Genomic DNA, 112,449 nt, shown 5'->3' with positions numbered 1-112,449 from the left:
AATTATGCAAATTTAAATAATGCCGCTTTGATGCAGAAAAAGGTAAAGGCAAGTTGACATCTTGTTCTTTTAAAAATAGAGCATAAATTTCAACAACAAGGCTTCTAAATTTTCTTTTGACCTTAGTACAATCACCACTCTGTACTTCATCCCACATACCTCTGACCTGCAAACTGAGAACAGATATCTATTCGTATCAAATCCTGCCATCTGAAGATATACGAAGATATAAGCCCATTTAAATAATTCAGATTTGAATTTGGCATCACAACTAGGCCAAAGTCTCTGCATTTAATATGACAATCATTTAATCAAACATCAATTCCTTTAACAAAACTTCTGTCACTATACACACACACATGCACACACATATATGCAAACTATATGTATAGATATATACCCACATAGTATGTGGCATTACTAGCTAAGGTTGTTTGACAAATCCCATTCTAAGATCCTGTCTTTCATTCCCTATAATTTTCTCAAACCTTAAACATCTGAATTGAAATCTTTTACATATAATCTCTGTTTCAGGTGCAAGTTATTTTTATTTGGTTTGAATTTTTTTCATTTCAGCAAAAATTTCTCAACCATCTTCTAGCAAAGATTTATTACAACCCTGCTAACATGAATGTTAATTTTTCTTTGTCTTGTCTTACATAAGAGACCTGATACTTCCAAAGGTGGGTTGCTTTTACAATGTAAAACACCCATTTGTGATCAACTTGTAACCTTCTGAACTGTCTTATTTTGCACATGCTTAAGAGGCATATACTTAGCACTTTGCCTGCTTGTTAGAGTTTGAAAGATAATTTCTCTGAAGATTCTGCCTGTATAGATTACCCTACACTTTGGGACACAGAAAAAAAGTATTTTGCGGAAATCCACCCCTGAAATTCAGTTAGGCTTGCTTTATATGCTCATCTGTCTTCCTTTTATTTTCTTGTAGCCAGGAATCACTGGTGACATTTCTATCAAACATGGACAGATAGGAAGATATTGTTATCATTCTCCTATTACCAACTTTTTAAAATTCATATTTATTATTTATGTATTTATTTTGCCACAATCATAGGTATTTAAAAATGAGACATTCTTTAGTACATATGTTTTGAAAATACTTGCTCAAACAAAGTCATACAGTGCATGTCCAGCCTAACACTTCTCAGCATGAGAAACATTCTCATGCTACAATAGAATATAGGGAGATTTTTAACTGAAATACAGATTTGGATTTTATTTACAGCAGACAGTAAATTCAATAGCTTTATTACTGTATTTCTCTAACACACAAGACAAAGCTTGTTTTTTCATTTTCTATATCAGAAATCAGGGTATCCTTTCACAGCTCATTTGAGTCAGGCACTAGCCTGTGCTAAGTGTTTAAGGTCTTTAGCAGGGCCTTATCTTGAAAAATCTGTAAGCTGGAACTATCTTCCTCTGTTGGTATGTATGTAAACATACTGAGGCCCAACCATAATAAAAATAACAGTGAATACTGCTATTCTGAATATCAAAAAAGGAAACTTAGAAAGTTATGTTTCAGCAGAGAATGAAAAGCTAAGAATGAGTGGAACTGACAACAGAGAGAAAGAGGACACATAGGAAATGGGCAATATTCAGGTTAAATTGGTTTACATCCTCAGATTGAATGCACTATTGAGTTATGTCATTAGCAAACAAACACAGAGGGATACAGTTTGAGCTAAGAATATACTGTATGTAAAATAAAAAGTAAAAGAATAAAGGTTTGATTTTTAAGAAAGTGGTTTATTTATGGAACTAAATTACTCCCTTTTTAATTTACTTTCATAAATAAATTTTATTTTTAAGAGGTACTGCACACAGTTATCGTATGAGTACTGGAAACTGTAAAAGAGTTAGAAATTTTGGAAACAAGCTTTAATGAATCAGATGTTTTCCATTTGCATTTATACATTATAAAAGTTATAAAAGTGACAATATCTAACCATTTGCAATGAGTTGACTGAACACTACATGAGTAGTGAGAGAAGTGGAGTGGAAAATCTATACAGTATATTTTTTTATTTGAATTCTTGAATTAAAAAGTTACAAAAAAATGCTTGGCAAACTCAATCCCACTGAGCAAGCATTCATTCTGTGATTGAGATATTTAAATAAAAACCTCATCATTCAATATTGACAAGAAAATCAAACTGTATGCCACAACACATTTCAAAATTTCTCAAATGATCGGTCTGAACATGTCTTCTTTTGTAGATGGCTACCACTGACTATTGGAATAAACTGATAAACTTGAACAGTACTAATCTGCCCCCTTGTGATGGACTAAGAAAAAATGTTAGGTCAATAAAATCCTGGAGTACTTATACTAAAAAAATTAATTGAGAGTTCAGAAAGCAAAAATGAAATGAAAGTTGGCCTAAGCTTTTTGATGCTGTTGTGAGAAAGCAGCATCACTAAATGCAGTCTGCTAAAAGTTCACTAAAAAGCACCTACTAAGTGCCAGCCATTGAAGAGTTCTGTCATCAATAGTGCTATACCTGCTGATGTCTTAAATTAACTTGGGCTATTTTCATCTTAACATTGCTGCTCCCTGTATCACAGAGTTCAATGATATGAAAGGGGAAAAATACTTTATAAGATTTGTGGAGTGTTCTGAAGAGTGAAATGTCAATGCATACTTTCTATAGTTAGTTTAGCCTATTTTTAAGATTAAGACTCTCAAGATAGTTTTAGGTTGTTTTGTAAACAAAAAGATGTTAATGGCACAATCTGGTCAAGTCTAGATTCCTAAAGATGAAATATTTTCAGCTGCAATTTACTTGACTTTGAAAATATAGTTCTAAAAGAATAATTTGGCAAGGTGACAAAGTCATTTACAAGGGCACTTGTTCTTTTATTACTGCACGTATGTAGTTTAGAAAACCAAGGCTGCCTATCTATTGACAATTATAAGAGTTGTTCTTCAGCTCAGTAATTAGAACACGCCCTCAAAAACTTGAGAGTCCTTCTTCAGTCTCAGCTTTATAAGGGAATGAAAAATCAAAAGAATATAATTTTTAATTTATTTTGTAAATCACTTGTGGAAGAACAGTGTTCAACTTCACTCTGATAAATGGACAAGTAGTCTATAAATTCTTATGCTTGCTTAAAACATTGCAACTATCTTCATCAAATGTACAGGTCAGCATTATAAAGTGCTATTGCCATAACTACATCATTTCATGAGATGAAAAAGTTATGAAGAAATTTTCATTCCAGAGATGACAGAAGAGAGAAACCCTAACTAAAACTGATTAAAGATGCTGCTTCCACAAGTAAAATGATACCTGTGTGAGAGAGAGGATAAGAAAGAATGCTGTAAGTTCCCTGTTCCCAGCACATAATGCAGCAGTTAAGGGAATATGTCATACAGCTGTTTTCACAGCAAGAGATAAAGCTAAGAAAAAGGGTGAAAAATATTGTGGATACGATGATCACAGATTCAGATTACTATATGATGTAGACTCTATGAGGTGAAGTTCTCAATTGCATTTCCTGGAGGGACTGACTCAATATTCTTGTAATGGGCATCCCACTGGGGAATGTCAGCATTAGTACACCCTGCTGACTGTAGTACATCATATCCCTTGCTCAGTAAAGGCCATCCTTTAATCTCAATGACTCTGATTGCAAGTTTAAAATAGCTGTTGTTGAGTTACTTGTTAACTCACACTGGTGTAACATCAAATTTTGGCTCTCACTATCTAGAAGACTGGACATTCTTTTCTTTAGAGTTGTTTACTCAAGTAGATCACATCATAGAAGAAAAAAATCTATAGATTTACCCATTCCAAGACAGCATTAGATATTTTCTATTTCATTTCTATGCCATGATCTACGCCATCACACAGACATAATCCTAATCAGATGTCAAGCAGACTGTGCAGCTGTAAGAAAGCAGATGAAAGGGTTATAAACTTTCTGCAGCTCTGTCTACATGGCATATTTTAGATAGGCCCCAGATCACTCTGCCAATGTTTTGAGCTGCCCAAGAGACCTGTGAGTGAAGTTAGCGTAGCACCATACCAGAGCTAACAAGGCTCCTACACGACACGGTTAATTAGTCTGGGCTGGGCACTCAGCAAACACACTATTGCACAGCCAGTACATCAGAGGTATGAGGTCATATCACATTTCAGCACAGGTATAGAAAGACTGTGTCCACTCACAGCACACTGCATAGGTTACTCTGACAGTAGCCCAGTCTCTCAAAACATTAGAAAAGAGAATTTGCCTAGAAACATAGTGAGGAAAGGGCATGGCATAAAGATATAAAATTATACAGCACTTTCCTGTTTAAGAATAGGGATGTTTCCACAGGAGAATTTTAGGGCATTAAAAGTTTTGAAGAGCTCAAATACTGACTTCTGGGCCTGGTACCTATAATGGAATTTTATTTTTACAATAGAATTTATAAAAGAACTTTTATATCTCCAAGTAAGTATTGTGATTAATTATATATATAATAATATGTTTTGTTATTCATAATACCTGACTTCATCCACATGTTTAACAAGCCACAGCCTGTTTTATACAGATTATATCTGTATTATACAGCTGTTTCCTAAAATACAAACTAAGGCAAAGTGCTAATTTTCTAACTTCATATTTAATTACCTAAACAAATTGCCCAGTTCTCTGAAACATTTACCATCTGGTCCTGCTGATGGGCTCAAAAGCTTGACTTTCATCTCCTTGTCCTCTCTTATGTACCCCCATCCTGAGTATCTTTCCCCTATCAGCCTGAGCTCTGCTTTCTCCAGTACTTCAGACTCCTTGCTCTCCAATTGAAAGTGTTACTGCGTTCAACGGTTTCTGGGGGCATGGAGGCGGCGGTTGGGGCGACCGTTGGGCGTGGGTGGGAGCTGCAGCACCCTGCCTGAGCAGCTTTCCTCAGCCCACTGCTGCGGGCTTTCCTGCAGGCCCCCAAAGAGGGAGCGGGGCAGGAATCGCCTCCGGGAACCTCACCAGCGGGCTTCTCTGACGGGTGAACACCATTTCTGGACCAGACACATTGTTTTTAGCTCTTCCCAAACGTCAGAGCTCATCCTTCCTCTCCGGATACGTGGGCCTTTTCCCTTGGCAACGCCAGAAAGATGTTTTGCTGCCCTGTTTCAAAATCTGCTTTCACCAGGCAGTTGCCACGAGCCCGTAAGTACCATATGTGAAGTTGCTTGAAAAAAAAACCCAAACCGCTAAAACACTGATGGGTAAACAACGCTTTTGCTTGTGGATCCTTAAGGCTAATGAGATTATTGTCTTAGACTACAGTTCGCCCACACGTTTTCTCCACGCACAGGTCAGTGTTCATGGTTGGCTGCTACACTTAATAAGTGAGAAGCTGCAGTTATTTCTGTCTTAGAAAAGGAAATAATAGACTGTTATCTGTGAACTTTGTAATGTAAGTTAAGGGTATGTTGACCCATTATAGAAAATATTTTGAACTGTTTCAGCGAGGAGGACAAATTGGTAATGAAGGCAAATATCCTTGTTGCAACTCTGCTTAAGCAAATTTGCGAGGCTCTACCTTCGTGGATATGAGAGAACTCAGATACCTTAAGAGTTTTCCTGTTCTTAGCATCAAAAACTGTTTGAGCCTGCGCTGTGACATATAATCTCACTCTCTGGACTTCCCCTGTGGTCACACACTGGTGCTCTTCAGACTCTCAAACTCTTTTTCCAGTATGTTTCTATGTACTGTTTCTGTATTTTCTTCTGAGCTACTTCCCCACTGTGCCTTCCTAAAAACCATACCTAGATGAAAGCTCTTTATTCAGAGCATTAACATCCCTAAGATCTCTTGCATTTGCCTTTTGCTTGGGTGAAAACAAGCTTAACTTTTGCTCGCTACTATTTTAAATGAAGGTCTACAGTTAAATATACTAGTTCCAACAGAGTTTAATCCAGCCTAGCACAATATGATTACTGCCTTCTAATATCCTTGTGAGCCAGAAAGAGGACATTAGTTGAATAGCTCCTCACTATTATTTCTTAGGGGAACCATTCAATATTTCAGACTGCTACCCACTTTTATTTGGATACATTGTCTCATTGTTGTCTATATATTATTATGAGAAAGCAGATACTTCAGGGATTTGCCAGTCATCTGATTGTTGAGTGTCAGATTTCTTCGGAGCTAAAGGTAGTTGAATGCCAGCAGTATCCCCCTGCTCAGCTGCTAACAACTGTCAGAACATTACCCAGGTCCTCTTTATAGATTCCTTTCACAAAGAAACTGAATATGGAAAATGTATGCTATAGCCCAGCTAAGGAAATGGATGGTTATTTCTCTCTTTTGTATCAGGAGTATTTCTCTCAATGTTATTCCTTGTTTTTCTTCATCATATTATTCTTTTTTAAAATCCTCTCCAAATTAACTGATTGCTGTCTGGTTTGCCAGGGTTTTGTACCAAGGTCATATAAAATACTTCCAATTCCAAAAATGCATTTCAAGGGTATAGACAAATTACCAGGGATCTCAGCTTTATCACCTTGATCTAGATTCAATAAAAACTTAGGATTTTATAACTTTTGAACTGCAATGCCTAACCCAGCATGCAGAAGTAGAAAACCAAACTTGTTGGGTGCTGAGGTACTGTATACAATGTCTGCAGAGATATAATCCTAGATTCTCTGAGATAGTCTTGGATCAAAAATGTGACAACTGAGAAGGTAAACTGCTAAATCAGTATTAACTCATTCTGCGGTTCAAATATATGAAAAAAACGGTGGGGTTAAGTTTGTCTAACAGCCTTTACATAAATCTGGTATTGTCTGCATCGCTTTAATATTAGGTCAAAGAAGACACGTTTTGTCTTCCTGCAGTCAATGTTAAGCCAGAATAATTACAATATTATTTCTCTGTATACTCAAAAGATATAGACTGTGTTCTCATATCTGATCCAGAACAAATTTGTATTGTCGAGCGAACGTGGAGTCATGGCCTTAGATATTGGTATCAGTGTAAATGGAATGGGGAGACTCCTGAATCTAACCCATCAGAAACTTTCATGGAAAATACAGCTTGGATTTATCTTACTTTAGGCAGCAACTTGGACTAGGAATCTTGACTAGTTTCTCCAGACCAACTCCATAGTCTGCAGGGAAAGATGGGCAGAAAGCAAATTAGATTTTAGGAGGACTGAATCATCCTCTGGAGATGCTTTTCTTTCTCCCTAAACTGTAGACAAATTACAAGATGTATAAATTAGGCCCCTTCATTTAAGTGCTTGAAGTTAAATGGGATGCTTTCAGGCCCTAAAGACTGACTAAAGCCTGCCTCTTTTGGGTTCCCATGTCCTTTTCTATACATGCCTACCCAGAAAAATAATCACTTAAAGTTGATGAGTCTGCTCGTATAGTAAGGCATTATTTTTTAAGAAATACCAACAGTCTTCTTCCCATAATTGACTAGCCCTTATATTTTCTATTTATACAGGGAAATAAATAACGAGCATAACTAAAGACGTCAAAAATTCACTTACAGGTAGGGCTTATGTTAGTGATGATATTGTAACATCACATTAAAGCTTACATGAAAATTTCTGCTAATATTTACATACATACAGTAGCTCTACAAGCCACACACTGATTTAATTTCCTTTGAGGACATATATATAATTTTCTATGTCCTTCTGTAGTTAACTTACCTATTAAACTGATGTTCTATTTATGGAATAATACAGCACATTCTCTAGCAATATGTGGTCATGTAAAAAAAGACCCTATCACACAGACACAGGAGGAGATAGAGTACGGTTGCTATGGGAACCCAAGCTCTAAATGGTCTGGCTTTTGTTGGCTTAAAATCTCAAACATCGTGTTGCATTAATTATGTTTTGTTGAGGTTCTTTGCACTGAATATAAAATTTGCTGAATTGCTGTTTCAGTCTTACATGTATGTATGTAACATTTTTTAAAACAAAATTAAATGTGTTCACTAATACAAGAAAAGAAGAACATATTTTACTACCAAACTGAATTATGGCCCTGAAAAAAATATACTTAAGAAATAGGGATAAGATTTTCTTTTTATTCATCTAGCTGATTTTCAGCTATCAGTATCCTCAGTTATTGAATATAACTGTATACTAATAGACTAATATAGAAGAAGTGGCAGTGGGAGGGAGCCACAACAAAAGGCAGGAATGGGGCAGCAGTTGTGGGAGAAAAGGGTTGGAGAAATCTCTGTTGGAAGCATGGGAGGGATTTGGGTACTGGGAGAGTAGGTGGAAAGAATCTGAAGACAAAAACTGAATGAAAGGAAAGAGCCAGAGAAAGATTTTAGGGAAGACTGAGAGAAGGGAAGAACTTGAACAGTGACAGACAAGAAGTTGAAAGATTGCATTTAGCACAGGAGCCAGAGGGAGTAGTAAGACAGAAAGGGATAAAGAGACTCTGAAAAGAAGGTGAGTCTATCTGGGGAAGGGGAGATGGTAGCTGATGGGTTACTATTAAAAAAAGTGATGAGGACTGTAATAGAACTTAAAATATCCCAAAATTATGAAAACATTATTAATCAGAACCTACAAATTGGAAACCACAAAAACATCTTAACATACTTTATATATATAGCATATATATTATTCTAAGGTCTCTTCAAATCTTCTACTGTACAAAAGCAACATAGTTTTGTGTAATAAGGAAAGAAACATTCAAAAGCATTGAATTTCTTCCCAATACTTTTCTAAAAGTGTCATTTGATGATTTTCTTCTTGAAAAGCTACTTATGGGTAATGAATATGATCTAATTTTCCTTTCTGTAAATGATATTACCTATTCCTAAGAAGATTAAGTTCCATTTGATGAATTTTCCACAGAATGATTACAATCTTTATTCATCCTTAAGGGTGGTACAGAGTCTGGAATTTTTGTGATGAAAACTGATACAGCACTTTAAAACTCTTCTGTTCTGGAAAACAATATATTAAGCTTCTATACTACAAGGCAGCAAACAGGACAGCCATTAATCATAGGTCAGCTCCACTGTAAATGTCCTCATATGGTAACCGTAATTTAAACAGTCTGCTTATGGTTGTTTTAGCAACCACAAATCCTCAGTCAAAGTACACATATCTTCACACTGATGAAAAACTGATTAGTTTTTACTTCTTCATTTTGTTTAGAAATAAGGAAAACAGTGCTTGTGATCTAGGTGCCTTTCATAGAAATTTACAGAATTCAATATGTTAAAATATGGAAATTTAATCATGTTAAAGATTTTTCTGAAAGAGAAATAGAGTTGGATATCTTTATAATATTAAAAGGAACAATATATTTCTTCTCACTGAGTACTAAACATACTGAGCAATATGCTTACATATGCTCACAATATGCTTACATATTGCTGTGGGCCTTCACATGAGAATTCCCCCAGAAAAGAACAGTAACTATCAAAGCCACTCTCAAGAAATTTTAACAGAAAAAGGAGTCAAACACCAAAACCAGTTTAATCGATTCCTGTCAAAATATGCAAGCAAATCACACAACAATTATGCTCAGTCATTAACATCTCCTTAGCTTTCAACAAAAGCAACAGGGATATTAATGACATTCTTATGTGGCACGGGTATGTTATCTTAGGGGCTCCAATGATTGTTTTCTAACAGGACCCAGACAGCAGTAGCAGCTATTTCCTGACCCGAATGTCTCCCAGTTTCTTGGCCTCCTACTTTCAACAGCTACATGCAACTACTTGAATAAGGTGACCTATTGGCACCCATTAGCAATAATACACCAATGACAATGGGATTCATCTAATTTTTATACATGTGGCTAATGCTATGATAAGGATGACATGCCTAGAATGATTCAACAAAGATGGATACAAAATGACTGACACTAAGACATTTATTAAAGAGCATGAAGTCTCAGAGAATCTTGAGAGTTAAAATAAATGCCTGCAATAAGCCACTTCATAAACCAGGACATGTTACCAACTACTGCACAACTCATAAAGCAGTGAGTTAGCACATGCCCCCCCACTAAAACTTCCTTGTACGGCGTAACTGTGAGCACATGAGCCAACTCTAACTTCCTTAACCTACCTGTCTCAGGGCCCATATTGCTTACACAAGTCAAAGGTCTCTACAGACTCCATCGGTGTCTAGGCTTTACTCCATGAAAAAAATCTTACCTCTGATTTCATAGCAACTATACAGGCGATAGTTATGGTTATCCATACAGTTCTGGAGAAAACATCATCTTGCCTTGAGCCTTCCAAACACACATTCCACCATTTGGCAACTGCTACATGCATAATAGAATATTTTGTATGGACCTATGTTGTTAGAGTATACCTCTATTAGAGAATGTAAATGACATCTTCAAAGATAGCAGTGGACATCCATATCCTTTTGGCAGAAGAAATAATATCCAGAATGACATCCCTGCTCCTGTGGGATGAGATGAGAAAGACTAAAAAGAGCAAGAGCTTTGGACTTTTACACAGCTATCGCTGTCTTACACATCTCTGGGACTTTGTGTTCCTATCTGCTATTCCTAAGAATAACCAGAAACTCTGAAGTCAAACTGCAGTTTTGTCCATCTTCAATGGAATAGTTGACATAGAGGATGAGTAGGGAAAGAATGCAGGTGATACTGACTCTGCTAAGACTTCAGCCACTGTCCTGTGTGACTTCTCAAACTGTACCAAGAAATAGGTTGAAAAAAAAAGAACACTCAGTGATTTACTGACAGTCTGAGAGAGGTACTTGATTCTACACAGGTTTATCCTAGCCATAGTTGTACTAGCTATTTTCACTGCCAGACCACAAGTGTTGCAAACACCTAACAGAACATGATCAGAGTTCAAAATGATCTAGATAAATATGAGAAATGATCTAAAATCAACAAGATGATATGCAGCGAAGACAAGTATAAAATCATACACAGAAGACAAAATCAAATGAACCAATCCAAAATGATATATAGCTGGCTAGGGAACAATACTACAGAAAAGGACCTGGGAGTTATATTGGATTACAAATTGACCATGAACTAACTGTGATTTTGTTGAAAAAATATTCTAGGATACATTAAAGAGAAATGTGGTATGTCAGAAACAGAAGGCAATCATTCTGCTTTGCTCAGCTTTGGAGAGACCTACATTAGTACTGCATCCTGTTTTGAATGCCCCACTTTAAAACGCAGACAAGTTGAAGAGACTCAAGAGAGATTAAAAATAATAAATGAAGAAAGGAACTGTAGAAGAGAAAATACTGAGGGAGGTACCTGATAGCAATCTCCCAATATATCAAAGTTGCTATAAAGAGCTGGGTGAACTCTGATTGAGGTAGAACAAGATGTAACTTACTTGCAGAAAAGATAATTTAGGTTAAAATTGGAAAACAAAAACTTTCTAATATAGTATCTATGGAGAGATGCATCTTAAACTGAGATTTTTAAGAGCATATGTCAGTGACATTGTAAGTCTTTACAACTTGACTCTGTGCAGGAGGACAAACTAAATGATCCCTTTACATCTTTCGAATCCTATATTGTGAGGATTCTATTCTTTGTGCTATGGATATTTCTACATATGATGCATGCATTTATCAGCTCCACTTTACAGATGAGACTGAATACAGTACTGCAGTTAACTACTAAAGTACACATACAGAAGCACATCCATCATCATAGTCCAGATCTCTAACCCCTTTGTACAGTGAGAAAGGGGTTTCAGAGGTGGTTCTGATTAGAAGGGGGATTTGTAACAAACTCAATGTCTTAGTCAACAGCATAGACAGAAGGGGAGCAAGTCATGAGCACTGACTATTGATAGGATGCAGTGATTCTTAGCTTCTACTTTCACTATAGTTAGGGTTAAAATCCCTTGTACACAAACCTGACCTTTTTCTTTGCTTAAGTATATATTTTGCTGGTATGTGTATGGATTAATTCTCAATGTTTTATGTGCCCTGGTTGTAGTTTATTTTTATAAACATGATTCAGATACATACAGAAGATACCTACACAGAACCTGTAATAACTTTTGCTAAAAGATTGCCTTAATTGCTCTGAACCCTAAATATTTTTAAAGCTTTATATAGATAGACATCTAAAAAAACAAATAGGGGAAAGGTGATCCTCCTGTAAGACATGTGTGACCTTGCTGAAACAATTTCAATAAGGTATTTTCTGTTTATCTTATGCATTTGTTTAAATTTGATATCTCTACTAAAATTAAAATGAAGCTAATAATTATTGACAAAGAACCTCCAAAGATTTCAGCCACAAACCAGAGTTTCGTTTTCTGATGGGTATGAGATCATTACAAAAAAAGACCAACTGCAAGTTCCGTTTTGTTAGCTGGCAGTTAAGAATATGTATTTCTTTCAATGAGTGATTGCGAGAGTGACTTCTATATAACTTAATATGAAGAAAGTTTCAGTATGTATTAAATGTGTTTAAAAATAGTTTAGAAGTTGATTTAAGCATAATATGCCTAGAATGAATCAACACATAATTTCTGATTACATAGTTTTTGATTTTAAAATTTTAACCTGCAAGTGCATGTTATATTCTTTTTATTTTTTCATTTTTATTATTCATTAAGATTATTGTGACTATGCCATACTATTTATGTTAACAAAAGCAACATTTTATTTTCTGCCTCTTTAAATCAGTTAGAACTTCTGCTCTTATAGTACGATGGTCAAAGAGTTATACTGAAGGATAAACAAGAACAAATTTATAATGCTGACTAATCTTATAGTTTGGATTGCAATCAATAAATATATTTGATCAGTTTGTAGGCAAAACCATACTTCTGTAAGAATATCACAATAAAAAAATTAGCAAAATGGAAAAGTTTGTTTCAGATTAACAGCAGAGTTGTTTCAGGAAATTTACAGCAAATATGATAAAGTGAGTTGAAATATATTGAAATATCTTTTTAAATAACATTCTGAATATACACTATAAACTATACCCTAAACATTTCAAATCTGATGTATTCTCTGGAGCCTTTTAGGTGTTTCCCCTTTAATACTTACAAACTACTATCTATAGTTTCATTTTTCTTTAGTTAAAGATCAATCTCTGCCTCAAAAAATGTAATAAAATAATTACGTGATATACATTATTAAGGAATAATTTAAAATATAGAAGATTTTCCCAAGTTTTGTCAAATGTTTCAGATGGGATATTTTACATTTGATTTATATATGATCATTTTTTCTTTTATAGGACTTCATGCATAAATTTTAAATGATCCTCTTCTACACATTTTTTTCCTTTTTTATGATCTTAATTATGATCCTTATATTTGAGAGTGGTACTATATACCAGTCAGTGATGTAATGGTTCTGGGCTGTACACCAAATCTTATTGTTTTTCCCTGTTAAATAAAAGAGGTCTTCCAGGTGTAGCACAGACCCTGCAAAAAGAAAGGGTTATTTCCTAAAGCAATATCTAATGTTGCATTGTTCCTGATGATATTGTACATATCTCTCAATCAATCTTTTATGTCTTTAAATCTCACTTTGATGATTAGTGAGTCATAATGTTTTTTTAGCCCAACAGTTGTTTGGTCTTATGGTCCTACAAGAGAATTCACAGATTTAAACCATAATTGTTTCTGTTTAAATGGTTACAGTACAGCAGTGACTAAGAGGATGAAACAGATATTTAAGCAACAGCCACAGCAATGAATAACAGGACTTTTATTCTCAAAATGTTCATGACATAACAGAAAACCTAATGGGTATTTGTTTATTATGGCTATTCTCCAAAACAATATTGTGTTTTATTTTGAGGTAGGCCGATTAGATTTTAAAAAGCAGGGTTCCTTCAAGAAAGAGTTAAGAAAATATGTTAGACCAACATAATATACAATCCATAATTATTTATTATTTACTGTGCAAGCTATCTTTGATATTAAAACTTAACAAAAAAACTTTTCCACATCTTGATGCGTTGTTAGAAATCCTAACACAAAGAAGAATGGTACTCTTCCTCTTAGGAATGTTCCTGAAGAGTTTACTACAGTACGTGAACTGTCTTGAAATAGTATCAGGCAAAGCTAGTTTTAATTGCTTGTGACATAGTAAGAACAAGAAATAAGTTTGATTTTACTTTAAAAATCAACAGAGTAAAACGGGCATCAGGTCACAAGGAGAGCAGGAAAATTATTTTTTTTAATAAAGGACAGAGACTGTGTACCGATAATATTTTAAGGAACAGTTCCAAGAACAACAGTAGAAAATAGTGAAAAATAATTATAGTCCATAATCATCATTTTCTGAAAAGAAGTACTGTTAAAAAGCATTGATTTATAGTCAGTAGAACGGGTTCATAGGTTGCAAATAACAATTTTTTTATCCAAGGTGCCTATAAATTAACTCCATTAAACCTGTATATAGGACTTATATAACAGCAAAGAAAATCAAGCAACATACTATCACAACTACCAACGCTGCGAAATTGTAATCCCAATTCTATTTTATCACCTAATTAAGGAAATAGAGTTTCTATAGAGTAGCCCCCCTTTTTTGTTGGCTAACCTTACCAGAGAGAGCCAAAACAAGAAGTAATTGAAAAGAATCAGAAATCCAAAGAAAAAAGACTTACTTTTATTCATCATTTTAATACTAAAACATTTGAGTCACATTTTTCTTAATAACGAAACAAATTTTTCATTGTGGGAAGGGACAGAAAGATGAGATTTCTAAGGCGAAATAATAATTCTTAGAGAACACATCATTGCCTAATGAAGCCATCAGCTTTTCAGTCTATGCAGTACTGCGTGAATAGCACTATACACATGCAAGTGTTTGCAGATTCAAGATCTTCGGAGTTCTGTGATTGTCAGCTACCCACTGTGGGACTAGTCAACTTCTAGCAGTCACTAGAGGCCAGGAAGTTACAATCTAATGTATTTCATCCCTGGGCTCTTACTCTGTGAACACAATTAACATTTCAATTGAGAAGAAAAAGGAAACACAGCAAATTCTATATGATTTCCTCTAGCAGGAAGGGGAATGCTGATTTTCTCTTTCTCATTGATCACTCAGTTATTTCATATACGTGGAAAGAGTTCTCTGGTTTTGAGCAAAGTTAAGAGGATGCTGAAAAGCTTTTGTAAAACTTGAGTGCCACTGGTATTGCATACCCTCACAAATATGTTTCTAATGAAAAAATGAATACTTTTCAAATGAAAACCTTTAAAGCAGGGACTGGACTACTCACAAAAGCTTAATGAAAAAAATCAAATAAACAAGAGATTAGGCTGCATACTATTATTTTTTTGCAGCCTTCAAGAGTTTTAAAATAAAGGAAAAAGCATTGAAGTGAGATATAATTTGAGGGCAGCTCTTCTTTATAATAAAATACATGTAAGGTTATCATGCAAAAAAGTCCAAAATCAACCATACACCCAGTTGAATATTGATATCTTATTCACATGCAAGCTATTCTTTAAAGGGTATTTTAATATATACTGTGCTGCAGCTCACTAAAAATAAGACTATGAATTTGCATTTGGTAACTTCACTTGATAAATGAAAATATACCACTGTATCAAACATTAGTTCAGAAAACTCCCTCCCCTCCCCCCATTTTTTAAAAAGTTTATGAAGAATTAGGTAGGCTTTAAGCAGTTTGGCCTCAGCTGCCAACAGGAACTTGTTTTTGTGAATTAACATTGTGACCCTCCCATAAACCCTTCCGCCCAGATGATGCCCCTCTGAGACACAATGGAATATTTTTGTAAGATTAGACTTCAAATTTCCTTCTCTGTTTTTTTGGTTTTCTGATGTTAGGCTTCTGTTAATATCCAGTTTTAGTATAAGCAACTTGCACTGATTTTTTCCTTGTTGAATCCTGTTCATTTTATTCCTAATGAAATGAGAATATTTTGCAATTGCTCTTTCAGTAAAAGTCTTTTTGCTGTGGAGATTTTAAAGACTGAAAGACGTATGCTTACCAGCACTGTTCAAACTTTCTGAATTCTTTATAAATGTTCATTAGTTCTAGTGGTGTTACATAGCATTAGGGAGCAGTTTACCATCTGCGTCTGCTTCCAGGCCTGGAATTCTGGGCCTCTTACTTACACCTCTTGTTTGTGCACCAACTCAGCACTCTCACTGGAAAGATTTGTAAACACATTTGCTTATTAATACGGTTGGTGTCAAAACAGAAAACTTAGGAATCAAAAATATTAGAAAATTAGCAGGGTTTTCACCTATCTACCTTTTAACCTTCCTATGCTCTAGGTACTTGAACTTACCCCCTTTAGAACTTTAGTCTACATGCTCCTGAGCTTAATTGGAGTTTTGTAAGCTCATTTTTCAGGGATGACAAGCATTTTAAAACTAGCAACTTCGCCCTAATTTACAACTTTAAATCAGACACAAAAATTACCTAACTCTGCAGTAAAAGTGCAGTTAGTAGAATTCCAGGTGAAGGAACCTGCCCAAGAAGAGAAACTTTATCCTCTTCCCTAATTCTAGATTGCCAGAATTTAGCTTTCAGATGTATGTTTCAGGTATTTAGGTATTTTAGGTTTCAAAAGAAAGCTTTTGAAAATATAAAAGCCTAAATGCTGAAAATTGTTATTTTTTTGATTGTAAAAGTCAAATACATGTAAGGCCATGACTTGCAATTTCTGTGCAGGTATGGTTAGCAACACTGCACTTCCATGTTTGCAGAATCCAAGTTTTGGACTTAAATATAAATAAAACTCGCTAGGGCCACGGAGAATGCTATAAGCTGGAGTGAGACCTGCCTGGCCTCTCTCCTGACTGGGAGGGAGGCGGTGGGACCACCACGTCCCCCTCCCGTACACAGGCCCCCCCTTCCTTCTGGGGGTTCATTCATTTTATGCAGCCCGAGCCACCTCCTCACCCCCGAGAGGCGGCCGCTGCCCCAACCTGGTAAAGGGGGGAGCGGGGCGCCGAGGCGCTGCCGAGCGCGGCCCTGCTGCGGCCATTTTATCGTCTCGGGGCTGGGGGGAGCCAGCGGCGCCTCGCCCGGGCGGCGGGCGGGCGGGCAGCCCCGCGGGCAGGGCAGGGCAGGGCCGGGCCGAGCCGGGGGTCCCCGCCGGGCAGCGCTAGCGAGGCCGCGGCGCGCCGTTCATGGGCGAGAGGGGCGGCAGCGGGGCGCGCCGCCTCCCCTCGCCCTGCCCGCGCGCTGGCAGGAGCCGCTGGCGGAGCCTCGGCCAGGCCCGGGTGCCCCGGCGGGCGTCATCAGCGGCGGCGGCGGGGCCCGGCCCGGCTCGCACCCGCCCGGGGGGCTGCTGGTGGCGGGCAGCGTGAGGGAGGAGCGGGCGCGCTGCCGCGCTTCCTCCCGCCCCGGGGCCGGAAGGCAGCGCGGCCCGGGCCGCGGTGCGTGCGGGCTGGGGAGCAGCAGAGGGACGGGCCTCGGCGGCGGCGCCGCCGCTGCGGGTCGCAGAGCCTTCCGCAGTGGGGGTGGGCGGCGGAGCGCGCAGGCCGGGGGAAGGGCCAGGCCCCGCCGCCGCCGCGCTGGGCGATGGAGTGAGGCGGCCGGGCTCGGCAGCAGGAAGATGGCCGGTGGCGGCGGCGGCGGTGGCTGCAGAGACAGCTTGTTTCTGGAAGGTGCGTGCATGGCGGGCAGGGGCACGCGGCCCTGGGGCCGCCTTTCCCCGTGGCGGCCAGCGAGGGGCACGGTGGGGAGCGGGGGGCGGCGTGTGCGCCTCCGTGGGGGAACGGGTCCCCTAGGACGGCGACAATGAGCGGTGGCTTGGCGGTGGGGGAAGGGTGGGTGCTGCAGGGGGAGGTTTGATGTGGTGAAAAGAGACCTGCTTTCGAGGGAGGGGTTAGTGCGGGTGGCTGGATTCCTCCTGCTTGTTTTCTTTCTTTCTTTCCCCTCAGAACGTTCCCCAGGCTGCGAGAGCGCGCTGTTTTCTTTGTGGGGGCAGAGCGGCGAGCGCCGCGCAGGCTGGGCGCCGGGGGCCGCGGCGGGGAGCGCGGGGGGGGCCGGCGGCGGCGGCGGCCGCGCAAGGTTGGCGCTAGGTGAGGCGGCGGGCGCGGGTCTGCTCCGCGGCGCCCAGGCCCCGGCCCGGCCTGCGCCCGCGCCCCGCCGCGGAAAGAGGCTCCGGCTCTGCAGAGCGCCGCTCCGGAGGGCTGGCTGGAGGGAGCCCGGTGGCCGGGATTAAAACGTGTTGGGGATTTCACTCTTATTCTTAGGTTTGTGTTACTGCGATGATGGTCAGTCTCTCGGCTGTAGCTGAAAGGAACCTTTAGCGTTTATAAAACCTGGGGTAATTTTTTTTGATGTGCAGCCTTTTTTGTCTCCATAAAGCTCTAAATTATAATTTCTGCTGAAATTCGAATATATTTAACTGTTGAGCTTTTACAGTTTAACTGATTAAAAAAATATATGCTAATGCAGTCTTGCAAAATTGCTGTAAGCACATAGACTATTGACATAGGCAAATAGTCTGCTAAATCCTTACCATTATGATTATGAAGAAAAAAAATACAATAATGAAATAAATTACTCTTCACAAGTAGAGTTTTTCAAGTTGAGGATAACAGAGTTTAGCACTGAAGATTTTGTAGCGCCTATGTTACCCAGAACATACCTTTTGCAGGTTTCTGCTGCTGTGGGATGTTTGGTTTTCTGCTTTATTACTGGAGGTTCTGGACTAGAAGTATTGTATGAACAAAACACTGCATGTTATTTTGAATAATTAATCTGAAATTCTGATGTTCAGAAACTGCTTCTAGTTAATAACTCCTGTCATGTTACCTCCCTTCTGTCTTTAAAAGTGTGTGGTGGTGACATGCGAGCACCTCGTTTTTATCCTGAACTCTCTCAGAATGAAATAGTGAGGTTTGTGCATGCTGTTGAAGGAATGAGAAGTGTCAGGGTGAAGGCTATTTGCTGTCTTTTGTGCGCCCCTTGCCTTCATGCTGGTCAGGCAGGTGGCTCACAAAAGATAGGTTTCATATCTGTCCAGTACACACATGTGCAGTACCCACACAGTTTTTATTTTTGAGATCCCTTTCCAAAGGTGGTATCAACTTGACACGGAATAGCATTCCCATTGGAAGTTCTGGTATTCGATGATCAGTGGACAGAGTTTTCAGTTAGTGTCTTTTGTTTCCCCGTTATCTGGGGACTTGTCAATGTTAGGACTAATAACACAATAAGGACCATGAGAGTGTGCATGTGTGTCTGTGCTTGGAAACTTGTGTGACAGAAACCTAATGTGGACGGTGGTGGCAAAAAGTTTTTGAGGTGGACCGAGTCCAAGTGGGATGGTATTCATACAGCAGATCTAGTAAGAGCAGAGTAACTCTTTTTCCTTTGCTTCAAACCAGTACAGAAGGCTTTCAGATGTTATTTAAAAGGTTCTTTTAAGGGGTGTTAACTTTACAGGAGAAAATAGAGACTCAGAAGATGTATATGTGTTTTTCTTAGCAATCTGTAATCTGGAAACGTATAAGAGCATATTAGATCAGCCTGGGATGTTAGAACTGCCATTATCCAAAGGTCTGATTTGAGACAAACGTGTGAGGGTCAGACTTGTGAAACAAGTATAACTTGGACAAAAACAGGGATAAAAATGTATAGAGTAGGAGATATGGCAACTTGTACTGCAAGGTGAGGATTAATCTGTGAGTCTGGTGTTATATCTATAATTAGTATGAGTATATTTCACAGACTCTCTTGTAGTGTGTGTGAGCAGAAACTGAGAAGTTGTTTACTTGGTATTTTTAAGAGTATTATATTAAAGGCTGGTAGAGGAGAGGGGAAGAACTCTCTCTATCCATCCCTGTCATTAATTTGCAAAACAAATGAGTTATGTACCAAGTGGATGTTAGTTGTAGCATTGTAACAGAATTCAATGTAATGGCAACTGTAATTTTAAAATATATACATACGTGTGTGTGTGTATATGTACACAGTCCACATAAGCATGATAGCGCCCAAAATTTCTATCAGTCAGACTTAAGATAAACATACAGTTAAATTAATTGCTTGCAAGTGTAATTGTTTTTCAAATTTTTGGGTTTGATTTCAACTGTCCATTAAAATACTGCTTTTCTCTCATTTAGTGTAACAGAAGTTACTGTTCAGAAATATGGCTGTCATTCTGTCATTAAAGTGCTTTCTTTTAATATTTTTATTTTATTCTCCAAGTTAAAACAAAATGGTCTTTCTGGAAAAAATGTGTCCCTTGAGTGATTTATCTGTTGCCTTTCTGGTAATGCCGTTCTTCAACATAACTATTTGTACTGGTATTCAGTTTTTGTCCAATTCTACCTATATAACAGATAATGTGTTGTCATTTTTTATGCTGTGTTGTGTAGATGGTCTTATGGGAAATGTGAGGAGGGTCCTTAGAACTATAATGTCTGACCCTTTAAGGTTGTATTTGTTATCTTTCCAGAACTTATAGCATGTTGATATGTATCATACACATTGATATTATGACTTGCATGTTTACTTTTCTTGAAATGTCAGGACTGTCAAAATACAGAAGACTTATGAAAGATGTCATATTTTTTGTTATTAAACCCAGTCTGAATTTACTTTCCTCCAGTAAGGTTTCAAAGTAATGGACAGAATATGCAGAAATTCATGTTAACAAAGTACACCCTTCTTGCATGGGAATTCTTTCCTGATTTGGGGAACTAGAGATTTAGCGAATAGAGATTTTCTACATCTGCGGGAATTCCTGTGGTTTTTAATTGATAGCCAGACCTAAAATATAACACAATGATAGACATTTCTTTTTGCATTTAGGATGGGGAAATGTTCAACATTTACTGTAGGAATGGAGAGTCCTGTTGATCATTATCCTTGTGAAAAATGGTGGGAACTCTTGTTATATTCTAGCTCTTCGGATATTACTGAGCAGCAAAGAGATTGTCATCTTTTTTCCAATCTTAGATTTAAAGTTTCTCTTCCATGGTGTTTGTACAATTGATAGCAGGCAAACTTTGAAGTATTCCTAAATGTGTGTATTCTCCAGAAAAAAGGAGAAACATATAATTTCTTCCTGTTTTCTTTTCTCAGTCTTCTGGTGGTTACAGTAGTGATACTGAGAAAACTAATTTTCTTTTTGAGGACCTCCTCTCTAAGGAATGTTGTCAGTCCCTGCCTTCAGAGCTGCTGTGAGATTTCCATGCAATCACTACAGGAATTTGCTCAATTTTCATTCCATTTACTTGGCTACAGGTTTCCTAATAATAATAGTGAAAACTATTTGGACTACTCATTAGCAGCAGAAGAAACTTTAGAATTGTCTGCCTGAGGATGCTGGAACACTGCTCTGTTTTTTTTATTCAGCTCCCATGTAAAGAATTGTCTTCACAAAACTGAAGGAGGTGGATTTCTGTATTTTCTTAAAGGAAGCTGAGATTCTGGAGTGGCACAGAAACATGTAGTATGTATATATTAGTTTATAGAGGTAGCGATATTAGTTTATAGAGGTAGAGGTTACCATTAAGCTTGGTGGTCAGTCTTTCCTGCTTTTTATTTTTCATCTTATTCAGAAACTCTGACACGAATAATACAAATTACAAAAGACAGAGTGGAGTTTGTATTCAGAGAAAACCCTTGAAAATTTTCCACCTGCTATGACTCTATTCATTATTTTTCTCTGAACAGTGAAATTTAATTATTATTTGTTTTAATTGTTTCTGAACCAGTGTTTGACATTTCTTTTATCTCCTACTGGAGATGTGTTATGTTGGGACTGGGTGGGAGGGAAGTCCCAAGTATCATTCACCTTCTTGCATGTCTTTATCATAATACAAACTCTTTTACTTTATGTTGTTGGATTCCTCTCTAGTTTCCATAAGTCCCTTCAGTGTCCAGATACATTCTGTTCCTTTCTTCTATCTTTTTGAGAGTAGTTTTCTACCTGAAAGTGAGAAATTTATGACTCTTTCATGGCTCTGTTATCTTGTATGGGAGGCCTCATTCATCATTTTCTGGCATTTGGATTTAGTAGTAAACACTACTTTTTTGTCAGGAGGTTTTTTAGCCTTTTAATGGCTTTAAAAAAAAAGTGAATTAGGAATGTTCCTAATGACATCTTTATACTCTTATTTCTATAAATAGGTATATAAATATAAAAATATTAGCAATGATATAAAGAATAATGGTATCAATGTATGGCTTGATACATTTGCAAATGTGTTGCTTGCACTAATACTCTTATAATCAGCCTATTTGGATTTTTTGGTCTTTTGCTTCTGTTTTATGTACAAGGATAACACACAAAATGGGTTATTTATTGTTACTGTTTCAACAGTAGTTTTGGCTTTTATGACTTATTTCTGGAAGATGCTGCATGGATGTCAGTACCGTACTACATTTCACCTTTTCTACAGAGTTTCAGCTGTGTCTGTAATTGAGACAACTGAGGGATGTCAAGGTGTTTTGTTTTGTAGCGGGTCCTATAATGTGAGACTGATCACCAAACTCTACTATCGGTCACTTTCAAATATTGCTGTATAATAATATGACATTTTTGTGAGTCATCTTTTGTTGTCATCTTGGCTTCTCCCATCCCACCAGTAGAGATCTTGAAGACAAATGAGTATCCTTACGAGTAAGAAGTCAAGCAAAGGGGGCAGGAGACCTGCGTGGATGAGCAAGGAGCTCCTGGCAAAACTCAACCAGAAGGAAGTATACAGAAAGTGGAAGGGGGGACAGGCCACTTGGGAGGAATATAGCAACGTTGTTAGAGTATGCAGGGATGCAACGAGGAAGGCTAAGGCCCGTTTGGAATTAAATCTGGCAAGAGATGTCAAGGACAGCAAGAAGGGCTTCTTCAAATACATCAGTAGCAAGAGGAAGACTAGGGAAAGCATGGGCCCTTTGCTGAATGGGGTGGGTGCCCTGGTGATGAAGGATGCAGAGAAGGCAGAGTTACTGAATGCCTTCTCTGCTTCAGTCTTTACTGCTCAGGCCAGCCCTCAGGAACCCCAGATCCTGGAGGCAAGAGAGAAAGTCTGGAGAAAGGAAGACTTTCCCTTGGTGGAGGAGGAGTGGGGTTAGAGATCATTTAAGCAAACTTGACACCCACAAATCCATGGGCCCTGATGGGATGCACCCACGAGTGCTGAGGGAGCTGGCGGATATCATTGCTAAGCCACTCTCCATCATCTTTGAAAGGTCATGGAGAACAGGAGAGGTGCCTGAAGACTGGAGGAAAGCCAATGTCACCCCAGTCTTCAAAAAGGGCAAGAAGGAGGACCCAGGGAACTACAGGCCAGTCAGCCTCACCTGCATCCCTGGAAAGGTGATGGAGCAGCTCATCCTGGAGGCCATCTCCAAGCATGTGGAGGAAAAGAAGGTGATCAGGAGTAGTCAGCATGGCTTCACCAAGGGGAAATCATGCCTAACCAATCTGATAGCCTTCTCTGATGGAATGACTGGCTGGGTAGATGAGGGGAGAGCAGTGGATGTTGTCTTCCTTGACTTCAGCAAGGCTTTTGACACTGTCTCCCATAACATCCTCATAGGGAAGCTCAGGAAGTGTGGTTTAGATGAGTGGACAGTGAGGTGGATTGGGAACTGGCTGAATGGCAGAGCTCAGAGGGTTGTGCTCAGCGGCGCAGAGTCTAGTTGGAGGCCTGTAGCTAGCGGTGTCCCCCAGGGGTCAGTACTGGGTCCAGTCTTGTTCAACTTCTTCATCAATGACCTGGATGAAGGGACAGAGTGCACCCTCAGCAAGTTTGCTGACGATACAAAACTGGGAGGAGTGGCTGATACACCAGAGGGCTGTGCTGCCATTCAGAGAGACCTGGACAGGCTGGAGAGGTGGGCGGAGAGGAACCTCCTGAAGTTCAACAAAGGCAAGTGCAGGGTCCTGCACCTGGGGAGGAATAACCCCATGCACCAGTACAGGCTGGGGGCTGACCTGCTGGAAAGCAGCTCTGTGGAGAAGGACCTGGGAGTGCTGGTGGACACCAAGTTAAGCATGAGGCAGCAACGTGCCCTTGTGGCCAAGAAGGCCAATGGTGTCCTGGGGTGCATCAGGAAGAGTGTTGCCAGCAGGTCGAGGGAGGTGATTCTCCCCCCTCTACTCAGCCCTGGTGAGGCCCCATCTGGAGTACTGCGTCCAGTTCTGGGCTCCCCAGTACAAGAGGGATGTGGCACTACTGGAGCAAGTCCAGCGAAGGACTGCAAAGATGATGAGGGGACTGGAGCATCTCTCTTATGAGGAAAGGCTGAGAGAGCTGGGCCTGTTTAGCCGGGAGAAGAGAAGACTGAGAGAAGATCTTATCAATGTGTACAAGTATCTGAAGGGAGGGTGTCGAGAGGATGGGACCAGACTCTTTTCAGTGGTGCCCAGCGACAGGACGCGAGGCAACAGGCACAAACTGAAACACAGACAGTTCCATCTGAACATGAGGAAAAACTTCTTTCCGGTGAGGGTGCCAGAGCACTGGAACAGGTTGCCCAGAGAGGTTGTGGAGTCTCCTTCTCTGGAGATATTCAAAACCTGCCTGGATGCGATCCTGTGCAACGTGCTCTAGGTGACCCTGCTTGAGCAGGGGGGTTGGACTTAGATCATCTCCAGAGGTCTCTTCCAATCTCAACCATTCTGTGTGATATAGCTAGAAATTTTGTGAAACTTGGTTGCATTTATGGAACAGTAAAATCGAAATTAGTGCCCCTGAAGTGTTTCCTCGGCATGGTTCAGTTTGCTGCTAACATAGGAGAACGTATGCAGGCGTGTGTGTGTGTGTCCTGGAGAAAGGAGTGGAAGAGCATGCAGGATGGCTTCAGATATTCTAGGAGGCTGAGAGAACAAGTTTAAAAAAAAAAATGGAGCTGGGGTGGGAGGCCGTAAAGATATAGGGGAGAAATTATTTGGGGTGGGAGGGAAGGGACAACTGTAGATCCTTTCCTGTTCTGAAAGGCATTTCCATTGGGGAAAAAGCAGATTGTACCTCCCCCTCCCTGCCTTTTGCCAGTGGCTTAACACCTGTTTAGTTTAAAATTGGATTTTTTTTTAGGTAATGGTGTTCTTACATAGGTTAATCTGTTTTCTGCTCTGTACTTGACTACTTGCTTGAAGTTAATAATTTGCCTAGTGCGTTAATTTTTCTCACTACCCATATTCATTATAGAATTAAACACAACGGTAGATTTGTCTTGCACATTTAATTTTTAAAAGCATGTGTTCTTAAATTTCCTCTTACTGTTTGTGTTTAACAGCAGAGTACATGTAATATTTTCAGGTGAAGTTAATCTTAAGGAGCATTAACATCAGTTTTATACCGTGGTAAATTCAAAGTTGGTGTCCTGTATTGGCCAAGTCAGCTTGCACATTCAGAGGAGTAAATGGCACTTTCTTAGTAGATGCTCAGCACCCTGTGTTGTTGTATATCATAAAACAAAAGGAATCAGCTGGTTATCCATTTCTCTGATCCTTCCGAAATGTAAGATACAAGGTGTTTTTCATTCTGCTCCTGAGGCCAAGGAATTCCTTTTCCTTTAGGAAATGTGGAAATGATAATCAGTTATTTAAATAAATGGTTAAAATCAAACTGTGTACTTTTTTCGTTAAATCACTGTCTAATCTTGTGACACAAACATATAGGATGGAAGCTTTTTCTGAGAACTACTAACGTCATATAACTCATTAGTTGGAGCTCATTACTGCATACATATATTCCTGAAATGTCTTTTGAGTACTTCCAATAGAATGTAGTAAATGTACTGAAAGTTTATTTAATTTTCTTGTATGGTGTAATCTCCCAGCATAAACTGGAGATTGTGCCGAGGGTGATCCAGTCTTTGAATTAGAGCCTAGTATAAATCAGAATACAGAATGGGTAATGGTTATTTGGGTATTGTAACTAACAGGAATGATTAAGACCAAATAACTTTTGAGCAGTTGTTTTTTGTTTTTATCTATGATGTAATGTCTGCTGTGAGCTAAAGAAATAGCATTTAGGAAATACTGTTGCTTGAATAACTTTTGTCTAAATAATCTGTGGAAAGAATTATATTCTAATGATATATGGGGGTATTTAGTTGTTAAAATGATTGTAGTACAAACATAAGTACTGATGTCTTGTAGTTAATATACACAAGTAATTTGTAGCTCAAAAATATCAAAGGTGAAAATAATTCTTTCAAAATAAACTGTCCAGAGAACAGTAAAATGATTTTGATGTGATACTTTTGTCTTGTACAGAGTAATGATAAATTGTGTGTACAGATTTCTTAGAGCAGTGAACTGTATGAAATTGCAAACTCTTTGCTTTTATCTTATGCTGCAAACTCCATTTTGAATGTCAAGCTGCATGCCAACGATTTTTTAAGCCATGCAAACAAAGAGAACCCAAATTATTAGCTGGTTTGGGCGTAGGGACTAGGAGAACGTTGTTAGCTGCTGGAAGGGAGCATTAGGTGCTGCAGCTGCACTGCTCAGGGGGCTCCCTGGTTGCAGCACCGTGCCCCACAGGGCAAGTTGTGCCTCTCTTCCCTCCACCCCCAGCGCATGGTGGGTCCCGCACCATCCACCAACCCAGGCCTTACCAGTCTTTTGCCAGAAAGATTGAACTTACAGTGCACGTTCTTGCTAGACTGGCACTTTGCCAAACTTTGGGTTCAGCAAGGGATAAGCGTAAGAGCTAGGACAGCAGGATTGGACTGGGGAGGGCAGGCAGAGTCTGCGTGTGAGAGGAGTAGGACATCTCCCTTTCACCTTCCTGGTGAGCTGTTAGGGGAGTTTAAGTTGTAGTATGTAACTTAAACTTCAGAATAAATGCTCTTGTGAAACTGCAGCTTTACTCTGCCCAGGGAAGTTCAGTTATTTTAAATAGTAGGCTGGCTTCTGTGCAGAGCTACTTCATAGTGAAGATTGGAGGAAATAAATTAGCAGGCTGTGGTTATTCCTCTCAGGTTGGTCAGCAGGCCTTTAAAAAGTTTTTGTTAATGGGCAAGTACTCTAAGTGTTGTAGGAAGCAAGGGAACATCTTTGAATGTTTATCCCAGTAATTCTCATGAAAGAATAATTTGGAGTGGAAGACACTGAATTTGGGATAACTTATTCTGGGTGATTCTTGAATGGTACATAAAGAGCAATGATGGTTCAGAAGCTCAGTGCAAAACCTTCCTCTCACCCTCCCCAACTTTCTGACCATATAGGCTATAGCCAGAGTGCACCCTCCCTGGTATTTTTTATAAGATTTGCCACATAGATGTTTTAGGAATAATAAACACTGATGATATTTTGCTGACATAGTAAAACATAGTGCTATATGACATGATTAATATTAAACTTAGCAATCTTTGTCTACAAGAAACAGCTGCAAGAGTATTTGTTATTATCGTGAAAATGTTTTTGTTCAGTGCCACAGAGTTGTTCAAAAATTCGTACTGCTGATGTATTTTTATTAATATTGTAGGATATAATACTGTGTTTGTTTGGCATGTCCAATTTTGTGGCTCATTTAGCAAAATATGAATATCCTGCTGATGACAGAATTTAATACAGTGGTCTAACAGAAAGGTTATTCAAAAGCCCATCAGATGAGAATCTGAACTGTGCGGTGGATGTTAGGTTTCATATCTACAGTTGCGTTTGTAATTTCTAAGCTCATTTCTTCTGGGAACACTTACTACAGACCATTGTAATTTTATTTCTACCAGACTTTACTGCTCAAGAGGCAGGATCACCTACAATTAAGAATAAACTTCTTCCAAAAATGGACTTCTGGACTACTATGTTCCAGCTTATTATGATTGTATATTGCCATAATGCAAATATGTAGTGTTTGAATCTTTACCTGGTGGACATCAGAAAATAATATCTCTCACTCATATAATCAAAAAGTGCTTTGTCATCTAGCAAAATCGTTGTTAGATGGAGAAGGTGCTGCTCCTTGTTTGGAAGAAAGACCTGCTCTGTGCCCTGTAATAGAAAGGACTGATAGAAACTCAAAACAGGTTCATGGACCTTGGCAGGTTTTTGATCAGGATAAGCACAGTATCATGTTTGGCTGAAGACGGCTGAAGCTCATGTCCAGCTGTAGGCTAGTCTCTCAGAAGCTGGATGTTTTGCTTCAACTGTCTTTTGAGTGATATTTCTTGTATACAAGGCTTGTAATTGGGTGGAGTTCCAAAGCTAACGTTATTTTGCAGTTTTAAATATTGTGTGACCAATAGCACTTCCTCATTTTCACTGCCTTTAAAAATAATTACTCACTGAGAAAACGTTTGCTTTTCCATAGATATTAAAGTTCTCTTTTGACTCTTTAAAATTAACTCCTGTTTACTGAATTTTAGTGTACTGTGGTTTAGTTACAGTTGTCAGTGTTCCTGAAACTCATTGTTATGTCTAGTGAAGTTTGATATTTCCATTACAAAGATTCCTGTGTTTTTAATATAATAACTTAGTTATAACACTCTATTGTTTTAAATTGCACCATTGCAACCATTAATGTATATTCTTTAAGACTAAATAGTGTGAACAAGCTAGAATCCCTTTCTGTAGTGATGGTATAGAGAAAGGTGCAAACATATCATTGTGTTGATGTTTTTTGTACTAATGGGAATTTTTTGTAATAACTTTTTTGTAACAATTTTTGTACATATAATGGAAATAACCCTCTGTATTATGCTTTGTGCTTAATTTTTTCATTAAGTGTTACTTACACCTTTGTGGGGTGGGATTCAGTAAAGTTAAGATGCCTAAATACAGATGTCTAAGGTGGAGCCTGGAGAGCTGTTCTGGTGATTAGCCACCAGGTGTCTGCCCAGCTGGTCCTCGGACTCACTGCATTGCCCATCTCTAACTGCAAAGGGAGTGGAGGTATGTAGTGTATCTAGTGTGAGCAGGAGGCTGTCACCTGTGTGTTCTGCATGTCTCTGAGTTTTGTTTTTTTTTTTTTTTTTTTTTCCCCTTCCTTGACAGACACAATCTACTTGCTTTGTGACTGACTGTACGTGTGCTTGCAGGGTCATTTTTAACTTGGATCAGTCCCCATGTGTGGGGCCATACTGTATGGCCATGCAAATAATTGCACCAGTGCAACAGTGGGAGGGGTTTTACAATAGCTAACTGCTTTGTGCTGCTCAGAGTGGCAGACCTGCATCCCCTCCCTGGGACAGTACTCTAGACTGCTTTGCTTGACTCAGCATTGGCACTTACATGGCTGCATGGCAAGCTGGCTCAGGAAGCTCAACTGGCAGAAGACTAATCCTCCAAAAAAATCTCAGTGGAGCTCATCTGTATTACTTTTCAGACATATCAGCAGTCTGATCCTGCTGGTCTTACAGGAGCATGAAAGCTAGCCAGTGTCACAAAGAATAGGGAAAAAACAGGTCTTTGGCCTTTACCAAAAGGCAAATGCAAATTTTTCTCTCAGAGTAGAGTTTAAATAACTCTTTTATCCTCTTTCCTTTCCCTACTCAAATTCTTTTGAGATTTGCCTTTTTTGTTTGACCAAATTACTGAATTTTTTCTTTGTTGTTGCTTTCTTTCTTTCTGGGTGTTCTTTTCTGTCTTTTTCAGGTAAATACTGAACAATTGAGAGCACCAAAGTGTCTGGCTTTTTTCTTCTTTAATTACATTCCAGAGTTTCCTCTTCTGTTCTACAATTGCCAGTTATTTTCTTATAGAAGTCATGAACCTTTCTGGACTTCAATTTTTTTTTCTGTGTTTTCACAGAGGAGATAATATCTATCCTAAATCCTCTTGAGAAGTTTGCAGGACAAATCTACAAGTGTTAAATAATTCTTGATTTTTGTCCAGCTTTTACTATGTAGATGTAGTACTTTATTTCAACATGAAGTTTCAATTATTGTACCAAAGCTGGAGACCTCAGTGCTGGTTGCCTAATTTCCAGGTACTTAGGTTAGGTTCCTAATCTTACTCTATATGTAACTGTTTCAGCCTTTTCTAAAAATAAATTGCTCTTTGGTTATTGCTGCTGTGTATTCAGTTGCACAAGCTTAGCTTTTTTTATAAAGATGGATCCTGCAGTTCATAAATAGGCCTAAATTCAGAGGTCTACAATTCAGATGCATAATAAACTGTAAGGTTTCTTGCTGCATTTTGCTTAACTTATAAAGTCTTCCAGTGTTCAGAATTTGAGATCAGATATGATTACCATCACATACTGATTTGCCACAGAAATCACATTCTAGAATTTTTAGTCACATGGCATCTTCTTTAAAGTGACTTGTTAACTGTATACCCTTTTCACATTTTGGGAGTAAATTTACAATTCATACGTTGTCTCTAGTCTATCCTAACCTATCTTCCAAATTTTCCTATAAAACACTAGAAGCTTTTTCTTCCTTTCTGAATTTTTAGCCTATCTCCAGTCTAGCGGTAGAGGTCTTATATAAATAGAGAATTAAATAAAGCCATACTGCTAGAGATGGAAATATCACTTGTTTGTTTGTTTTTTTGCTCTTTTTTTTCTTCTCATCTGTTCCTGGATCCTGCTTTTAAGATTATTTAAGTTATTTCACTTGTGCAGAAAGACCGAGTAGGTGGCAGATTTACTGAGAGAGAAAATAAGGAAAACGACTCTTTCAGGTACATGATTTTGGAAGTGTTTGTGGTGATGGTGCAATTGCCTTTGCTAAAGGTCTGCACCTACAACTAGTCACTGGTTTTTAGTTTTATCTTAGAATCACATAGGTTGGAAGCTACATTAGAGCAGGTCGCTCAGGACCTTGTCCAGTTCCCACAACCTCTCAAGTCAACCTGGCCCAGTGCTTGACCACCCTCATAGTACAAAGAAAATTCTTATACTGAGTTGAAATTTCCTGTGTTCCAACTTGTGTCCATTGCCTCTCATCCTTCTATTGTGCACTTCTGTGAAGAGTCTAGCTTTGTCTTCTCTACACATTCCCATTAGGTAGTCAAAGTCAGCAATAAGGTTTCCCTCAGCCTTATCTTCTTAAGGCTGAGCAAACCCAGCTCTCTTGGTCTTTTATTGTATGTCCATGTGCTCCAACCCCCTGACCATCTTGACAGCCTTCCACTGAACTTGCTCCTGTGTGTCAATATTTTTCTCATACTGGGGAGTCCAAAACCGGATGCACTGCTTCAGGTATGGTCTCACAAGGGCCAAATGGAGGGGAGGAGTCCCTTCCCCTCACTGCTGGCTACATTTTTGCTGATATGGCATGCTGTTGGCCTTCTTTGTTGTATGGATGCACTGCTTCCCCATGTTCAACTTGTTTTCCACTGGGACCCTCCTAGCCCAGTCTGTACTGCTACAGGGAGTTATTCCAGACCAGGGACATGACTTTGCATTTGCTTTTGTCAAACTTCATGAGGTGTCAGCTCTTTTTTCTAGCCTCTCCAGGTCTCTGAAAAGCTGCCCTGGCCTCCAGTGTATCGACAGCTTTCCCCAATTTGGTATTGTGTCCAGACTTGCTGAGTGCACTGGGTCCCATCATCCAGATGATTAATCAAGACATTGAACTATATTGGCCCCGGTATTGATCCCTGAGGGATGCCACCAGCTGGATTTGTATTGACGGTCACCACCCTTTCACCCCGATGGTCCAACTAATATTCCACCCACCTATATTCCATTTATCCATTCCATATCTCACCAAGCTGGATGTAAGGACCCCACTGGAGACCCTGCCAAAGGCCTTGCTGAAGTCAAGGTATACAACACCCATTGCTCTGCCCTTACTCACACAGCCAGCCCTCTTACTGTAGAATGCAGTCAGGTTAGTCAGGCGTGATTTGCCCTTGCTTAATCCATGTTGGCTGTTCACCTTCTTGTCCTCATGTAGCTGGAAATGGCTTCTTGGAGGATTTGATCCATAACCTTCTCAGGGACAAACTAGCCTGTAGTTTCCTCAGATCTTCCTTGTTGCCCTTCTTGAAGGTGGGTGTGATGTTTTTCCAGTCATCGGGAACTTCTCCCAGTTGCCATGATATTTCAGAGATGATAGAGTGGTCTAACAGTGACATTGGCAAGGTCCCTCAGCACCCTTAGGTGCATCCTGTCTTGTCCAGTGGATTTTGACATGTCCAGTTGGCTTAAGTGTTCCCTAACTGTATCTTTCTCAACAGCGATGCTGCATTTGCACAGATTCTGCTAGTAGATTAGGGGAATTGGGAGGCCGAAGGGCAGAACTTTCCAGTGAAATCTGAAGCAAAAAGCAAAAAGAAAGCATTCAGTGCCTCAGCCTTTTCCATATCCTTTGTCACTATGTCCCTGCCTCACTGAGCAGTGGGCCCACATTTTCCTTAGTCTTCCTTTTGCTGCTGATATACTTAAAGAAGCCCTTTTGAAGTATTTCTGCGTTACTTACTGATGTTATCATAACAGCAGCATCCTTGGGGAATGTCTCTACTTCTCTGCTAGGAGCATCAGTGGAAAGGGCCAAGAAAACATTAGTTGTCAGTTGCGTGGTTACCACTGCTGTCTTACTAGAAAAACCTTTAAGGAGAGTGTAAATAAAATGTTTACTGTACTTCAGAACTATTCTCCTTTTATCTATTTCTGTCAGTCCTCATTGTCAATACTTCTCCGATAAAGAAGTGAACAGAAAATGTCAAGCACACTTTGGCAAATGATCAAACTTATGCTGCTCTGTGTTCTTGAGTCCAGCCATTTTGCACCATATTCTGCACTGCAGATGCAACACTGTCAATGAGTATAAGAGTCCTTGAGAAAAAATGTCTTGCCTCTGAAAATGCAGATGCTTTTTGTCTTTGGACTACAGACCAATGCTACCGACTACAGACAAGTGCTTTTTCTTTGCAAATTCTTTTTGCCCAGGAGCAGGTGCTCTGTATTTATCTTTGGCTTTCTGTTAACATAACATTCTTGAAAGGGTGCTTTGTGTCAGATATCTAAGAAATTAAATTGCCTTCATGTATGAAAGAATGTCCGTACTTTGTATGAACAGGTATCATAGATTTTACCAATGAACTTGCCTGTATGCTTCATGTAGTATCTCATTATCAATTTATGATTGTTCCCTACTTTCTATCATTGGAAATCGGTTTGACAGCTCTTCTGCAGCAAATTTAGAGAGGGGAATGTTAAAACATCTTTTAAACAGTAGTTCTGTAAATCTTTACTTATAAATGTAGGTTAGGCTGTAGTTCCATGCAGATTTCTTTGGTATTATTAATGCCTAAAACAATCTCTATTCCTGGATGCTCCTTACCTCTGCTGCGCTGGCACAGCTGCAGTGTGGTAGTGTGATTGAACAGAGTGCGGAACTGATCTGGTTGAAAAAACTTCTGGTGTTGGGTTCCCCCCACTCAAGTTATTTTCAGCCAAGTCCATTTCCTTCCCCAGGATTGCTCTTAGGTGAAGAAACAGCTGTGCTGATGTATGCAGGGTGCAGGACAGGAGGAAGAAGCAGCAGCTTGTGGGAGGTGTGAGGGGTGTGTGAGCCAGTTCATGCAGCTTTGCTTCAAAATGTGAAAATGCAGCCTCACTGTGGTTAAAGAGTTGACCTGCTAGAACTGGTCATATCAAAACTGGAAGATGAAAAGCTATTTCGCCTGGAAGCCTACCTGACAGAACAATAAAACAATAGGGAAAGTAAAGCAAATTATTTCTGCGTCAGATTTTTTGAGTGCTTGTATCCTCTTAACAGTAATATGTGATGACTCTAGCTGACCACAGATTAGAAAGATGGTAAGATTTGTTTTCATTTTACTTTATCGTGAGTTTGCATGGATGAAGTGAATGATTATGAGTGCATTTAAATTAATTTGCCTTTTTCCTGAATGCCATGGTATGTGATAAGGTGGTTGAAGTTGTAATGGTCTAAGCATTTGTATGATAAAATTTGTATAATTTACTCTTTCCCCAGTTGTATTGGTCTGAAAAAAGATCTGCCTGGAAAAAGTCCTTAGGTTTGAGTTTTGTTTATTTTTGGGTTTTGTATTGTTTTGTAACTAGGGTTTTTTTGCAGTTACATCAGCTGGTCTAATAATAACATATCTCTAGGTATGTGCATCATTGTTTGATACTTTTCTTCATTCCAAACTCTTCGGGATACTTTATTCCTGTAATATCAGCTCCTGTAAAAATGCATGCAAACTTTTTATCAACAATTTTATTGTACGTTTACGGTGGTCCTTTCTTGGAGACAGAGCAAGAAATGTGCTCTCAGCAGACTGAAGACTTGTGAAAGCTTTGATGTGTTGAAATAGAAATCTTGAAGCCTATACTGTTATATTTTGGGAAGGGGGGAGGTTCTCCTGGAAATCCAGTGATTCATCTGAAAAGTTGTTCTTCATGAGGCTAATAAATGAATCTACCATCGCACCCAGAACAATGATAAATAAGAAGAGGTAGTTGTTCTGGTTGTGGCAGCCTGGGAGTTACATAAAGACACCGTATTGGAGGCTTAGAGCAAATTCATGCTGCTTATTTAAAGAGACTTCAAAAGGCCCCAAAATGCTGACATAGCCAAAGAGTAGTGCAAGAGGAGATACTTGAAATAAAAAGTCATCCTTCTTAAAGTTGATGTTTTGTCCAAATGAGGAAAATAGAGAAGAATAAAATGCTGGTGGATTAAACTTATATTTTTAAGTTGTAAGAGGAACTCAGGGATAAGAGAGCTATTGACTGTAGCATGTTACTTGTTGTTTAATACCGTCTTTCTACTACAGGTAGAGAAGATAGCTAATAAGATACTAGATTTTTAAAAGGGCAGTGGAATTATTTGGGAAATTTCACATCAGTGAGCTTTATGACCATACGACCCAAATTGGTGGAAATGATAATAAAGACCAGAATTAACTTAATAGTTCCCTCTGAAATCCTTTACCAAAGGCTCAGAGAAGCTAAGCTGCCTTGGGATAAACTGGAAAACCCCATAAGGAGTAACTATCAACAAACAGAAACAGAGGGGAAAAATGGTCAGTTTTCACAGAATCACAGAATCACTGAGGTTGGAAGGGACCTCTGGAGATCATCTAGTCCAACCCCCCTGCTCAAACAGGGTCACCTAGAGCACGTTGCACAGGATTGCATCCAGGCAGGTTTTGAATATCTCCAGAGAAGGACACTCCACAACCTCTCTGGGCAACCTGTTCCAGTGCTCTGGCACCCTCACCGGAAAGAAGTTTTTCCTCATGTTCAGATGGAACTGTCTGTGTTTCAGTTTGTGCCTGTTGCCTCGCGTCCTGTCGCTGGGCACCACTGAAAAGAGTCTGGTCCCATCCTCTCGACACCCTCCCTTCAGATACTTGTACACATTGATAAGATCTTCTCTCAGTCTTCTCTTCTCCCGGCTAAACAGGCCCAGCTCTCTCAGCCTTTCCTCATAAGAGAGATGCTCCAGTCCCCTCATCATCTTTGTAGTCCTTCGCTGGACTTGCTCCAGTAGTGCCACATCCCTCTTGTACTGGGGAGCCCAGAACTGGACGCAGTACTCCAGATGGGGCCTCACCAGGGCTGAGTAGAGGGGGGAGAATCACCTCCCTCGACCTGCTGGCAACACTCTTCCTGATGCACCCCAGGACACCATTGGCCTTCTTGGCCACAAGGGCACATTACTGCCTCATGCTTAACTTGGTGTCCACCAGCACTCCCAGGTCCTTCTCCACAGAGCTGCTTTCCAGCAGGTCAGCCCCCAGCCTGTACTGGTGCATGGGGTTATTCCTCCCCAGGTGCAGGACCCTGCACTTGCCTTTGTTGAACTTCAGGAGGTTCCTCTCCGCCCACCTCTCCAGCCTGTCCAGGTCTCTCTGAATGGCAGCACAGACCTCTGGTGTATCGGCCACTCCTCCCAGTTTTGTATCGTCAGCAAGCTTGCTGAGGGTGCACTCTGTGCCTTCATCCAGGTCATTGATGAAGAAGTTGAACAGGGCTGGACCCAGTACTGACCCCTGGGGGACACCGCTAGCTACAGGCCTCCAACTAGACTCTGCGCCGCTGATTACAACCCTCTGAGCTCTGCCATTCAGCCACTTCTCAATCCACCTCACTGTCCACTCATCTAGCCCACACTTCCTGAGCTTGCCTATGAGGATGTTATGGGAGACAGTGTCAAAAGCCTTGTTTTGTTAGTAGAAGAAGTAGCCAGTTGAATTCCACAAGGATCTGTGTTAAGGTTGGTGCAGATTTAAGGAAAAGGGCTCAGTAATGAGCTGACAAAGTTTATTAACATCGCAGACTTTACTTTGGTTAGTCTAAAGGGTACTTACTGCAAAAAATGCAGGAAATGCCCAGCATTTGGGTTATGTGGGTTAAAATTTCACATGAAATTCAGTGTAGGGAAGTGCAAAGTAATGCAAGTGAAAGAGTAATAGGATGGAGAAGGATCTGTCCTAATTTGTGTATGCAAAGATTGGCTCTACTGGTTCTTACCAATCATGAATGAGACGATGGGATTATAGTACATAGATTTATGAAAATGTCAATGCAGTTCTCCATAGCAGTCAAAATAGCAAATCCAGCCTTAGGAATTATTAGGAAAGGAATAGAGAACAGAGCAGAAAACTTCATGCTGCTCCTATAAAAATTCATGGCACATCTGCTCCTTGAATATTCCGTACTGTTGGTTTCCCCTCTTCTCCATCTCAAAACGGATACAGTGCAACTACAGAAATTTCGGAGATGAGCACTGAGGGTGATTTAATGATATAAAATAGCTTTTGCTTGAGGTAAAATTAAACTAAGGTTTTTCAACTTGGAAAAAAAGATGACTGTGGAAGAGCACAGTGGCGATCTATAAAATCACGAGTGAATACGGAGTGATTGCTTTTTTTTGTCTCCCGTAATACAAGAACCAGAGGAGTGGAGTACCAGATAGGATCAGCAGATGCCAGATTGAATCAGGACAAACAAAAGGAGATACTTAATCATATAATATATCATTAAGCTGGGGTACTATTTGCTGCAGGATGCTGTTGATTCTATAATGTTGTTTAAAAAAGCAGTTATAAAGAAAAAAAAGTCTAGCAAACACTTAAATACAAAAACGTTACCCCTGGCTCAAAAGTCCTTGGTAGCTGCAAGAAGGTGGAAGCTGAGGCTGCGTGTGGGATAAATATTGCTGTGTGCCCTGTTTTTATACTTTTCCCTAGACATCTGTTGTTGGCCACCATATTTTTTTTCTAGCAAAGCATAGGGTCACATTCATGATTTCTAAATGCTTTTCCAATTGTGTAGAGAAAAGCATAATGAGACAAGACACAAATTACACCAGAATCTAAGCTGCTGCTTAATCTGTCATACAGAATTTTTGTGAGGCAGCTCTTAGTTGCAATAATTAAGGCCTAGGTGAACAGTGCCTTGCCTTAATGAGTGCTGTTTCCCTGTTCTGGATCCCTGTCACTTAAGAATACCCCCAATACCATCATATTATAAGAAAATCTCCACACTGTTGGATATTGCAGGAGATGGATCCGTGATTTGATATGGTATGACCACTCTCAGGGTGTCCAGGTTTTTACTTAATTTCAGGGTTAGCATCAATTTCAGTTGGCATCAGATTTTAATTCAGATCAGCATCAGATGTTGCATTAGGAAAGGTATATTATGTTAAAATTGTATTTGGGACTTTTAAAATCAGCTGTTTCTTTTGCATGGAAAAATTAAATCTGTGTTTGGGTATTAGACTTTTAAATAATGAGTGTGAAGAGTCTTTCTGCTTGTGTGTATAGTTCATGTCACCAAGGGAACCTTTAATTTACAGATGTCGATAAAACAGTCGAAAGCCTTGTAAAACTGCCTCACTTCATAATTTTTAATAATATAATGACCAGTTATATTGGTAATCAAGATGTTGACAGATACTTGTATTTATTTAGGAAAATGAGTCACTACTGCATTGATGAACTTATATAGTCAAATGACAGTTAAATGTTGACATCAACAAAGTAAATACCCAGGGAAAATACATACATATAGTTTACTCCTCTGGTTTGTGTTGATTAATAACTTGGCTTGAAATCAAGACTTACCTTAACTTGCTCTCATTTCAGCTTTGGATAGATCACAATCCAAGAGAGATGGAGGTTTTAAAAATAATTGGAGCTTTGATCATGCTGAAGAAAGTGAAGGAGACACAGAGAAAGAGTAAGGATGCTTTTATCTAGGCTATTGAAAGTATAAGTGGCTATGTATAAAGACATACATTTTTGTAATTTATTAATAAGCAACAACGTATAATACTGTAAAAGCTTCAGCAGTTAAGAAAAATTATTTTGGAAGAAGTGATTATTTTAACTAGTATTTCCATATAAAAATTGCATTATAATGTAAATTTCATTGTGAACATGGGGTTTACAACATAGGGTACAGTAAATTTAAGTGTTGTGATTATCTTCAGAGCTACGGTACAAGTCCAAGGAAACACAATAAATATGTTAACCTACAAAGGAAGGAAATGGAAAGGTAGAGTATCGGAACAATTTCAGTTTTTCCTTTTAGTGATAATATTATTCATTACCTCACAGTCATGACTAAGGTATTTCAATAACTGTAGGCCTACATCGAGGGAAACTGAGCTGAAAAGACTGTAGGTTTTTCTGCCTTGTGTTTATCTCACAGGATAGAGTTAAGACCGACTTTGTTCCCCAGTAGTTTATTTCTTTACTTAATATGTTTGGATCTCTACCAAAGCTTAAACTTGTTGTGTGTAGTTAGAATATGTACTCTGTCCTTGTAACATTTCATTGTTACTGGTATGTTTTCTCAATCTTAATGTTGTTTTTTTAAAAATTCATATTTTTTTTTAGAAATAAATACAAATTCCATGTATAAAGAATGCACAGGAAACTAAGTATTTGAAAAGTCTGTATTTGAGATCATCCAGTGGCATTAAAATGTTTGACACTAAAGTGGTAACTATTGTAGGAGTTGGATTTTTAATTTATATTAGGTTTGTCTGCGGTTCTTGGATTTTTGGAGAGTAAAAGCTGTAAGTTCTTTAGTAAGTATGAATGTTTTTTAGTAAGTAGAAACTGAACCCTGTGATTAAATATAAAAATAATTCTTGTATGGATCTGCAGTTTGCCCTCTCTAATAATTTTAGGAGACCACCACAGAGTAACATTTTTTTAGTAGATACTAGTAGATATTCTGCCAAACACTGTGAGTAGGAGGGCGATAGGAAAGTAGTGGTTAAAGCAAAGAGCTCATTGAAGTATGAGGTAAGCATTAAGACCTTTTGTCAAAACAGAACTTTTTCAGAAATTAGAAACACTTTTTAAAGAGTTCTCAAATTAAGGAGGTTTTAGTTTTATAAAATTAAACATGTCTTTTTATTGCCAACTTTACATCCATTTCTGACATATAGTAATATGTTTCAAGTGTAATGACAGATTAGGATTTGCATTTTACTTGTCCTGAAAAATGAAAATAACATGCATTTGTAAGCATAGTGATTTGATTCTTCTAAAAATTTACTGCTGTTTTCCAGCTGTCTCTAGATGACTTAAGAACACAAAATGGGAATAAGTGTAGAGTAATGATGCTAAAAAATCTTTGAAAAACTGATTATAGGACATATGTTTTATATAATGGTATCTGATTTTTAGGAGAGTATTTCTGAGTGGTTGCTCATTTCGTTCAATACTATTACAATTTTCCCATAGAGATGTACTGAAATTTTATTACCTACTTGCATCAATAATTCTTATTTTATACCTGTGAATTACATAGACTCTTATATGCAGATATAGATAAAACAACAGTTGAAAATTCTTAGGATTGTTTTAAACTGAAGATCCCACCTGTTTTACTTTTCCATTTTCTGATAACCATTTCAGACAGTTTCCCCCCTCCCCTGCACCCTCCAAACAACTATCTATTTTAAGCTGCCCAAGTATTTATTTTGGGTAACACTTGCTTTTTTTGTCTTAATGGCATTGCAAGCTTCATTTTGAGCACATCTTTTAAATAATTTTCATATTTTGCTTTTCTGATATATTTTTCCTTTGTATAAATATTGACAAAATGTTGACAGACAGGAATCCTTAGAAAATAATCACCTTGATAATGAATTGTCCTTCCTTTCTCTCTAAATTTCATGTAACCTTTTTGCTAAGGGTCTCAACCTCAGTCCATATAATTGTTCCAGAAAAACCTTTGGTTCCCTCCCTCCCCAAATATTTTGAGCGTGTTGTGCAATGAGTGCATTTGGGGGGGATTTTTTTAGTGTTGTTTTTATTAGCTATGCTATGCTGTTATTTGTTAGCAGTGCCTGTAACTTACTGCATTTCTGTGTGGAAAAAACCTACAAATCTCCAGTAAGTGACTGGATATGTGTTACATGTTGTAGCATTGTAATGCCTAATCTTAGTGTAGCCTTTTGCCCTATTGATTAACACAATGAGTTTGCTTTGAACTGGCCCGAGAATAACATTTTACCACTTAAGGGATTGGCTGTATTCTTACATTAAACCTATGAGGACTCTGTTAATGACTTGGTCAGCTGGTACTTGATAGAAATTTGCTTGCAGCTTATTGGAGTATAATACCCATCATCAACATAAATTTAAGCTTTGAGTTGTTCATGGATAATGGTAAAAACATGCACTCTTCTTATGTTTTTAAACTGTACACAAATAGGGGAATAGAATATAGATATTGATCTTATATCTATAGATATTATAGAATATTGATATATATATGATTATATATCATATATATGTCTAATAGTGACTTTAACTTGCATTTAAATGATGGTGTTCTAATATGAAAATCTCTCTGTAGTTCTCTGTTTAGTTAAAAAGTGAAAAATCATGGAGGCATATCCTCCCCACAGCAGGACCCCTGAGCGTATTTCAGTAATTTAAAATGTTATTGTCTGTTTGTGCATGTGTGGTATAGTGGAATCGTTTTTTCCTATGTCTATATAAATTATATCCTTTAGGCAGGCAAGTGTAATCATGCGATACAAACATTACTCAGTTGCTATGTATTTTGCTGTCTGAAAAAACAAACTTTTGGTACTGATGCATATATTTTATGTTCCATAAAATCTAAAAATACTGATTCTTTAAAAACATCCAATTGCCAAATATTTTTCTAATCATGTCATCTTACTTGCATCATAAGAGTTATTCTTGTTCAGTATGATTTAGTGATTTTTTTTTTTTTTTTTAGTGTTTTGCTCCTTTGCTGTCTGTTACCCTCTCTTCCCTCCCAACCCCTCAAACACCATTTGTTATAATGGTTGCAGTATTGTGGTATCTTGAAGTCCTCAAAGGCTAGACACTGTACAGGGATGTATTGAAACTGATCCTGATTTCTGTACAATCTGGAACTGGAGCTATAGAAAAAAAAGAGTATCAAGAGGTCAGGTGATTTGTCTAGGTTAATACAGTATTGAATGCCAGAGCTGCAAACTTTAATATCCATGGATAGTTTGTAAAGAAGTACGTTTCCTATATTCTCCTGTGTTTGTGACACTTTATAATTGGAAATTAGTGAGGATAATAATCCAGACCATTGTTCTTTTTACCATTAAGCACCCAGAACTATTGAGGTGTATAAATAAAATGCAACAGTGCCAGCAGCTAATTGTTATTAACAAGAAACTTCTATTATTCTTCCCATCTCAAAACCAACTGTGTGCACGTTCTTATCTAGGGAAGCTTCAGAGTGTGGTTCTTACCCTATGACTCAAGAACTTTTCTTTTATTTGATGCATGGGTATCTGTATTATGTAAGAATAAATTGTAACATGAAGAGAAATCTTGAGTATGGAAGTTTTTAGGACATCAGAGTTAGAGGAAGAAGGACTGAGTGACTACATTGTATATCAAGAGCTTAAGTCGCTATGTATGTTGCAGTCAACGTGTCACACCTGCAGCTAAAGTGTTTCCACCTTCACCTCCATTGTGTTTCCCCCCCAACACACACACACACAGATAATCTGTAACTGCTTCCTTGGACCTGCTGGCATAACTGCCTGTATTGCTATTTAATTTTTTGCCTGAATGATCTTCATTTTAAAAAAAACACAAACCTTACAATTAAGAGTTGGCTAAAAGTTGTATCGTTTTGTTGTAGTCAAGTGAGGAGTAACCTTATTGGGGATGATGTTGAGCAGGTGAAGAGAGTAGACTGAAAGCAAGAATGTGTTATTCTGGTAGCAGCTAGATTAGGTTAACATGTATGATTTTAGTCTTATTTTTAATACTTACAATTATCTGAGGATAACTGCCTATTACTGAACAGAATACACTTTCATATTATCATGAGTATTTTTAGGTATCTTCTTTGAGATTACAATATTTGAGGATTACAGATATAGAAGTACTAAAGAAACTCATTTTAATGAGCAGTTGAACCAAATTAAATATGCTGTTTTAGGAAGGCATACTTTGGCAGTAATTGATAAGTTGATAATATTTAATATACAAATTCTCTCCCTGAAGCATTGTGAAGTTTGACAGTTTTAAATTACGTACTTCTGTTTATGAACAAAATAATGCTATGTTTTGTAGTTTTAATTTAACATTTGATTCCATTTATGCATAAGGTTTTATAGACTATTTCATAACAGTGCTGAAGGTTAAACAGTGTTTTCTATTTTGAATTAATCATATTCTTTTGCTTTTTCTGAAATGATCTGTACACTTCAAATTCAAGTTAACATAATTTATCTTGATCACTACATTGCCCACTTTAATGTTTCTGTTGTTTTGGGTGCACGTATGTGATGTATATGTGATACGCTTTAATTTAAAGAGGGAAGTAAAAAGAGCCCTACTTTGTTTATGTTAAAAATATTTTGCTGGTGCTCTGCATTACAGCATATCTGCTTTTCTCTCCCACATTTAACTGTCTAGTGAGGCAAATCTGCTCAGCATAGATGACAGTGATGGGCCCTTCAGTCCAAATGAAGAAAGAAAGGTAAGTGCTCTATGTTTATCTGGTGCTGAAATGTATCATTAAAGCTTGTTTGATTCTTAAACAATGTTGCATAATAATCTGTGCCATACTAAAAATGAAAGTTTGTGTTGTTTGCCACATATGTTCAAGCTATTTGCATACCTTTGCTGCTCTGACTTCCAGAGCTCTTGTTTGTGTTGTATTCTGAAAAAAAACTAGTCACCCATGCTAGTAAAGTTTAGACAGTTAGCACTTACATGTTTATACAAAAAAATACACATTTATGAAAATTGTAACGTTTTATTAAAAAAATTTCTCTCATGATTAGTTACTATGAGATTCATAGTTTTGTGTGCATATATTTATTTACTTATATGAGTGGATACACAGGCAAGAACTGTGCTTTTTTTGTTTTTTGATGAGTACTGAGGTATCTTATTACTGCAATGATGCTTCTTAATATTCTGAAAATATGAATATTTTGTGTTGGAAGGTATCCTAGCAAGGAAGGGTATTTATACCAGATTAAGAGAGAGGAAGCAATTTGAGAGATTAGATCAGAGTTATTTTATGCTTTTTGATTCTGTGGGACAGATGCAAATTTGAGGGTCATTATATGGGACACTTCCGTGTTTGCAAGGTGTCCCCACACACGCGCTTTGTGCCTCCCACACTGTGTGTGGGATTATGAGGCAAAGTGCATTGTAGTGGCAGCCCTTTTGTTTGAAAAGTTATATTGTTCTCTCTGCTCTTCTGGTTTTCCATTTGCCCTAAAGATGCCATTCTCATTACTCTGTCTCTAAAACGTGTCTGGATGCAACTATGGTGTTACAGTATGCCATGGTATGAAGCAGATTAGCTTTGTTATTTTTTTAACATTATGTTTTTCTGAGGCATAAAGCTGTTTCAAATGTAATGTTCTTTTCCAGCATAAATGGTCTGCTTAGACAGAAGGAATGGGAGGGATCCTAATACATTATGGAAGTCTACTCTCCAGGAAAAAAAAATCATGTAGGAGAACTCTTAAAATTATTCTTAAACAGATGTAATTTTGGTTTGAACAATGAGCTTTAGAAAAGCTGTTAGGAAACTAAGAACAGGACTTCTGTTGAAATTGGCTTTTGGGTAGATTTTACATAAAATTTAGTACAAAAACAGTCTGAAAATGAAGCCAAAATAAAAGAGTTGAAAAATATTTACATAAATATTGTTTCTTTTAAACTTTTGAACAAGTTTTTTAATGTATGTGAATTGTGTCATTACAGTCATTTCGTTGTCGGCCTGGAGCTGTTGGCACCAGTGGCGATTCCATAAAAACATACGCAAGGCGAGGCAAAGCTGGCAGCTTGAGACATTTTAAAGGGAACTCAATTGGCCTCAACATGATGGGAAATAGCAAGAAACTGAGGTACAGAATTTAGTCTTATATTTACTTGTTTACTTGATCATTGGTATAAATGCTATAATAGATGTATACAATGTACAGTACCTTTGCATTATCTGCTGTGTATTTAAGGAAACCACACTGTTCTGTACTTCTGAGCAAAGATACAGGTTGAGATTGTTAAGACTGTTCTCTTCCAAAATGTTAAATAACACTTATTGATGAAATGCTAAAAGATTACTAAAATGAACTGAGTTGGAGCTTTCATTTCATACCAGTACCTTACCAAGGTCTGCATGTGCTACTGTCTTTCCTCTCTAGAGTGCTATTTAGTAGAAGAATAATTCTGATTTTCCCGTCAAGGATTTCCACCTCTCTGTGACTGTGGATTGCCAAGGGTAACTCAGAATGCTTTTTCTCTTTTTCTTACTGCAAGATATCATATGATTTAGGAGTCACTGACTGCTTCTACTCTAGAGGCTTTGGCTTCAGCAAATCTCCATGCTTCTAGATCCCTAGATCGTAGGTCAAGATTGTCACTTGCATTTGAAGCTTACAGGAACAGTGTTTAATATTCAGCCTTGCATCTGCTTGTTATTACTGCCCCTAGCTTGTAACAGACTGATCTCTTAAATTTAGTTTGTGACAAAAAGCTATACATTTATGTAACTTTTTCTGGGAAGGTTTCTATATTGCTAAAATACCATGAATTCGCTTCCTTTTTCAGGAAGGAAAAGATCATAAGGTAGCTAGTGATACCTGGGCCAGTCATCAAATACATAGCTGAGCCAGGGAAGTCTTTGTCCTCGTATTTGTGCTGATCAGTAGAGCAGCATCCGGGAAGCGGAGCAAGTGATAGACAGGGTATTTTCGGAGACTGTGCAGCTTCGGGCTTTTGTTAGAAGTTAAAAGTTTTGTCACTGCACAAGTGTTTGTTATTTTTAAGCATGCATAAGCACTTGAATAAGGAAATAAATAAATTGGTAGCTTGGCAGCTGTTGCTAGCTCAGAACATGGATATGTTTTTCCATCCCATTTTTATTCTTTGTATGTCTATTAAGAAATTATCACTGTACTTCATTGGTTATCCTTGATTTATGTTATATAAATACGTTTTTCTATTTCATTCTTTAATTTATTTTTTAGTGCACACAACAAATACATCAGATTATATCCAGATTCCTGAGTTCCCCCTACCTTCAAATTGGCCAGTTTTATGGAATCATCCATGTTACTTCTGTTGCTTAGAACTGTCGTCTCAAATGTTAACTTAAAAAGATAAAATGCTGTTGCAAAGCTGTTGTGACTTCTTTGTTCTGCTTTAGTGGTGAAAAAGCCTGTGCATGTTCTTTATATTTGTTGTGTTTTGAATACTTCTAACCCTTTAAAATGCGGTTCTTTTTAGTGCTCTGAGACTAGAATCTTCTGTCTGGCTGCAGGATTTGTAATGTAATCCAGCCTTACTACGTAATTTTTCTCCCGTTTCTATTCAAGCAGTCATACTTGACTGTGAATGTGTGTGTTTTTCTAAAGTTCCAGAAAGGTGTGTGGATTTTATTTTGTTTTGAAGGTGAATATATATATATTTTTTTTGACAATCGGAGCATTTAGTTCAGACATTTTCTTACTTGGATTGGGCCTACCTTCCATTGACAAATACTACATTATAAACCTAAAACCTTACGTGATTTATAAAACAGCTGCAAAAAATTAAATCTGTTGCATGTGCGTTACCTTACTGAAAGGTCACGTCTTCTAATTTAAAAGCAGCAATCCACCTTCGATCTAGTATTGAGCTGCATGCTGAATTTAAATGCAAAATATAAATATCCTCTTCTTTTTAATAAGGAATCATTAACAAAGGAATTTATTGAGGAAGAAAGGATGGGAGTAGGCTGCTGTGAACTGTCATAAGCACTTGCTGTTTGATTGAAACTTGTACTACCGAATATTATCTGATTCCTTTTCTGCTTTTGGTCACTTCATTTGCTGGGACATGTGATTATCCTGAGAGTGATTATCTTGATTTAATACCTTAGTTGTGATAGCATTATAACCTTGGTAGCACATGCATCACAGCAAAACACCCAAATAAGTAAAGGTTAGTGATCAAGTCCCTGTTTGTCTGTTCTAAAAACTGGTGGTGTTCACTTTGCCGTACGGCATGGAAGGTGCTCACTTAACTATGCTTGCAATATTCCAGTCTTGGACTAGAGAAAACTCTGAAGGGTGATCATGCATGTAACTACTGGATTAAGTGCGAGTAGAGCAGATATTTGAGATTTTTGAGATTCTATTCCTAGTGATTTTTTCACAAAGTTGAAGACTGTCTTTTTTTTTTTTTTCCATTCTTTCTGCAGAGTAGGGGTTAAAAACACTTCGTATAGGTTGATTTCATTAAAATTTCCGGGGGTTTCACTTACAGTAATATTGTGGTGCAGTGTTCCCTAAAATTCAGAGAATGACTGATAGGAAGGAGGGATATGCAGAGGGGACCAGTGTTTGCGTTTATTTGCAAGAGTTGGTGACTGAATATGAGGCTATTAGGTCAGTTTTTGAGAAGTTGAATTGCTACCTGAGAATATACATGATGTTTCTAAACTTCGTATTCTAGAAGAAGGAGTTCTGTCATTTGATAGGTCTTGACAGGTATTTTTCTGTAACGCTCATGGTGAAGATCAGTCAGAAATTTCCTGAGAACTTCCAATTTTAACTTTTGATACTTGATATAAGGCTTCCAAAAGGGTTTGTAATGCTAAACTAAAAAGAAATAAAAAACGAAAGATAGCGGTTGGCTCACTTTCATCTTTTGGGGGAGTGTAAAGGAGAGTTTAGGAATCTGTTCTCAGCTTCTTGGGGAATTCTGAGATTCCCGATTTTTTTCATTGTTCAGAAAAGGCAGAATGGAGAAAGTGAAACTTCTGCTGAATAGTATTTCTGCAAAATGTATTGAATCAGTCCGAATTTTTTTCACAAACTTTTTTGTAATGTAGTGTAGTTAAAATTTCCAAGCAATTTCAAAATCAAAATCTCAACATTATATTTCCAAAATTTAAAACGGATCGGCATTATCAACATGCTATCTGTTGAAATCAGCGTGTTTCCTGAACATTTTAATACTGTCTTTGGGTCTCCTCTGCAGCAAGAAGAGTGCAGGGTAATTGTTGGGGTCTGGTGGTTTTTGAAGGAGTACCAAAATACTGATCTGTTGGACAGAAAAGCATATCTTTTAATCAGCTTTGACTGCTGAGGATATTGGGGAGTAATCTTCCCTGCAGAATTATGTATTTCATGCAGTAATCAGATGGAATTGTCAAAGGCAATAAATGAAGAAACCAGAGAAATGCTGAAAAACATAGGTGAATGTAGTAGCTCTCCACACAGGTGTTTGGGGACCTGGCTAGCCCTCTCCCTCCCTCTTTCTGAGGTGTGGTGCCTTCCAGCCACCAGCCATCTCACTGCCCTAAATGTTTTGCATATGTTTTCCCTAAGCAGCAATAAAGTGAGGAAAATCCCCAAATGTGCAGTTCAGTCCTTTCACATGTTACTCCCATTAATCTTTTTAAAGCAGTTAATATTGTGTCTTAATAAAAAGTGTAGATGGAAATATAAGATTAATTATAAACATACATAGTTCTTTATGGGGGGAGAAGCATTGTCTTCTTGGAGTTTGAGGATATTGAAATGGAGAAGTTGAGTAAAGGAGAGCTGGTTCACAGCTTTTTGGGTGTTGATAAAATTCAACAAAATTGGGAAACCCTTCTAGCTAAGAGATAGGAAGAAATGGGCGATACTTAGCCTCGCAAAGATAGATATGGTATTGTAATAATGAAAACAGTGAGTTATGGCAGATTTTTTCTTTCATTTTTAAATTGCATGAAACACTAAATCGGGCATGATGAGATAAAATTCAAAAAAGCTAGAGAAGCTCACAGTGAATATTAGGGGGAGTTCATTGTTGTCTAGTGGAAAACTAGATGCACTGGAGTAAATACTTAGCCTGTATACAGAAACAAGTTTTAAATTTAATGAGTGTTGAATGTGATGGTAATTGTAAATGAAACAGGGTGGGGGTCATAAAAATTGATAATATACTGTGGATGGTTTGAGAAAATGGATTAGTTACCTACCCATTCTGTAATTTTCATGCAACTAATCGATGTTGTTTAGGAAGTGTACAAAAAGTTAAGCTTTAATAGTTTTTATTGCTTATTGTCAAGGAAGATTCTGAAAAAGCTACATGTCTGGCAGGTATTATACTTTCGTTCTGCTGCTTGTTTCAGCAATCCCCTTGAAGAAAATGGGTTTCTTCTGAATGCATTGCCTATGTAAATTATACAGTTTGGAAATAAATGGTGTACTTTGTAAGTGTAGTTCATTTGTAACTTCATAATATATTCTTATTTTATTGATCACTTGTATTATACTAATGCAAGAGTAAAACTATTGCTAAAGAAAAACTTTGTGGGTGTCTTGGAACACACATCCTGACTTCAGTCACATTCTCTTAAGAACACTTGGTAACTCAGTAGCCCAGTTTACAAATATTTCAAAATAAAACACAAAGGCAATATAATGTGAATTGTTTTTATTACTCTTTTAGCAGAAGTTATAGGGTCTTTCAGGAACAAAAAAGTTTATATTCTTATTTGTCTTCAGTTATATTCAAGGACTGAATTATTTTATGCCTGTCAAAGGAACTTAACACATAATGTTATGGATTCTGAAATATTTAGTTAATTTCTATTTTGTATGGCTATTATTATAAAAGCAGAAAACCACAATTTTTAATTCAGACAACACAAAAATATATGTTGTGATTGTCATCCAGATGATGAGGGCTTTTCTGGCTTCTGATAATAAATTTTGTCATATATTAAATATGATAGGGAGACTAGCAAGTTATTAAATGCTGACTTCCAAGTGATGGAAAGATTGTTTAAAGAAGAAGCAATTTGTAAAACAATTAATTGGAAGTCTGGCCTTGACTGTCCCGAGACTGGACACTGGCTGAATGGCCACTGATCTGCCTTGTGTAGTAATTACGCTTCTAGAAGTATTGACAAGATTTGGACATGGCTAAAATATTAATTTCTAGGTTCTTATATAATATGCTATATTGACCTCTCTTGCAGTAAGAAAATGTTTAATTAAGAGCCTTGTTATTGCAAAAATTGTAAACCGCAATAAATCTGTAGAAAACAACGCAACTAAATTATGGCTTGAAAATATACTGGATTTTTGTGGAACTATAAGTGGACAATAGCTGAGGCCCTCTTCATCTGGCTGTACTGGTGCATTATCAATTTATGCAATTCAAGTGTAACTGAAAAAATATTTCATGCTAATTAGTTTCACTTTTTTTGGAAAAGTATTTCTGAAACATCACACACCAGAGCCTTTTCTTAAACCATTTTTCTGTACTTTTGCAGTGAAAATGCTCAGAATATGTCTTGTCCTGTGACTGTGGTACATGGTAGACGTTTTCACCACGCGCATGCCCAGACAGCAGTAGTAAAAACAGCAGCCCAAAGGTAAGACTAAATAAATTTGTTCCTCCAGATGGCCAGTTTTAAAAAGTCCTTTCTAGCATTCAGTATAACCATTTTCCTTATGCTTTTAAAGTGTTTGAAAGAAACAGAAGTACATTATGTGATGCATTCTTGATCTGTGTGAACTTTTATCATAATTACTGAAGTTTCATAAAGCTTATCATTTAAGGCTTACTGTCATATAACCTTAGAAATTGCTAATTTTAAAGCACAATATGGCATACATTCAATAGGAAAGCACCTACCAATGTGAATATATTTAGAAAATATTTCTAATGGACAAATGTAGCATGCAGCATAAGTGACGACATGGTAATCAAATACTAGTTCACACAAATTCCAGCTTGTATTAGACTGATCAAAAGATTAAGTCATAGCTATGTTGATCATATGTAGTCTTTAAATATGTCTTTAAACATAGTCTTTAAATGTGGCGTAAAGCATACAAACTGTGAAGACAACTTTAATATATGTCTTCGTTGACACATCTCACAGGAGTAAGGTTTTGCATTTATGTTAAATACTTGTTGCAATGGATGATGGGAGAGTGGAGAATATTAGCTATGCTGAATTAAACTTTGTCAGATAATTTTTGGTTGTTTTTAGAACTAGATCAGACTTCTGTAAATTCCTAGTAAATACACAAAGAGAAGAAGTCTGTTGACCAGAAGATGGACTGCCTTGATACATATTTCCAGAATCTGTTTTTTCTAAGAAACATGCCGGATTTTCAAAGCCTTTTTTGAAAGGCTTTTTTAACAGGCTTTTTGCATCCAACATGTGTCACAGAAACATACAAGTTAACTGTTGCTTTAAGAAGTTTTCTTTCAAGGTTTGTTCATTCAGAGCTCGCTTTATCTGTGCATTTCATAGATTTCCACTGGCCCACGTGTGTGCTTCATCCTATCAGCTTTGCGTAGTTGCCTTCCTCTTCCCCTTTTTATTCCTCTGGATTTTATGGGGGGTGATGGAGTCATATGTAGGCATCATCCTCTTTTTTATCCCATTTTCCTCACATTCATTGCTATCTTCAGAATAACAAAGCTATTGCACTAAGGTGAGTGAAGGGTGTGATCCAAATGTGTGTTAGGGTAGTATGGCATAAACTGAAAAATGAGTTTTACACTCCTGACCCTTAGGACCATGTTGCCTCTTCCATTTTCAAACTATAGTATCATCTGTAAATGGAATAGCATGGACTTTTCCTTCCCCTTAGTACAAGCAGATGCAGCAGTAAGGATCTCTTTTCCTTATACTTCTTCACATCACTGTGAGGCATGGGTGGCTGAAGAGGATGGGCAGAGCTTTTCCCGGGAATTAAACTAAAAGATGAGGTTTATGTTATCAGTGTGGGTTAAACTGAGCCAGCTGTGTTCTTTTCCTCTTGCATGCAGTCCTGTTTGGGATAGTTTTGTTTAATACTCCATTGAGGAAAGCACGGTGCATCTCCGAGCACTTGTGCCTCTCCTTTTTACTTTTTTGAGGGGGGGAGGGTGAATTCTAAGGGATAAAAATTTAATCTGCAGTGCCACTTAGAATGATTTAAAGTAAGCAAAATCATGTAAGACTGTTCTTTCTTGGATCCCTGCGTGCTGGTCTGAGTAATATTTGTGTACTTCAGTAAGTTTTGTTGTGAGATAGTCCTTTGAAATAGCCTGCAGACATGGATTCATCTTACTGAAGTCCCATAGGCTTTTTCAGCATGCGGGAGAGTCATCTCCAGAGATTATGGGTATTGCCTTTTTCTCTTCCACTGCTATAGAAAGTTGGTAGATGACTGGCTTCTAGATTGGGCAGCTTAATTCATTACCTAAATTTAAGAAGGTTGGATCTGGCCATAATGCCTTAATCTGAATCCTGAGGGGATGTTAGACTTTCTTGCTTGCCTTTCTCACCTATGAGACTTACTTCTTTATGAGCCTGTAATGTAATGTCCAAAATGGTAGTGACTTTTTGTGTGACATGCAGAAAGAAAACTAATGCAAAATATAAGCAATCTGAGTATTGCATGCAGTAATCACATGATAGTGACTCTGAATGTTTCTAACTGTTCTGTTTCTATCCATTTTCTTTTTAAAGGTTGTTATTGTACTTCACTTATATTAACAACAGACAATTAACTCTTTTGCTGAGAATGTTTTTGGAGTCTCAGAGGCAGGAAATAGTCATAAAAATCTTGAGTAATGTTTTCCTACTGGAGAATATCAGAACCAGCATAGTCTAATGGACTGATTTATCTTTAGTATTTAACAATGAGTTTTACAGAGGAGCCTTAGAATGGATATTTAATTCCAGGATCTTTTGCCAGTTGGCTCGGTTGGTTACTTTTTAAAAGTTCCTAAATCTGTTTTTAGAGCTAGTTGTTTGAAAATTAACAGAACATGACCTCCTGTCTACCATACTTTTTTATTGTTACTACTATTATTATTATTTTTATTAGGCAGTAGGGCTCTCAAGGCTACTTGATCTGGAAAATGTAGATTTATGAATCAGAAGACAATAGATGTTAGAATAAAAGAACTAAAATAGGATTATATAAACCCCTTCATAATACAGAGTTCCAGTGTATATTAAGTGGGTAATTCCTTGGTTATATATTTTAAATTGAGAATTTTTGTCATCTGTTTTGCTAATTCTTACTGACAATAGTTAATAGTTGAGTTTAAAAGTAAACCCTCATGGTGTCTGCTCATAAAGGAGTATGTGCAGAAAATGTGGCAAACCAAGAATAAAAGTATTAGGTATATTGAGGTAAAGAAAAGCTGGTAACATTGGAAACTGAGTCCTAAGGTGTTGGGGTTTTTCCTAATACTAATTTACAGGCAACACAAAGTTGTAGTTTTTTTTCTTTGGTCTTGTTTACATTTGTGTAAAATCTTTTATAGTATTGTGATCAGTTACAACATGGGGGAAATAATTTTAACAAGCCTAACATACTGCTCTTAAATCTACAGTGGATTATTGAAAGGATAAATAAAAATAAGAAGATGGTTAAGTTAGTTCTGTGTAGGTTGAGTCTCTGGCACAGGTGTTACGTATTTTTTTTATTTTTCTAGGGTTCTTTGCATGGGAATGATGACACATAGGGGCAAGCTAATTATGAAACTCAGTTTCATATCTATGTCACATTAATTTGGAACTTGTGGTGTGTGCCATGTGTTATGTTTCTCATCCCTTTTTTCTGACTTTGTTGCATATGGATGATACATTTAAATTCTGGCTGAATATCTATTGCACTTTAAAATATAAGATACCATTACAGCAAAATTGGGCACATCAAAATAATGTTTTGACAGATCTCATTCAAGTTTATTCAATAGAATCTGGGGGTCACATTAAAATTTGTTCACATCTGATGCAAGAGATTTTCAGATAGCTAAAACTGCTATTGTAGTTGGTTCAAACTAATTTTGCTTCATTTAATGAATGCATAGTTCATTCTTAATGCTGTTGACAGACTGCTCTAAGACCTGGCATTAGAATAGCGTGTATGTACAGCATGTCTAACAGTCTTGCTGCATGAGCTGCACGAGGCAGTCCTTCGGGGCACTGCTGGTTATGATTCCTGGCACTACTCAGGATTCTCATCTCTTAATTTTTCTGAGTTGTAAAAGTGAGAAAACAATCAAATGAACTGTTTAGTGTAATGACAGTGTACAGTATCAGGCATTTTGTTGTTTTTTTTTTTTTCCCTGCCATTAAGTTTCTGTAGCATTAAAACTTATAATTCATACCTGTGTGACTCTTACTTTACAGTACCTGTAAAGAGTTAATGCAAGTTATGGATTAACTGTGCCAGGGGAAACAAAGATACTGGATATGGCTCCATACAGAACTGGTTTGGATCTGGCTGGATGTGTAAACTTAGATGTGACCTGCACAAAAGCGGCCTCTATGGTTCGTAAAGGCCAGCTCTGGTCAGAACAGTGTTTTGCCGCTTTCCGGCAGCATGGCCTGATCAGCCCCCCAGGCCAAAGCTGATCGTGTTTGGATTCGGTTTTGAGTTCCTTTTACTCTCTCCCCAGAATCCAGACCATTGTACAGGTTAAATGCGTTTTCATACTACTCTCTGTGGGATTATCAGGATTATTCTCTTACCTGGTTTAATTTCAGTCCTGCCATTCCTCTAGGTAACATTTGCTGTATTCTCATGAATCTGCTGTTTCTGAAAAGGAATGGAGAATGAGTTTATGCTACTCTTAGCTAATATTATCACTCCATTTAATTTGACTGAAATACAGTAGGAAACATGGTTTGAATTTGGCCTGTTCTAAAATAGTTTTAGTGTAATACATATATGACAGAAGTAAAGAGTTGCGGTAATTGGGAGAACACAGCCACATAGGTGAAACGCGTTCCACATTGCAAATGTCCCAAAGTCAGGAGTAGTACAGATAATAATTTTAAGGTGTTGTATTTATGCTGTGCTTAGTTGGACCTGTTTTGTATGTCAGTCTTGGTATACAGAGGACCTGAACTGTGAGCACCTGCTACATTTATTGATTTTAGTTGAGACTCACCTGAAACTAATGAACCTAACTTAAATATTTTTGAAGGCTTTTTTTTAGCCAAAACTTCAGGATGAGGAGAGTTGCTTCTGCTTATCCTTCTCTACCCAGTAGTTGATTGTACGTGGTCTCCTAAATATTTAAATAGCACTTCTGATCCCCCCCCCCCCCCGATTTAAACTCTTACATTTTTGAAATAGTTGGAAACAAATTCCTGTGTGGTAATGAGAATGCAAGGTAAACTTGTTTGATCTTCTCTTGCGTGGCGATCGGGGATTGGAAACAAGGCTTGATCTTAATTCATACAGTGGTGTTCTGTCATGTCAGGCTCTACGCTGGAATGAGTTAAGTGAGAGCCAGTCTCAGTTCAGAATTAATCAAATTTTACACACTGAAAATGGCACAAGAATATAATATGTAGCCCACTGACCTTTGCTGGCTGTGAAGTAACATTTGTTTACACATTTATAATTACTGTTACAAAAATGTTGTGAATATTAATAGTGTTTATTTGAAAACTACTGCAGTGTGAGTGCAAGAGGCAATAAAAGTTTGTTTGATAACTTTTTAATTTAGTAATGTACAACACCATGTGGGGCTTTGCATCTTATGTTTTTTTTTCTTTTTTCATATTTTAAGCAATCTGGATCGAAAGGAAAGGTAAGCTTATTGTTGATGAGCATGGCAATGAGTATTAAGAAAATTAATCAAATGAGTGCTTTAACAATGCTAGTTAAAGAGTAATCAATGCAGTGATTATATCTACTCACGTGTTGGGGATTTTTTGTTTGGTTTTCTTCTCTTTTTTTTTTGGTAAAAGGGAGTAAGTGGACCACAAAAAAGACCTTTATGTCCATCTCTGTGTAGTGCCATGTTAACGTGAGCTTTGGGAACATTCCTACTGGAAATTACTATGCGTTTATGTCCACTGTGAAAATAGGTAATTTTCAATTCCCTCTGGAAGTTAAGAATTCACCACCAACTCTTTTGACAGTGCAGTAAATTTAATGCAATAGAATGGTTTTGAAGCATATTTTGTTGGGGTATTTAACGGTTTTCTATCTATCATTTCAGCTTGGTTTAAATAACATTATAGTTTTCTGATTGTGTGTATTGTGTACATTCTGAAGTGTAAATGTTAAAGCAATTAACAGAAAATGTGTAGCAAAAACAAACACGCTCTAAGACTGATTGTCACTCATTTTGCATCTGTTTTATTGCTTTCAGTATTTTGTTAACAATATGAAATACTCTGCTTTTATTTTTCTTTTTATGTAGCTTAAATTTACAGATTTATGTAAATATTCTGTTGATAGCAATGAGTTTAATTTTTGTAAATATCCTGTCTATATAACTGGGTTTTGACAGTATAAGCTTGGTATCAGGTTGACTTGTTTACACTGTTTATTTAACATTTAGCAGATCACAAAATAAATAACACAGATATCAAATGTAGATTTGTTCTTTGTGAATTCAGGATGTTGTGGATTTATCTTGAATTTAATAGTGAAATCATAGGAACTTTTCAACTTTACTGCCATTTGTTATTTCTTAAAAGAAATACCAAAGGGATACTGACAGATTAGTTTTGGCCCTCTAATATCGGATTCAATCTTCCTCTCTCTGCCTTGGCTTTGAGTTCATACATTTTTTCCCCTTTTTTCTCTGTTGCATTTATGTTATTAAGAATTAACTCTTCAGCAATTAAAGTTTTTAATTTGATCCTGTATGTCATAGAAAAACTAGAGTTGAGTTGTATGCTGGCGGTATTAATTTTCCCATGGGGACACATGCTGCTTTGTAACCAGCTGGTTATGAAATACTGCTACTCCTGGATACATTCTTTTTTCCTTCTCTGCTTTTCATTGCTGTCCTAGCAGGGGAAGATGATTTAGGCAGGAGTTCCTAAATTCATTTTTATCCTTACCATCATGATAAGAGCAGCTGCTTCTCCTGGCTTTCTCGGCCAAACGGGCCTTCTAACTTGCATACTAAAAGCCCAACTGCCTGTGCTTCCTATCTCTTCCATCCTTTGATTCTGTACCCTGCTTTTCTCTAAGATGCACTGAAAATAAATCTCACCTCACCAGCTGAGTGCTTCCTATCTTACCATGCCTTACTCTGTTTTGATGTAATGATTTTGAAACCAGCAGTCTTCCTGCTGTGGTCTGCCTCCAAGCAGTAGTGGAGTGGGGTGTCCTCGTACGAGAGCCAAGCTGTGCATTAAACACAGCTCACGGGGGCAGTGTTAGGCGGTGGCATGGCCTGGTACATACATGGTACTCTGAAGTGGCTCAGATGAGATCATGCCCAGTTTTAAAAGCTCTGATCGAAGACAGCAGTGTTTGTATCCTAAATTCCCACATCCGTATGTATACTTGAACGGGATGTTGCGTTAGGGTTCTTCCTTTCTGGTCTAGCCAAAAACTGTTCCCAAGGGGGGGTTTTTATTTTCTTTTTTGTAGAGAAGGACTTTTAGTATCAAAATTTCACTTTGGCTGGAAGGTGCCACAGGGGTCCATGTCCCAGTCTAAGGTGAAGATAGTAAGGTCCAATTCTTCAGCAGAGAAGTATGGCAATAATCTGTAATCAGGCAGAATTCAAAATCTTGTGTACTGAAAACACTAAATCGGTAATATCATTCTGTCTGGGCAAAACATGTTACTCAAGAGTGCTATGCCATGCAGCTATTAAGACATGTCAGAAGTTTAGGATTCTCCGCTGCCCAGATTACCTCACTGTGTGTGTTGTGCCTGTTGGAGGAAGGGCCTGATCCTTTAGTATTGTGTTCTTTTGCTGTTTGGTGCTTTACTTCTTGAGCTTGCTTTCATCGAAACCTGATCTATCTCCCTTATGCTTAAAAGTATTGAAGCCAAAACTCTTTATAATGGATGAGATAAATTAGAAGCCTAAAATGTTTAATCTCTGAGTATGGAGCCTTGTTCTTCAAGCAAAATCTAAATCAAAGGAGAACTATTGTTAGGAAACTTAGCAGGCAAAAAAATTGCATGTTTTTTAAAAAGTATCTGCAATATCTCATTTGCTAGGATGGCAGAAACACTATTCATTGTTGTATTTCCTTTTTATTATTAGGCACAATACATAGAATTCTTGCATCTTCATTTGTTTAGCTGTGTGATCTCTCAATATTAAAATAGAAGACTTAGTTTAAGTTTTACTAATAGGATTGAACAGCAAGAAGGCATTTGTTTCAAAGTGCTTTACATTTTTTGATTTTTTTTATAAGGAATTTTTCTTTGCCAAACCATGGAAATTCTTTTCTGGATAGTCCTTTTGAAGATAGATATCACGTTCAGTTTTTAAAGCATTAGTTTCCATGTAATTTCTGCACTTGTACACACTGAAACTGTCCAGTGTATTAAATACATAACTGTAGAAGCTATCAATGGATATGCAAGTGTTCAAATAAGTCATAAGCTCTATGGTGGAGGGGAAGCTTTTTTGTCATCTGTAAACACTTTATGGTGGTGTCCTCTTGCCTTTTTGTGGGGGGGGGAGGGGAGAGAAGCAGGGGGAGTTCAGTGAAACGCATTTCATAGGAGGGACTACAGGTTGCTGTGCTCTCGTGGAAGGACTTTGCCCAGGAAAGCGTATTTCTGAGATCATATCTACAATTAAATAGTGTTTAAAACTGTCTTTACTGTTGTTTGTAACACAAAGGAACTTAAATCTCATCTTGAATTGCTAATCCAGGTTAAACTGTGGTGGGCAGCAGTTGACCTGGAGCTGCTGACTTCAGCTCATGGTCCTGTTTCACCATTGCTTCTATATTAATCTATGCTAAGTCACCAGAGCTGGGACTGCCATGCACTTTGTTGTATAAGGGTACCCTTGAAGAGAGATGGCAAATCAAGCCTGAACTGAGCATTACATGATGAATTTATCAAATCTTTACCCATAAGATGTAAGACTTTCTTGCGTCATGGCAAGTCAAATTAACAAAATGAAAAGGTTAATGAATAATTAGAAAATATTGGAAAAATAGCAGTCTTAAATTATCAGATTGGATTCTGGAGATCTACAGTTGCTTTTGAATTTCTAGAATGAGAACTACAGACCGATTATATTGCAGGCAAAAATTACATAATGTCTTTAATGTGGGAAGATATGGTGTTGGTTGTATCTTTTGAGAAACTTGCTGTGTTTTAATCATCACACATAAAAACTCCTAACACTCCAGCTGATTCTTGCTAAGCAGATTAACCAAGAGTGATATATGTTGTTAGCAAGTGTCTGAGTTGTAGGAATTGAGCAAGTACAACAAAATGATATAAACATGAACTAAAACCTTGCTTGAGGCTGAGCTCCACTATGGAGAAAGCTGAAACTGGCAGTATGATATAGGTTTTGCAGGAATTTAAGATACGGTCTTTTAGTTTTGTTTATGGATAAAGTATGTGATGTCAAATTCTGATCAAATGTTGGTTAAATATACAGTAGGAATAAAAACCTGGGTCTCTATCTTTAATGAGATTAGAGATTTAGGCTGTATATTCACTTAATATGCTACTAGCATCATTTGAGAAGTGAATTAACTATTTATTGCCATGTTAACTACTAGACTGTCTTTCACCCTTCTGTCTTTGGTGCACCCTTGGTGCACTTGTAGTTCACTTGGAAAGGGTTGTGGGAGTAGTCTCAGGTGACTAATTTTGGATGATTAAGGGAATTTTGGTAACCTACATTTGTGTGTTACCAGCCCATTATGAACAGATGAGTAATAAATAGGCTTTTACTGTGGGAGAAGCAAGATATTCGTTTTATACCACCTTTTGTGTTTTTTTGCTAGTGTTTGGCTGTTTAATATAGTAAGTATCAATATAAGCCTATGCCGATAACCCCAGATTTGAACAAGGATAAATAATGCTACTGTACTCTTGATTTATTGTCAAAAAATTATTTAGCAAAATAGGGTTAAGTGATGAGTTTGTCATCGTAAAAAGGTAAAAATACGTTACATATTAATGTAATAAAAACATGTAAGACTTTTAGGAAAAAATCATAACTTAAATGTTGAGAGACCTTGAATTGTCAAACTTGATTTTAATTTCCAAATTTCCAGTATTATTTTCATTGTCTTCAATTAAATTTTGTCAAATAATTTTGCTGTTGCTTCTTTGAAATATAAATCAAACATTTTATATCTAAGATAAATTTATATTGTAAAGAAAAGAATTATTCTAATAAAGGTTATATTCAAAACATCAGATTTATTCCAATGAAATACTATGGAAAGGTAACTATAATAGATGTCAGACAAAATCATGAGCATCCTTACAGCAAAGTTTTCATATTTTTTCACATCTCCAATAATGACGTAATAGTTCTTTCTACCTTTCAATGTCATTATCATTTGTTTTGGTAGTAACAACTTCTCATTATGTAATGCATAATTTGAACTATGTCATATAGGATTATATTTCTACCAAATCTGCTGTTAGAGTAATCCTTTTCTGATTTGAACTTTTAAAGAAAATGTTTTAAAAAAAACACATAGACTTAGTTTACAAACAAATATTAGTGTAGAGTTTCTCTTTTTGGTTCAGTTTGTGTGTGTGCAGGTATTTAAAAACAAACAACCCCCCACCTTTGGGGGGAGCAGGGTTGTTACAGAAGCAGGTTTGGCAGAATCAGAGTAGCAAAGTACTTGACGTGGGGCTAGCATGTGTCCTTGTGGGCACTGATGGTAAAGCACTGTGACTTCTCTACGCTCCATATTGCAATGCAGCCACCATTGTTTTTCTCAACTCTTCTTTCTCCCTGAGTTTTTCTTCACAGCACAGGACCCCAACACAGTGTTTTTATGTAGCAGTGGGTTAATCCATTTGGAGGGCCAGATTTGGTAAGAAGTATTGCAGAAGGCATTATAGATTAACTTTGTTCTGAATAGGTCAGTTAATAACAAAATATGGGAGACCCTGCAAGATGTGAGCTAGAAATATGGAAAATTCAAAGGTCCTAACAATTTGATGCCTTAGGAAATTATAAACTGAAAGAAATACAGATTTATGCTAGATGCCGCAGTCAGTTTCAGCAATAACCCTATTTTTGGCAGGTGTGTCTGAAGGACTTAGCTCTGTTAGTTTAAGTTTTTACTGCCGACAGCTGTTTTCTTTGCCCCTTTGCTGATGATTGTGCTTGTAATCAGAGGTAGCGCAGTGACTTGTGTGTGACTAAGCTGACCCGTCCCCAGCCCAGGGCGCTGGCTGAACCTGCCGATAGAAATGGTTCCTGCTGAGGCTGTTGACAAGGGCTGCGGCGTTTCAGGTGCATGCCGTCTGTCACTGTAGCAGGAGCAGTAGCCTACAGCTGCAGGGCAGGGTTGGACAGCTGAGAAAGAGAGCTGCTATGAACAGTAACAGATGCAGTAAGCATCAAAAATCTTAATTTGGTAGTAGCACAATTTGACATGCTTATGTTTAAATTGAAGATATCTCAGGAGACTGAAAAAAATCTTATTACATTGCTTTGTGTGTATTAGTATACACACAAAATGTGTGATATATTATGCAAATTATGCCAACTAAAGTTTTCTTATCAACTAATTTGTCTAAATTATGTTTTTAAACAAAGATGTAGGAGCTATTTGTTCTGCTGTAGTTGTCTTTTTATTTTTTGGCCACAGCAATTTTTGGCATCAGGTCTCTTTCTTGTCTGTTTTGCCTTTTCTCTTCCCATTTTTTAAGTTGTGGAACCTAAGTTGTGGAATCTACTTTAATATTTAAATAATAGTTGTTTCTATTTCTGGATTTTAAAAATACCTATGAATGAGGAGGAGGAGGAGAACTTCATACAGGCATCAGTCCTTGAAGACTTTGTTCTGAAAGTGAGAGACTCCTAACTATTGATAACTGTCAAAGAGGGTTTAGATCAGAAACACTTCTAAGACCTTTATTGTAGTTGTTCCTAGCATTCTGGTAATATTTTTAAGCATTCAAACAGCATGTAATAGGAAAAAGTATTTATTCATAACTTTCAAATATGTTTCAGATTTATTTTGTTAGCATATGATTCTGGCAAAATACAGTGATGTTTATTAAAAGAACAACCATATATCAAATTTATTTTCCAGAAAAGAATACCCCCCTCAGCTTCAGAAAGTAGAAGCAGACCACATTAGGTTACCACGGTCTCAAGGAGTGGGTAGGTTATCTTCAGAGTTGTCATTTATTTTAAACAGAATATTTTTTTGAAAAACTGCTTTGGGCAAGTATATGTCAACCTTTGTGTAATCTGTGTACATTTTTAGTATATCTATTTATATCCTCTTATGATATTATTCTAGTTTTATACAGGTCTTTGCATGAAAGCAGAATTTTGCCCATTTAGGCAGATTTCTGCAACCCGTTCAGTCACATTATAATAAATTTGAAATTCAACCTCAGTTATTTAAAAATGAATGAAATTGGGAAAAAACTTAGAATCATAGAATTGTTGAGTTTGGAATGGATCTCTGGAGATTGTCTAGTCGAACCCCAAACCCCCAGCTTGTTCTTGAGTTATTGGTGAGGAATTTCTGTAGCATCATTAGTGTGTGCAAAATGTAGCCATGATAAATACCACTTGGTAAGAAGTATATTCACGCACTGAGACAGCGAGTAGAACTGCCAGCATCAGCACTGCCCTGTAGCTCACCTGAAATATGCTGTCATCTCACTGGTTAGGGACCATTCTTGGGGATAATCTGATGCAAGGGAGAAAATAAAATTTTGCTTGAGGGGTAGAAATTGTGAAACAGGAAAAAAATCACTGTGTTTGAAATATTGAGCTTTCTCACTGCAGATATGTTAGTCTGTGAACCTGCTACGGTCAGCTGCTTAACCATCTGCATTAGCCAGTTATTCTACTGTGCTGTTATAAGTTAATATTAAATAGAACTATATAACCATTAATCTACACAAAAGTAAGATCATTAAAAAATGCTATTATTGTTCCTTTTTTGAAAACAGGTCATTCTTTAGGTTTGAGATATCTTCTAAGAGTAGGTTATTTTTAGGACTATGAGTATATGTATTGAAAAAGTGTTCATATCTCTTTTAAAAAAATGCTCCCTTTAAAGAAAGTTGTAATATGGAGACTGTAATTAAATGTAGTTAGGAGACTAAATAGCACTTTGAAATTAAACTGAAATAAGCCAGTGTTTTATAACATTTTGCAAAGCAGCTTTTATAGGAAAATCTCCCTCTGTACAAATTGTTGATTTAAGATTATATATTTTTTGTATTAATGGAGACTGACTGGTCCCATCCCTTTTCCTACATTCTTCCAATATTAAAAGGAGTGCCCCAATATAAAGTAGGATATGGCAGTATAGTTCACTATACTGCTGAGTCTTAATCTGTCTAATTTAGGATTTATTCCTTCAGCATATTTCCAGTGCATTTCCAATGCATTCACAGTAGTCTTTTTGTGAAAATCACCATCATCATCTTCTAGCTGATCCTCTCTTCCTTTCAATAGCAAAGGTTCGATTCTAGTTGTAATGAATTTCATATAGGTTTTCAAGGTCAAAGCCTCCTCTGAAGATATTAAGCTACAAATTGCCACTGAGAAATACCGAAATAGTACTAATAAAACAATTTTCAACATTCTTTTGGAGGAATTTTTTCTTATTTATACAACAGATCATGAGACATTTCTTTACATGAATGAAACTGAGTGTAGATTGTTGGTTGTTTAAAATGGTCTTCATGTTTAACTCAAGTTATTTTATGTGGAGAAACATGTTGATTGTACTGCTTAACCACATGTGAGCAGATATTTCTTGTTAACAGCTTTTGGGTTTTTTTTCCTCCTAGACAATAAAATGGAAAACACAGAAGAGTCAGAATCAGAATCAGAATCTGAAATTAAGAGGAAGGTACAACAGAAACGTCACTGCAATTCCTATCAATCTGACTTGTCTCTATCTTCTGCTACAAAAAAATGCTTAACCCAATTGAAGGTGTGTTAGATTTAAAAAAATATATGAATTCTGTTTAACTTAAAAAGTTTATGCATGTTTTTTTAAAAAGGCATTCGAGTTGTAACATAGCCTGGCGTTCTAAAAGTCCTTAGAGTTGGGAGAAAGGTTTGGGCATTTAAATGTCTGTACCATTAATATTTTTTTAACTTAGGTATTAATATTGTTGCTAACTATGAAATATTTATTTTCCTATTTGATCAGACAGGTGCTGTACTGGAAAAGTAGAAGAGCCTGTGGTGTTTGAATCGATTGGCTGATCTGCTCCATGATTATTTTGTTAAACTAGAAACTGCTAATTTTAGCTTGCTACGTATGAAATAGAGGAGCAGTATTTTACTGTTTGACAGAAATTCTTACAGAAAAGTGTTGCAGTTGTCAGTACTCATTATAATGGTAGAGACAAAAGTATTGCAAATATGCAGTTGCTTCCTGTTAAGTTGCTATGTTTTTCACTGAAACTAATCTGTAGCAAGGGTATCCAAATGGCAGACTGTGGCCTGGATGCAGCCAACCTGGATGTTTTGTCTGAAATTTTCCTGAATACCAGATATAAGATGTCTTGGGCATTCTTGTATGGCTCTCCATATTTCTTACTGCCTTCCCAGGTTGCTGTCAAAGAATTGTAATGCCTACTTGCAGGTCACGCTGTATATCTGTCATAGCAGAACTTCCTGCAAAGGGGATCTTGGTAAAAATTAAGTACACCTGTGATTATTATATATAACCACTTTTGGTTTGCTCCTGTATATTAGAAAGTAAGTCAGACTGCATTTCTTCTTCAGGGTGGAGTATTTCATTCTACTCTTATGCATTTCCATTATATATTTAGTTAATAAAACATTAACATAATGTTAAGTGGAAGCATTAATTGCTGAGGTTTTGATCTACTTATGCCTTAAACTTTACAGTATTCAGCAAAGTACTATATAAAAGCTAAATCATGAGGTAACAAAGCAGGTAAAAACAAACCAGAAGACACTCACAGTTCTGGGGTTTTTTTGTTTGTTTGTTGTAATCATTATATTGATGATTTTGGTTATGTTTGTTTAGAGAAGCAGCCTATGCTATGTACTGTCAAGGTAAGGGACAAAAGCAGAAAATGGTCTTCTAGGTTAAAATAGTCACTAATGAAAACAATTTAAAAATAAATGGAGTCTTGTCACTGCCTTGATATAACAATGTAGTAGGATTTCGTTCTGAAGATCTGACAGATGTCATCCCTTAATAAAGAGGTTTTCTCCTTACAAATAATGTAAATCAACAGAGAGGAAGGAGCCTCACAGCTTGTGGTCAGATGTGACCTTTGTAGGCTGTCTTGCAGCAGCTCCTAGCTCTAACTGGAAGACCCCATGCATGTAGAAGTGAGGTGTGATTTCAGCTTTCCTATTACAAAACCATGGTATTGACTTCCAGAACTACTTGCTGGGCAATGTACGTGTGGGACGAGATGGCTGGAGCTACATTTAGGAGTATCAGCAGCTTTGGTGTCCGTGAGCCAGGCTGCATGTGGCTGATGACATTGCTAAAACAGGCATACTCTGTCGCTCCAGTGGAAAAGCGGCAGACTGGATTACATTGTTCCAGGGCCTTGATTTCATTTCCAAAGCCACCAGACAGATTGTACTTATAAACGGTATTTAATGATTACATCTGGTACTCTTTCCTGTGCATGTCAAATGTTTTCAGAGATCTGTAGGGTTGACGCTGGAGGTCACGAATGGAAAAGTTATTTTTCTGAGACATAAGAGCTGAGGGCTTGCAGTAAAACAAGTTTAAGAGAGGTGAAAAAACCCATATTTTTTACACAATGTAATATCAGCAGCAGTCTTTTCTGAGACAAGAACTAAAGTGATTTTGAAAAGACATTGACAAAATTTGTGAGGATACATCATTGAACGGGGTGATTTAAATTCAACCCCTGACTTAGGAAGTGCCAAAGCTGCTGATTACAAAAAGTTGGGAGGATCTATCTTTGCTCTATTCCCTGTGCTGCCACCCACCCCCCACTGGCCAGTGTTGAAGGTACGGTACAGCGCTAGATGAACCTTTACTCCGGTCACATAGGATAGTTATGATCCTCTAAGACTGTACAGTTTGTGGATGCACTTTGTTTATACTGTACTTCAAACTCATTTGAGCCTTGCATTAGACTTGAAGTAATACTTTTCAGCTGCTTAAGAGATTGGGAGGGGCGGGGGGGAAGTATTTTTATGAATGTGGTAAGGGGAGGATTCTGTTTCCATAATTTATAAATTCATAGCTGAATATAAAAAGACAAAAGATGAAATCTTGCTGCAACTGAATTCAGTAGCACAACTCTCTTTTCTTTCTTTCATTTTTTGTGGGTTAAGAGTTTTGTACTGTATTTGTGATAAAGAGATTTAAGAAAATGTTTCATGCATTTGTCATGAACCAGAGCTGTCAACCCATGCAGGTCATCCACCTGAATGTTTATAGAGGCTTTGACCAGTTTGGTAGTGTTTGTTGTGGTATCTTGCCAGAGGAATTACAGATGTAACCAGCTCATTGTCAGACATAGATTAAATCATTTTAATCTTAGTAGAGTATAATAGGTTGCCCTTTATAAATGTTAAAAATACACATCATTTTTAAAGTGGGGGATGTTCTTCTTCATATGTGCTTACAAAAAACCCCCCTGAAAAATAGCAAGAGCTTTGAATGCTAGAATTTTTAGAGATAGGACGGAGGAAACTAGTATTTTTTTGTATTTTGCAGATTTGCAAAGTTTAAAAAATGTTGTACTATGCAGGTTATAAGGCAGATACATTTAGATAAAACTCACCTACTTTACTCACTTTATCTTTAACTAGAATGTGACTAAAAAAGAGTATACCACTCTTAATTAAGCACTGCTGTGCCTACCCTCAGGATCCAGGCTTTCCAACCACAGAAGGGAAGTTGTTTTAGATTTTGGGTTTGTGTTTGGGGGGTAGGGGAGGGGAGGTTATTTTATACTTAAGATCCTTCAGGTACCATTGGTAACTTCTACTGAATATTTTCATATCATGTCTTTTCTGATTGCAATTCCTCAATATGATTAGCAGTATCTTTATAAAAAGTACATTTTGTAACTGAGCACTTAGGCATAATACTGTTTTTCACATCACTTGCTATCCTATCGCACCACAAAGGTAGCACATCCAGTTATACATGTTGTTTGTTAAAGATGCTAACAAGGTTTTAAAGGCCCAATGTATTTTATACATTGGCTTTTGTATGTATTTTGCTACTGCCTGTAAGGCTTTACTAAATTGCCAGAGTTTTTATAAAAAGTAGTATATTTTCCTCTTATTACTTTGTTTTTACATTTGTTTTTAAAAATGATTGAAAATCCCACACCGGAGGAAATCTTTTGTATTGGAAAGTTGTTCATGGCTAGGGGTGCCAGTGGTGGTGGACATGTTTTGAATACTGATTCCAAAGAATTTTTGTGGGATTTAGATGTTTATTGTCTTGTAGTTTGCAATAAGGGGCTGTATCACATGCGCTCAGTGGTCCAGCAGGCAACACCATACATTAAATCGCAGTTCTAGCAGTGTCCCATATTCAACTCAGTAGGCACTCAATAACTCACATGCTAGGTCCAGATTTCCTTAGACTTAGAAGTCCAAATTCTGCTTTTGTAATATGCCAAGTACTTTTTTAATTAAGGAGGCTCTAGTAGATGTGTGAGAAACAAAAAACATCTCTGTCTTTACAATGATTATTTTCCTTTGTAGCCCCTGCCTTTCTCTTGAAAGTCTGAGGAATGCCTTTTCCCCAAGTCCTTTTTTCTCCAGACTTTAGGGCAATGTATTTTCTTCTCACTGTTTTTGTTTGTTTTCTTTTGAGGAGTGATTTTCTACAGTCAGGTTGTTGGAAGATGTCCTGGGACAAGACACAAATGAACTTAATGATCTAGGGGATTGCTCCTCGTCCTTTTAAACATTTCTCTGATGATCTTCAGTTTACTTTTTAAATTTTGTCCAATGAAACTATTTTTGTAGAAACGCAGCTGGATGCAACTGGACCTTCTTGCTGATGTGTAATATGTCTGAACAGTGTGCAACCTTTTACATATGGAAGGAAAAAGAACAGGAAGGAAATCTGGACTGTCAAATGCTAATCACTTTTAAAATTGACAACAATTGATATTTGTCCCTCTTATCCCTTCTTAGGTGAAAAAAATCAAACTGTATTTTAATACTTTAACTTTACGTGCTTACTGGAATTACTAATATAGCATTGTTAATCTTCATTTTGAGCAAACGATTAACTGTGGTCTTTCTTGTACTTAGACCCCATGCAGTTACTGATTGTTGCATTTTTTCCTTTTCCCTTTTCCTCTCTAGCTTTTGGAGCAAATTGATTATTCAGCTGATTGCCCAAATTGTGGGCGGGCAAACGAAAATCAGACCAAATGCCGACATTGTGAAAATGTTTCTCTTAAGGATTTGCAAAGAGTCTCCAGACAAACTGTGACATTAAGTGAATCTGTGGGACCTTTATCACGTTCTTCAATACATCAGAATTCAACAGGGCAAAAATCTTCAGGTACAGGGTTCAACACAAAGAAGTTTTATAGTTCTGCTGTCGGGAAAGGCCCAGCGGATATTCTACTGAGCAATGATGTTGTAGGACATTCTATGTTCCGACAGAATGGAAAAGTTGGTCTTATAACTGGGACAAAAAGCCCTAAAATTACAGGAAACCTAAGACAAAGGAGTACAAGACCATCTGAACTAAATGATCCGAGTAAGTACCCTTTCATGAATATAGCCATAAACTGAAAACCCCAAGTATGCTACCGTGAAAGAACCATCCCCAATAGTTTACATTACTGACTTTACTTGGTATTTTGGGGGGCTTTGGGGGGAAAAGAGACATACCTTTTTTTTTTTTTTAATGTTCTTTTCCTGTAGTGAGGTACTCTTTGAAAAAAAAATCAATGTTGGGGAAAACAAAATGTTACTACTTTAATCTTAAAAAAAAAAAAAAAACTTTTTACTTTTTCACTTTCAAATATCGTTCTTAGCAAGACTCCTTCATTCCTTCTCACAAAGGGAAAGACAGTCTTTGATTTTTTTTTCTTTTCCTTTTGAGCTGTGCATCCCAACAATATACCAACAATGTACCCCAACATCATCTTTGAATTTCATAATGTCTAAAATGTTAATCTTTATGCTTCATCTGTGTAAAGACACACTAATTAATAAGCAGATAGGGATTGGAATTTGGAAAATTCTGGTTCTAGTTCCATGCTTAGTTTGCTAGACCATGTGGTCTTACTGATTGGAATAGCTTAAATCATAATTTCTCTAGTCATTTTTCTTCACGTTGCTTGTATTACACAACCTTTTTAAAACTAATCTTTCCAGCAGAAGAGGCTTAAATTAGACTTTTGTTGTACAATTCACTGTCAGTTCTTTACTGAACCCAGAAATGGGTGACCCCATTTCTGTGTTTAGGCGGGAAATGGTGATACTTATTTCTTGCATAGTTAGTTATGGGAAATAAGTGAGGGAAAGAGAGCCTGTGAGCATATTCCAAATAAACATTAGTAAAAACATAATATAATAATAAATGTGGACTGCATTTGGTACTGCAGGACAATTGCATAAATTACTTTTAAGCCATTGCTTAAAAAGAAATTTCTGTGACAGAAAAATGTAGTGGTTGAGAATTTAATATTTTCTGTTTAGTTGTTTTGTCTAGTGATGATGATGAGGAGGAGGATAGTGGCAGCACTAGGAGAATGGAAAGCATTTCACCTCGTCCTGCAGATTCAGCCCGCTCCTCCCCAGCTCCTTCTACAGGAAAGGTGGAAGCAGCATTAAAGGAAAACAGTTGTGGAATAGAACAGAGAATAGGTAGTATTACAACAGATACAGAAATTGCAGTCACACTACCAAGAAAAGCAAGAATGAAAGATCAGGTACTGATTTAACGCTTTGTTTAAAGAAAACAAAAGTCAAATCATAAATGGGAAATGTAAAGGCTTGTCTTGCGTTGCCAGAAGTTGACTATATTTTACTACTTTTCTTGTTTAGCAGTTCATCAAATAGTATTTCTGCTTACATAAATGCTGAAAACATAAGAAAATTTGTTCAGCAAATTTTTATATGAGCATTCATGGTGATTTGAATTACACTTTTGACATAGATACTTCTCTGTTGAATGTGTGCTCTTTGAGACTGTGCAGGATATTTGTATGTCATTCAAGGGCCTTAGCTGCAGAATGTCAGTGCCAACTATGTAATGGTAAGACTTTGGTCATAAGAAGTTAAACATGAAAAGAGACACTGAGAACAATAGTGGCCTTCTAAAATTAAAATACTTTGACAACTGTCCCAATTAATAGCACTTATTTTAAGGATTTCATGGTGGGGCTTTTGTTTTTTAGTTGAGCACCACTGCAAGAATTGGATAAACAAAGGCAAAAAATGCACCATGAGCAGACTCCTTAAGTGCTGTCAAAGGGGACAGCTTTCACGGTATGTTAAAGACTTAACAACATTGATAGTGAGCCATTAAGAAGGACAAATTCCCTGTGACGGTTGGTATTGAATTAATAGTGTTGCCTAAAACCTTTTTTTGGTCACTCATCCAGTTTGAGGATTGTGGATTTGATCCAACAAATGTATCTGATCAAATTTCTACCCTCAGTCTCAAATCTTTTGTGCTTTCTGAGTTAGAACAGTAAACTAATGATGTCAAAACCTTCCTGCTACGTCAAGATTCAAAAAGCAGCATTCTAGTGCTGTAACTGATGGAATTACGTATGTTCAGAATGTGGTGTATAAATAGTCACCACTATCAACATAAAGCTGTGAACCGACAGCCCACAGTGTAAAACTAGGGGGCTGAAAGCTTGGACAAACAAGTAGCTTTTCCGTTTCAGTTCTTCAGTAGTTATATGCTGAATTAATTTAAAACATTGCATTGTGAGGGCACTAGTGTCTAAGACATCTGAAAATCTCATTGATTTCCGTTGCAAATCCTTGTATTGCTGTTCACTACTAGCCTTGAAGAACCAATTGTTGCACTGGAATTTTACTGTGTATTTTAGAGAAAAGTAGAAAAGAGATTGTTTTTTGAAAATGGGGATACGGTATTATTTGTAAAACTTAATATAAACTTTGCCCAGGTTCAAGGAAACTACCAAGAATTGCAGGTATCACCGTGCATTTTTGTCAGAAGTTACAAGAAAAAGCTTACACAAGCTGTGTTCGTTTGTTCTAGATATTTGCTAAGTCCTCACTGAAGTGGTTACTTTAGTATAGCACTGCTTTATGAGTGTTCTCTGTGTTACTGCTTTTCTGTGATTTCCGAGTTTGGAACTTCTAATCATGTTTACCTCGTACAGCAGACAAAATGAGAAGCTGTCTTCAACAAGAGTCCTAGGAAAATATTTTAATTACAGAGATCCATATCCTCTGTCCTCTGTCTTCTCCATAGTATTTAATATGGAGTATCTGAAAATATCTTATGAATTATGGCCAGAGAGGCTAGTCATTAGCGACTTCATAATAATTCTCCAGATTTAGTCTTAATAGAAATATTGAATCCCTTCAAACATTTTTTTGTGGGAGTTTAATTGTATTTTGAAACCTAAAAGAATGTTTGCTAATGGTTGTTTTTATAAAAAGAGAATATAAGTACCAAGAAAAGATTAGCATACAGAAAATTCTTCAGTAAAAGAGTTATACAAAAAAAATTATATATAGTGAAATAAGTTATACAACAAATAAATGTATTCATATGATGGCTATCAGCCAGCTCTCTTTCTTTCTAATAGTTTTTTGTAAAATTGTTCTGTTGGTAAAGAAGAGACTTGAGATTGCAGCTTCAGTTAGCATCCAAAGATTTTCTTGAGCTGCAGCCAGCCTCCATGTGTCTTCTTTCAGTATTTAGCTTTCTGATCCTGGAATCCACCTCAAAAGCATCTTAATAGTTCTATATAATCCTGAAGGATTTTCGTGGGTTTTTTTCTTTTTTTTGAAGATTGTATGTCTGCTATTGTGCACTATACTTCAATAATAAATCAGTGTTTTCAGTCATCAAAAGCTTGGGCTAATACAAAGCAAAATAAAAAAAATCCACTTAGGATACCTTTGTAGCATTATTCATAAAAATGACCTTGTTATGTCAGGCTGCACAGTGTTTCAATGTGAAGAAAATTAAATTGATGTTGACAATTTTAGGGCTATTATTTGTGACTTGGAGATGTTAGCAGAATGTCTACATGTGTCAACTAATTTTTTTTTCTTGAATCTGGCAATATAAACATCTTCAGATGTTGCAACAAATTCATTAAGAAATTTAAATTATTTGTCTATGTTTGGGAGTGCGTAATCCTGTTGAGCAAAGGAAAAGTAGACAAAAATTAGTTACTACTTCTTAACAGTCTGTTTTAATAATAAATTTTAGTGAGACATTCTGATACCTTGAAAATTGCTTTTCAGTTTGGCAACATTGTGTCTAACACTCCAATAAAACGTCGTAAAGTTATTTCTCAAGAAATCGTAACTGAAGCTGTACCTCTAAATTATCAAAATTCCTGTGAAAGCGTCATTTTGAACTGTCGCAGTATACGAATAGGAACCCTACGAAGAATGGTAGTGGAACCTGTGATTGTAAGTAAACTCGTTATATGACAAATCCCCTTTCAATTTTTGGGTGTAGAGGTTGTTATTTTCATACTTGAGCAACTTAATACTTTGCCTTACTTGCCCATACTTGCTGTGGGACAGCAAGTTTGTCTCTAATTTCAGTTAGAGAGGTTACAATTTTCAAAGAAATTGGATTTGTGCTATTATATACTAACACAAACCATCTAGTTTGGGTGTGTAATAGGGTTTTGCAGGTGTGATATTTCTATCTTCATTTTATCAGAGGTTTGGGGTGGGGTGGGAGGAAGCGTCCTAGGGATTAGTGTGCATCTGTTAGGAAAACTGAAGGCACCAGTTACCAAACAAATGAATGCTGATAGGTGGGAGGAAGAACCATGTCTTTTTCTGCAGGTGAAAAATTTCAGTTCTGTAGTATGAGATGTTATTTATTTATTTATGATACCTTCCAAATTACCAGGAGACTTTCAAGGAGTCTTTGAATGCTAGTGGTATGCAGTAAGCCAGATAACATGCATGCTTCTTCCTGGGGCCACCACTTGAATAAAAAGAAGTTGTTACTTGTTCTTTCCACCCTCTGGAAAACCCTATTATTTGATTTGCTTGAATAATCATACTGACAGCTTTTCAGAGGCCATGTGTAATGTGACATTCTCTTTTGAAGTTTGGAGGGTTTTTTTTTTTTTCTTCCTACAATTACTTTTTTTTTCCAGGGTATTTTAAACCTTTTAAAAGTAAAAGTACATGTAAGAGGAAATCTTATGTTTTGACAGTTAATATGACTGAAAGAGACACTGTATAGTAAAGTATATACTTTATATATATACACCTTGTTTAGTCTTAAATTTTGCTTTTTATGTTTTAAAATTTTCATTATGTAAGTACTTATTAATTACTATGCCAAAAGACATTAAGTCAAATTTAATTTGGAGAAGATATGAAATCTTATTATTGTGTTGTCTTTCACAGTTTTGCCTAGATTATATCAAAATACGGCTAGAAAGTCAAGAAGGTCAGTACTACTTTCATTTTACCTTAGTAAATATTTCTTGTATAAATTAACTTTGTCAAAAGCATTACACATGTATCATAATGAAATGTTGATTCTGGTTTTGTTTCTTGTGTAATAAATTGCACCAGCTATGTGTAGTCAGATTTAAAAGAAATCAAGAATATAAATTTTACATGAACTGTCTGCAGATTAAAAAAAACAAAGCAATTTTGCATAATCTCTTGTTTCTATTAGCAGAAAGAAAATTCACGGATAGCAGGAATTAGCAAATTGCTAATCATGCTTGCTCTCAAGGGTCATTAATTTTTCCCCTCATCCTAGTTGAAGAACTGTGGTTTTTCTGCTGATTCTTAGCAGAGCTCTTGAATAAAATGATTAACAAAAGCAACAGGCGAGAGCAACCTCCTGTAAAACATGGTACATTTTAAACACTTTATCAGCTCTCTTATTTCAAATGCATAAGAGAGTAAAGCCACATAAATGCCTTGTATCATTCCTGGATCTCCCTTCAAAATTGAACTCGCTTCTCACTATAGGTTGTTTATTTCATGTTACTGACAAAATTACAATGACGTAGTTGAGGAAATGGTGAGCTTGCAACTATTCCTGCATTTCCTTTATTTTCTTCTGTAGGGTTTTGCTTTGGGCCTAAAGAGGAGGTTTGCCGCCTTTTGTCAATCTTAAGTCAAGTTTCCATGAAAACGTGGTCCTATTTAATTTTGCCTTTTATACTATGTTATTTGTAAAAGATAACTATTGCTTTTTGTCACTGGTATACGCCAAAAGGTCTCTATTGCAAGCTCTGAAGATAAGCATAGCCTTTGCTGTGTCAAGCATTTAAGGTTCTGTTGCATATAAAACATAATACAGAGAAACTACCAATTTTCATGCATAAAATGCATTGAAGAATTCACTAGAAAGCTTATTAAAATTGGTAGAAAATGTCTATTAATTTTTTTCCCTAACAGTTACTTGGTGAAATTGTTTCCGTGGGAGTTGATTCTGCAATCACATAAAAATGGAGACTCGTTTGTTGAAACATATAACAGTTTTCCATTTCAATATTTTGAGTTTTACATCAGTAGGAAAATGTGTGTATTCACATTTAGCTCCACTGTTATTAACAACATAATCATAACATGATTTGTTCCAATATAGATAAGAGTATTGAAATAAAAATGACATCCAAAAATGTTTTTTTTCTAAAGGTTGATCATGATGATCATGCTTTTTCAGAGAAAGGCAAATGCTTCGAACAGCTGTAAAACACAGAAATATTGTATTGGCTTAAGCTTCTTTTTGCATGTACACACATGCGCGTGCACACACACATACATATATTAAAAATCAAATTCTCAAAATTCTCTCCACATCCCCCATCAATTTTCTTCAACTTTCAACTGGTGTTGGAAGGAAAAGGTTTTCTGTTCCTAAAGAATAATAAGCTACTCACTTTGCCTTGAATGGGTAAGGTCTATTGTCTATCTTAGGTCAAAGTTATAGAAAATAGAGTTTGCAGATTGAGGTGTCTATGATGACACGTACTATAAAATGCCTGTCTTAAGGCAGAAGAGGATGGATATAATTTAGGTCTTCACCCGAAGAGCAGACATAGTCTTCCTTTTACACGAAAGTGAGAGTTCTCATTCAATATCGTAATTGCAGTGCAAACACAATGGCAGGGATTCCGAATTTTCTCCCAAGACCGACTAGTCACTTGCTTTAGACAGTCAACGCTTTGGCAAGGACCTTCTGCCTCGCCACAGTTAGGACCTGTATGCTTTAGTTAAATGGATTGAACCCAGGTTTGAGTTAGGGTTGTAGTTGCTGTGGGCTGCCTCTGAAAGCAAGAGTTAGGTGAAAAGAATTAAGAAAAAGGTGTAGGTTTTGAAAAGAGAAAAGCAACGTTTTGCTATAGGGATGGAGGTAATGCAGGCCCAGCCTCAGAAAGCTGTTTATTATTATTTTTCATTTAGTTACTAGCTTTGTTTTCCCCTATGTATGTCTCTAGGGAGATGAGGGAAAATCAGTACAGGGAAATGGACTGATTAGATCGATATAGCCTATTTCTGCTACCCTTTCCCTGATGAGATGGAAAACTACTGTTCTGAGCAGTAAATGTGCAGTCAGCTTGAATGAAACATGTCATTGCTGCAGCCTGACCCAGAGCCAAGGAGCTGCCAGCTAGTGGGACGGGGAGTGTTGGAGACGTTGAAAGAAATGAGAACTACTTTGGCTCTGGTGGACACCGTTTGCAGCCCGCAGACTGCAGAGGCTTTGGTTTAGGACAAGTGTTTGCCCTGTCCCTACCAAGCAGCAGACTGCTTTCCTGGCAGGCGCAGGACTGAATTCAGCAGCTGCCAAGCAGAAGGGTTGGGCTAGATGATCTCCAGAGGTCCCTTCCCACCCCAACCGTTTCTGTGATTCTGTGAAGGGAGGATGTGGAGGGCTGCTGCTGGACATTGGCTGCTAAGTGCCAAGATAAGGATAGGGAAAACAGGGTGGGGGTGGAGGTTGCCAGGGAGGGGGGTTGCTTGTTTGTTTTTAAAAGCCCCCGCCAATAATAACTAGTAATAAGAAAGTAGAAAATAATGGGGTATATATTTTTTTTTAAATAGCTTTTATGCAAATGAGGTTCAGGGTGATGCAATTTAAGCTTTTTGGCAATAACAGTTTTACTGATTTTTGGTCACTTTCTGTCTAGTCGTGAAATACTTACTAAAATTTAACTTAAGAAATAGTATGTTTTTTCAAGCTGAAGGCTAAGAGGTAACAAGAATATATCTTTACATCTCTGAACACTCTCTGTATCTGCTGATTAGGAAGAACTCTAAAACTAAGTAACTGGACTGGGATAGATTTATTTTTTTAAAACAAAAAAAGTTAAGATGCAAGGAAGACTTTCCTTCAGCAGCACTCTAAAAGATGTTTTTATTTCATCAAAAGATGGTACTCTTAAGTTACGTATATTTTGTGGTTATGGGGAAAAAAACCCTGAAAGCTAGAATTTACTGGGACACGCTGAAATGATATGAAGTCTACTTGGCATAGTAACTAGGGAAGTTGTGTATGAATGGATTCCTTTACAACACTGGGGCTCCTTGAAATCCTTCCTTTCCTTCTTTCTCATCTCTCCATGCAACTGGTCTTAGTCAATTCAGGAGTTCCCTGCAGCATCACCACCCCTTTGGGGAAGAGAAGAGGCTTTGGTGCACTGATTTTTATTTATTAGAAGGACTTTGTTAGCTCCATTTCTGCTTTCATCCTGTCTATATTTTCTGTCCCCCATGTAAGGGGATATGGTTAGTCTGTAGAATGGTGGAGGCTGCCGTCAACTAAAGCTTTGAGTGACTATCATTAACCATTTCTTTGATCAAGAAGTAATTCCTGGCTTTGAACTTTAAGGTCTTTTCAACAAATTCAAGGGACTTTGACTACCCTTGTTTTTCCTTCCATTTTTATAGTTCACTAAAACCCATAAAATACTCAGCATTGGTGTCTGCAGTGTTCTCCCAAATTTTAGTTAGATGTGATAAAAATTTACTATTTCACTTTGCATTTCACTTTAACATTTCAGTTTGGTACTAAGTTAAGAGTAGTACCTTGTTTTGCTTAGGCAGTTGGATTGTTTCTCTGCATGTCTTTGTTCTCATCTTCATTTTAAGCTAATTTTTTAAAAGAACTTGGACAAAGATAAACCTGCAAAGAATGTTTTACAAGGTTATTTTAAAATGTGTCATAGCAATAGTTGCAAATTTAAATTTACATGGTTTCTGGAAATGCTGTTTATTCCGTGAAACAAAGACTAGATTAAAGTCAGTGAGAAGAATAAAGTTTGGGTTTGATTGCTTTCCTGACAGATGACAGCAGAGCTTAGCTTTTCTTTCAGCATACTAACAGACATCATTTCCTGGATATGTGTTAATTTCAAACTTTTAAAAACCTTCTTTGAAGTTAATGAGCAAATACTTCTTTCTTGTTAAAATCACAGGGAAATTGTAAAGGAGTTCTGCATGTTTTGACTAGGTTTTAATACAGCTTCATGATTTTTTTCTAGAATCAGAAAGTGATATCCGAGAGATTAACCTGAAAACTTCAGAACTTACCAAATGTGAATGGTGCAGTGTCCGAAAATTACCTGTAGTTTTTCTACAAACGGTACCGTCAACCTGTAGTAGCCTGAGAGACCAGCTGAAGATGAGTAAAGATAATGTCTGGTATGAGTGTAAAGGAGACAGTAAGTAATCAGTTTTCATCTATTATTATACCTTAAATGATGTTTTAATGTTTGGACCATGACTGAGCATACTAAAGAATAAAACTGGCATCACTGGCTGGAGCAAGTGTGGTGTTTTTCCAGGCAGTATCACCTTCCGAGGCAGACTGGCAGTACATTGCAGAACAGCTTGGCAAAGCTGTAGTTTTCTATTTGTCCAAATCTATGTTAATTATAGTATTTAATCAGTTTAGTATTATTTTTTCACTAGTTACTATACTGAAAGAAAGCAGTTAATTTGTTTGTTTTGCTTTTGTATATGGGCCTTAATTTTCACGACAGCTTTTGGTATACTTACCTCTGCTTTCCAGGCTGCTCTACTTACAGGCTTCAGTTTGAGTAGAAACTCAGGAGGGGGTTTCATATGCATGCAGTGATGTGATATAGACAAATACCTACTGGAAAGTAAATGTATCTTATGTATCAAAAGATACATGTATTAATATATCTTAATTTTAAGTTTAATATCAATATAGTTTTCCTTGTGAGCCTGTTAAGTTAAAATGCACTGTATTTTTTAATTAGCATAGTCCTCTTCCCTTAAATAGGCTTTTCTTCAGGTTAAATTTTGTGGTTCTTTATGCTTGTACTCAGCGTAATACATACATAAAGCTTTGTAATGGCATTAAAAGGAGGAAGAATGCTTTCGACAATCTTGGAATTGTGCAATTCCAAAGCAAACTAAGGTGCTAATAACCGCTCCACCACCCCAGAAAAGTCCTGAGCTGTAAGGATTATTACAATTAGAAAAGTAAAGGGAGGGGGGGCTAGAAGCAATCCTGGGGGGAGCAGGGATTAGGGGATTAGACCCCAGGACTCCTCTTTCACAGGTGAACAAAGGAAGAGATTCCTAACTTGGCTGGAGAAGAAATCCTTCCTTTTCCACATTCCCTCCCTCTCCCCCCCCCTTCCCTTTGGACCCCTGAAATTATGGTTCTGAGCTAGTTTTTCGCCCAACTGCTTTATTCTGTTTGATATTTATGAGTACTTTGTGATAACACATTTGCCATTTGCTTTCTAAGCAGAAGGTCTGAATCCATAGCTGTGTAAGCAGTAGCTTATAGGTGCCCAGCTCCCAAAATGGAGTCCGCAAAACCCAGTTAGATGCCTAAACTCTGTATGTATGCAGTGAATGGGGAGGATTCACACCGATTAGCCTGCCAAGTTAAGAATAACCAAGAAGAAATGATTATGTATGTGTCTGAAACTCTTCTTGTCCGGGTCCCTACAGCTCTGAGGTAGCCAGCTGGGGGATTTGGGATTTGCAGGCTGAATCCTATTTCCTGGTGTCTAAATAATCCCTCTCAGTATAGATGGGGCTTTCTCCCTTTTTCTTTTTAAGATGATGTGTATTTATATGATAGCCAATCAATCCAATTCACATTCTCCAACTTCTGGTAAAGGTGTAGGCTAAGCTGTTGGATCTAAGCCACTGTGCCGAAAGAAATACAAGATTTAAGAGGGGTAGCAAGAGTAAGCATGAGAAAGAGAGAGACAGTATTTTGTTCCCCGAATGCTCACCTTGCAAGGAGAGGTGCTGGGTCGACCATGTTACAGTCAGAAAGCCAGGGCCAGAAATCAGGGCTTCTCTCTTGTAGGTGGCGAAATCCCTTCACCCGTAAGAGGAGGTGAAGGTTTTGATTAGTGGACATTTTAAGTTCCTTTCCTTGTGCAGTTCAGTACTGCTTTAGAGAGAAAAACTGGTTGCCAGTGAACAAAGAAACAGAAATGTCTTAGGATTTCATGGCAACAGAAATCTGATGGGAGAAAAATAAATGTTTCTTCTGTGGAATTGCCATTGCGGATTTTTTGTAGTTATTATTTACTCAACAACATGTATCTAGAGTCAGTAAGAATAGTTTTGTTAGAACTTTGGGCTTCGAATGTGTGGTATGTAGTTCTGTATCTGCTCTTGAAAAACAAACCGGACTTATTTTACTTCCTAAATCTGGAAGGAGCCATCTAAAAAATGTATCTTTTTTTTTTTCCTCCAGTGTCCTTTTCAGTTAAGTTTCTAAGCAGCAGATTAGGTTTTGTATCCTACCTGCTAGCTACCACAAGTTAAGCTAGTGGGTTTTTTCAGCCTGTCACCGATTTTGAGAATCTTAATTGCTGTCTGAAAGAGTCGACATATCGGTGTTGGGGTGGTATATCCTTGTAAAAGTGATTCTTGTGGCCTGATTTAGCCAAAAGGCTGAGGGCCTCTAGGTTTATATTTTGTATTGACTTTAATTTGCACAATTTTCATAAAGCAATAATTTTCTGTAGTCTGGCCTTCCAGGAAGAGGGCAGACCATGAATGTGGCTGAATCATGGGGTCTCACAAGCTGTTTCTGATTTAATTCAGTGTGTATGTTGTCTTGATTCTTGGATCTTTCTCTCTTTCTCTCTCTCTCTCTCTTCCCCCCTCCCCTTTTCTTTTCTTCTTTTCTTCTTCTTCTTTGCCTTTGCAGTCCTATCTGTTTAAAAGTGGGAGAATACTAGGCTGGACATCTTTTTAAATAAAATACAGCATTGATGTTCAGGAGGGCTAAATAGGTTGAAAGATATTTAATAATAAAAAAAAATCAGTTGACTATGAAACCAGAAATACACTACATTTCAATTCACTGTTACTTGTATGTTTCTTGTTTAGCCTCTATCTCTTTTTTTGCTAGCCATTTTTCTGATAAACAATGAGATCATGGAAATTCATCTGCATACTTAATACAGTTCTCCTTTTCTGATATATTTACACATATGAATGTGTCTTCACTGATTTTTCCATGAAACTGCTCTAGTGTTGACCTGGGAGGAGAAGTTAGGGCATGGTATTTCCCTGTGTTGAGAGGAAATTATGCTGAATGCATGATTTCTGCAAGCGTATTAAAACAAGAATGTAGGAACTGTAATAAGAAAAAGAAAAGGTGCTGATTATGGAGTCTCAGTATGCAGAGAAGCTGTTATTTTGAAATATATTTGGACCTTGCATTCAGTGTGTCTTTTAAAAATTATTAGATGTAATATTTCATATTTCTAAGTTAAGGCAAAAGTTGACTGCACTTTTTATGCAACTCTGCATAGAAGGGATTGGTAGTTAATCCTTCAACCTGTCTGTATAAGTGTGTATTAGTGCTCTACGCATTGTCAGTAGTGTGTGTACGTGTGTTGGCCCAAGGTTTTTTGAAATCTGTAGTGTCATAGTTGAGGCATATTTTATTTTGTTTCTAAATGGATAATTTTCTCTCTGTTTTTACTTAGGTCAAGAAGAGCAGTACATCATTTTGATTTTTGAAACTGGCCTTGATCCTCATGCAAACTCAATATTTGAAAAAATTATTACTGACATTGGTATTAGAAATAATATTTCTGACTTCTTTGTGAAAATTTCCTTTGAAGAAGCCAATGGCAGACTGGTTGCATTTACAAAATGCTTGGAAGACAATTCCAAAGGAAGCCCTTCTCATAGAGAAAACAAAATAAAAAATGTAATTAAGTTTTTGTTTTAGAGCAAAGTCATTATTTTATTTGGATTACAAATATCACTACAGATAGTGTGCTGTTCACTTAAAAAAAAAAAAAGCAACAACCAAACAAAAAGACCTTTTATATAAGGTTCCCAGACTGGTGCATAGCGGTAACAGGGCTCTGGGAAGTAATCTCTAGATTAACAGTACTTTTGTAGTGTGTTTAATTTAATGTAAGGGTGTACAATTGTCCACAAGTAATGTTAGGGTTTAAAAAGAATAATGGAATGAGAAATTTGTAATATAATTAGAGAACATAATTAATTCCAGATTTCATCTACTGGTAAAATTGTAATATTTCAAAAGAGAAATTAAGTTGCTGTTGTAGCTAAATGCAGTTAATGCTTTCTTTAATCAAAACTATTTCTTAAAGAATTTGAAAGTTTTGAGGTTTTGCTAGAAATAAGTACAGACATAAGCGTAGTAAATAAGAAAGAAAAAACTTGAAGCATTTCTCAAAATCATTAGATCTTACACCTCTGGACTTCACAAAACTTTACTGCAGTTTTTTTTAATAAATTTGGACACGATATACAAATTAATACTGAGTTTATGTTTTTAAGGTTGCTTCTGAGTCCAAAATGCAGCAGCGAAATAAACAGTTACCATATTTTGATGATGATGAAGAAATTGGAGAACCACATACAGTATTTATTGGTCCCATAGAAAAGTACGATGTTATTCTTTGCCCTGTAACAATTTGGGTGGGGGGAGTTGCCATTTCATATTTATTACTGAATGTATTTTTCTTTTCAGGTTGATAGTTTATCCACCACCTCCTGCTAAAGGTGGTATTTCTGTGACCAATGAAGACCTCCATTGCCTGAATGAAGGAGAATTTTTAAATGATGTTATTATTGATTTTTATTTAAAGTAAGTTTTATTTCAAGCTAGTCTTTATTGTTCTTTCCTGTGGGTCTTGCAAATTTATTGCATTAAAACTTTATAGGTCAGTTGATAACACTTGGTCTCCAGCTATGTATGGCATTTTTGCAAGAAATTTTGGTGCATGCTCTATCCTGCTTGACAGTGACATGGTTCTTAATTGAGGGAAAATGGTTCTTTAAAATTTCTTCGCATCTGAAGAGGACTTTTAACTGTAGAAGAAAAATGGCTTTTTTCTTTAAGCTCATTTGATTTGTCCAGGATCTTTGTGTTCCCCACAGCTTCTTTTTTTTTAATTAGCATAATCTATAAATTAAACTTCTGGTGTCTCTGATTCTACAGATGTCAGAAGCATATTAAACTGTTACGTAGCTGCTGGGGTGTGTGTGTGTTTGTGTGTATGTAATTTTCAGTATATTAAAATAAATTTTGGAGATGGGAAAAAAATAGTGCATCAGGAGTTTTTAGTGATTTAGTGGCTCAGTTACAAAGATGAGTCTTATCTAGATAAGTTGCGTGTGACCAACTCATTGAAAAGATGTTTTCATGCCATGACACAAAAATAAGTACAGCTGCAGCAGAACAACTTGTTGTTTGAGCAGAATATTTAATATCTTTAAGTGCTGGCACAGGTATTGCATTAATACTTATTAGTGAAATATCTGTGTTTACTTAGCCTTGATATTGTTGTAGCTATTTCAGTTTAATAAAAGGCTATCGAAGCAATCTGATGGGGAGATACCACTGTGGGGGTCTTTTTTTACTCAGTTGGGCAATGAATGCTTTGAGCTAACACTTCTATGAATTTTTTTAATAAGCTGTTTTTACTAATTAGGTATTTGGTACTTGAAAAACTGAAAAAAGAAGATGCTGATAGAATACATGTGTTCAGTTCATTCTTCTATAAACGCCTTAATCAGAGAGAGAGAAGAAACGTTCATGAAACTTCAAACCTCTCGTAAGTCTGTTGATAAGACCATATTATCAAGAGCAAAGTGTAATGAAGGCTACAAGAACAGATGCTCACAGAGATAAAGTCCTTACGGACAATGTAATGATGCTAACAGAACTCTAGGAAACATTCAGACCTATGACATACATAGTATATGCTCAGGAAACCTTCAGAAACTGCTAATGTGAAAACATCTGGAAATGTTTTAAATGAAAATAAGCCACCCTACAAATCATGTTTGGGTTTCTTCTTGCAGACTACAACAAAAACGACATGGGCGAGTGAAAACATGGACACGTCATGTTGACATTTTTGAGAAAGATTTCATTTTTGTTCCCCTTAATGAAGCGTAAGTAACTGTACCCTTTCATCAGATTTTATATGGTAAAGGCTTAGGGTTCATAGTTCTAAAATTGAAAGTTATGTTATGGTATGACTTCAAGTTAAAATGGAAAGAATCAGCATCTCTTTCTTGTTGATAAAGTTCGCACATTTCTATTTTGTTTTTAAGTGCATTGTTATAAGAAATGTTAGGCGATACAAAGACTGAGCAAAAATAAGTTCTCATTTTCTAGGTTTTACCTCGTTCTTCTTTGGAGTTCTTTCTTCTAATCTGATTGTCTTTGATAACTTTTGGATTTAACTTTTTTAGTCCTTATTTTTTCTTCTAAAAATCTTTTTGGTATAGACAAGATTGTTCTTTAGCTGCAATAAGCATATGTCAAAAGGAAAATGCAATTGAAAATCTTTTAGTCTCTACTGCTATATATTGGAGTTTTATTCTTTTCCTTTGTAGCCTTATGTCTCGGTATTTTTCTAGGTAAGAAAGCAGACAGTTTGCATCCTAATAGTCATTAAGGATTGTTAATGGTATTTGCTTTCCTTAAGGTCAGAGCAAGTTATCAGTAATACACTTCTGCTTTCTTTCATAAAATGAATCTTAGCAGTCCTTCAGTCAATATTTTTCAGTTTTTGAAACCACTGCATTTAAACATATGCGATGAAAATATAAAAAAAGCTAAGGACAGACAGATATGAAAATGGTAACTGATTTATTGTAAGTATAACTGACTGATCTTTTGAAAATTTAAAGAACAATTTTTATTATTATTATTAAAAGTTCATCAAAGATACTTATCTAGATATTGTGGAATGGAAGGAAAATTTAAGTCTTCTCCCCCCCCCCCCCAGCAAACTGAATGCTGAGGCTGGCTGTAGAGAGACAATTATGGTCTAGGTGACTGGCTGTAGATCTTTCTTTGTTATAAAGTCTTAAGTAAATCTCTTAAGCTGTTCACAAACACTAACTTTAAATTTTGAGATAGTGTGCCCTTTGTACAGCCATGGGAAGACTGACAATCCTTAGAAGATGAAAATGATTCAAGTGTATGATATTCCTCCTCTCCACTGCAGATTTAATCCTTGCCTTTCCTCCCCAGAAAGTTTTAAGTACAAGAACCCTGAGGTGTCTGTCATTTAGTTTTTAGTTACATTTGAGCTTATTACAGCTTCCTTCCCACCTTCTTTTCCTGTGTCATTCACCCATACACATTGGTCTCTCTTTCCTAGTAATCTCTATTATACATAGGACAAATGACACTGATCATGCTGCAAATCCCAGAGAGTGTGATTTAGCAGAAGTCATTTGAAAGTGAAAAGAAATAGTTATGTGGTTTTGCAAGAGTTGGTTATGTTGCTAGTAACTTAGTAACTGAACAAGAAGGTGAAAGCTACTGTTAAGGAACTAAAGCCGTGTTTACCTTAAGAAGTAGGGTGCAGCTCAGTAGAAGTGAATCTGTAGAACAAAAACGGTTTGTACTGAAGACAAGATGTCACACTGTGTGTGTGTTGGGGATTTTACTTTGAATTAGCTTGGTCTTATTGTATAAGACTATATATAGTCACATATATAGGTATAACCACTACCTCCGTGCAGTAGTGGTTGGAACACAATAGGTGTGCTCTTGGACTGCATCTTTTGATTTAGTTTCACCTGGAAGTGATCTCATTCTCACTTTTTGGAGCTGTCCTGCACTGTGAACTGCAGCTTGGTAAGTGGTGACAATCAGATTTGCTTCAAAAGTGATCTCCCAATCCAAAATGAAGTGCTAATATAAATGTACTATAAGAGCATCGCAGAGCAAAAGAACCCAAGTGTCTGGAGATGCGATTGAGAGGGTTTTTTGACCAGCCTCTTGGCAAAGAAAGCTTAAGTGAGAGCTTAAATCTTCCACATTCTTCTTTTTAAAATGATTGCTGTTATTATTGGCAACTACTATTTTTCTTGGAAGCAGCTTGGTATTCTGTCTCCCCTCAAACACTTTCCTACCCCATCCCTCAAAACCCAGCACTCAGTTTTGAGAAACAAAAAGGTATTAACTGATTTAGGAACGAATCAGTGACTCAGCGATGAAATACACCCAGTAGGGTAGGGTAATGGGTGGAGCAGGACAGAGAGGTAGTTGGGGAGCTATTTGCGGGGATGGGGGAAGACACCAAAAACTGCAAGTGTGAAGGCTTCTAGACTTCTGTCCTGGTAACAGAACTCTTCACTGGCTAAGTATCTACTCCCTTCTTACACTGCCATGACATGGAATAGCTGGTTTTACTAGCTTACTCTATACTGTTTTTTTTTCCATGTTTTCTTGTGGTGCTTCAAATCTGGTCAAGAGCAGAGAACTGGAGTCTTCCTAACTTACCTTTTTTTAGTCTAAAAGAGGGTTTTGCTGGTTACTTTATTGCAACTATCTCTTAATTTGTTATGTAACTCCAGTCTTTACCTATAAATCCTGTTTTATTTTCACTTACTTACCTTGACTACAGTACCACTTCTCTGCTACAGAACCGGAAGTTTTTAGTTTTATTTTTGCAACAAAAATACTATTGACAAAAGAGGCAATAAATATCAGTGATGATTTTTGTTTCTTCCAGGTTTCAGTAGTTTTAACAGTAAAATGCTAACCTGCAGAATTTCTGATCTGGTTAGCAAATACAGTATAGACCCTATTTGTGTATGTTACAGCCTCAGGTAGCATTCAGTAGCTGTGTATATAATGTGTTAGGAAGTGAGTGGCTCCTGGACTTTGTCAATAAGTCTGTGAAACCTTGGTTTTGTGCCACATACAACATTTTTAATATATTTGTGGTGTTGATTTCACTGCAAATGTACATTAATTGACTCCTTAATCTGCAGTGAGTCTTTCAGATATGCAAGTCTGATGATGAAGGCTGTGCGCTGGGACTTTACGTCTGTGCTCAGCTGCAGCTTTTTCAGAACTCCCTTGTGTGACTTCTTTTGTGTCATGTCACTTCCCAGTGCTTCTGTTCCTCACTTGCAAAATGAGGATTATCACACTTTATACTGGCAAGACTGGAGATGCTGTATGAAGGGTTCAGTAGAAAATAATTTCCATGTATTTTGTGCTTAGCTGTCGAGGTATTTTGTAATTGGAGTGTTGCTTTGTAACTTCAAGGAATTAGTGAATATGCTAGGAGCACAGAATTGGTGGTGGAGATGGAGAGCCAGTTAATGCCTGCAGGGTATAGAGGACAAAATACGTGCCAGTCTGTGGCTTTTGAGAAGCAAGAGTTTCTTTGCTTCCAGTGGAAGATGTGCATCCATTGCTATTTATAAAAGGTCTCAGACAACTGGCAAATTAGTCTGCAGTTGAGAACCAATCTCAGTATTTCTTTTGCTTCTCTCCATCTTGAATTAAATAGTTTATGAAAGAAATTATTCCAGGATTTGAGAAAATTTGAGAGCTTTTCTTACATTATAGAAATGCTGCTAATGATTCTTCTTTTATGTTGTTAATATACCTGGTAACACTTCTCCTGTGCCACCTGGAACGATGTTTTCTTTCTTTTAGGGTCCAGCTACTTATTCTGGAATCTGTTTTAAGAGTACATTCTAGAAATTATTGTTTTGGAGTTGCTGGACTTAATATCTACTTCCAGAAAGCCTTTTCAGATTCTCCCATAACCACTAGTTTGGGGAATGTGGGCTAAACAGCTAGAAAGTTGTCAAACTGCAGTAACTGAAGGGGGGGGGCAGGACTAATCTAGGGGAAAATTAACTTTAAACCCAAATGGTTGATTTGACCATGACTGCACCAGTGTCCTGTGGGAATATAGTTCTTTTTGTTCGAGTCTCAAATGGAGATAGCTTGTAACGTCTAAAAGAGCAAGCTATTTTCCTTTCAGATACCGGTTAATTTGCTAGCCTATTTCTCTAACCAGTAATAAAGCGTATGTTAATAGGATACCCCATAACCCAAATTCCAGGGTTTGGCAATACTTAATGTGTTCATTTAGTAGGTGTGGTGAGTCATTCAAGACAAAATGCCATCATACTCCACATATTGTCTTCAAAGCCACTTATCTTAACAGCCATTGACTTTTGATGGACTTTAGGCTTTTTAATCATCTACTTATTCTTTTTTTTTTAATGTCAGTTAGACTTATTTTTAGCTACTGCTTTCTCTTTTTTTCTAAAACACATTAAAATGTAGCTTCATTTGCACAATACATAGCTAGACTTTGTTTTGCTAGTTGCTACAGTAAATCACAGAGCCTTCAGATAATCTCTAAATCAGGTCAGTCCTATATCCATGTGCAATGTCTCAGTCCCTGAATTTGCTGCTGCTCCATTTCTGCTTGATTGGAGACTCAGTCAGTGAAGTCTGTAGTGGCAAGAAGATAGGAGAAAACTGGGGCAAAATTTCTTTCTTACCCTGTTTTGGGTTAGGGGATATTGCTATTTTTGACCATGAAAGGGTTAGAATGTCCCTTCTGTTTTCTTGTAGTTCTTTTAAGGGTAAGCATGGCAACAGAGTGGCAGTGATAGCATTAGCTATCATGTATTACCTATCACAGGGGGTGATAGCACTCTTCCCCCTCCTCCCCTTTTTTTTCTTCACTAGTAACTAAACCGCTTTAAAATTTTGAAGTATCATACACAGTTGGAAGATCTAGTAGGCTGAAGAATATGGGCAATTCAGCTGTATCGTTAGATCTGACTAATTGTGTTGCTAGATATGGACTTCTAGAAAACTTTATGCAGCCATAAAACGTGAAAGCTACAATCCAGTTTGTGCAGTAATAAAGAATATTTTCCAAAAGAATGCTTAATTCAAAGAATTCATGTGTAAATTATGAGAAAATTGAAATAACTATTTAGACAACATCTGTTTTCAGTTAAGTGCATCATATTAGTGAAAAGCAAACAGCAATCACAATCTGTCCTTGATAATTATGGGGGAGAGGGTTTGGTTTTCTGTGGCTGCGGGTTTTGTTTTGTTTTGTTTTGTTTTTTAAACAATTGCTAGTTACTTATTAATGTATTTTTCCTTTGCAGCGCCCACTGGTTTTTGGCTGTCATCTGTTTTCCTGGTTTAGAAAAACCTAGATATGAACCAAATCCTCACTATCATGAAAATGCTGCAACACAGATAAAATCTTCCTCTTCAGATGGAGAGAGCAACACTCCATCTCCTTTGCCAAATGAGTTAGATGTACAAAACTCGCCTTCCAAGTCCGCAACAAAGAAGACATTGACCAAAAAGTATAATACAGCTTTAATTGACCCAAACACTGAAACAGAGGACAGTGAGTCTTCATGTTGTAGAAGAAGTCCCTGTAGGGGAAAAAGTGGTTTCAAAAAACTAAATCAAATAGACAGTGATGTGGAAGAACCTAAGACTGTGCAGTCAGCATGCCATAAACTTGACCATAGGGCTCCAGATGAAAATGGTATACAGGGTGAATTCACAACCGCTGGCCAATCTATTGGTATGTAATTGTAAAAATATACTTATTTTAATGAAAAATTTGGAGATTTCACAGCTCTTACTTGCTTTGCAATTGCATAAACTCCTTACTTTGAAAATTGAGTAGCGTGTGGCTTGAGTGCTCCCATTGTGACTAATGTACCATTGCATATAAAATGTTTTTAACTGTTGACATGTCTGTTGTGACATAAAGTTGGAGATAAACCATTGTTTTCCCAAATCAGATAAATTCCCCAGTCACACGACTTTCCTGAATCATTTTGTAAATATCTCTTACCTTGTACCAGTTGCGACTGGAAAGGTTAAGGAAGGAACAGCAGTTGGTGATCTTTTGTCCGTGGACATTCGTAATGTGTATGCATGGGGGAGGTGAATTCAGACTGTGTGCCCAACCTTAATTCCAGTGGCTTCTAGCATTTGAGGTTTTATTTCAGTACCGTTAACTTCTTTAGGGTGCTGATGGAAGGTTTATGAAAAGACTGAGGAAAAAGTATATGTTTTTAAATCTCTCATATGACCACTGTGTTACATTTAGAGAAGTTTTCTCCATGCAGTAGTAGCCATCTCTTCTGTAGAGGTTGATATCAGTAGTTGCAGTGATCTGGAACAGCATATGTACAAAAGCGAGCGAAGGAGCTGGCATACTTTTAAAGGCTAGTGAAGGAAAAGACTCTTGTATTCTCTCTGCTCACTGCAAGATTTGGATCCCCTTGAGTCATAGAGACTAAAACATCTGGTGATACAGAAACTTTTACTTCAGGCACTGAGCATTCGTACTAACTTAATTTGCTTTATATATTGTAAGTAATTGCATAGTTTCATAGTAAAAAGTCTGAAAAGACTATCAGTCATATGCTTTAATGTGTATACTGCAGGCCATTACGATTTTAACTCTAACATCTTAGAGGCTGTAAACTACTTCCTATTTTCTAGACTAAATTTTTTCAAGGGTAATATATACTGAGCTTGTTTTTCTGACAGCATTGTCTGTTCTCCAAGTACTTTTTTTCCTTTTAATTTATTCTTGTCTGAATTGATTTTTCAACCTAGATGTGATTGTTACTGTTTATGGTATTGCTGCTATATAGTAAGTTCTCATCAGTGTCTTGAATGCTGCTGCTGTTACTTCTCCGTAATTGAAGGGAATGTTCTTTATGAAATACATTTTTGCTAGAATTATATTTTGTTTTTTTTATCGCTGCATTTTATTGGTGGCTGGTCATTCTGTCACTAAAACACTTGGACTGTTGCTCAGCCGTTGCAGGTGCTCTTTGGTTAATGCAGATGTTCTTATTGGTCGCAGTCCCATTTCACAGACATGTAAGAATGAGACTCAATTTGAGATTGACACTCAAAATATATTTAGACATCCAAATTTAGATATGCTAGGTGCCTAAACTCCCATTCCTGTCAGATGGATGATGGGGATCTAGCACTTGGCTATCCTGCCTGTACTTCAGTTCTTTCTCCAGAAGGGCATGAATCTTAACTCTGCCAAACCTGGTGTGTATGTGCTGAATATCTTAGGATATTTCAAAGTGCCTCTCTTTAACAATATAGTCGGTGAAGCCTAGACAGCTCTTCTGCTCACTCTAAAGTAGTCACATTGTAGCTGTTCGTTGAGTAGCTCTCTCCTCTGCCTATGGTTTCCACTTAATATTGTGAGACCCTAGACGTCTCCTGCACATGGGAACCTAAACATAGATGTTTTGATCTCAGGCCACATCCAGGCCTCTCACTTGTAAATCAGTACCAGTTGATACCTAAATAACATTGAAGAGGTCATCCAAAGTACTTTTTTTTTATTATTATTACTTAACTAATTACATTTTTACTGCTCAGTGCTGAAAAGTCATTCAGTTCTTGTATGATACTGTGATTCTTCTCAGTACCAGTTTTTATCTTCTAGGACTGTGTCATCGATAAGCCACATTAGTATATGGCCTACTTTTTGTGCTGAGGTCTTTTTAAAAATACCAAGTAAGATTAATTCCCAAGTTTGTCCCTATGGAACTCCACTAGTAACCTCTTTCCAAACTATTCCTTCAATTTTGAATGCAGCTCTTCAGTTTTTTACTTTAGTTCATTGCCCCATTTACTGTTCTTGTTGAAATCTTGGTTTTCTTTAATACGTAATAGTTCCTCCTCCTTTATCTTTGTGATGGTTTAGATACCTCCCTTTTCTAGGAAAAGTTTTCTTATAAAAATACCAGGTTTTGCTGGCATGAGTTATTCAGTTTTCATTTATTTCCACATGGTTCAGTACTTTTTCTTTCAAAATCTGTTCTGAAGTCTTGTATAGTGCTATAGTAAGAGCAGTGAGCCTGTAGCTGTCTGTATCTGCTTCCTTCACAGGTATAGCTGTAACATTGTTCTTTTTTCATTTGATGCTGTTTCCCATGTGACTAAATTTGTAAAGGGGTAAGGAATGAATTTACAAAGCAGAATTCTGCTAGTGACATAAACTTACACATACTCTTTTTTTACGTAGCCAACACTGTAGTTTCACAAACATTTCTAAGCTACTGCTCCCAAAAGAGCTTATCCTACTTTCTACCCTCCCTAGCAGCATGTTCCCTTTTGTTTTTACCAGCATAAGTCTTCACGTAACTTCAGAGCAAATCTGATCAAAAAACTCTTTCAAGATAAAAATAATAAGCTTTTGGCTGCCTTCCTCAGTCTGGTTCACTGTGTGTGAATGCATTTGATAGTACAGGGAAGGAACCGCTTGGGGATGGGAATAAGCAGTTAAATTGGGGACAGGATGGGACTACCTCTTCTGGTAGCAGTACCGGTTTGTACTGTTGTAAAGTTCTTGTGGAACTACAGTGGTAACTTCATGATGGGTTTTAGTCTATTTTTTTATATTTTCATTTATTTATTTATTTATTTTAAGCTTTTCTCAGAGTAAAGAACAATTTGTGCTGTGATACTTAGAAACTTCACTTTAGGCTTGTATGCATGAATCAAATAATGCTTGTCAGCTGTATCACAGTTATTGTGAACAACCCTTAGCAAACTTGAGGTATTTAAAATTAGTTTGTTCTTCAATGATGGTATAGTATTTGGTGTTTAAATATACTACTGTCTATGATTGATACAGATGGCTTGCACAAAATCAGACTAAATTATAGTGAAGACTCAGCTGATGGCAGTAAACCAAATGAAGACGAGCTTATAGATTTTTCTGAAGACCAAGATAACCAGGTAAAATCATAAATTTTATTTGGGAAACGGAAACTGTTACTTTATGTTCAGAATAGACAGTTTAAAAGCTGTGTATAGGTTGCAAGTATGCATTGCATAAAGCTAGTTTACCTTTAGCAGTGTAAGATCCAGAGCACTGGTTACTTAGGAAAGTTTGCAATTTAGCTGAAAAGAGAGAATTGTACATTCTTTCATTGAACTGTTTAGTAGGAAACTGCTGTACTGATTTTGCATTTAACTTTGAGTCTTTCGCATGGTGACAACATTATACAATGATTTTAGCAAAACTCTTAAAAACAAAACAAAACAAGAAAGTCAACAATTTTCTGTCTCTCATCTCCCCCCACCAGAAATTTAGATTTTTGAGTTGTGGAAGGTCTCTGATCATTCAAGTGTCCTTTATTGACTCACTACTTGGGTACAAGGGTATTATTCCCTCGTTCTGTTGCCTCTACAACGTAAGCTCAATGTGAACAAGTTAGAAGTTCAACAGTTACTCTTCTTAATGGGCCTTCCTGTTCCTGTTCCAGGTGTATGACTCCAAGTTGTCTGAAATAAAGGATCGGAGGCTGTCAGATATACAGGCTAGGAATTACCTATTTTTCACCTTTGAGTTCAGAACAAACAATTATTTTCCAAAGCCTGCAGCTATTTATAATGGCTTCCAATTTGTATGTGTGTGCACACACACAAAACCTTCAGTTTATGTTGAAACCTAACTGTGCTTTCAAACAGACTCAACCCACCTCTCTTGTCATGTTACATGACAACGTTCTTTGATTCTTCCCTATTTTGTAGCAGTTCCTCGAGTTCCCTGGAGATGGAGAATGATGAGTAGGGTGTTTCCAAGCTGGAGTATGTGGCATGAAGGCAGTGAAGAAAGCACGTGGTCAGCACATGTTCCTTGAGAGGAGGAAAAGATGCTGACTTTCCTGGTAGCGGTGCAGCTTAGAATTCAGCTAAGTTTGAAGCTGTCACTGATATCTTCTACAACACACAAATAGAGTATAGAAATGGTAGACTGTGACAGGCTGAATACACTTTCACATCTGCCAAAAATTGAGTTGAGGCTGCAATAGAAACAGGAGTATTAGGAACAAAGCAATGTTTTCTAATACAGATAAATCTTGATGGCATAACGTGAGGATTTCAGTCACAGGACCCTGCATGTTAATGAAGTGTACATAATTATCACCAAAAATTTTCCAAATCATGTTGATGTGGGGGTTACTGTTGTTTTTGGAAAGCATCTCTTTCCTTGCAACACGATGGTTTGTGGTATTAGTAGTGAACTCAGTAGTACTCTTTTAAAGGTAAGAAAGGTAAGAAGATCATTGGGGTGCTTTTAAATATAAGAACTTCGTGTTTATAAAACTTCCATATCCTTCATAGCAATCAATATTGAAATCAAAAGGTTAAAGAATATTTCCAGGCTTGTGGCATGTCAGTTTGTGTAGCATCACATCAGGTTGCTTTTTGATTTCCCTTGCTCAGAGAACCAAGTTGGGACAACTTTTGGTGTGATTCTGGAGCAAGGGTCAAGTACTTCTGAGTTCATTGCAGATTTTTCTCTCCGTGCATCTAGGAGATCAACATACATGAAATCACCAAACAAGTTTCTAGTAATCATTAACAAGGAAAAATATTTAAAATTTGGATTAAAACCTGCATTGGAGATGCACCTATTTGGGACAGCAGTGCTTTGAATATGTTGGTTGTAGGTTTTTTTCTATTTTCAGTGGTTAATAGTACAGTTCACTTTGTGTCTTTCTAGCATGGATTTGAGAAGCAATGTGAGACTGAAAGTTGGTAATGCAAATTTTACAAAGAGTGAATGGATTTAGGAGAAAGTTAGCACTGCTTTATTACATTTGATGTTATTTGTTTTAAGTAAAAAAGGTAAGTATAGGAGTAGTTTCTTTTGCATCTATTTGAAAAACAATATTAGCTTCTAAATACCCATAAACATGTTGCTTTTGTAGGAAGACAGCAGCGATGATGGTGGACTTGCAGATGATAACTGTAATTCAGAAATGGGACAATGGCACCTAAAGCCTACTATCTGCAAGCAGTAAGTATTACAAGAATTAAAATAGACTTCAAACTTAGAAGCTAATGAAATTAAAAAGGCAATAATTATGGGAAATGGTATACTTCATTCTAAATACGTTTTAAACAGCATGTTACTAGTATTTGAGGGAAACTTCTATACTTTGTAATATAGTCAACTTCAGTGAACAGAGAATTTAGTGAATAAAGCTACAAGCAAAATGATAGCTGTTTGATTTCTGTTAAGCCTGTGTGCTGCTTCAAGTTGTGAAGATAACTTCTTCAAATAAAGCTGTTCTTTGACATCTTGCTGTTAGATTCATACAACAGGAAAGTGCAGAAGAATGTTTAAATGTATCCCTATATATTAAAAAGCAGAGTAATTATTTAAATTTAAAATGTACTTAAATTAATAATTTATATTCTCACACTTTAATTTGTTTATCCATTCTAATATTTCCTTCTTCATGAATATATTCCTTACTAGAAGGGTAATTGCATTTACAATATATTATTATGGTGTAGGATAAAATGATATATTTATATGTGCTGTGAAATGTGTATTTATTATCCACAATATATTTGCATACAGGGGCAAAATCCCATCTGTGTTATGAATTTTAAAAATATGTTGTCGTGCTATGAACTTCTTAATTCAATTAAGTTGTCCCATGCTGCTGATGGATTATCTATGTATAATACTTTCCTGCATTGCTTGTATAAATAATAACTTTCTTTTATCAGAAGTTAAAATAAGTACAAGTAAAACCTAAAAATATTAATGTGATTGTATGCCTAGACCTCAAAAGTTTCACACGTGTAGATTAATTTGAAAGTACAAACTAACCTGTGGATAGATACATGCAAATATTTAATATCTCTATTTACTAGTTTGCAGTCATAAAATAATGTAGTTTTGAAAATACTGTTTTCTTAAAGGAACAGAATTAACTTGAAACTTAGCTGATTAGCTGATACTACTTTGTTTATTTTTAAAAAGCCTGCCCTTTAACTTCCCTGTCAGTTTAGTGATTTGACAATCATGTTTTATTTTTAAGTGTACTCTTTCCCTTTATAAATGGTGAAAATCCCACAGAAAAGACAAACTGATGAAAATGAACCTTATGTTTAAATATTAAAATGAAACATTCGTATCATCTTCGGTGGAATTACACATAGTTTAAAATTATTTGATGCAATTTAATTTTGGCATAGGAAAGTATTTTGCTTCCTCCACAGGTAGGGTTTCACCTAGGAGAAGCAATGTAATTTACTTCATACACAGTTCTTCCAAATATAAAGTAACACCCTGGAGAAAATGAAGCAAATACTATATCACAGATGGGCTTAATGTGTTGTGATAGTCACTGTACACTTGCTCTGTCACTTGAGGGCAGAGAACTTGTAGTTTTCCTGGTATCTGCAGAGGACATGCTTTTGCTCTGCCCTTCCTCATACACTGAATGTGGTTCTGTAAGGTAGAGCATGATTCACTTCATTTATTTTCAGCAATCTGATGGAATCAAGTATGTTGCCAGTCTTTAAATCAAGTAGAGCAATATTTTTACCTCTGGGCCCTCTTTAAACCCTATACTAAAAAATTTTCCAAACTCTACTCTGGTGTAGTGAGATGACATGCTGGTCACTGTGTTAAATTTCTAAACCAAGCTGTGGGAATGAATCAGAAGAGTAGGGGTAACCATTTCTGGTTCCCTACTCCTTGTTCTTCTGACCATTTTGAGACCTTTTGCCCCTGTAGCTGTTATTAGGGATCTCAGGTTACAGAGTCTGGTTCTTCAGCTGGAGCTTTGATTCACCTAGAGTCATCAGTGTCAGAGCTGCTGAGAGTAAAGTCTAACTCGGTTACTCTCCTGATACTAATAGATTTCTTAAGCTCACGTCAGTTGGTTTCAGCAGTTATGTTCTGTGGGTTGTGTGCACCCTGCTCAGTGGCTAGGGTCTCGGAGTATTAGAGACATTTAATGGCTTTGCTCCAGGGTCCACTTGAAGCTTTAGAAGCACTAACAGAGAAATCTATCTGTTCCAGAATTCCTGTTTCCTGTCCCACTATATTCAGAAAGTTGAGCAAAAGTAACAGATGGCTAGGAGAGCTGGAGCATTTGCACTATGAACATCCCACCTGGTCATCAGGTTGACTTAGAGAAAAGCAATCCAATTCATTTCAGAGATTGGTGTCCGGTAGATAGTTTGGGTACAAAAGCTTTGTCCTTGAGGTTTGTCCCTTGAGTTCTGCACAGGAAGCTGTGGATATCTACTTCTGAGTATGAGATCCCAAATAATACTAGCTCTTTTGAATGGAACAAAACACATGATTCAGTGGATTCTAAGATGAGTCCATTTCAACACTAGCCAACTTTGTGGACTTTTGCAGGTAGCACAAGGTGCAGTAGGTACAGATTCAAAGACCTTCAAAAATCTTTCAGGTTTCATGAAGAACACAGATCTTCAGTCTAAGGTCTCCACCTTTATGATGCTGTCCTTTTTACCCTAGGACCTCCAAGGTCCTTTACCTGTGGAAACTGTAAGATGATTTAGTATTCTCTAGATATCTACTCATTTATACCGCAGAAGAAATCACTGGGGATCACTGTATCCAGGTCAAGAGTGAGAGCCCCAAAGTTGTGCCTGCGTTCTCAGCTTAGGCATCCTTAGTGGACTGGTGACATCAGAGGCCCATCGTGTAACAGCAATTCCTCAACTAAGCCATCGACTTTCTGTCAATGTTCCTGAAAGTGCCTCTGCAAACTACAGTTCATCTGCTTATATTTTACCTCCTGCTTCTTCTGTACTATTACTTTCCTTCCTTTAAGAGGTCATACTACTTCCATTTAGTGTACTTTGGTTTTAGTATCAAAGCCAGAGACCCTCTGGTTAACTTTAACTTGATTAACTTTATCATTACAGTCTCTCTACTGTTCTGTGATCCTCCCACCCTTTAACACAGGCTGCCTCTGGCAGGTGGTAGTCACTCTTTTACTGGAGGCTGTAGGGCTGCTTTCTCTACACCACAGAGAATGGTACTTCCCAAACTAGAGAGCCATCAAACTTGGACATGAGAAAGGTGGACTGTAACAGTAGTTAGAGTTCAGAGTAGTAACTTGAACCACTTTATCTCAGTTATTCTAGAAGGGGACTAGCTCATGACTGAACTACAAAATTCTTTCTATAAAGAACATCCTTGTCTGAATGTGTGTGTCTTATTGTTAGAAAATAGAAAGCAGAGCTCTATGAGAAGTAAACTGCATCCTATCTATCCCCCAAAACTATTCTTGCATCTGATACTGAGATTCTGAACTGTGGTATGAATTGGCACTGATATATAAATCCAACTGTTGTGTATAAGACAGCTGATATGATTGGATGTTATGTTTACAGCTACTGCAAATATGACATGCTCTAGATATGAGTGATAAGATGTAAAAATCTACAGTGTACGGGTGAGTGTTCAGGTAGACTTGGTTTTCTAGAAAATGGTTATGGATACATTATTTTTCTAAACTCTTTCAAACAACGTTCAGGTGAGTTTTATGGGTAACTATAAAGTAGACAGCTTTCAGATACAGCTTTCAGGTGGGGTCACTTCTATAGACATACACACCTAGTGTCTTTTTTGGTGCTGTAAAATGTCCCATCTGGCCTCCAGCTGCTCCTCCAGAAGGGTATTTGTAGGTTCTGTATCTTTCCAGTCTCATGGAGGTGACCTAGATATCTTGTGCCTCTAAAATAGCACTAGATGCCCAAGGGCTTTTTAGGCAACTAGATCTCACCTGTAACAAATGCTTTCAATCTGACACTAAAATATCTTCAAATTTTCTGTACCTAGTGAATGGTTAAGTCTAAAGATAACTAACTTTGCATTTAGATATCCTAGTTACGGGATTATAGTAGTGTTGGCAAAACTATGTAGTATTGATCTAGTTTTGTTCAAGATCTCACCACAACCAATTTCATAGCTAGCTGTGTAACTTCATTTTCCAAACTGCTGTAAAATACAGTGTACTTAAAAATTGTGTTCTCTCATAGGCCTTGCATTTTGCTTATGGACTCACTGAGAGGCCCTTCCCGGTCAAATGTTGTGAAAACACTAAGGGAGTAAGTTTTGTATCTCTAACTTTTTCGAAATTATGCAAGGAAAAAAAAAACAGTTTTAATTTTCATGGTCTTTCATCATAGGTACTTAGAGGTGGAATGGGAAGTCAGGAAAGGCAATAAAAGAAGCTTTTCCAAAGATGTCATGAAAGGTTCCAATCCCAAAGTGCCACAACAAAATAACTTTAGTGATTGTGGAGTGTACATATTGCAGTATGTGGAGAGTTTTTTTGAGGTATGTATTTTTTATGTCATTATTTGTTTTGTATCCTGCGGCAATCAAATATGAGCTAATAAAATCATTAAAATGGTAAAAACCTCTTTACTGTAGGTGTTATTGCTATTTATATATTTTTTAAATTAATTTATGCATTAACATACATAATAATGAATACTTTCTGGGGGGGGGGAAAGACTAATTATCATTTTTAGTTGCACATATGTACCACAATACAGAAACTGGAAGTCATGGAATTTTCTGACAAAATGTTGAGGAAAAAATACTTAAAGTCTTCCTTTGCTGTCTTACGGTTCATACCCTTCAAAAATTATCCAGTTATAAACGCAAATTTGAACTCTGTTTTTTAAAAATCTAAACCAAAGATGTGGTACAAAAAGCTTGTTCTTTTTCCCCTTTCTGTTTAGGAAATGTGACTTTAAATAAAATCAGTAGTATGATACAGCTGTTTTAGACTTTTTCAGTTGCATTAAAATGTGTAAGATGAATCGTCCATTAATGCAGTAACTGAATCATTACAGCTAAAGGCCAAATTCTGACTCCATTGAAGAAAATGGTAAAACTCTTTTATTACAGTCTTGGCCTTCAAGTTAAAGCTGATGTTCACTTTTACAAGTGGAGGGACCCTCAGGCCTGGATTGGGAGGAGAAGAGATGAAGTGAGAGGTTGCCTGTGTGGGACATTAATTCTATTTACAGTCCATACCATTTTAGGGCACTGGTCCTAAACTCTTTTGTAACTTACTTGTTGCTGAGAAAGCTGGTGATTTTTTCTCCCTTCCATCCCCCTTGTTTTACATGTACTTCATATGATAGCAGCAGGACTGTAGCAGAGTGTACTCATGCAGAACGAAGCTCAGACCTGTAAATATCCTTCTGCCTCACTGCTGAGTCCCTCCGTGAGAGCTTAAACTCTCTTTCAGTGCTTCTGGTTTTGTAGATGGGGGTATATATGGGGCAACCAAATTCTGGTAGTTTTTACTCCCTTCCTTCTTGTGAACTAATTGCTGAATTTTGACAGGCTGAATCTCTTGTCCTGTCTGGTCTGGCAGGATGTAGAAGCTTTGTCAGCCAGGGAACAGGGGTGGCTCTCAAATCACAGGGTGTTCTCCAAAGTAGCATTAGCGGAAAAGTAAAAGGTGTGCTAGCCGCACAGTGCTTGAATATCTTGCACTTGCTGAGCTAATGATTTCAGTTGCAAATGTATTTGAAAAATTACACAAATCTCATTAACTCATTAATTTCAGCTGCTCTAGAAATGGAATTGGGGAGTGCGTGGCTGTTGTGTTAAATTTGATGTTTGTGGTTAATTCATGCACCTCTTTTTCTTTATTCCAAGGATTTATTTCAAATAACTTTTTTTAATAATAAGCATTAAAATCCTGACGTGTGTATTTTCCTAGAAGCAAGACTCATTTGACGAGGTGTCTAGAGTAGTTAGGAACACAAACGTCTGCTCTCACAGCGAGTAGTTTTCCGCTCCTTCCTCAACACAGTGGCTGTTCAGCACTGCCGCGTTCAGCCCGTCAGGGACACCTCGGTGACCTGCCCAGTGTGTCGCCCCTAGTTTTCCCTTCAGCTTTTTGGAAAATAAAGCAAAAAGATTGGGGGGGGAGGGGGGGGGTTAGCGGTGCTCGGTGGAGCCGGCAGAGGGCGCCGCGGTGCTGCGGCGCCGCGGGGGGAGCCGGCGGCGGCGGGGGGGCGGCGGGGGGAGCCCCCCGCCCCCCCCCCCCCCCCAAATGTTGGCTTTGCAAACGAAACCCGTGGCTGGCGGTCATGAAAGACCGTAGAGCAGAAGGTGGGGTTTGGTGATTGAATGGCTAATGTCTGTTCGGGATGAAAGATGGTACAAAGCAAGGAGGAAGCTCTTCCCTCACGGGCCCCCCACATTGCACCTGTATGTAACGGGGTAGGGCTGGAGGGGCCGGGGCAGCGGGCGAGGGTAGGAGGCAGCAGAATATTTGTACAGCTGGCTTCTGACCTATTTCTTCACTTTTTTCCCCAAACTGAACCAAAAAAAAAAGCCCTAGTTAAGAATGTGTCCAAATTTCATTTGAAATTTCTTTCTATTTTCAGTATCTACACTAATGAGTTTTCATTAATGTGCTTATTCCTTTGTCTGGCCTATTTCAAAACTGAAGGTGTAGAGAACCTGATCAGCTTCTGTCCATGGCTATCTGCATCTTCATGGTCATTTTCCTGAAGTCTACTACAGCTAGTATTTAGTGGCTTCATTAGCAAAGTCTGTTAAACATAGTTTTTTATTGCCCTGTTATCTATTTAATGTTCTCTTTGGATGTGGAGCTGCATTGTTACTAGTGCAATGGGTAGGCATTGGCATGCTCCTGGAAAGAAGGCAACCTGGTTTTAGCAAGTAGTGTTGCTAGTGTTAGCTCAATGGATGAATGTAATTCACTCTTCCTCATGTAAGCTGGAATACGCATAAAATAGAATTTATCTGAGAGAAAACACTATTTCACACACTGGTTATTTAGTTCGGGTGAAACTGCTGTACGATGTTATGGAAACTTGAAGTGCCATACATATGTTTCATAATAATCATTCTGTTAATTTTTTTGGATGAGTGAGTTCTAGCAAGAAATCAGAATGCAAGTATAAAAAGGGCTGGCAACGTCCAGAGGCTTTTCTTTGACCCTGCTTTTTGGGTGAAATGTAAAACTGAATTTCATAGGTAGTTGTGGTCCTAAAGGTATTTATAAGAGGAGGAATATATAACCACAGATTCCTAATCAGATCTGGATTTTGATGCAAGTCACCTTCAAGAAAATGTTGCTTTACCATTACAACAATTTTCTTTCATTTTAAAATAATTTCTATCACATACTTGTGCAGCCAAATGTTTTATCCAAAAGATGTAGCAAACTGAGTAGGTTATTTGGGCACTCTTGTAACCAGAACTGTGACCTGGATGAAAGGTATTGTATAACATACTGTGGCTTGATTTATTTGACCTTAATTGTACATGTACAGGACACCTCTAGTTGTGGAAGCTGTAGAAATTTCATTTCAGGCTGACTAAATGAGGGGGAGGAGTATAATTTTTCCTGCCACTGAAGTTCTCTCCAGTCGTTCAAGTTACAGCTCCTTACTGTACTATCCGAATGAACTTTCTTTTCAGAATCCCATTCTGAGTTTTGAGCTACCAATGAACTTAACAGACTGGTTTCCACGCCCAAGAATGAAAACCAAAAGAGAAGAAATACGAAAAATAATCCTGAAACTGCAGGAACAGCAGAACAAAGAAAAGAAGGGACAGAAGGATCCAAATTCAACAGAAAGATCTTTGCAGGAAGGAACAGAACAACTTATCAACAGCAGCTCAGACTGAATGTTGTATCTGTTGCATGTTAGCTCCACAATCAAAATTGAAATACACGTTTTGTCTGCCCAGACTAAAGAATTGGCATATTCTCTGCTCAAAGTTACTTGGGAATGTTTAATGCCTGTATAAATGTGTGTCATAAAATTAATTAATTCCCACAAAGATGTGTATTAAGTAAGTAAGTAAGTCTGTACATATGTTAATGAGGCCAACTTTTTCAGCATTTGTAATTACTTTTTTTTTTCCACTTGTTAGGGAGCTTTTGTTATGTATTTCTGTTAATAGAACTAAAATAGCAACTTCTAAACATAAAGCAAATAAAGAAAATATTTATAGGATAAAATGGTTAACTTTTTCTTTTTCAGTAAAATTGTAATGTTACAGGCTTAAGTAACACATAGGGAATGATTTGGTAGAAAGATGATTCATATTTTGACCCTATTTAGTTGCCCTTTACAAGATTATTCTGCTTGTGCTACAAACAATAATATGGGTAAGTGTCTCAATGTACCAAGGCCTCAGAGAGGGTGATTCCCATCCTTGCAGTATCTAAGTGTAGGCAGTATAATAGTTAATAGGACTGCTTCAGATTTGGGATTTTAAAAGATGTGCATTGCAATTAAAATTCCACACTTGCTTTAGTGGGACAGGCTAGGGAAAGGGGGAGAATGCTCTTTGACCAGAGATTACTACTCAAGCAGTATTATAAAAGTGGTTTCAATGAAGTGATCTTGAGTGATACTATTAAATCATATTTTGTGGATCCCAATTGTTGTACAGGTGTATTTTGAGACTTTCTTCATTATAAAATTGTATTTTGGTAAGTGTACTTGGAATAGCAGATTGCCCACATTACATTTTCTATGTTACAATTCTGAATGTTACATTCATATGTGCTTTATCTAAGTAATGAACATTTAAAAAAAAAAGTGTATGATTACTATTTTTTGTAATATCCACGCCAAAAAAACAAAATATCAGTGTTCATTGCTTGCTTGTTTGTTCTTGGCTTTAGGTAGCATCAGACTAATGTTTGGGATTTGTTTGGATGTTTCCAGTATATTTTGATTTTAAAACAATCTAAAATTCCATTGTTGTTTATAGTGCAAACAAAGCCTTTTATCCTTGTTAAAAAGGCTTTGGTATTCAAATGAGGAAAATACGAAATGGTTCTTGCAAGGATATATATATATATCCAGTCTTACACTAATATAGATATCTTTTAAGGGAACCAGCAACTGTCTCTTCCCAGAAACAAATCTGTCAGGGGAAGAGAGGGACCTTCTGTCCCTCCTTGCAGATACTGTTTTCTCTCCTGATTGTTTTACTGGGAATGTAATTTGTCATTCCCTTCTCCCTAAGAGAAGAAGCAGAGAATTCATTAGCTGAACTCTGTCCTCCTGAGATCTGTCTTTACACACACACATACACACACACACACACGATCAAGTCTAGCCCAGTACTTTGGGTTCTCCGTGAGGTTTTCATTCCCACTAAACCCTGAAAACGTGGCTGCTAATGACATTACTGCCAGGGCATTCCTGCACAGGTGGCTATCTCTGTGAAACCCTCTGTTTAAAAATGGGTTCACCAAGGCAGAGTGATTGCACATAGAGCAATACACCGTGGGCTGCTGATCTTTTGCACAGATAACCCATGGGATTTAGGGGAGTTGTTCATTCCCTCATCTCTTTCTTCTTGCATAGATCCTGGGCCCCATGGGGAAAACGTAAGCACCACACATACATGTTAGGGAAGACTCCTACACAGAGGTTTCTTGTTGAAAATATGTTTGGGCAATCTTTTGGATTACAAATTAAATATGTAATGCACATACCTCTGAGTTGTTTTCTCCATCAAATTTATCCATCATTCTTGCCATTGTTGGGGAAATTTTGTGGTAAAATAGTTTCAGATCATTTCCCTGCAGTGTCTTGTATCTGGTTTTAGTGCAACTGGCATACTAGAATAGTAGTATTTATACAAATGCAAGGAAATCAACGATGGCTTATGGAGAAGGAAGGAAATACATGTCTTGGGAATGCAAGACAATTGCAAACAGAATGTATTCCTTCTCACTCTAGTCTTTCCCCATGATGTGTTCTAATTACATGGAATATACCCACATTTGATCAACATAACAGTTTTCCTTTTCCTAACATTTGTGATGCAGGTTCATAATTTGATGGTGTAGAACTATTTGGTTCTCTTGCTAGGAATGGCCTGGTGCTTCATCCTCTTCCTTCCTCTTTCCTGTCCTCCCCTTCTTCCTCCCTCCCCCTTTTTCAAAGCTGTGAAGAAAAAGTGTTTGATTTATTATCATTTAATGTTAAAGGTCTTGAGATCTTCAGTCATATACAGCAAGCTAATATACATGTTGAATATAGGAAACTTATTTTTTTAATAAAATGTGATGTTAATAGAAAAAAACACAGAATTAAGAATGAGTTATTTAAAACTTTTTTAACTTGGTGTACAAAGTTCACTCTTAAATGAGCTAAATAGTTATAAGATTTGTTTTTAGCATAATGGTCAGTACAATAATGTGCTTTGCTATCTGAAAAGGAGTTTTACCAGTGAATATTCTGAATCAGTTTTATTCAGTGGAAGTTAATGGGTCGGGGACTATATATTTTTAGTTAATAATTGTACAGAAAATATATATTCTGAAGAAAGTGTAAGCTGTGTGTTCCTTTATAAGATTCGAGATTACAAATACTGTAAAAGTAGCATGACTCAGTTTTGCAGTGTGAGGTATCAGGTGGCTACCTAATTAGATGTATCTGTTTGTATTGTTTTTCATGTTGGATAGAATAACAGTTAAGAATTCTTATAAAAGTTTTAGATTACTTAGCATAAAAAATGCATGTTCTTGTGGTGCACATTTGCAGGATAGCTGCAAAAGCAGAAGAGACATCTAAGTAGTCCCTTGTGACATTCCTATTTTTCTTGTTTAAGAAACTGAGCACACTCTTCAAAGAACAGAGACTCTAACAGAAAAACTTCCTTGTTGATCTTTGAGGTGGGAGGAGAAATGACTACGCTCTCATCTGGGAAAAATTTAACCTCAAAAACATTCAGTAAAGAAGGAGTGAAAAAATCAAGTAAACTTAACCATGATAAGAAAACCACACTGTTGATAATTTAATTTATATATTGAGTAGCAAACCAGTAAAGCAGAACAAGAGGCTTTTGCATCTAAGATGATTTTTTTAGTTCCTCTTCCACATATTTCTTCTGGAAATCTGAGTAAACTACTAGATTTTTCTTATGAACAAACTATAACAGCTTCCTTAGCTTACCAATCTACCATATTTTTTCTCAGATTTTGAGACAGAACATATTTTGAGTCACTGGCTAAAGCTTTACAATGTCCTTATTTGATAGCATGATACACAGTGTTTTAACAAGTGAAAAGTGAAAAGAATAGGCACATATAAAAGTGCCTGTTCTTTAGGGTCCTGATTGTGAGAGGTGCTGAGGTCCTAATACAAGATTTTATTTCTTTTTGGTATGTCACTCCTTATGAGAGTCTTTCTTAAATTCTGCATACTAAGTACCCCTAAAGAGCTTCTGTGCAGTGCATGTGGCTTCAGAATGGTACTTAATCTCCCTGAGTCTCTGGACTCGGTGAGGTAACAGCAATATTCATGTATTGTTCACCGCCATGTTTTTAAACCAAATCCTTGCTGCCTACTCAATTATGCCTCAAAGAGGTGATGAAAGATGTCTGTCTCATAGGCTCCAGTTTGGTTAGTGAAGATGTAATCTGGAAAATGACTGCTCTCTCTTTCTGTTGTGGTTTGTCGTCGTTTTCTGAAGGGCTAGGTTTTGCTTACTTTAAACAGATTTGCATGCAGACCCATGCAAACCTGTGGTTACAAAAGGACACTTAGTAATGTCCACCATACCTCAGGGATTCTTTATTCAGTTGTGCAAGTAATTGCTAGCCACAACCTAGATTCAAATAGGCAAACTGTGTCTTTGCTGTTTTTTTCCTGCTGTGATGCTCATAGTTGCTGTTCTCAAAAGAAAATAACCAGTGCTATTTGTGATGCTTGATGCTGAAAAACATATATGAACTTCTTTATAAAGAACTCAGTCACCTAAATCCTGACAAAGTAATTCTAAGCAATTGAAGAATTAATTTTCACAGAAGGTTCTATGGATCAAAAAGTATCCAAATTCTAGTAAGCAAAAAGGAGATTGACCTTGTTTACCTTTTTTTTTTTCCCCCCTCCTCCATCCCACCTTATTTTGATGGGTTTTGTGATTAGATTCTCTCCTGAATTCTTTGGGGTATTAGTCTATCCAGATCAAGAGATAGCACTGTCAGTATATTATGTTAAATAGTTCAGTGGGGGGAGGGAAATGAGACTTTTTAAATAAAAGATTTTTGTATGCCAGAAAAAAAGCTGCATGTGCTTTTACAAGTAGATGGGTTTATTTTAATGCAATTGTCAAATCCATGCATATGTATCTGTTTGTGCCATATCATATTTAGATGATATTTGCCAATTCCAACTTATTTCTTCACCAGATCCTCTTTTATTGTAAGCTGACTGAGCACCAGAATGGTTTCAGCTGAGTATCTATTCCCATGTAGTCTGTGAAGTCAGCTTAAAGAAAAGATACACTGCTTAGGCCAGCTTGATTCTTTTCTGCTGTGTTTAGAAACCATTTAGAATTATTCTATGTTTAGAATCTATTCTTTGACCCAGAAGTTAAAACATGTTAGATTTCTTCAGTGGGTTTAACATTGTGAAATTTATTAAATATTTCTGCAATACCATATCTCTCTTATTAGGAATTTAGTTTACTTTTGTACATCAACTAAATGCAAATACAGCAGTAGTTTTCAAACTTATACAAACCTCTTTGTCCAGTATCTTCCAAATATAACAGCTTTTAAATCAAGTTCTATGACAATATCTGTTAAAATTAGCTTTATCCTTCCTAACTCATGTTCTCAAAAAACTAACATTATGCTTCCCATATCTTTTACATGTATATAGGAGCTAGTGAAGTGGTAGCCTGGATAGGAACATTTGTGTGTATTGGACCAAACCCACAATATTAATTGTAGGACTTCTCAGGAAATAATTGGTTTGGCCTTTAAAGCTCTAGGATGAGTTCATTATAGCTCCAGCAGTAGGCTGAAAAAGAGCGGAGTAATTATTTTAGCTATAGAGAATTTCATATTCTGTAGCTTCAGGCCTGGAAATTTATTGTGTACTATACAACAATAATATGCCAACTAATGTGTGAATACTGTAATACAAGAAAACTAGGTAGTCTAATACAGAAGGAATACTATTAAAACATGACATACTTTTAGAAGAAAATGAAACTAAATAGGACATAAGATATGTTGGAATGTAAACAAATAGAATATGTTTCTTACTTAATATTATTTAGTTCTGAAAGTAAACTGCCTTGTAAACAATATTGTAATAATATCTGTCTGTGTTTCAAAAGGGCAATGAAAGGTCGTGAGAAGTTGTACAGCTTCATACCATCCTACAAGACCTCTGAAATTTCTAGACTTCAAATAAAATTTGCATTGACTCCTTCCACTGCAAATGAATGTTTAGGTTCCGAAATCAAGAGCACATTCATTTTTAACATATGCCTACTTCAATATTTTGCATGTGTAACCTATGGGTAGGTTACGATACTCTGTTTAATTAGAAAGTGATACTGCCGTTTTCTTCAGGGGAGCCAGGCCTTTCTGGTTCCGCAAAGGCAGTGTTCCTTGAATGATTAAATGAGTTATTTTTATTGGCTTTTTTAACCTTGATTTATACCTTACTGTACAGTCTTTTAGCTTTTCATGATTCTCCCAATTATCCCAAATCCTTCAAACACAATTAATGAACTTGGATGCAGTGTAGTCAGCCTGATTTCAGTATCTAACTTGCATCTCAGTGTCTCATACATCTGTCCAAAGCAAGTAAATAAATTCTCTGAATCAGAGAAGGAGGTGCCCTTTTCATAAAGGGATTGTCTAATTCAAATGCTTATATTTAGGCATTAAATTTTTCACGAAAATTAGGAGCTAGACTGGGTGACTTTGGCTTCATTCTTTATCTTGGCTATGGTGATGTGGTCAGTTGCTAGATGTCATTATTTCCATTTCACAAATTGAGAGCTGAATTTCAGGGAAAAGGGTCAAAAGCATTTTAGTTTAAGCTAACCTAGTTTAACTAAACAGCCAGAACTCACTGTCCAGCTGCTCTCACTTGGGGATTTTGAAAAGTAAACTTAAAAATAAGTTTACCATTTATTTAGCTACTTGAAGAGAGAAACTAATTTTGTGGTTAAGAGAACTGTTTGCCTAGACTGAGATTTTCTTGACCTGAGATTATCAGAACCTAGAGTTGAAGCGAGTGTTTCACTCTGTTTTCCAATTTGTGCTCTAACCTTTAGACAGGTGAGTGGTTTCTACAGTACTTTTGTTCAGCTGTTGTTTGCTTATTTTTTCAAATACCCCTGCAAATCTGACCCTAAGCATCTCAAGCTGGGCACCTAAAAATAAGAACATAGCTAATGACCACTGGAAAATAGTTTTAAGTAACTTGCCAAATACTAGATAAGCATTTTCCTGTAGAGATGGGTCATGTGTTCAGGTCTGAAATACAGTATTTAATTGCTTTGAGATTTTTTCCTTTTCATATCATACCTTCTCATGCAACAGCAAGAAACATGCAGCTCATAGTTGCCTTTGCTGTGAAATTTTAAGTTTCCTCTCATTCATTGAGAGAAGTGATGTCTAGGAAAAGAAGTTACATATGATCTGGAAAAAAAAGTTATCCGTGATCACATAAAAATTTATACCTGCAAGTGGGTTAAACTAAGGTTCCTTGGACAATTTAATAATTTTTTGATGCTTCCTACCTTTTGAGTGCTTGAGTTGGTCGCTATCTCTCAATATCTATATTGCATATGAGTTTTTCTTCTGAGTTCCCTTGTCAATATGTTAGTCACCAGTAGGACTAATTCCACAATACTGATTTTTGCTACTGCATAAGCAGTTGTGGTATGTTGTCATTTCTTGCTCACATAGATGGAGGCAAGGTGCATGGATCACAGTGACTTTTCCAGTTGTTTGCTGACAACAGAGGAACACTGATGTGCAGAAACCTTGGCTTTGTTCTAGGGAAGCTTTGTTCTAATGGTTACGGACCTTCCGACTGTGCTCCAGCCCCTCTTTTCCCTTGCTGTTCCTTCCAAATCCCAGTGTGACTCCCTTCCTGCGCTGGCAGTTCTCCCATTTTCTCTTGGCTCTACATCTGTTACTCCTTCATCGTGTCTCAAAGATCACTTCTTCTATCTACACTCTAGGAAAATGGCCACATTCCTGTGCTGCCAACAGAGCAGAGGAGAATCTTACTTGCTCTCAGTTCCTGCACTTGGTATGATGGAAACCTGGCAGATGCAAGAACTGATTGCAAAGGAAATCCTGGGTGGCACTGCGGGGAATGCTGCGGCTATAAATGAAGTGTCCTAAGACCGTAGCTGCAGGGATGGAGTCCATCCCATGGGTAACATCACAAGTTCATAGCTTGGCTAAATCTGGTTGCATTGTAAAAACTGGTGGCAAAAGGCATAACCCTGACATACAGGCAAGTTACTTGCCAGATTTAAGTCTCTGTTTAACGTCTTTTCTTTAACATCGTTTTGAGCAGAAACACTTGAAGCAGATATGGAAAATTTCAGCCTGGGCAGCTGATTAGTGAAGCTGTTATAAACAACTGAAAGCAAAATTCAGTAAATTTTGATATCTGCTATTAATCTAGAACAATTGAGGTATTCTTTCTGTTCAGCAGAGAGGCCTTCCAACTAATAGTTTTAAAAGTAATTAAATAGGCAACTTTAGTGCCTGTTAAATATTTATAAAATGGGTTAGAAAGACTCATAACAATACAGGTGCCAGGAGTTGGTGGTTTTGCCTTTAGAACAGAAATATGGCTTGGCTGTAGCCATATGGGAAAATATACAAGCTGATGTGTTTTTAAGTAGAACCTGTCAAATATATTAACTGTTCTGATTTATGAATTATTGCTGCTTTTTGCTCGTGTCTGCTTTAGTCTGTGTCCCACATAATCTGCTATACCAAACCCTGTTCATGTAGGCATCCCATTCTGCAGCCATTGTGGTGCTAGGTTACTGTGATCATCAGCCTGTTTATGTAGTTAAGAAACCCCCTGAACTCAGGCAAACGGAGGAAGTATCTTCTGATTTCAACCTTATTTTTAGCCATGAAGTTCATTCTCACTTGTCTGAGAAGCTGGCCATACTAAGAAGAGCTTGCTAGCATTCTGAATCCATGAGGTTTGCTTATTTGTGGCAAAAAAAAAAGAAAAATAAATAAACACTTACTAATCAGAATCTTAAAAATACATGTAGTACTTGTATTGAATGTCCACACTTGAGATGTCATTCTGCATCTGTTTTAGATGCGTGGATTTATGAGGATTTAATTGAACTAAGGGGCTAACTATCTTTAGTCTATCCCATCTGGTTCCCATTAGCTAGAACTGTCTGTGAACAGATTCAGATTATTACCAGACCTAGAAACTGAGTCAGAAATGTACAATTTGGCTCTCCCTAAGTCAAATAAGGATGCCAGGAGAGAACATGCAGGGGTGATTTAACTTCTTGGTAAGGACAGAGCTATCTTGTGCTGAAAGTTCTACCACCTGGGGTTGACATGCAACTGGTGGATTTTAAGTATGGCTGTGAAACCAAATTCACTGGCTGTTCAGGGGCAGAAAAGCCCTCGGGGCGGGATTTAGGGTAATCTAGTTAGTATATGTGTGGGAAGGCAAGTCTAGCATGCCCATGCTTTTGATAGCATTCAAGTGTATAGTTAATGGCATTTTAAAGGGATCCAGGGAGATGCTGAAACAATGTGCTGTATCAGCAGTCTACTTTTCTGGCACAGTATTATTTCTTCCTTCATGCAGCACTGGTCCCCAGCAAACTCTGCATAAGGCAAGGAGTTCTTTGAATGATTTGTTCAGGCGGGTATCAAGGACAGCATCTACATCTCTGACAGAATTTGTTCAATCAGCAGCGTAAATTAAGCTGCCTCTCTAGTAACCCCTCTCCCGCACACACGCACACCAGTAATATGTAATTGGTAATTGCTATTTTGCATATTATCCATGAGGCTTTTACTGGGTTCTAATTCCTAAACTACGGATCCTCCTAATCCTCCAGATGAAATATCTCAAATGGGCGGGGCCCATGTTACCTTTATATTTTTATGTATGTGAGAGTGGGCCCATGGATATCTTTGCTAAAGAGATGCTTTAGCAAAAACAAATGCAAATCCTTTTGCAGGATGCATGGAGCATGTGTGCCTCAGAAATGGACTCCATGCATCCTGAAATACTGCGATGACTCCAGGGATACCTTCTCCTGCTCTGGGCAACTCTAATCTCATTTTCCAGTTTTCGGCATTTGAGTTCATAGAAAAACTCTGCTCACACAAGTAAAATGAAAAGCAATGGACTTGAGAAAGGTTGGGAATAGACGAGTCAGGGCTACCTCTTACCTCTTTCTTATGCTATTATTTAACCAAGCCTATTTTGCATTCCTTTTTTTTTTCTTTTGAACTATCCATAATTCAAAATAATCTATTTTCTTAGTTTTAAGATTTTATATATATATATATATATATATATAAAAATACATTCTTTAAACAGAGGTTATTGAAAAATGGGGCCAATCCAGGAGACTTACTTACAGTCAGACCTTCAGAAACCATACCATTGCTAAAGGCGGAAATTCAGAACAGTCAACCTCCCTTAACTAATGTGCAGTCTGATAACAAGAAAGAAGAAATTACTTATGAATTGAAATGAAATAGCAAGGCTTCAAGTAGAAGCTGTTGTCTTAAGCCATAATGTCTAATTTATTTGTAACTTGAATGTACCAGTTGGAATATAGAAGGCCTGTGGAAAATTCAAGGTATTAAAAAAAATTAGCTGTAGTCAAAATAGGTGTTCACTTAAAGTCTACTGGATGACTTGGATATTTTTACTTTTTCAGAAACTGATTGCAAAATTCTAAATGATTTTATGGAATAGCAAGCCATTGAACTGAAATACTTGACAGTCAGGAAACTTCAATGCTTCTTGCTGACAAGCTGTGAGGTATTTTAACATGACCAGATTACACAGATACGGTGTAATTACATTACATTTATATACTAGTATGCCAACAAAGCACTTTAAAGTAAATGAACTTCTGGCCTTTTAAGTCATTGGTAGGTGCCCATGGACGTTTCTACAGGCAGAACTTCATCCCTTACAAGCAATGTTTGAAACATGTAATCCATGAAGAAACCCAGCTAATTATAACATTTAAACACAACCTTTCTGTCTGAAGAGACATATATAGTAAAGGCTTGTAGTGAATGTCAAACCTGATTTTTACATTTAATTTTTCATAATAAAGTCTGGGGAGAGAAACTTAAGACTCACAATACTAGCAACTCAAAAACCATTTGAATAGTGAAATTTCTAGCCACAGAAGCGTGAAAGCCATCCATTTCATATTTACACTGGAAGGTCTAGAGCTTGACCAACAGAATTATACAGGAGATTTCACTTTCTTAGAAGTTCAAATACCCAAGACACCATTTTAAATATTGTTTGACATGAAAATATATATAATATTCTCACAAAATTTTCTGGGAAGTCACCTGGAATCCTTTAGCTACTTATCCTTTCAAACACAACACAATTCATCAGCTCTGACAAAATACGATGGCCCATGCCACATATATTTAAAAATATTTGGCAGTTTTGAGGACAGAAAGTGTTTTCTCCCATCTGTAACAAATTTATATTTAAATATTCATTTTTAGTATCTGGGTGAATTAAGACACCTTGGACATGTGGAATATTGTCAACTCTGGCTGGCAGCGTACAACAAAGCAGCATGTGTGCATATTGACAGTCTTGTTAATATGTAGCATTGCCTTGTCTCAGCAATCCTGCCACCTTTGGCATGCTCATGGGATTCCCGGTAGGCTGTCTAGTGTGTATCGTCTGCACATATAAGATGGTACTAATGTATGGTACTAATGTTTTGTTCATTACAACAGACTCTTGTAACCTGATAGGTACTGTGTGTCGCTGAATGAAAGTTATTCCTACAAATCTCATCTGTGCAATATTACTTTTGAATGGATATTTCTCCATTACAGTTTCTCCCACGTGACATATTAAAGGTACAGGA

General features: G+C 37.2%; 1 protein-coding gene across 2 annotated transcripts; it reads left to right on the top strand.

Moving 5' to 3' along the window:
* The first annotated feature begins 17,269 nt into the window (after positions 1 to 17,269).
* SENP6 (SUMO specific peptidase 6) lies at positions 17,270 to 102,183 on the top strand. Of its 2 annotated transcripts, XM_013952370.2 has the most exons (24): positions 17,270 to 17,582; positions 37,910 to 38,003; positions 42,728 to 42,791; positions 44,036 to 44,178; positions 49,587 to 49,688; positions 54,854 to 54,874; positions 61,308 to 61,378; positions 63,034 to 63,179; positions 67,553 to 67,955; positions 68,903 to 69,135; positions 71,666 to 71,836; positions 72,800 to 72,842; positions 76,900 to 77,079; positions 80,359 to 80,585; positions 81,188 to 81,294; positions 81,381 to 81,497; positions 82,345 to 82,467; positions 82,718 to 82,810; positions 87,818 to 88,251; positions 91,354 to 91,457; positions 93,440 to 93,528; positions 97,551 to 97,619; positions 97,701 to 97,851; positions 100,993 to 102,183. In XM_013952370.2, exons 1-24 carry the CDS (start codon positions 17,531 to 17,533, stop codon positions 101,200 to 101,202), a joined length of 3,447 nt encoding a protein of 1,148 aa, XP_013807824.2. In that variant the 5' UTR covers positions 17,270 to 17,530; the 3' UTR covers positions 101,203 to 102,183. The 2 variants fall into 2 exon arrangements, with proteins under 2 accessions (XP_013807824.2, XP_067150196.1); XM_067294095.1 differs by lacking the exon at positions 54,854 to 54,874.
* Positions 102,184 to 112,449: the final 10,266 nt, after the last annotated feature.

The sequence above is a fragment of the Apteryx mantelli genome, chromosome 3 (genome assembly GCF_036417845.1).
Source record: "Apteryx mantelli isolate bAptMan1 chromosome 3, bAptMan1.hap1, whole genome shotgun sequence".
NCBI classification, from domain to species: Eukaryota; Metazoa; Chordata; class Aves; order Apterygiformes; family Apterygidae; genus Apteryx; species Apteryx mantelli.
Note: the sequence above shows the minus strand (reverse complement) of the source record. Positions and strands in the feature narration are given on the sequence as shown.

Bases quoted from the DNA above. Each gene is read 5' to 3' on its own strand.
- SENP6 (XM_013952370.2), top strand. From the start codon at position 17,531: ATGGCCGGTGGCGGCGGCGGCGGTGGCTGCAGAGACAGCTTGTTTCTG. The intron at 82,811-87,817 runs GTAAGTAACTGT...TTTCCTTTGCAG, and splicing joins TTTGTTCCCCTTAATGAAGC to CGCCCACTGGTTTTTGGCTG. The intron at 93,529-97,550 runs GTAAGTATTACA...GTTCTCTCATAG, and splicing joins AAGCCTACTATCTGCAAGCA to GCCTTGCATTTTGCTTATGG.